This window comes from Marmota monax, unplaced genomic scaffold (genome assembly GCF_021218885.2).
Source record: "Marmota monax isolate L192 unplaced genomic scaffold, Marmota_monax_Labrador192_F-V1.1 WCK01_AAM20220418_F8-fsc00116, whole genome shotgun sequence".
NCBI lineage: Eukaryota > Metazoa > Chordata > Mammalia > Rodentia > Sciuridae > Marmota > Marmota monax.
This window is the reverse complement of record NW_026695220.1, coordinates 3776154-3920332: the sequence shown is the minus strand read 5'-3', so window position 1 is coordinate 3920332 and position 144179 is coordinate 3776154. Positions and strand designations below refer to the sequence as shown.

General features: G+C 36.5%; 1 protein-coding gene across 1 annotated transcript; it reads left to right on the top strand.

Moving 5' to 3' along the window:
* The first annotated feature begins 61414 nt into the window (after window positions 1-61414).
* Lgsn (lengsin, lens protein with glutamine synthetase domain) lies at window positions 61415-138528 on the top strand. The gene is made up of 6 exons (XM_046432605.2): window positions 61415-61488; window positions 121533-121632; window positions 123033-123165; window positions 123997-124185; window positions 130831-130997; window positions 136896-138528. Exons 1-6 carry the CDS (start codon window positions 61415-61417, stop codon window positions 138093-138095), a joined length of 1863 nt encoding a protein of 620 aa, XP_046288561.1. The 3' UTR covers window positions 138096-138528.
* Window positions 138529-144179: the final 5651 nt, after the last annotated feature.

The window sequence follows — 144179 nt, the reverse complement described above, 5'->3', positions numbered from 1 at the left end:
TCATACATGTATTTTGTATAATGATGAGGTCTCCTTCTATCTTCCGTGCAATTCACCTTCTCTCTCCCATTCCCTCTCACCTCTCTTCCCTATTTAGTGGTAATCTTCTTCTCATGCTCTTCCTCCCTACCCCATTTTGAATCACCCCCCCCTTATATCAGATAAGACATTCGGCATTTGTTTTTTAGGGATTGGCTAACTTCAATTAGCATAATCTGCCTTAATGCCATGCATTTCTCTGCAAATGCCATGATCTTGTTATTTTTTAGTGCTGCGTAATATTCCATCGTGTATTCTTAATATGTGTCAGGCATTGCTCTAGATTCTTAATGTGTAACAATTCACTTAATCCTCCCAACTCCACAAGGTAGGCACCATTATTATCTCTTTCTGGAAGACAGGGAAACTGGCACGGAGAGATTAAAAATTTGCCCACATTATGCATCTATTAGCATGGATTTATGATTCAAACTCTGGTGACTGGCTTCAGAGTCTGTGCTTCATGTTGTCTCTCCCATTAAAAGTAAAAGGAATTATTATTATAGTGTTTTCCGTACGCTTAGCTATTCAATGGCTCCTTTTATAATTCTTGTTTGTGAAAAAACATCCATGAAATCAATGGCTCGGTTAGCTGGTCATATTTTCTCCTAAGATACACCAGAAAATAAATCTATCCTTACTGAAGCAAGAAATACAGCTATCTGCATTCCATTCCAGATGATCCCGCCCACCATGATCTTGAACACACTAAGTTATGGTATAGACTGTAGCAAAATGGAAATAAAGAGTTAATATACCAAAATTTGTACTTATATCATGTACATTACAGATTTAGGCTTATGGACATTTTTTGTGAAGAGACAACAGAACTAAACTGCTTAGGTAACAAGGCTTTGAAAACAAAAATTAAAATCAAGGATTAGTAAGGTGAGTATCAGTCATGATGAGATTAGTAAATGAGTATTAGACATGTGTTAGGCAGATAGGGTTAAGCCCCCTGACCCCAAGCTCACGACCAGGGACTCCATTGGTGGCTGAAGGTATTCTAGAACCCTGAGTCTGTCCCTGAGGCGAGCTTCACATGATCAACATCCCGATTGGACAGGGGTGTGCGAACACCTGGTGCCCCAGTGTGACTGAACTCAAAGATCTACTTCTTTAAAATCTCTAGCCTAAGGTCTTCAAGGCCACCTAACTCCCCTCTACCATTATCTTATAAATTCCTAGGCAACAAACACCCGTTGGCAGCCCTCTTTGGGAACACTCTTGATCAGGGAGCTTAGCTTTCTTTCTGTTACTTTAATAAATCCCGCTACATTGATCTCACCTTTTGTGCCTCTGGATCTCATTCTTCAAACTCATGAGACAAAGAACCACACAGATCCTCGTGCCTCGATGGGTTTTTCCAAGAGTTCTTATTTTCTGACACTGAGTTTTCTTTTCTTCTCTTTCTTTTACTCTTTCCCCATACTGAGGATTGAACCCAGGGTGTTCTTACCACTGAGCTACACCATAGTCCTTTTTATTTTGAGGAAGGTTCTTGCTAAATGGCTGAGGCTGACCTCAAACTCGTGATCCCCCTACCTCAGCCCCCTGAGTTGCTGGGATTACAGGATGCACCACCTCAGCTACACAGCTCTTGTTTTCAAGTACCTTGCAGCCCACTGGGCAAGAAAGATCTGCAGATACTCTAAAGCAATGTATTGTTACAGAGAAGGCTTATTTATGATCTTTTGAAAGGATATTGGGATTAGGGGGAGAAGAAGGAGGCCTCCGAAGGTTACAGAGGAAAGAGAAGGAAAAGCCTAATATTATTAGCCAATTGTATGGAGGGAGGAAAAATGAAACTCAGAGATTGGCACTAGTATGTACAGAAACCATATACATACTTACACATAGTTTTTTTTTTTTTTTAAATACTGTATGCATAGATTTTTCTGCCTCTGTAGCTCAACCTCCCTTGACTATATTCTAAGAATTTTACACAAAAGAACTGGAGTTGAAGCTACAACTGTGTTTACTCTAAAATTTGAACAAGTCTGGAAATGCCTGTGGAGAAGCAGAATGCAACCAAGATTCTAGTTTCCTGACAATAAGGTAGCATGATACAATGTTAAGGATGTAGCATATTTGAAGACAAATTACAAGGAAGCAGAGAGTCATATTTCAGAATTTTGGTGCCTGGAAAATAAGTTAAAAATATTTTTAGTTGTTCATGCTTATATATTTTTCAAGAATCCTTTTGGAGGCAATTTTAAAAGGCACATATTTAATACAATAATTAAATATCATCATTGTTCTACTTTCTTCTTCTGTGAAATTAATATTTAACTTTCACATAGGATAAGAACAAATGGTACTTGCCCTTCTGTGTCTAGCTTATTTAACTTAACATAATGTCTTTCAGTTCCATCCACGTTGCCAGAAATGACAGAATTTCATTTTTTTTTTCTGAATAACAATCCACTGTGTGTGTGTGTGTGTGTGTGTGTGTGTGTGAGTGTGTGTGTATATGCCACATTTTTTTTATGCATTCATCTATTGATGGACGTCTATTTTGATTCTGTATTTTGGTTTGGCTATTTTTTTTTTTTTTAAGTACAGGGAATTGAACTCAGAGGTGTTCTATCACTGAGCTATATCCCAACACTTTTTTTTAATTTTTAATTTGAGTTAAATTGTCTTGTTAAATTGCCCAGAGTTGACTCTAACTTGTGATCCTCCTGCTTTGGCCTCTCAAATTGCTGGGATTTTAGGTGTGGGCCACAGTGCCCAACTTGGCTATTGTAAATAATGTGGAGACAGACCAGATTCTGGGTCTCTCTCACTTGTCAACGGTGTGACATAGGGTAATTAATCCAACACCTCTGTATTTTCATCTGTAAAATGGCAGCACCCCCTATTCTGAGAGTGGTTAAAAGATTAAAAGGAGAACAAGTAAAACCAAACGAGTCAAGATATCTAGGGTCTAAGAGGACAGGACAGTGGTGCCAGCAGCTCTAAAAGAAAAAAGCCCTCTGGGACACACTGGGCCTTCTCCCGCCAGACTTCAGTGTAGACTTGGATGGCCTGCAGCAGTGTATGCATATGTTTTGATGTGGGGCAGGAGAGACTTCCTTAATAGTTGCTGTCCTGTTGGCTATCACTTTGGTTGTCAAGGGCAACAGAAGTCATCACCTGAGTGATCTAAAACAGAACTGTCCACAATATTCAGAGGAACACATTCCTGATTTTGGGTAGGCTTAGTTTTCCATGAGACATGATGGGACAGAACAGGAAAAAATTCTGAGGTCTGAATTCTATGTGATTGTTTTTCCCCCTTGGGCTAGTGGGTTCTGGGAAATGGTTTCCATTTAAGTAATAGTAGAAGGGAGGAACCAAAGAAATTTCTCCTAATAATAGAAGTGAACAGCATGTGACAAATAATATAGTGTGGACAATTGTATTTGTCAGTCTCCAGTAACAAATGGTAGGAAGTACAATTTCAAGGTAAAAGATTCTGAGATATGAATTTGAATTCAGTGATAAAGATTTCCATCTAATTTCTCAATGTGTTGTTTTAATACAAGGCAATCAAAAAATTGAATATTGGCTGGGGATGTGACTCAAGCGGTAGCGCGCTCGCCTGGCATGCGTGCTGCCCGGGTTTGATCCTCAGCACCACATACAAACAAAGATGTTGTGTCTGCTGAAAACTAAAAAAAAAAAAATAAATATTAAAATTCTCTCTCTCTCTCTCTCTCTCTCTCTCTCTCTCTCTCTCTTTAAGAAAAAATGAATAATAGAAAACAAGCATAGTTTCCTTTTTTTTAAAAAATTTTTTGGTACTGGGAATTAAACCTAGGATGCCTTACCACTGAGCTACCTTACCCCAGCCTTTTTAAATTTTATTTTGAAACAGGGTCTTGCTTAGTTGCCCAGACTGGTCTTGAACTTGCCATCTTCCTGATTCAGCCTCCATATTGCTGGAATTGTAGGTGTGTGCCACTACATATGGCCATAGTTTCATAATGTGTTTTGGGGCAACACACTCAAGGAAGACAATACAGCTAACTAATAAATGAAGTAGAGGGGTAAAGTTAAAAAAAAATTAGGCCTACTTCAAGGTTGGTAGTAGAGGGGTATAGTAAAACTGGAAAACTTCCATCTAAAGGTGGATTTGAAAGAAGAGGATCTGATGTGGAAAAGGCCCAGAAGAAGAAAAGATAAAAGTCTGTTGCACAAGGAAAGGTGTGAATGGGGGGGAATGTGTACTTGGACATCAATTTCCTAAATTCTAGCATTGTTAGGTATCACTAAAGCTTCTAAATGGTTACTTTAGAATAAGTAAAGGGAAGGTCAGCTTTTAAAAGATCAATGATATACACATGGAATTCATCCTGAAAGCATGGAAATTTAAATAGAAAATTAGTACATTTAAACAAAATTTAAAATTCAGTAGTGTGATTATCAATTTATAATGCTCTTCAGTAACAATTTAGGCAGCTGGGATATTTTCCAAAACTTTCCATACTAACACTCGCAGCAGCACTATTAACAGGTTTGTTCCATTTCTCAGGTGGAATTGAAGTAGTCAATTGAATGGTATTTTTTCCATCCAATGAAGAGAACTGAAATGGTTTGACATTTTACAGTTTTATCAGTCAGTGGCTGGGTTGAGAACATGAGCCCTGATTTCTGACTTCCATTTTAGGCCAACTTCAAGGAACAGTGCTATAATTAATAGAAACATTGTTGACATTTTGAGTTATAATTGTTAACAATACTAATGACAATAGACATGGGCTTTTAGGTAAAATCGTCTTATGTAAAGGAAAGCAGCCTATTCTTAGATAAATCATAAGCATCTCAGTTTGAGAGCAACTTGCTAAATAATTCTCGATGTGGCATTTTAGTCTATGAATAAACAGAGGATTTCACATATCATTAATGCTCTAGTATGAGCTTTACATAATAACAACAAAAAACTGAGCATAATTAGTCTCTTCCAGTAAAAGTATTTGAGAAATTTTCCATTGCCCAATACCTTCCCATAATGGAAAATTCTCTGCATGGGAGTATGTGTAAATATTTGATTCGTGTTTTACTGATTTCAGTGTCACAACCTATCAATCATTAACACTCCACAAAAAACATATACCTGGTTAGTTGTTGCCAAAGTACATTCTCTTTCTGAAGGCTTTTCAGACTGTTAGAGAGGTTCCCAGTGAGCACCTAGCCTAATCTTTTATTGTCACAGGTGACAGAAACTGAAACTGAGATGCTTTGGTGGTTTTCACAAGGTCTTGCAACCTTAGCTGGCTTCTAAGACCAGCACCCGGGCTCAGTGCCCAACTCAGTGCTCCTCTTAAGATACTGTGGAATTGCCAGGTGTGGTGGTACCTGCCTCTAATCCCAGAGATTCAGAGGTTGAGGTATGAGGATCACAGGTTTGAGGCTAGCCTCCATAACTGAGTGAGGCCCTAAATAACTTAATAAGACTCTGTTTCAAAATAAAAAAAAATAAAAAGAGCTGGGGATATGCTCAGTGACAAAGCAACCTTGGGTTCAATCCCCAGTACTGGGAGTGAGTGGGAAGATACTATGGAGAATTACTATCCACATTTTTTTGTTCTGAAGGAAGGTATATAAAAATAAAATAACACTTTTATAGTTGTAGAAACTGAAGAGAGAAAAAAATAGCAAATTCTAGGCGTAGGCATTTGTTTCCAATGCTAATTTATGTAATCACTTCATAAAATGAAACAACAGTTTTTCAGAGAAAGGATTCTGAGAACATTATCTTGAAATTATGCTACTATGATATTAATTAAAGTTTCCCAAGTAATCCCTGGTATATGGCCAGTATGTGAAAGTGTTAGTAAAATCTGATCAGGATTTAAATGAAAGTCAGAACTCTAGATAGAAAAATGCCTGGTATATTGAATTGCCAGCCTATATTTTTAGAAAAGTATAAATACATCTATAAGATGACAAATTAATTTAGCCTGGAAGAAAATTAGTCAACCCAGTATCTGACGAAGTGTGGGCTAACCCACCACCTTCCAGGCATTTACAGTATCAGCCAGTCTCTGACTGGAGCAGGTGGTTATGAGGGGAGGGCCAACATGTGTGGGTAGCCCTCCTTCCTCAGTAGTCAGGCATTTTGACTCTGAATAAACACTTACATTGAAGGTTATTTCCTCCATATTTAGGTGGAGACGGATGATTATCTGTGTAGAGTTTCAGAAATTTTAAACTCTTTGGATGGAAACTCTTGCTCAAAGTCAAGCCCACAGAACTCTTTAACCCTTTAGAGATGCCAGCAGAAATGTGCTGGGGATCTTATCTAGTGGGAAAGAAACTATTTCTTCCCTTCTCTGCATATAACCAAGGGGCTTCTGTAAAACAGCTCCCTACCACTTTGGCCAGTGTTTAGGGCTGATGGCTTGTCACATTTCCAGTGTCTTAGAAGCAGACACAATGTGGGTGACAGAACACTGCCCATGATCCAAGGAGCTGCTACAGGATGAGGAGGTTCTACTGAGCCTGGGGAGCAGTGTGCATATTCCAGAAAGTGTGACTCACAGCCTCACTCTCTGCTATGATATAAACCAATAGCTGAGATCCAGCTGGTGCTATTGGTCAGGATGCTGGGCTTAATACCTTAAAGAAAATTAAGACTTAACTATTTTAAAGAAAAGACAAAAACTTCTAGTGCAGAGCTTGGTCTTAAGCCTGCTAAAAATAATTAAATACTTAAGCAGAAATTAGTTGACAGGCAACAAAAAAGAAACTGGGGTTTAAGATAGATGTCTATAGACAAAAATGGTAAGGAAACCTTTTTCTTTCTTTTGCTCCAGAACTGATCAGTGAAATTAAAAATGTTTCAATCAATATTTATATTTTCCTTCTGTAAAATGTTTAAACTTTCCTAGGTTCCATTGTGGTGATAGGGAAAAATACACATATTTTTGGTACTTTATTTACATTGGATGGTAAATAATAAAATTGGCACTGAAAACATTAAAATATGGAAATAGTAGGAAGTAGCAACAGAAAACTTAGAGCTTTAGAAACAGGCTGGGTGGAGAAGCTGTTCAGGCAGGGATGAATGTTCTCAGTTTTTTCACATGTAAATTGGATGATAATAATACCTACTTCATGGAGTTGTTTGGGGGTTAAGTATAATGACATATGGCCATTAAATCTAAAAGAACAGAAAAAAGTTGGGCATGGTGGTGCACACCTATAACTCCAACACATAGGAGTCTGAGGCAGGAGGATTGCAAGTTCAAGGATAGACGCTGCAATTTAGCAGGACCATGTCTCAAAATAAAAAATAAAAAAGGCGTGGTGGTATAACTCTGGTAGAGTGCCCATGGGTTGGATCCCCAGTATCCCTGTCTTCCTTGGCCTCCTCCCCCCAAAAACAGAAAAAAATGTGTTCTGCAAACACTTAAAAAAATCTGGGATGGTTATATTAATTTCAGAAAGAGTAGACATTATAAGGGGATAAAGAGGGATGTTACATAACAATATGGGACCAATTCGTGAAGATGACTTAACAACCCTATATGTATATGCACCTAAGAACAGATCTTCTAAATACCTGAAGCGAAACACTGAAAGAACTGAACAGAGATATGCATAAATCAACAACCCTGCTCACTTAGCAATTAATAGAAACCTACAGAAAATAAGTTAGGACATAAAAGATTTAAACAATATAAAACACTAACCTGATCACTAGCTGTGACTGTGGCTCAGTGATAGAAGGCTTACCTAGCATGGGCAAGGCCCTGGCTTTTATCCCCTTGTAGGGTAGGGTGTGGGGGGTGGGAAGAGCAAGAATCAATCTGATCTATTTGATATTTATAGAAAGCTCCATACAATGCCTATAGAATATGTACTCTTTTCAGATAGATCACATCTGAGGCTACTACCCAAATCTCCATAAACTTAACTGGATTGAAATAAAATAGAATAAACTCTATTTTCTGGTCAAAATGAAATTAAGATAGAAATCAATAACAAAAAGATACATGGAAAATCTCTAAATATTTGAAGGTTAAATAACACACTCTGAATAAAACATGGATCAAAGAAGATATCATAATTAAAACTGTGAAATACTTTGGACTGAATGAAATAGAAATATATCAAGATTTGTGCGCATGGCCCAAACATGGAGCATTAAGTATTCATATTAGAAAAGAAGAAAGATCTTAATAATTCAAGATTCAATCTTAAGAGACTAAAACAAAAAAGCAAATTAAGCCCAAAGTAAGCACAGGAAGGAAACAAAACAAAACAATAAATAAAATAAATAATAAAATGGAAAGTAGGAAAAAAAGAAATAAAATAAAAATCAAGGGAATGCAAACAACTTCTTTGCAAGTATCAATAAAACTGATAAACTTGTAACCAGAATGATGGGATAAGGAAGAGAAGAGATAACATAAGAACATTAGATATGAAATAAGGGATATAATTATAATCCTGAAAGATACTTGTTAAAAAAAGGTTAATAAAGGAATATTATGAAGAATTTTGTTGCAATAAATGAAAAAATTAGTTGAACTATGCAAATTCTGTTGCAGTCATAGACTACTAAGGTTTATTCAAGAAGAGACATAGAAGCCTACTAAAACCCACAGAAGTCCCAGTGAAAGATCTTTCCACAAAGATAACTCAGGCCCATACAGTTTCCCTGGTGACTTCTACCAGACATTTGCTTTAAGGAAGAAATACCAATTCCATACAAACTTCTCCAGAAAATAAGAGGAGAGAACGAATCCCTGCTCATTTTAGGAGATGAGAATTACTCTGATGAAGATATTAGAAGACAGAGAAAAAGATAGGAAATGAAACTTCAATATTTCTCACGAACATAGATATAAAAATCCTTAACAAAGTATTAGAAAACTGAATTTATTGATATAAACAAATAAGATGTCATCACCAATTGAGTTTATCCCAGGAATTCAAGTTTAGTTCAAAAATTTTAAATCCCTGGATGAAATTGACCAAATTACATTATGTGCATGTATGAACATGTCACAATAAATCTCACTATTTTGTATAATAATAATGCACCAATTAAATAATTTAAATTCATCAAAATAATACATTGTATCAGTCAGTAGAGACTGTCAATTTGCATATTGCTTAATTTACTTAGCTTTTTTCTTAAAACATTTTAAAATTTATTTTAATCATGACTATATCTCAAATAATATTACTTATATAAAAAGGCAATGCCCTACCCACCCCCTTTTTTTTTTTTTCCTTGCTTTTGATTTTTCCTGTCCTGAAGCAACTGCTATCAATTCTTTTCTCTCTTTCTTTCTTTTTCCTTCTTTTTTTGATACTGGGGATTGAACTCAGGGGCACTCAATCCTGAGCCACATTCTTAGCCCTATTTTGTATTTGATTTAGAGACAGGGTTGTACTGAGTTGCTTAGCGCCTCACTTTTGCTGAGGTTGGCTTTGAACTTTCGATCCTTCTGCCTCAGCTTCCTGAGGTGCTGGAATTACAGGCTTATGCCACGACACTAGGTCTGTTTCTTCTGTTATTTATTTTCATGTTTGTAGATAACATGTTTACTCTGATTTCTTTAAATGTTGTTTTTTGATTTTAATTATCAATTACTTTTCTACTAAGGAAGTTGATGATTTGATTCTCTTCCTCTCTTTCACACACATTTGGATAAGATGCTTCACATCTCATGTCCCTAAGAAGCGTAATATTACTGTTTTTAGTTCAGTCAATAATCTGTGTTTGTATGATTATTAGACGGCTGATAATTTATAGCTTATACTTTGCTTATATATTTTTTTTATTTCCTGGATTAGTATCCTTTAGTGTTGCTGTTTGTTTCTGTTGTTTTATTTTATTTAATCATTAATTCATACTTAAATTCTTCCTAGAAACTGAAAAACCTCTGCCTAATAGGCTAACACATCCAATATTCATCTTCCTCCTCCCCCCATAACCTTTTTTTCGACCTCTTGATCCAGTTTGGACAAGCTACTCTCTAGGAATTTTAAACAACTGTCATTTTGGATTTCTGTTCACTATTATCTTAGGTATTTCTTTCCATTCCATTCTCTTTTCTACTTTTTTTTCTTTTATGTTTTTCTCCTTTTCTCTTGGGTTGATTCCCTGTTCTCTGTTGTCTTTGTGGGTTTATCCATTTAAAATTTCATAACTCTCATAAGTATTTTGGGGGTAGGTAGAAGTCAAGATAAAAATGTGAATTCAAAATGCCATGTAACTAGATCAAGTTTGATAAGTTTTCATGTATTTGGTTTGAAATATGCCAAGAAAGTTTCCTCTTTGGTTCATGTTTAGAATACTTCATCCTCCACAGAACATTTAGCATTCAGTAAGTGAAGATGAAATCATGGGAAATTTAAGTATAAGTTAAATGTTAGCTTTTCAAACAAATCCGAATTGCTCATTTTTTGGCATAGAAGTTAAGCTATTCAGTTGTCCTCTCTGTATATGGTGAGTTTTTTTTAAGTTTTATTTTTTCTTAGCACAGCAAAAAATTATTTTTGACATTGTGCAATAACAGTGAGATAGTAATGTTCTATATTAGCACAGTGTCTTTTATGCCAGTTTGCCAAGTACTTTATAACCAGAAGAAGAGACTGTTTTGTTCTTAATTTTAAAGCACCACTTTCAGAAATGAAATATTATTTTATGAGGCACAGCTATACAAAATAATATTTTAAGGAAAGATGTATTCCTTTGGGGAACTATGAAAATCAGATGACTATTGCAGACAAAAATTTTTAATAACAACAGCTCAGTTTCCTGTAGAATGGCATCCTATTCTATTGGACAACTTTGTTGTTTTTTGTACCTTCAATATGGATATTTTCCTCATTTAATTGTCAGCAACATAACATATATTATATCATTCTCACTCTTGAGTCAGCATCTACAATTTAACTCAGGGGGTTCCACGCAGGCTGACCAAAGGTTGAAGGTATAAATAAATAAAAGTATTTGACATGAAAATTACTGAAATATTTATAGTTTTCAGGGTAACAGAAACCTAAGATTGTGCCAAAAATATTTTGAAAATTAAAAAAATGGATGTTATTTTGACTTCTTAAGGCCACTAATACAAATTACCAGGGAAATAGATTTACCTGGAGAGTAAATTTTACTAGATCTAACTTCTTATTTCAACTAAGACATTTAAAATAATTATTTCATGTACATATTCCTAACGTTTTAAGATTCCAGATGAACCCCAGAAACATACAGCCAAGTAAGGTAGCAAAACCAGATCTATTTTGTAGACTGCCATTTAAATTCTATATATAGTGAACACTGCTTATTTGGCAGCCAGGGCTCTGGCAACCCAGCCCAAGCCTGCAGCAGAGAACCTGAACATAAACAGAAAAGCCTTGGAGTGGTCACAATAGATGTCAAAAAAGCCAGCACTTTATTTGTGGTAGAGACATGCCAGCCCTCACATTTGGCAGATATTCCAATCCACAACTGTTTATAATAACAGAAAGGTTGCTGTCGGTAGGCATACTGACAGCAGTCTCCACTTACTTTACAAAGATTTCTTGAAATTAACAAACCTGTTTTGCAGTTAACTGCTATTAAATAGAAAAGTCATACTTGTTGAATTTCACTTTCTTCAATTACATTGGATTTTTCTTGGTTCAAATAAAACTGTCAACTCACATCAATTTAAAATCCAGCTTCCACTGAGAAGCTCAAGGTCATATTAGAAATATATCAGAATTCAGCGGTGTGGGCAAAAGGGTGGTTAATGTCTTATGTTAGTGTGGCAAATTCAGTCATTCAATAACATTTCACTAGGTGCATACACTGAGGTAAGTCCCGCTGTAGTGAAGAGATATACTATCGAATAAAATCCTTTACCTTGTAAAACTTACACTGTGTTATCACAGAAAGAGGCAGAAAATAAACATAATAAGTGATGGAGTGTCAGAAGCCTGAAAGGCTTATGGGGAAAAAGAGCTGAGTAAGGGTGCTAGATAAGACTCTGGGGGGAGGAGTGTACTTGTGTGTCTGCGGAGCAATGAGAAGGACTCCTCTTTGAGTAGAGAGGGGAGGCTAGAGCCAGGGATGTGAGAGGGGAGTGCTGATGGTGTACTCTTGCAGGCCATCCTCAGGACTCTTGCTGTTACTGGAGTGTGAGGAGGAGGCCAAGACACATTTTGAGATGACTTGATATACGTACCTCAAAAGGATCATATGGTAACTGTGTGGAAATAAAAGATAATAATAAATAATAATGGAAGGTAAAGAGTACACATTTTTAATTCTTATACGAATCATAACAATGGGAGTGTCTGCCCTGTACGTGAAACTTTTTCAGGGAGCTGGGCATGGTGGTGCTAGCCTGTAACACCAGTAACTCTGTGGTTGAGGAGGGAGGATTGCAAGTTCAAGGCCAGCACCAGCAACATAGTGAGACCCTGTCACAAAATGAAAATAAAAAAGGCTGGGGATGCAGCTCAAGGATAAAGTGCTCTTGGATTCATTCCCTAGTATCAAAACAAAAAGAAAAACAACACAGCAACAACAATTTTTTTTTTTTCAGTAACACTTTTTTCAGGGACAAATTTTCAGGTGTCCAGACCTTGTATCAACTCAGCTGACTTGGATGAAAGGATCTTGTCCTCCCCCTCCCTCCAGCCTGCCTGTGGTAGAGTGAAGAGGAACTGGGCTCAAGGGCAGCCAACCATAGCACCCTCATCCTCCAGGAGGGACTGGGATAAAAGGCTCCTTTCAAATAAGTTGGGGCTTATTCAACCAGAATTGTGTCATAAATTTAACCAAGAAGAATATAATTTATAACAGAAAGAGCATGCACAGTGGCAGATAGGTTAATAGAGGAACACTAAAGAAGATTCCCAAGGTCTTCAGGTTCAGAAAGCTGAGCAATGCGAATGGCCTAGTTTGACTCTGAGAGGCCAGTTCTAAATGACTCCTGCTTTTCCTAAGTTGCCATGAATGTGTGAATTTATCATTTTCTTCATGGTACACTACTTTAGGTAAATTGAACAAATATGTATTTCTTACAAATGAAAGAACCTAACAAATGTTAATTACCAGGGTAACAGGTCTTTGTATATTCCATTATACATTGAAAAAGATCTGCCCAGTCTACATTGTTAATGTGTAGTGTATAAGAACACAGACTTTAGAACCAGCCTGACTGAGATATTTTGCTGCTCATCAGCTAAGTGATCTTGGACAGTTAATTTTGCTGACCTTCTGCTTCCCCATCCATTAAAAAAAATAATAAGAAGAAGCTGGGAGTGGTGGTGCACTCCCATAATACCAGAGACTCTGGAGGCTGAGGCATCAGGATCACAAGTTTGAGTTCACACTCAGCAACTTCCTGAGGCCATGTTGAAATAAAAAATAGAGAAAGTTTAGAGTGTAACTCAGTGATAAAGTGTAACTTGGTGGTAAAGCACTGGTTTTAATTCCCAGTACAAAAAAAAAAAGATAGAATGAAAACAGAGAAATAATATTTAAGTGTTTTGGAGAAGATTTGATGGTGAATACAGGATACAGGAAACTCTCAGAAAGCTCACAGTAAAGACCCTTCAGGCATCTCTGAAAATAAAACAAACAAAAATTTCTAGGTGGCAAAAATTCTTTAAGTGAGTGTTATCATAGTTAACTGTTGTTAGATAGGATAGTGATATCTACTAATTAATTAGATTCCCTCGGAATAGTGCAGGAAGGACACTGGTGCCTGAAAGTGTGACATTGATATTCAAGGAACACAGAACTTACTAGTATAATCCAAGATCCACGAGGACTTAGAGGAGAATTTTTTTGGGAAAAGGGCTATGTTTGACTCCATGCCCCACAAACTGGTATGTTCTAGCACCTGGAATATAGTTGGAAGTTAATAAGTGTTTTTGAATGCACGTCTTAATGTTGAATAAATGAAAAGCAAGCAGTCAAAATTTCAAAGTGAGAAGAGAGGCATGAATAAAAGGTCTGTGGAAACACAGAGGGACGGGGTAATAAATTCTGACCAGGGTGTTGGGCCATGGGTATGGAGAGGGATGCTTCACCAGGTGAACTGGACCTTGAAGAGGAGCTGAGTTTTGACCAATGGTGCAGTGTAATGGATCTTAAAGGGGAGCATTTCTTGCAGAAGGAACTCCAAAGCTTCAGAGAAGTGAAAGTGCTCTTCAGGCTGGAGAACAGATAGTAATTGGATGATAGGAATTTAAAGGGATGTTGTGGGGAACAACAGTGGACCAAAGGAAGTGACATGAGACACATCTGGAAAGCTCTTTTGGAACAAAAATGTAAAGTGATCTCCTGTCCTGTAGTTTGTATAGTATTCAACAGACATGAAGTTAAAACAAAAATAGTTTCTATTTTATGCCCACTGGTCTGAAAATTTCATCTCTGTTTTATGTTTTTTTTCTGCATTGCCATAGAATTCTAGTAATTTTTGCTTAGTGTATCTTGATGCTAACCTGTTTGTCATGTACATTTTCATGACAGTGATATTTTGTTAGATAAATCAACATATCAATATAATACATTATTATTCTATCCCACTTTATGCCTTAGGCCCTAAATTCTGTTTGGTCTGTTATTAATACAGCCACTGCACTTTTTATTTATATTTGTTCTTATCATTTTAAGTTGTGCTTGTTATTTTTTTAAAAAAATTATTTTATTTATTCTAATTATATATGACAGCAGAATGCAATTCGATTCCTATTACACAAATAGAGCAAAATTTTTCATGTCTCTGGTTGAGCACAAAGTCGAGTCACACCATTCGTGTTTGTGCTTGTTATTAATAACAGTTGATTTTTTTTTTGGGAGAGAGAGAGAGAGAGAGAGAGTTTTTTAATATTTATTTTCAGTTTTCAGTGGACACAACATCTTTATTTTTATGTGGTGTTGAGGATTGAACCCAGCGCCCCGCACATGCCAGGCGAGCGCGTTACTGCTTGAGCCGCATCCCCAGCCCAACAGTTGATTTTTTGACCCACTTACTTATTGTGATGTTTGGTTTTATTTCTGTTGGCTTTTTTTTAAAATGGTACTGGGATTGAACCTTAAACCTAGGGGTGCTTTACCACTAAGCTATATTCCTAGCTCTTTTTATTTTATTTATTTTTTTATTTTTGAGATAGGGTCTCATTAATTGTTTATGATCTTGCTAAGTTGCTGAGGCTGGCCTCGAACTTGTGATCCTCTCATTTAACCTCCTTAGTTGCTGGGATTACAGGCATGTGCCACCATACCTGGCTTTGTTGGCTTTTTTTGAGCTTCATTTTTTCTTCTTCTATAAGAGTTGAGGTTTATTTTGGTTCTATCCTTTAATTATTTGGAAATGCATATGTTCTTTTTTTATTCTATTAACTGACTTTTAAAATCAGCTGTTTTCTTTATTTTCTCAAAAGCAAGAATAAAATCATATAGTCTGATTTCCCTTGATGTAGCACAATTTTTCCCTCTTTTTTAAAAAAATTAAAACTAATTCTAATTGACACAAAACTGCATATATATGGGGTACAATGTGATGATCTGGTACATTAGAACTTATTTTTCCTGTCTGATTGAATTCTGATACCCTTTATCCAACCTCCATCCTTCCTAACCTCTGGGGAATCACTATTCTTTCTCATCTATAAAATCAACCTTATCAGCTTCCATATATTTTGAAAGAGAACACATGACATTTATTTTTCTGTGCCTGGCTTATTTTATTTCACATAATGCCCTCTAGTTCCATTCATGTTGCCATAAATGACAGGATATTGTTTTTTATGGCTGAATAATATTCTGTCTTCTATATTTTCTTTATCCACATTTTCTTTATCCATTCGTTTATTGATGGACCCTTGGTTCATTTTGAATCTTGGCTATTATGAATAATGTTGCACTAAACATGGAAGTATGAAGATTTTTCTTCAAATACTTATTTTTATTTTTTTTAGTTACATACTCAGCAGTGAGATTGCTGGGTCATTTGGTAGTTATGTTTTTAGATTTTTGAGGAAACTACATACTATTTCCCATAAAGACTATACTTATTACCATTCTATCAACAGTATAATAGTTCCCCTTTCTCTGAATCCTCTCCAGCATTTTTCTTTTTGTCTTTTTGGTTATAGCCATTCTAATTAGGGTGAGATGATATCTTACATGGTTGTGATTTTCATTTATCTTATGATTAGTGACATTGAACACTTTTTGATAACAATAATTTTAATGAAATAACTATATATGTCACTATCAAATAGCCCATAGAATCTATTTTGAACATTTTTTCATATACTTGTAGGCCATTTGTATGTCTTCTTTTGGCTCTTTGGGGTCTTTTGCAGTTATGTATAAATTTTAGAATTTTTTTTTTACTTCTGTAAAGAATGTAATTTTTGTTATTTTTGATGGGGATTGCACTGAACGTGTAGACAGTCTTGGGTATTATGAGCATTTTAATAACATTAATTCCTTATAGTCCATGGACATGAAATGTATTTCCTTTGTGTGTGTGTGTGTGTGTGTGTGTGTGTGTGTGTCTTTTCTCTCTTTGTTTTCATTCCTTCCTTCCTTGAATTAGGGATTAAACCCATGGAAACTTTACCATTGAACTAGATCCCCAGCCACCCTTATTTTTATTTTAAAACAGGGTCTTGCTAAATTGCATAGAGCCTTGCTTGGTTGCTGAGACTGGTTTTGAACTTGCCATCCTTCTACGTTAACCTCTGGGGTTGCTGGGATTACAGGTGTGTTCCACTGCTCAGCTTCTTCAATTTTTTCATCACTGTTTATTGAATATTTTTTCTGCATTTGTTAAGATGATCATATGGTTTTTGTCCTTCATTTTATTGATGTGATATATTATGTTTATTTAATCATACATTGATAGATAAATCTCACTTGATCATAGTGCATAATATTTTTGATGTGCTTTTTTATTTGGTTTGGTATATTTCATTGTGAATTTTCACATCTGTATTCACCAGGTGTATTGGTCTATAGTTTCCATTTTTGTTGTATTTTTTTTTTTATGGTTTTGCTCTTAGGGTAATACTGGCCTCACAGAATGATAATTATTATTATTATTATTATTATTTTTACATCATAGATCCTCTCCTCTAAGAATTATTTTAGAACTAACACTGTTTAACAACAGCATTAACAACACTTACTTGAACTTAATGTATATTTTGTCTAGAGCTTGCTATATCTCTGACTTCATCTCCGTGAACTGTTCTCTCTGCTCACTGTCTAGCCATCCTGGCCTTTTTTCTTATCTTAAATACTAAACACTTGCTCCTACTTCAGAGGCTTTATTTTTCTTGTTGCCAGGAGATTTTTTCCTTAGAACTTTGCATGGTTGGCTCCTTTCAACTGACTTGTCACAGAGGTCTTGCATGACCCCTTTGGCTTCCACCAACTTCTCAGATCCTTTCATCAACTTCTCAGGTACTCATTTAATCTCTGCCACTTTACCATACCTGTCACTCCATATGGGTTTACTACCCTCTGGCCCAATTCTTTTATAATTGGCTTACTTGTATATTTGCTTATTTACTGTCCTTATATTCCCACTAGACTACATCGTCTCTCTTCTTCATCATTTTATTGCAGTGTTTAGGGCTGTGACTGGCATCTTTTAGGCCACTAATATTTGGTGCATAAATATTAGTTAAATAAATAAATCCTTGATTTTTTCTAAGCATGTGTTCATCTTCTTCAAAACTCCATGGAACTAGGCTTGGTGGAGCATGCTTGTAATCCCAGTGAGCTGGGAAGTTGAGGCAGGAGGATCACAAGTTTGAGGCCAGACTCAGCAACTTAGCAAGACCCTCAGTGACTAAGTGGTACCACCTGAAAATAAAAAATAAAAAGGGCTGTGTGTGTTCTCAGGGGTAAAGTGCCCTCAGGTTTAATACCTAGTACCACAAAACAAACAAACAAATACTCTATGCCTTCAAGTCTAATGAATGTGCTCTGGGTCCAAGCTAATCCTCCCTCTGACTTTCTGTGTTAATCCTGTGTCGCATCACTGTCTAAGGAATGGCAGTCATTGCTTTCTTTCTTTTAATGTCAAAGAAGGTCAGGAAAGTTCTCTCTAGGAATGTGACATTTGAACCTGAAGAAAGTAAGGTGTAAATTTTTTTTTGGATTTGTAGGCAAAAGACTTCTTGTGGGTTTCTGGGGAAAATGCCCTGAGTTAAGGGCACAAGGACACAAGGACACAAGGAGAGCAGTGTGGCTGGAGCTGAGTGAACCAGAGGACAGAGGTCAGTGATGAAGTCAGGAAGTAGGGTGGAGGGACACAGGAAAGGCTTTTTATTTTTTATTTTTATTTTTTAAAGATTGACAATGACTCAAAGCAATAAGTGCTTTTTATATTCTAACCACACTTAGATTTCTAAAACTGAAAAAAACTTTCATGAAACATGCTTTTTAATTTGCTCTCTACTCCAATATTTTCTGTTTTATTAAATTCAATGTGAAATATTCAATTCATTTTGACTTGATTTTTAAGAAGATACTGTGATCCACTACACTGATATCATAAGCCAGGAGTGTCATAATGCAAGGTTTGGAAAAATCTTATAGGGCTTTGTTGTCTTTGTGAGCTTTGGAGTTTATTGTAATTGAAATAGGGAATTATTAGAAAATTGTAAGCAGAGAAATAACATCATTCTAACTTATATTTCAAAAGAATCACTTTGGCTGTTTTATGGATAATATACTTTGTGGGTAGATAGGTGAGGGATGAAAGGTGAAGCTTAAGTAGTATCCATTCAGTCCTTATTGTAACTTTATTTTTCGCCATTCCTGTAGCTTTCCAAGGTTAAAAAAATGCTTGGAATAACATTGGATTTGTGAGTAAAAAATGCAGAAATTAATGTCTGAGAATTGTAAAACCTCAGGATCTTAGATAGCTGAGATTCTTCCTTTATCACATATGCTAAAGATAGTTTAGAAACAACCATGTTTAAAATAGAAGTTTAAAAAAACCCCAAAATAGAGAAGAGTTATGCTCATTTTCAAGTACAAATAAATAAAAGAATGAATGAATGAATAAATAAATAAATAAAGCAGAAGTTTCATAGTCAGTATCTCCAAATGGAATAATGCATGTAAAATTTGACAGAATTTGTGTTCAGTGAACTTCAGTTTTCTCTATCCTTAAGCCATGTAATCTTTTCCTGGCTAGACGAGGTTTATCTGGAACCAAGTCCAGTTCTCTATAACTCATTTAGTTGTCCCCCCTTGGTTGGCCTCAGGCCGCATTCCTTTGATGCCACAGTTATCTTACAGGATCCCTACAAGCACATCCAGCTTTCTCTGACTGGGATGGCATCTCTGTTGCAGTCAGGGCTTTCTGTCCTTGACAAATGTCTAGAGGCACATGATAACTCTGTCATTGCTTCTGATAGCAGAGAAGCCCTTAATTGTGTACATCTTGCCCTGAACTCATTCAGCTAATGAATGAGAAAATAGCAGCTTATTTAAGGTAAAAAGTTCCTTTGGAACCAGTGGCTTGGGATGCTAAGGCAGAAAGATTGCAAATTCAAAGCCAGCTTCAGCAACTTAGTGAGGCCCTAAGTAACTTAGTGAGACCCTGTCTCAAAATAAAAAATATAGAAAGGGCTGGGGATGTGGCTCAGTGGTTAAGGGCCTCTGGGTTCAATCCCTGGTTCCTCCCTCCCCCACAAAAAAAGTTCCTTTGGCAAAGAGCAGACATCAGAGAAACTCTCCCATGGATGCTCTTTTAACTCAGAGTGTGATTGATTGTTTCCATTTCTTCTCCTGACTACCTCCCCTGCTTTGTTTACCTGGGAAGCTGACTTTTATGGATTACCTCCTTTTCAGGTTGGGTTTGCCCAACAGGAGGCATCTGTGGAGTGGTGATAATGAGGTAGAAAGGGGTTTGTATATTTATTCCTCAGGACTAATTTTTCCTGGTTTGCCATTGTTTTTGTCTCTTTGCTAAGGGTCGAAGCTCCTGAGAGGCAGCCCTCAGTTGCAACTCACAGCTTTTCTCTCTGGGATTTAGTAACAGTCTCTGGCCTTTCAGACCAAGGGGTGGTAAGAGCTCCTAGTTGTTCTTGGTCCTGGGAGATGCACCAGCCTTTGCTGGTTTCTCTTAACACTGCTTATTGCTTTGTAGATAAATGCTTTATTAGACTCTCTTCAACTGTCCGGTCCATTACCTTCTAGTTTCCTAGATTCACAGGTTTTTCTGCAGGAAGAGCTGAATGAGGATGTAGAAAACTTCTTGTATTGAATATATTTAAAGCTGTTTAGATATCAGAGACAATTTTATATTAAAGCAGAAAGAGGAAACTCTCAGGCCCATTAATTTAACCCCTGGCCATTAACACATGAGTGTTCATGGCCCACATGGACCTAGTCTGAGCAGAACTGGCAGAATTACTTTGAGGAATGAGGACTTTATGTGAAGCATTAAATGGATATGTGTGTATTTATTCAAGCCTCACAATGATGAGGCAGAAGGACATTTTCCTTATAAAATTCTTTGTTAAGGAAAATCTCTGTGGCAAAAGTAGTAGGATATAATGAGTAAGAAACTTCTAGTTGTGAGACGCAGTGAATCCTGTTTTAGTGTGAATCCCAAAATTTAGTGAGAAAGATTACTGTTTAGAGGCAGCACACAATGGTATTTAGGGAACATCTTTTGGAGCTAGACTTCCTGAGTTCAAATCCTGCCTCTGTTACTTACTAGTTGGGAAGCTTTGGGCAAATTTCTCTATGCCTCAATATCCCCAACTTAAAATGAGAAAAATAGGAATCCCAAACTCATGTATGTGAAAACACTTTGTTTATTCCTTATCATAAGAAATGAACTAATTAATTCACATAAGGCACTAAAGAGTGTGTAGTGATAACTGCGTCATAATTCTCTTTATTTGTATTATCCTGAAAGTAGACAGGAAATTTCTGGGACAGGGACTGAGTATTTTTGCTGATAGCAATAACCTTGTTCTCTTTTCCCCCACTCCATGCACTTCCCTTCTGAGATGGTGAAATGAGAGTCTGGTGGATGGGCCTGTGTATGTTTATGTGGAGGGGAATGGGAAGATTGTACTGTATGAGAGGAATTCCAAAGATATGGATCTGGAGCTTTATAGGAAAGAGATATATCTTCATCTCTTGAGAAAGGGAGAGATATCTTTGTTTTCTAGTGTAAACAAATTTTCCTTGGGAAAAGATGGGAAAGTATCTGAACTTTTACCTTTTAGAGAAATTATCTCCAGGGAAAGATAAGACAAGTATTGCAAGGTTTTCAATTCCTGGGCTGGACTGTCCCTAAGGCTTGGGACTCATCTTCTAGAAGTGTAAACACATACTTCTGGGGAGGTAAATCTTTTACTCCCTAATTCAATAATCTTTCAGATTTCAAGGCTGTCCTTCAATCTAAATCCCAGCAATATTTTCCAGAAAGCCCTAATTACTATGCAGAAGCATTAAATTAAAATCTTGTGAAAAACCAGAAGCCATGGAAATTGCATGGTACCTTTAAAGGTTTATTCCTCTCTGGGAGTTGATTGATGAAATTACTTGTTTTCTTTGTATTATGTTATCCTGTTTCTTTTCTTTTCCTCCCTCCCTCCCTCCCTCCCTCCTCTTCCCTTCCCCCTTTCTCTCTTTCACTACTGAGGATTGAACCTCATGTATGCTAGGCAATCGCTGTACCACTGAGCTACATCCTAAGTCCTTTTAATTTTTGAGAAAGAGTGTCACTTAGTATCCCTAAATTACTCAGTCTGGTCTTGAACTTGTGATCCTCCAGCCTCAGTATCCCAAGCAGTAGGGATTATGAGTGTGTGCCACCCTCCTTGGCATATCCTGTTTCTTAATGAAATCCAACATTCTGAAAACTTGTTACAGAATTTAAAATAATTTACAATCATAAAAATCATAAATGTAGGATGCCATATTTATGAATTTGATCACTTTACATAAATGATCTAATTTAAACCTCATGGAAATATCATAAGAATAGTACTTAATACCTGCATTTTCAGAACAGGAAAATAAAGCTTCTGGGGATAAAATAACTTACCGAAGTTCGTACAGTTAGTAAGTAGTAAAGTTAGGATTCCAGCTCGTGTTTGTGGGTCCTTAAAACGCATACTCTTACCTGATTCAGTTAGAAACAGATGCTGTTTCTCCAAAGGGAAGCTCACAGGAGTTCTCCATTCTGTCTGCTGATGCATGTTAGAAATGGAAAGAAAATGCTCTTTCTCTTCTGCATGGCTGCAGCTAACCCTTGTTTTAGTTTTGTGCCCTTAATCCAGTCAATTACGTTAGCCCACGGTTGGCTCTGGTGGCCTGAACTTGAAGTGAGAAAACCTGACTTTGTTGTCTAGCTCTACTACTTAATCATTTCGTGACCTAAGGCAAGGAGGTTATTCTCTCTGAACTTCTGATTATTCACCTGTAAAGCAGGAATTAAATTGCCTGTGTTGCTTCACTCACAGGGCTATTTGCAAGGATCAAACGGGGTAATGTATGTGAAGACACTTTGTAGACTGCAGAACTTTCTAGAAGAGCAAGGTATTATTATTTACTCACTAGCAGACATGTAATTCACTAGACACTGAGTTAGTTAAGGAAAATAAAATGAGTAAGACACAATCACTCCAGTTGCTTTTAATATGGCCCTAATCTCACACAATAGACAATGTCAGGCACCTATCCAATAGCCATATCCCGTTTTTCTTTCACCTGATTTTTCATTTGTTCCTCAGGCAACACATCATAATTTGTCCAAGTCGACATGGCTCTCCTGTTCCCTGCGTTTCCAGACTTTTTTTTGCAGTTAAAGGCCATAGGTATTGTTGGAGTCTTAGCAGGGGACAGAATTTCACTCAGACGATCCCCTGAAAAGATTTCAATGATGCAGTCATTTAAAAGTGGGCAAGGTTAAAGGTATGGGTGAAGTACTCAGGGAGCAGCCACAGTGGGGGTTGTTCCCATTCACTAAGAAGGCAAGAGGTGGAGTTGTTACCAGAGCCCAGAGACATGTGGCAGCATGGAGGAGGGTACTCAGCAGGAGATGCAGTTCTGGGGGATATAGCCACTGCCAGGTTGCAGTGCCAAAGTGGGACAATAGGGAGGAACAGAGAGGAAATTCCCTGAGCTCTCTGTGCTCCTTCTCCAGTCCTTTCTCACGTCTCCTGTTTGCTCAACCTGTCTAGGAGCCAGAAGGCAAAGGAGCTTACCACATGACTTCATTCCAACTGATAACATGTAGGAAGAAATCTATCATAGGCATTTCTGGGAAAAATCTGGCTTTTTTGATAAAAGTGAGCAAGTATGGATAGCAATTACCATTATTCTCTTTTCATTCTTTCCATAAATAAGAACATGATGGCCAGATGGCAGCAACCATATCTCAATCATGAGGCAACAGGCATGAAGGGGAAGGACAGTATGTTTAAGAGTGTTGGAGCAGAATGATAGAAGGAGCTTCATTCTTTAGTGTCCTCCTTGTGCAGCTGAATCAGCTTCTATAACCACTGTCTTCAGTTTACATGTGTGTCTGTGTGTTTAACACTATAATTTGATCAATTTAATTCACCAGTACCTCCTCTTTTCCTCCCCTGCTCCCCCCTTATCCCCTTCTTCTACTCTACTGGTCTCTCTTCTATTTTTTAAAAATTTCCTCTAATTAGTTATACATACATGTGGTTTTTGTCTCTATATTTTTAACTGGTCCAATTTCTAGGTGATACACCATACTTCTCTCATAGATATTGTTCACAATTGGTCTGAAGAGACAATAAGACTTGTCTTTCTCATGAGCAAGGAAGAGAACATTTGCATCTGGATTGATATAACTCCAAAACTAAAACAAAGGAAACTTGCATCCCAATGCCACATCTTTACTATATGGCTGCACTTTACCACTTTCATTTCCTGCTTCATACTGTCTTCAATTACACTCAGGCTCTGAGTAGTTAGGACCACACCTTTCTTTCTGACTGCTGGATTCCTGAGGCCTCCTGTGGTGCCTATGGAGGAGTAAGTTCCTCATAACCATTTGTTGACTTAATATAAAAATCTCCAGAACCACTAAAATGAAACATTTTGACCTTTGCTGAAGTCAGGAGAATTTGCTATAATTCTCTTAATGAAAAATTTTCTCAGCCATAGCTTTTCAGACAAAATTTCATCTTTTAAGGGTTGAAACACCAGAGATTGATTGATCTATAAGCTATGAATATTTGAAGACATACATTTGAACGTGAGTGAATGAAAAAGCAGCAATTTGCAGATGTTCTGGGTCACAAGACTGTATATCTAGAAGTTGTTGTGCAGACTGCACTTGAAGTTCTGCTTATTTAGAAAAATTTTGCCTCTATTCGTTCATTGTCTAGTCCTGTAGACAGATACCTCCTATCCAAGCCACAAAATGAAAAGCAGATTTACTTAGTTAAGAAGGATAATATAAACTGAAACACAAGAAGCATTTTTCTGGGGAAGGAGGTGGGTGGGGGGACCTGCTTGATTGTGCAAACATTTTATTTTTATATATGATGTATTATTAATAGGAGTGTTTGGTTAAAATACAAACAAACACCTAGGGAACTGGAATGTTGCTCTCAGCATGAGGGGAACTGCAAAAATAGCTGTTTTATTTTTTAATGACTCAATTTACTTTTGTTATGAAACTACATAGTCTAAATGCTATAATTTATGTCTGTTATAAGTCTTCAATTATATATTGAATTAAAAATAATGATGCTCGGATTTATTATGCTATCCCGTGGAATACTAGGATATACAGATCATTAAGAACCTCATAACAGCTTTTTTTAAAAAAATCAATAATTTGCAGAAAATAGGTCTCCAAGGTCAACTATTTTATTTGAACTGATGGGATTAAATTTCATATTCACATGGTATGTTAGATGGATTTTAGATGTGAGCAGAGTTTTTATGGAGCCAGAGTATTTTTAACATTTTGGTTATTTGATTACGATAACAGTTCCCTGTAAACTGGTCACAAGAAGACAGTGTCCCCTTTCATAATCTTATTTTAACCAAGCTACCCACAAGAAGAAAAACACATTTATAATAATTTAGTGACTAAAAACTCTCTGAATTGCTAGGAAAAGGATTAGAGAATATAAAACTGAAGGAACCTGATTGGCTGACCAGCTGCTAGAACTGCTTTCATGTGCTGAGTGTTTGTCTCCCAAACATTTCAAATTAGCCTATTAAAATAAGTCAAGAATCTACATTGAGACAGTTTAAACTATGGAGACAGAGCAAGAATAGCTTATATCTCTCCTATAATTTGCCTTTGTTTTTATTTTCATTTTCCTAGCACCTGGGAGGAAAAATACAAGTTTGCAACAGAATAATGGCCATGATACTTATTGTCTTTAAAAATATGGAGAACTGTGGATAAAAGGTCTATAAATTCCCAGGTGTCAGCAATTCGATAGCTATTTCTTTGATTACCTGTGATTCCCATCTGAATACAAAAGGATATTAGTTTGGTATCCAAAATCATCAAGGATGGAAAGATAGGCCATGCTGATTTCACGAGCTGTTTTACACTGTAGCATTCAGAATGTCAAGATAATGCTTGTTCCTGGCTTATGCTTGATGAAGGAGAATTTAAAATCAATACCTTTATGCTGACTACAGTTACCTGGGATACACTCCTGGCATATTTCATAAAAGGCAAGCGCTTTGTTTGTGTGTGTGTGAAGGCGGTGGAGGGTGGGAGGAGGTTGTGGGTTGAACAGTTCTAATATCAATTTTACAGCATCTTTATGACTATAATTGCTTTTATGGGATTTAGCAACTCCCAGTTGGAGCAGCTTAAGTTTAATTTACATCAGAATTACACAACTCAGGAGAACCAAATCCCTAGAGAACATAAAAATTGGATGCTAGGGAGTTAATGTTTTATGAAATAATGTGAAAAAACCACTCTTGATATTTTGGGGAAATGTGTGTATCAGTCACTCAAATGTGGAGTTGTCTCACTGCTGGAGGAGCCCAAACAAAAGGCTGCTGCGGTTTTACCAACCCAGGGGTTTCCAGGGTAGGGAGGAGAAAGACTAGTAGTGGAGTAGTACTGAGGACTTCAGGTTTCCTCCAAGGAAACCTCATAATACAGGTGCCTAGGCTAGAAATACCCGTGTGCAGAAGAGCCAGTGTGGCCAGGGCCTGAATCCTTGAATCTGCTTTAAGTCGGCTGTGCCCTGGCTGTGAACGAAGTCTGATGTGGGGAGAGCAGTCCCCACCCCCCCATGCCTTCCCCAAGGAAGACTTCATTATTGCTAAAGGTTGGTTCAGAAAACTACACACAGAATCCTGGCTGCAACCAGACTCCTCAGTGCTTTATCACTACTCATCACCTGGCTTAAAGTAACACCACAGTGAAGATGGCCCCACTACCTCTGAGCCACCTCGGAAGTCCTGACTCTCCACTGGGCTGGCCCTGGCACTACTTGGGCCCAGAAGAAATGGAAGGGTGAAGATCAGTCGCTGGCGCGTCTGAGTCTGTGGTGGTTGGTTGGTGGTGTTTGCTTCATGCAGAGCAGCTGTCTTGCCGGATTGCTGCTTTCCTGGTTCTTTGGAAGGAGCCTGGTCTGTGGGGGCTTCTTCGCTTATGCTCATTGGTGCTTCCCAACTGCAAGTCTAGGACGTGTGAGGAAAAAAGAAAGCCCAGGCATCTCACTGCTGTAATGTTCCTTCAATATCAAGGTCTCTAACCAGCGGCCTTTCCACTTTCCAGAGTTTTTTATGTTTACTTCATACAGAATGTTAAGGATTTTTAGTTGAAGTGTGAGGAATTAAAAAAAAAAAGTAGACTACTTCATTATTCCAGAAGTAAAAGCCTTTGCATTTTTAAAATTTAAATTGAAATGGTGAAATTAACAGAATATTAAAAACTAAATGGAATGACTTATGGGAAACACAATTGCTTTTTGCTCACTTTCGCACACTTCCAGAATTGTCCCTAAGAGACATTTTAATCATTTGTTTTCAATTATTTTGGAGTTTACCTCAATATAGTTAATAATGCTATATTACTTTTTTTGTTTGTTTGTTCTGGGGATTGATCCCAGGGGCATCTACTACTGAATCCCCCAAATCCCTAGCCATTTTTATTTTTATTTTGAGACAGGGTCTTGCTAACCAGCTGACGCTGGCCTTGAACTTGTGATCCTCCTGCCTCAGCCTCCAGAGTTGGGAAGATTACAGGTGTGTGCCACCACAGTTGGCTTACATTACTTCTTAATCATCTTTAAACATTATTTTATTATTACCTTATAAAATAATTTGATTAATTTTTACATTCTCCCTTCTCTCATTTCTCAGATTTCTTGCCATGTGTCATTAACCTCTAGTTCTTTCACAGATTACCTATGCAATTTCCCAATATAGATATACTATTTATGTACCTATCATGGACTGGATTCATGTGAAAAGTGTGGGGGAAGCAGTACTATCACTCCCTTCCTTTCTTTCACTATTTTCCTATTTCGTCTAACAACTTCTGGCTGCTATACTTTTACTTTAACCTCTTCCCTGCCACACTTTTACACAGTTTTATTTTTAAAACAATCTTGGTTCACCCAGTTTATAAAATCCCACTTTTTTGGGGGGAGGGGTGTACCAGGGATTGAACTCAGGGGCACTCGACCACTGAGCCACATCACTAGCCCTATTTTGTATTTTATTTGGAGAGAGGGTCTCACTGAGTTGCTTAGTGTGTTGCTTTTGCTGAGGCTGGCTCTGAACTCACGAGCTTCCTGCTTCAGCCTTCAGAGCTGCTGGGATTACAGGTGTGTCCCACCAGCTATAATCCCACTTCTTATATATTAAGCTGTATATTAGTCAGGGTTTAGAAAAAAGACAGACATCCCACCTACTGTTTCAATAAGGAGAATCTTAAGAATTAATAACTAAGCATAGAGTTGTTAACCAGGTAATAGAAAGGATAAAAAGTGACTGCTAGTTCGTCAAGGAGGTAGCAACTATAGGAAACAGCTACTATCCTAGGACTGACAGAATAAAGAAGAAAGATTGGAATTACTAAAATTAAGAAATTTAAAGGTGGGATCTGTGAAGCTGAAACTCACGCTTCACAGGGCCACTGCTTGGTGTCAGTGGGTGTTTTGTGGTGGAGGGGAACAGGTGTAGGGAGACAGGTTCTGTGAGGATTGAAGACATTGCAAAACAGAGTTAGCTGTAGCTGTGGGGAGGAACTGCTGCTGCTGAGGTGAAGAAACATTAATGGGGTGATGCTCACAGGATAGGGAAGCTGAAAGGAAGAAACTTTTCCAGCCTACAGTCTCCCTTTGGTGCCTTTAAGGGTTGGCTGGCAAAGCAGAACTGTAGTCTGAAGACTCCCAGCTGCAGCATCACAAAGCATTTTATAGAAAAGAGACAGGATCTAATAATTGTACTAGCGGTCACTTGGCAATTGTTTTTATGTTGTTTTATATAGGTTTTTCATAAGGACTATACAACTTATTTATTTTCTATGAATTAAACTTTACACACACTTATTAAAGTATCTGAAGTAGAAAATGTAAAGCAGGACTGACAGAATTGAGAAAGGATAGAATGTAGGAAATCAAAGATACATATTCATCTCTTCTCAGTTTGGCCACCAGCATCATCTTATAGGATTCCTTGGCCATCGACTGCTCATCTCAGTTGTAGGGAATGTTAAATTTTAAAATACAAACATGTTCTAGTGCTGGGAGAAGATTGTTTGTCTTGGGAACATTTGAGACAGTAGCAATGAATCATACTGCCTTTCAGTAATTTTTTTCCCCCCAGAGATGAGGCATGAAGCCAACTCTCAGCTAAATACTCTGCTTTTTATTTTATTTTATTTTTTTCAAATTACATTTTCCTTGTAACTGGCAGGGGAAGATGAAATTTAAGACAGAGATGAAAGAATCTAGGCTTATGAGCTTTTTTCTCTCCTCAGTGGTCAGGAAAATAGGGAATGAGGACAATTTGTTCCATTTTGGATGTTTTATTTTATCTATTTGATCAAACAAATGATCTCATCCCCACGCATGTGTTCTCCATTTATTTGCTGCGTTTAGACGAAAGAATAATAAATGCTCAGGTGAACCTAAAGAGAGAAGTTCACACAACATGATTTATCCAACATCTATGGGTGTATGGAATAAAAATGTGCATCGTGAAATCCATCGATAATTTGGAACTCCATGAAGTAGCAGGCACAATGTGGTAGGAAACCTTTTTTTTGGCTTCTAGGTATTTGGAGTCACTCAAGCTATTCCAAGAAATGATGGAATATTTTATTTTAGTTTTTATTTAAATTTTTCCATTTATTTTTTTAAAAAAGCTTATTAAGATACAATAAACACACAAAACTGCACATATTTAATGTGCATAATTTTGTGGATTTGGATATATAAAAATACTTTTGATAATATCACACCATCGAGGTAATAAAAATGTCAAGTTCTCATAAAGTTTCCCTGTGTCTTTTGCTTATCTATTTTGCCTATTAAATAACACCTAATATGAGTCACTCTTCTAACAATTTTTAAGTGAAAATATTATAGGTACTATGCTGTATGTCAGATCTCGAAAACTTACTCATATAACATAACTGAAACTTAATTCCGGTTGAACAAAAAGTCCTAAGGGAAATGCGGATGTTTTAAATATATACATGGCAGCCAAAAGATCAACCATCTTATAGGAGTTCTTGAAAGAATATTAAACCTGACTTTTTCAGCACCTCATGCGCTTCAGTCCCTGTGCTACACGGTTTATGCCCAGCATATTAGTCCCTCTTCTATTACTATAAGTAATTACTAACCTTACTTTTTTTTTTTTTTTTTTTTTTTAAGAGGTTTTAAAATAAAGAGTTCACAGTTTTGGAGATTCAGGGCATGACACTGGCAGAGCTCTGCTCTGGTGAGGACCTCACAGTGGATGGTTTCACAGTGGTGGAATGCACAGGAGAGGAAGAGATTACATGGCCATAAAAAAAAAAAAAAAAACCAGAGAGAGGCCTAGGGGTCAGGCTCAGGCTTTTATAATGACTCACTGTCATGAGAACTAACTCAGGGTGCCAGGAGAGCTACCTTGAAGCCTTTCTTGACACAATCTCCAACTAGGCCCCACCTCTTAAAGATCCAGTTCTGTATCATATCACCACACCCTGCACCAAACCTCCAATACACATACCCTTGGGGGACAAACCACGTTCATGCCATAGCATTCACTAATTCATTTAACTCTTCTGAAACAAAATAAAATTGAGACAGTATGATTATCCTGATTATCCTCACGTCTTGTAGCTGAGATATACTGTGATTTTACCAGTCATAGAGCAGTGCATTGCAGAAGCAGAGCAGTGTCTCTGATTCCAACACCCACTCTTCTCAACTGCCCCTTATATTAACTTCAAGACTTTAATAACAGCCATTAAGACGAGTGAATCCTATTGCTTCTAATACTCAAGATAATGGTCATTTAAATATAATTTAAATCATGGTCATTTTAATACAAATAAATTATACATATATATATGTATATATACACATATATATGTTAGCATTAGTCAGGGGTCTCTAGAGGAACAGAACCAACTATATATGTATATGTATATGTATATCTATATATGTTGTTATAAAAAAGAGATTTATTAGAGAGGTGTGATCATAAAAGGGTATTTATTAAATTGGCTTACAGAACCAGAAGGTGGATAGTCCCACAATGGCCGTCTATAGGCTGGAGAGGGGGAAGAACCAGTAACTGCTCAGTTCAAGAAACTGGACCTCCAGAGTTAGAAGGATCAATGATGCAGCCCCAGTCCAGGACTGGAGACCTGAGACTCTCTAGAGAGTCACTGATTGACTCTTTTGCTTTGGAAGAGTGAAATAGCTGGAGTCTGATATCCCTAGACAATCATAGCAGCAATTGAAGCATCCACTCAAGAAGAATCTGGCTTGCATCTGCTGCTGCTGCTTCTTTGTTCTTCCCAGTTTTATTACACCCAGGCTTCCAATTTCTTGAACTGTTCTGCCTACACTTAGGGTGAGTTTCTTCAGTTTGCTGTTCCACGATCATTCTTTGAAACACTCTCACTGACACACCCAGAAACCTCATAATCTTAGTCTTCTCTTAATCCAATCAAGTCCACAATTCAGACTATACACACAAACACACATTTATATATATATATATATATATATATATATATATATATATATATTCTTGTTATTATATGTGTGTGCATATAATAACAAGAATTATTAACTCTGAAGAATAATCAAATCCCTATTCTCCTGTTTGAGTCAACTATCTTACCCTATTTAAGCTAAATCATTGTGGGCTATTAAATGTGACATTAACGTAGAAATAATTTTATAGCATTTTGCTTTTATGTGGAGTAGCTTATAGCATTTGTATAAAGGAGGATAATCATATCATAACCCTTATGCAGTACACCCAGTAGATGAAAAATGACATTTTAGCTTGAATTAGGATAATTTGAGATTCCTGCTGAGAAGGTTGCACAGGGTCATAGAACTATTCAGAGTTAGAACTACAGCACAGGAATCTCTATTTCTAGCCCAATGATCCACTTAGTTAAAATAGGGCTCAAGCTATTCATAAAGCAATGTCATCAACCACAAATCTAGCTAAGTAAGATAGGAGTAAAAACTAGATGTTAGGAGAAACAATCATTTATGTAATAAATGTTAATTTATCTTTCTTTTCAGACTAATTTCATAATGTCTTTACATTTCTCAGAAGGTTTTATAGACTTATGAAAAGAGTATAACTATTCTTCATTATCAGTTGCCATGGCTAAGATATAGAAACTGCATTCTGAGTTCATTTTATAAAGGTTCAAGGATATCTTATAGCATTAGGTGCCAAGGGATAAGATCATTATTAATTGTGTAGATCTCTATGGTAATGAATAACATCTGTGAGAATGGTATTGCTTTATTAATCTGAGTGTTCTCTAGTACTTTACTTCAAAAATGGTTTTTACTTTTGAAGAATATTTTATAATGGTTTATAGAGATTATAAAACTCTCTAAATTTGTTTTGCTCCATTGACTTATATCGGTAAGTGCTAACTTGCTTTCATTTCGTATTTTTAAAAAAAATCCTGAACATCACTATTTTTAGTTTTTAGCTTTGCCTTTGTTAGGTCATAATAAAAATTCATCTTATTCCTAATTGTTTTGTTTGTTTATCTTACCTGGGTTCTTACATAAAATATTTTTAGAATTCTTCAATTTCCAAATGTTCATTGAATACTTGCACATTTTATAATGCCTTAGCACAATTCCGAGCAACTCATAAAGTTCAATAAATATCCACTTTGTGATTATTAAAATGGTTGTGGTGTGAGCCATGAAATAGAACTATAGATCAGAATCTGGTCTCAAGAACAAATCTTGAAATTCACTGTTGAGGGACAGAGATGATGGCATTCAGAAAGGAGATGACACATGAGTCAAGGCCATGTCTAGTGTCTCTTATCTCTAATGCTTCTGCCTGCTTTCTCCTCACTTGCTCTGCCTTTTACTTGATGTCTAACTTGAAACTGAAAATAATTGGGAGAGTGCCTGCATAAATGTTAGTTCACACTATAATTCCTGGTGCCTGGGAAAATTCCAAATCACGAACATTGACTTTGACCAAGAAAACTCTGGAGGTCTTTGGGAGAGTCAATATTATTCTTTAGTGAGCTGGCAAAATTCCCCATCAATATTAGGAAGAGGTCTCTGGAATCATTTTGGAGTACTGAGTCTATTTCAGAGATAGATGATATTTGTGTGGATATTTGTGAAAGAATTGGCATAACTCTAGGCACAATTCAAGTTTAATACTAATTCAGTAGATGACCTAGCCTGTGCTTTTAAACATCTCTAACACATATGCTGGATTGAGATTTTTGGCCTAAATTTATCCAAACCTTATTGTTTAGGGCTTAGAAAACAACTTGTTTTGCCCTGAGGAAGAAATGTGTTGGGAACATGAGGCATCAGCCATTTAATAGCATGTAGGGCCACTCGGAGATTTACTTGGATTTTTTTATGCCACCCAATTCCACCAATATTTTATTCAACATCCAAATTGCCCAGTACTATGCTAGATATTTGGTTGGTATAGATGTCATAAGGCTCTTGCTCTTGAGTGGCTTAATAATTCCAGAGGACAGTGTTTTAAATTGTGTTTCTTGCACTTTATTTGTTCAAGGAAGACTCCCAGAATCACCATAGGAACTGGTGCGGTTTCAGATTCATACCTGGCATATAATAAATTCCCCAAATGTGTTAGCCTTGTAGGTTTATTGTTCAATGAATGAACTTCCCTTTTGTTTGCTTTATATATGTGGTATATATTTATGTATTGATCTTCTGAGAATCACCAGCCCATTTCTTTTTATTTGAAAAAAGTGTTTGTTGCTAAACAAAGTTTGAAAAACGAATGATCTCAGGCATCTCTTATTTTAGAGTCTTCCTAAATATTCATATAAAGACATCATGCTTCATTCAGTTTTATAATAACATAAAAGACATACTTTTGATTAAATTACTATCCTTAAAAAAATCAAAACATTTTGACAAATAGGTATTCTTGATTGGGTTTGGAATGGCCCAATTACAGATGATTGGAAAAAAGAATTAAAGCCACCAACATATAACATTTATTGAGTGCTAGGTACCATTCCACATTATTCTAGATATTTTATGTCATTTTATCTTTATAGCCATATCATGAGGTAGGTATTATTTTACAGATGAGGTAATACAAAAGACCAGAAATATTGTTTAACATACTCAATATCATTTGGCAAGAGAGTGGCAGAAGCAATGCAAAAACATAAAAAGTGCATCTGACTCCAGAGCCATTAAGTAGTGTTATCCCAACTTTATGAATGAGGCAATTGAGGTATAAAATATTAGATTTTTTTCAGATTATGCAGCTATTAACCACTAAAGATGGAATTTAAAATAAGTTCATTTGACTTTGAAATCTGGTGGTTTAGAACTATTATAGTTGTTAGAAATAGTTAAAAATTAGCAAAAGATAGAACAGCTGTTTCTGACAGCTATGTAAATGAATACCTGATCAAGAAGTTAGAACACATCTGAAAGAGGCTGAGGACTGATAGTATTTGAAGGCAACTAATGTATCTAAAGAATGCATTAATGCACTGGGCGTGGTGGCACATGCCTATAATTCCAGGGGCCTGTGAGGCTGAGGTAGAAGGATTGCAAGTTCAAAGCCAGCCTCAGCAAAAGCAACACACTAAGCAACTCAGTGAGACCCTCTCTCTAAATAAAATACAAAATAGGACTGGAGATATGGTTCAGTGGTCGCATGCCCCTGAGTTCAATCTCTGAGACCACCCCCAAAATACATTAATCTATTCTAAATGTATCTAAAGATTATATGAGCCTAAAGAGATACTGGACATCTGTGTCAGATATATCCCTAAATATGTAACATTTTAATTATAATACAAAAGACACTTAGAAAATTCAATTCCTCATTCTTCATTGGTAGAAAATAGAAATATACTTTTTTTTTTATATTAATGGTTGCAATGGACTGAATGTTAATAAACCTCCCAACCCTCCATTGATACATTGAAGTCTTAACCACCAATGTAATGGTATCAGGAGGTGTGTTCTTTGGGAGGTGACTATGTCATGAAGGCAAAGCCCTAATGAATAGTATTAGAACCTCTTAAAGAAGACACTAAAGTCCTGTTTGGCCCCTTTTCTGTGTCCTTTTACAGTGAGCAGAGAACCCACTATAAGGGAGTGGCCCTTACCAGACACTGAATCTGAGGGTGCCTTGATCTTGGAATTCCTGGCTTCCAGAACTGGGAGTAATACATTTATTTTTTTGTCAGTTTTATTTATTTTATTTTACTTTTATTTTTGGTGCTGGGATTGAACCCACAGGTGCTTAACCACTGAGTCAGACTCCCAACCCAGTATTTTTTTTTTTTTTTTTAATTTTGAAACAGGTCTCACTAAGTTTCTTAGGGCCTTGATAAATTGTTGAGGCTGGCTTTGAACTTGCCATCCTCTTGCCTCAACCTCCAGAGTCATTAGGATTATAGGTATGTACAAATGTGCCCAGCTAATTTCTGTTGTTTTTAAGTCACCCAATCTCATGTTTCTTTCTTTTTTTTTTTAACAACAGCCCCAACAGACTATGACAATCACATATCTTAAAATCTAAGCTTACATTTAGTTCCAAATCTTTCTTTGTAGATTCCATTATCATCTGTTTTTAGATGAATCTATCCTTTTTATTTATCAAATTTATGTTCATAAGGTTATTTATAATTGTATTATTTATATACTAATGCTTAATAAATTACCACACACTTGGTGGCTTGAAACATACATCCATTAGCTCAGTTTTTGAAGATCAGGAGTCTGGGTTGGCTTGGCTGGGTCTTCTGCTTAGGGTATCATAAAGCCACAGTCAGGGTGTCAGCCAGGCCTGAATTTTCACTGTGCACCTGACCAGGGAAACTTTTCTTTCAAATTATAGGGCTGAAAAATTCATTTCCTTGAGGTCTGGCACCCATGGCAGCTTGCAGTGAAAAGAGCAAGAGAGACTCTAGCCAGACAGCCATTTTCTTAGGTAATCTCTTATAGGTAAACCTGTACATCCAAGAGCAACATGGGATAAACCCAGATATTTTGTCCAAGCCTGTTCCTGGCCATCCTAATACCATGTTAAAAAATAATAATAATAAATAAATAAAAAAGAAGGCAGAGTAAGCAAAGCTGAACGTGGTGGTGTGTCTATAATCCCAGCAACACAGGAGGCTGAATCAACAGAATTGCAAGTCTGAGGCCAGTCTTTGTAACTTAGTTAGGACCTGTTTCCAAAAAACAAACAAACAAACAAACAAAAAAGGACTAGGAATGTTGCTCAGTGCTTGCCTAGCATGTGCAAGACTTCAGGTTCAATCCCTTGTACACAAGCAAACAAACAAAAAAGAATCCTGAACAGACTAGTATCATTATGAAACATGTGCAACAACCTCAACAGATTCTCAGTTGCCTGGCAATCATGTATTTTAGTTACCTAAATTTCCCCTTAAAGCCAACAGTTTAAAAAAATACCTAGGGGTTGACTGGGGATGTGATTCAGTGGTAGAGAGCTTTCCTGGCACACTTGAAGCCCTGGATTTGACCTCCAACATTTGGAAAAAAGAAAAAGAGAAATTAATTTTCATCAAACTTTCACATACATCATAATCTTGTCACTTTAACTTTTTATTCTTTTAAAAAAGTGGAGCCTATGATAGGAGCCCATCTTTAGGGGCTCCCTCTATGGATACTGGCCAGGGTTCTGTTGATGCTCACTCCTTCACGCTCAGCATTAGTAAAGGTCTCACATACTTGCTAGTCACTGGGAATTTTACTGTTTTTGGTCACCTTATTCCAATTTCACTTGTCTGTAAATACTACCTTCTTTTAATTCTTTTCAAGTAAACCTTTGAGTCTGCCATCTGTTTACTATGGAATCTTGACCAACATAAAGGCATAAGTCCACGTTCTGCCTTAAGTATTAGCATCACTGTTGACTTCAGTTGCACACATTGTAAAAGAGATCTCTCTAGAACTAAACAGATCTTGGGCCAAAAATGAAAGATAAATTTGGCATAATTTTCACCTCCATTGCTTTTGGCTGGTACTTTGGACCATGGTATTTATTCCTACTGATATTTTCCACTTAGATCTAGTTGACTCATGGATGGATTGTTTGAATTTTGCCTATTGCAAGTTGCTTTCTTCTCAAATAGCCCTGCCTTTACATGACGTGGTCAAAATGTTCTGTCTTTGTTACCTTTACTTTGAGGTATGGATATTTTGTGATGGTTGTGACCTTATTATTCTTGTATTCATGACTTATCATGGCTAATTCACTTTTTGGTTGATTTAAGAGCTTTTGGTTTTATAATATACTTCTTGAAATAGCTTCTACTTCAGTTTTGTAACTAAGTCTTAATAGCAGAACATAAACAAGTCTATTTAGCCCTATGCATAACAAAATGTTGAATTTTGTTATGAAAGGTTGATATAAATGTCCAATTATGTTTACTTGTTTACACATTCTATGTGAATTTCAATAATGGTTTGTCAAGTATTTATTAATACTGAATTTGTTTTATTTTACATAAATTCCAATAATTTTCTACATGAATCTTCATATGAAATACCCCAAGACACACTGCTATTCCTTGAAACTTTATTGGAAACACGTATATATTCATGTCATGACCTTTACAGAAATTCCATTTATAAAAATGAGTCATGAATATGTTTATATGAACAATTAACTGCATTTTATTTATTTATTTTTTGGTATTGCAGATTGAACCTAGGGCCCCTTTACCACTGTTATATTCCCAGCCCTTTTTAAAAAAATTAAAAAAAATTTGAGACAGGGCCTCATTAAGGTTCTGAGGCTGGCCTCAAACTAGGGATCATTCTGCCTCAGCCTCCAAAGTTATTGGTATTACAGGTGTGTGCCACACACATTGCAACATCACTAATTTCTTAAAAGAACCAATACTCTAGAAAGAAGACTATGTTTTCCCATATGTCCAACAAGCCCCTGGTCCTTCCGTGTCTGTAGCTCTGTGATATAAAACTTTTCTAAGAAAAGCAGCTGAAGTGTTTCTCTATTCACAGGGCTACAAACCTTATATCACATGCTATCTAATTTCATGGATCAGTTGACTTAGTTCAAGAGATTAACTCAGGAACCAAAAATAGTAAACACCTTGACTGTCAGCCAATGGAATGCCTTGTTACTAAAACTGTGCCCAAGAAGGGTAGTCAATATTGGGTGGTGACTTACCCACATGGCAGTTCTCTCTTGGGAGTCTCTGGAGGGAACTTAAAAGAAAGAGACATTGAACTTTCAGCTGTCCTAAAACAGTAAGATCCAAGAGAACTTGAGGTGGAGAAAAAACAAGTGGAGAGACTAGTACTGGGAGATGTATAGACTGAGATCAAGTTGGAAGTCTTTGTCACAGGAAACAACAGAATTTAACTACCCCCCCCCCCCTTTTTTTAATGGTCATCAAATATATTTAAAAAATGTTCAACATTACTAATCATCAGAGAAATGCAAATAAAAATCACCATAAAATATCATTTCATGCTAGTTATAATGTGTTTTATTATTAAAAAGAAACAAAACAAGGGCTGGGGATGTGGCTCAAGCGGTAGCACGCTCGCCTGGCATGCATGCGGCCCGGGTTCAATCCTCAGCACCACATACAAACAAAAAGATGTTGTGTCTGCCAATAACTAAAAAAATACATATTAAAAAAATTCTCTCTCTCTCCTCTCTCTCTCTCCTTTTTTTTTTTAAAAGAAAGAAACAAAACAAAAAATAATAAGTGTTGACAAGGATGTGGCAAAAAGGGAGGCCCTGCACACTGTTGAAAGGAACATAAATCAGCATAGCCATTATGGAAACCAGTGTGGAATTTCCTTAAAAAAATAAAAATAGACCTACTATATATTCCAGTAATACCACTACTGGGTATATATCCAAAGGAAATAAAAATCAGTATGCTGAAGAGACATCTGCACTTGTATGTTTATTGCAGTACTATTCACATTAGCCAAGAAATCAAATCAATCTACCGGCTCAACTGATGGATCAATAAAGACAATGTGGTATATATACACAGTGGAGTACTATTTCAGCAATATAAAAGGTAGAAATCTTGTCATTTAAAACAATGTGAAAAGGACTAGGGGTCATTATGTAAAGTCAAATATACTAGCCACTGGAAAAAAAAATCTCATGATCACACTCAAATATGGAATATCAAAAAGTTGATCTCATAGGAGTTGAGAGTAGAGTTGGGCATGGTGGTGCATGCCTGTGATTTTGGTGACTCTGGAGGCTGAGGCAGGAGAATCACAAGTTTATGGCCAACCTTGGAAACTTAGTGAAACCCTGTCTCAAAATAAAAATTAGAAAGTGCTGGGGATGTAGCTCAGTTGTTAAGCACCCCTGGGTTCAATACTCCATACTGGAGAAAAACCAAAACTGATAATAGAGTGGTAGATAACTGAGGCTGAGGAGTATAGAGGAGAGGGAGGCAATGGAAAGGTTGGTCAATGCAAACTAAGGTATGGTTAGATAACATAAATAGGTTCTGGTATTTTATTGCATGGGTAGGATGATTATATTACATACTGTACTGTGTATTTCAAAAAAGTCAGAAGAAATAATATTGAATGTTTTTACCACAAAATGATATGTTTAAGTAGATTTGCTTACCCAGACTTAAATATTACACAATGTATATATGTATTGAAATATCACATGGTACCCCAGAAATACATACAATTTTTACTTGTCGATTAAGAAAACAGTATGAGTAAGGAGATTCTTTGAGATGATGTACATAGCTTGTTCTTCATCAAACTTTCACCTTAAGGTTTTGACATCAATTGAATATATCCTTTCTATGATGACTAAAAAATGATTATTAATATGTTTATTTTCTTTGTCCCCAGGTTTGCTGAACTCTGAAGCAAGGCTGGATCAATAGGGCTCTGTGGGGCCTTTTGTACCTGTCTCTGTCTCCTGAAGTCCTGTTTATCATCATCCTCCCTCCATTTTTTTTTTTCCATGAAGAAAACATGGTGTGTATGTCCTTTCTTCACCCTATGTTGTAATCTGCTCCTCTACCAGCAGAGGGTACCCATTTCTGCCCCACCCATATGCCCTTGGGAATTTTTCCTAAGATCTTGGGGGTTGGAGAACATCACTGAAACAGATGCATGGGAGGGAAATGGTATCCCAAGGCAGTTTTGCCACAGGCAATCTACAGTTTTAAAATGTGAATTTGTTCTCCAGGCACTGCATATGAGCAGGGCATGGGTGTTGTCTTCTACAGACAAGCACTGTTTGGCACTGCAGCCTGGTCCACCACCTTAGCTCATCCCAGGCTTGGGGCTTCTGATGTGTTTCTCAGTAATGAGCTGCAGCAGGGACTCAGCCTCCACCTACATCTGTATGCAGAGTACACCTGCAACCAGTTCAGAAGTGTTGGCTCCTTCTTCTCTTGTTTTCTTCCTCCTGCCACTGTTCGATTTCTCACAATCAGCTCACATAATTCTTTTTTGCCAACAAGCTCCTCGAGTTTCCAGGGCTGCACACTCAATTTCTTATGCAACATGCATAGCCTTGCTCACTGGAGATCAGGGCATTTGACTCTTCTGCCTCTATTGCAGATACAGTGTTTCATTTCAGGTTGGAGTACATGGAGGCCAGAGTCTGTTCTAGGGCAGGACTGCACACATTTGGTGCTCAATGTTAGCAGAATGCACAGCTAGGAAAAGAAGCCTGCCTTCTGTGGCCAGAAATGGCGACAGGGTCTCTCAGCATGCCTGGGGTTTACTCTAACACTCTAACAAAACCTGATCACCTGTTTCCCAAGCACAGAGAATGACATATGGTTGTGTCTCCTGACTGCTGGCTGTGGCTTGTCTCTAACAATTAAGCACTTTTCCATTAAATTAACATGGCTTCTTTATCTAATGCCCACCATGTGCTAGGGACTGCCTTGTTTATTATGTTTGTCATCTCCAGAAGGCTTAGCTTGAAGTTTCAACAGAAGGGTAAATTTCCAGGAAGACTGTGAGAGACTTAAGGGCCAGGTTGATGATATCAAATACACTGAATTTGTTTGTGTGTCTACCATGTTCTAGCTCCGGAGTTGCTGGTGAAGTTAGTGCCATTGGACTTTTTTGTTGACAAGACAAAATGATCCAGATCTCTATAGTAATTTGATGCCTCTCTAGGTACCTATAACGATGATTACTGACCTTCTAGCGGTGGGCCGCTGCTACAGGTGGCAGGACATCTTAGCCAAATTGAATTCAGAGTTTAGTTTTGCCTCTGGACACTCTGATTTTTCTTTTCCACATAGATTTTTTCCCATTGCAAGCTTCCTGAATTGCTCTTGATGAGTCAGCCTTGCTTCTGACTTCTCTTAAACAATATTTTGTTGTTGTTTTTGTTTTTGTTTTTTTTAACTCCGAAGTGACAGTTCACAGGGATTGAGAGATGGTACAGGATGAAACTTATTTGGCAATGTGTGTATCATGTAGAACCAGATCTAATTTTTCTTTATTTCCAGTGATGTAGAAAGTGTTCTTTGTGTAGGAAGTTGGTTATCATCAACAATGTTACCATTATAGTTTGGATCTGAAATATCTCCTAAAGACTCATGTGTTGAAGCTGGGTCCCCAGTGCAGCAATATTCAGAGGTGGGGCTTTCAGGAAGTGACTGGATCATGAGAACTCAAGTTGTGCAATTTTACCTTCCATCTATATCTTGAACTCTTAGAGATGTTGTCTCTAATCTTGTTCAAAGGATTCATCAGGTTCTCTCTCTCTTTTTTTTTCTGGGTGGGCCTTTTTCAGATGTTGCTGTTGGGTCTAAGAGCTCTATCAGTCCTCTAAGACTGTGTCCTGAATGTTTTCCTTCCACCTGGCTATTTGCTGACACAGCCTCTTAGTTCTTATTTCCTCTGTGTACTTTTAAATTTATACCAACTAAGATAACTCGAGAATGTCATGATTTTCTCAAACCCAAATAAAATTATTTGCAATTATTTCCTTTGTGGCATTTATACATTGCAAATAAATTATTAAACAGCAAAGTTGTCTCTATTACCGTGTTTTTTTTTAAAAGTGAGATTTAAAAGTGACCCTAAATGAGTCTTATCTGTTAGCATTATTTGAGATCTAATATTATCTAATAATTCTATTTGTCTGTTTAGCAAAAACTACAGATTTATTTCAGATTATCACTAATCCAAAGAGAAAGTAAAAGTAACACATAAACTCCAGTTAAATTATTGTAAGTCAAATAACTGAGAGCAAATAGAGTGAAATAAGAAAGTTACGGATATTATCTGAATTAATTAGATTTCAATTTTCAATAAAACAAATTCCAGATTATTTTTTAAAATACCTTTATTTATTTATTTATTTTTAAATTTTTTATTGTTGGTTGTTCAAAACATTACATAGTTCTTGATATATCATATTTCACTCTTTGATTCAAGTGGGTTATGAACTCCCATTTTTACCCCATATACAGATTACAGAATCACATCAGTTACTTACACATCCATTGATTTACATATTGCCATACTAGTGTCTGTTGTGTTCTGCTGCCTTTCCTATCCTCTACTATCCCCCCTCCCCTCCTCTCCCCTCCCCTCTTCTCTCTCTACCCCCTCTACTGTCATTCATTTCTCCCCCTTGTATTATTTTTCCCTTTCCCCTCACTTCCTCTTGTATGTACTTTTGTATAACCCTGAGGGTCTCCTTCCATTTCCATGCAATTTCCCTTCTCTCTCCCTTTCCCTCCCACCTCTCATCCCTGTTTAATGTTAATCTTCTACTCCTGCTCTTCGTCCCTACTCTGTTCTTAGTTACTCTCCTTATATCAAAGAAGACATTTGGCATTTGTTTTTTTAGGGATTGGCTAGCTTCACTTAGCATAATCTGCTCTAATGCCATCCAATTCCCTGCAAATTCTATGATTTTGTCATTTTTTAATGCAGAGTAATACTCCATTGTGTATAAATGCCACATTTTTTTATCCATTCGTCTATTGAAGGGCATCTAGGTTGGTTCCACAGTTTTGCTATTGTGAATTGTGCTGCTATGAACATCGATGTAGCAGTGTCCCTGTAGCATGCTCTTTTTAGGTCTTTAGGGAATAGACTGAGAAGGGGAATAGCTGGGTCAAATGGTGGCTCCATTCCCAGCTTTCCAAGAAATCTCCATACTGCTTTCCAAATTGGCTGCACCAATTTGCAGTCCCACCAGCAATGTACAAGTGTACCCTTTTCCCCACATCCTCGCCAGCACTTGTTGTTGTTTGACTTCATAATGGCTGCCAATCTTACTGGGGTGAGATGGTATCTTAGGGTGGTTTTGATTTGCATTTCTCTGACTGCTAGAGATGGTGAGCATTTTTTCATGTACTTGTTGATTGACTGTATGTCCTCCTCTGAGAAGTGTCTGTTCAGGTCCTTGGCCCATTTGTTGATTGGGTTGTTTGTTATCTTATTGTCTAATTTTTTGAGTTCTTTGTATACTCTGGATATTAGGGCTCTATCTGAAGTGTGAGGAGTAAAGATTTGTTCCCAGGATGTAGGCTCCCTATTTACCTCTCTTATTGTTTCTTTTGCTGAGAAAAAACTTTTTAGCTTGAGTAAGTCCCATTTGTTGATTCTAGTTATTAACTTTTGTGCTATGGGTGTCCTATTGAGGAATTTGGAGCCCGACCCCACCGTATGTAGATCGTAGCCAACTTTTTCTTCTATCAGACGCCATGTCTCTGATTTGATATCAAGCTCCTTGATCCATTTTGAATTCACTTTTGTGCATGGCGAGAGAAAGGGATTCAGTTTTATTTTGTTGCACATGGATTTCCAGTTTTCCCAGCACCATTTGTTGAAGATGCTATCCTTCCTCCATTGCATGCTTTTAGCCCCTTTATCAAATACAAGATAGTTGTAGTTTTGTGGATTGGTTTCTGTGTCCTCTCTTCTGTGCCATTGGTCCACCCGCCTGTTTTGGTACCAGTACCATGCTTTTTTTGTTACTATTGCTGTGTAGTATAGTTTGAAGTCTGGTATCGCTATACCGCCTAATTACACTTCCTGCTTAGCATTGTTTTTGCTATTCTGGGTCTTTTATTTTTCCATATGAATTTCATGATTGCTTTCTCTATTTCTACAAGAAATGCCGTTGGGATTTTGATTGGCATTGCATTAAACCTATAGAGAACTTTGGGTAATATCGCCATTTTGATGATGTTAGTTCTGCCTATCCATGAACAGGGTATATTTTTCCATCTTCTAAGATCTTCTTCTATTTCTCTCTTTAGGGTTTTGTAGTTTTCATTGTATAAGTCTTTCACCTCTTTTGTTAGGTTGATTCCCAAGTATTTTATTTTTTTTGAAGATATTGTGAATGGAGTGGTTGTCCTCATTTCCATTTCAGAGGATTTGTCGCTGATATACAGGAATGCCTTTGATTTATGCATGTTGATTTTATAGCCTGCCACTTTGCTGAATTCATTTATTAGCTCTAATAGTTTCTTTGTAGACCCTTTTGGGTCTGCTAGGTATAGAATCATGTCAACTGCAAATAGTGATAATTTAAGTTCTTCTTTTCCTATTTTTATGCCTTTAATTTCTTTCGTCTGTCTAATTGCTCTGGCCAGTGTTTCGAGAACTATGTTGAACAGAAGTGGAGAGAGAGGGCATCCCTGTCTTGTTCCAGATTTTAGAGGGAATGCCTTCAATTTTTCTCCATTCAGAATGATGCTAGCCTGAGGCTTAGCATAGATTGCTTTTACAATATTGAGGTATGTTCCTGTTATCCCTAGTTTTTCTAGAGTTTTGAACATAAAGGGATGTTGTACTTTGTCGAATGCTTTTTCCGCATCTATCAAGATGATCATATGGTTCTTATTTTTAAGTCTATTGATGTGGTGAATAACATTTATTGATTTCCGTATATTGAACCAGCCTTGCATCCCAGGGATGAATCCTACTTGATCATGGTGCACAATTTTTTTGATATGTGTTTGTATCCGATTCACCAGAATTTTATTGAGGATTTTTGCCTCTAGGTTCATTAGAGGTATTGGTCTGTAGTTTTCTTTCTTTGAAGTGTCTTTGTCTGGTTTAGGTATCAGGGTGATGTTGGCCTCGTAGAATGAATTTGGAAGTTCTCCCTCTTTTTCTATTTCCTGAAGTAGCTTGAAAAGTATTGGTATTAGTTCCTCTTTAACGGTTTTGTAAAACTCTGCTGTATACCCATCCGGTCCTGGGCTTTTCTTAGTTGGTAGTCTTTTGATGGTTTCTTCTATTTCCTCAATTGATATTGGTCTGTTTAGGTTGTCTATATCCTCCTGACTCAATCTGGGCAGATCATACGACTTCAGAAATTTATCGATGCATTCATTATTTTCTAATTTATTGGAGTATAAGGATTCAAAATAATTTCTGATTATCTTCTGTATTTATGAAGTGTCTGTTGTGATATTGCCTTTTTCATCCCATATGCTAGTAATTTGAGTTCTCTCTCTTCTTCTCTTCGCTAGCATGGCTAAGGGTCTGTCAATTTTGTTTATTTTTTCAAAGAACCAACTTTTAGTTTTGTCAATTTTTTCAATTGTTTCTTTTGTTTCGATTTCATTAATTTCAGCTCTGATTTTAATTATTTCTTGCCTTCTACTTCTTTTGCTGTTGTTTTGCTCTTCTTTTTCTAGGATTTTGAGATGAAGTATGAGATCATTTATTGGTTGGTTTTTTCTTTTTTTAAGGAATGAACTCCAAGCAATGAATTTTCCTCTTAGAACTGCTTTCAATGTGTCCCATAGATTCCGATATGTTGTGTCTGTGTTTTCATTTATCTCTAAGAATTTTTTAATTTCCTCCTTGATGTCTTCTATAACCCATTGATCATTCAGTAACCTATTGTTCATTCTCCAAGTGATGTATGCTTTTTCCTTCCTTCTTTTATCGTTGATTTTCAGTTTCATTCCATTATGATCAGATAAGATGCATGGTATTATCTCTACTCCTTTATATTGTCTAAGAGTTGCCCTGTGACATAATATATGATCCATTTTTGAGAAGGATCCATGTGCTGCTGAGAAGAAAGTGTAACTGCTTGATGTTGGGTGGTATATTCTATATATGTCAATTAAGTCTAGGTTATTAATTGTGTTATTGAGTTCCATAGTTTCCTTATTCAACTTTTGTTTGCAAGATCTGTCCAGTGGTGAGAGAGGTGTGTTGAAGTCTCCCATGATTATTGTATGGTGGTCTATTAGACTCTTGAACTTGAGAAGAGTTTGTTTGATGAACATAGCTGCACCATTGTTTGGGGCATATATATTTATGATTGTTATGTCTTGTTGGTGTATGGTTCCCTTGAGCAGTATGTAGTGTCCCTCTTTATCCCTTTTGATTAACTTTGGCTTGAAATCTATTTTATTTGATATGAGTATGGACACTCCTGCTTGTTTACAAAGTCCATATGAGTGATATGATTTTTCCCAACCTTTCACCTTCAGCCTATGTATGTCTTTTCCTATCAAATGCATCTCCTGCAGGCAGCATATTGTTGGGTCTTGTTTTGTGATCCATTCTACTAGCCTGTGTCTCTTAATTGGTGAGTTTAAGCCATTAACATTTAGGGTTATTATTGAGATATGGGTTGTTCTTCCAGCCATATTTGTTTATTTCTGTTACTAAACATGGTTTGTTTTCCTCTTTGATTATTTTCCCCCCCTTTACTGTCCTATCTCCCACTGAGGTTTTCATTGTTATTTTCCATTTCCTCTTCCTGTAATGTTTTGCCAAGGATGTTTTGAAGAGATTGTTTTCTAGCTGCAAATTCTTTTAACTTTTGTTTATCGTGGAAGGTTTTAATTTCATCTTCCATCCTGAAGCTTAATTTCGCTGGATACACAATTCTTGGTTGGAACCCATTTTCTTTCAGTGTTTGAAATATGTTATTCCAGGATCTTCTAGCTTTCAGAGTCTGTGTTGAAAGATCAGCTGTTATCCTGATTGGCTTACCCCTAAATGTAATCTGCTTCCTTTCTCTTGTAGCTTTTAAAATTCTCTCCTTATTCTGTATGTTGGGCATCTTCATTATAATGTGTCTAGGTGTGGATCTCTTATGATTTTGCACATTTGGCGTCCTGTAGGCTTCTAGGATTTGGGATTCTGTCTCATTCTTCAAGTCTGGGAAGTTTTCTCTTATTATTTCATTGAATAGATTGCTCATTCCTTTGGTTTGGAGTTCTATACCTTCCTGTATCCCAATGACTCTTAAGTTTGGTCTCTTAATGTTATCCCATATTTCTTGGATGTTCTGCTCATGGTTTCTTAACAGTCTTGCTGAGCTGTCTATGTTCTTTTCAAGTTGAAATACTTTGTCTTCATTGTCTGATGTTCTATCTTCTAAGTGTTCTACTCTGCTGGTAGTATTCTCAATTGAGTTTTTAAGTTGGTTTATTGCTTCCTGCATTTCTAGGATTTCTGTTTGTTTGTTTTTTATAACCTCTATCTCCCTGTATAGTTGATCCTTTGCTTCCTGGATTTGTTTGTGTAATTCATTGTCGAAGTGATCTTTCATTGTCTGATTTTGCTGTCGAATGTCTTCCTTGATACTCCAGATCATCTGAAGCATGTATATCCTGAATTCTTTATCTGACATTCCATCTGCTGCAGCTGTTACCTCTTCTAAAGTTGAGTTGACCTGCATTGCTTGTGGTCCTTTCTTTCCTTGTGTTTTCATACTGCTTGCGTTTCTTTCTGCTTGGTGAAACTGTTGTGTTTTTGAAATGTTTTTCCCCCTATATATTTATATTGCTCTTGTATAGTTGAAAAGTCTCCCTTGCAGGGTCGGGCGGCGGTCTGCCTACCTTGCAGGCGCGGGCGTCGCTCTGCTCTGCCCCTCCTCCAATTGGTGTGAGGTGTCTACCACGCCTGCGGACCCCTGGGCCTGTTTTGCCGGTCGGTCGCAGGTCTGCCTACCTTGCAGGCACGGGCGGCGGCTCTGCTCTGCCCCCCCCTCCAATTGGTGTGACTTGTCTACCACACCCGCGGACTTCTGGGCCTGATCTGGGCACGGGCGAAGGCTCTGCTCTTCTCCTACTCCAATTGGGGTGACGTGCCTACCACCCCGGCCGGCCGCTGGGCCTGTTCCACCGGTCGGTCGCAGGTCTGCCTACCTTGCGGGCATGGGCGGCGGCTCTGCTCTGCCCCTACTCCAAATGGGGTGATGTGTCTGTCGCACCGGCAGGCCACTGGGCCTGTCCCGCTGGTCGGTCGCAGGTCTGCCCCCCTTTCGGGCACGGGTGGCGGCTCTCCTGTGCCCCTACTCCAATTGGGGTGTCGTGACTACCACGCCGGCAGGTCGCTGGGCCTGTTCCTGGCGCGGGCGGCAACTCTGCTCTGCCCCTACTCCAATTGGGGTGACGTGTGTACCACGCCGGCAGGCCGCTGGGCCTGATCCGCCAGTCTGTTGCAGGTCTGCCTACCTTGCAGGCGCGGGCGGCGGCTCTGCCCTGCCCCTCCTACCACGCCTGTGGACCACTGGGCCTGATCTGCACGTTGGTCGCAGGTCTGCCCACCCTGCGGGCACGGGTGGCGGTTCCGCTCCGCCCCCACTCCAATTGGGGTCACATGACCACCACACTGGCAGGGCCTGATCCGGGCGCGGGCGAAGGCTCTGCTCTGCCCCTACTCCAGTTGGGATGACGTGTGTACCACGCTGGCAGGCCGCTGGGCCTGACCCGCCAGTCTGTCGCAGGTCTGCTTACCTTGCAGGCATGGGCGGCGGCTCTGCCCTGCCCCTCCTACCATGCCCGCTTACCACTGGGTCGCAGGTCTGCCCACCTTGCCGGTGCGGGTGGCGGCTCCGCTCTGCCCCCTCTCCAATTGGGGTCACGCGACCACCACGCCAGCGAGCCGCTGGGCCTGTTCCGGGCGCTGGCGGCGGCCCGGCTCCTCCCCTCTGGCTCTATGACAAAGCGAGAGAGTCTCGGGTGTCTGTGACTCACCCTCCCTACCAGGAGACCAACTGTTTCTGTCGCCGCTGGTATTGATGAAGTTCTCTCCTCCGCCGCTTTCTGATGACATCAGATCTCTGCCATGTTGGTATCCTATGCGAATGGCAGCATTTCATTCCCTTTGCCGGGTGACCAAAGCAACGGGTGAGTCCTGACTGGCCCTCACAGGCCCCGTCTCAGTCCTGTTGCCACTGCCCACGAAGGCTCGGTTGGTATTTACCTCCACAGTACTCAGCAGGACCCGGTCCGAGAAGCAGTTTCCGCCGGCTCCTTAGCCCTGGGCCAGAGCAGTTCCAGGAGCCGGAACTCGGCCGCTCCGTGCTCGGTGTATGCTCTGATAAGAGCAGGCTCCAAGAAGCAGTTTCCGCCTGTTATTTAGCACTGAGCCTGAGTAATCTGTCTGCAAGCCGCAGGCGAATGGCAGCCTGAAATTACCTGTTCTATGGCTGAATGAGCTGCGGTCAGTCGAAAACAGGGATGGTGATGTCAGCTCTCCAAGATGGTGGCCGCTGGCCTCCTCTGTGGTCTGACCGGTGTGGAGAACCGAATTGGACCTCTTCCTTCCCCCATCTCGAACCCAGAATTCAGCACTGAGTACGGTGTTTGCATGGCTGGCAGAAACTGCAGCGCTGTATCCCTGCGTCGCTATCTCCTCGTTTCCCAGCGCGTGCTGCAGACTCTAGCCGCGGGCCTATTTGCTGAATAAGCAGTGTTACCCTCCGTGCGACAAATCTCTCGTGTTTGAGTCCCCGTAGCCGATCCTCGTGCGATGGAAATCCTTCCTCCAGGTTCTGGAGCACCCCACTATTGCTGGAAATTCCTAACAAGATAAGCTTTATCCATCCTGACTCGTCATTCTCCCACACAGTGACGCGGCACACGGGGGCAATGCACTCCCCTCGCCGCCATCTTCCAAAATACCTTTATTTTATTTATTTATTTTTATGTGGTGCTGAGGATCAAACCCAGGGCCTCGCATGTGCCAGGTGAGCATTCTACCAATGAGCCACAACCTCAGCTCCCAAATTATTTTAAAATATAATTTAAAAATGATTTAAAAATGACTGTATTTTATGGTCATTGACAATTTATTGCACCACTGTTCTGAGTATTCTTGTGCTTGAATTAAAGTACTGAATGATATCTTCTATCAGTAAATTTAGACTCACAAAATTTTGTTGTTTATTTTACTCATTGGTTTTCATATTTACTATTGAAATGCAAGCATGTGGTAGTTTCACTGGATGTAGTGGCGACTGTGAGTTTTGTAAACAAATAAGATTTGAGAGACCCATAAAGGATTGGTATTCACAACATAGATGTGCTTTTATTAAGATTCAACCACACAGTTCATTCAAATTGTCTTATTCCTTTCTCTCCCTCTTCTATCATACTGTGCTAGATTTCACAACTGGGTCAAGGTGGTTATCTTCCCACCATGGCTCCATATAATCTTTTCTCTGTGCATCTGTGTCCAAATTCCTTCTTATAAAGACACCAGTCCTATTGGATTGAGGTCCATCCCAGAAGACTTCATTTTTACTTAATTACCTCATTAAAGCTCTATCTCCAAATACAGCTACATTCTAAGTACTGAGGGCTAGGATTTCAAGACATGAATTTGAGGGAGGCCAGTTCAGCCCATAATAGGGCCTTACCTTGCTCACCAAGAAGTTCAGATCTCAATTTTATGCCCAACTTCTTACTTGTGCAATTTCCTCAACTTTTCCCTTACCTTCATAATTCACTACGCTGAAGTCATTTTCAAATTATAAAAGTATATTCTGCAGACTTCTATTTCTAAATTTTTTTTATTTATCACATTTTATTTTATTTCTTGGTACGATTTTTTTTAAAAAAAATCTGTATGTATTATAATTTAGAGTAGGAACTTTATCTTTTTGACAAATTATTTTTAATTCACACTAAATCAAAATGAATAAATTCTTTAAAAATCATAGGATGTCTTTGGGCAAAGGAGTATAAAATGAGGGAAGGAAGAGAAGGAAAGGAAGAAGAATCCTACAACTTGTCTTGAAAACAGGTAAACATAACTTTTGAGATGCAATTTTATTTCATAGTCCTCCTTAGTGAGAGATAGCCAAGGGCACCTGAGTCCTGGAAAACATGTGCAAAACAATAAATGTCACAGAGAGTAGTAAGGTGGACATTGCACATCAGGAAGATTCTAAAGAAAATAGCACAGTGTCTAAATTTCAGTCACACATGGTATTATTGAAAGTTGTACAGAGTGTAAAATAAGTGATATACCAGTCTTTTGTTGTTGTTGTTGCTCATTTTCTAGAGAGAAACTGTTTTTGTCTACTTACAAAAGAAAACATATTTACTATAGAATTAAAAAAATAATTAAGTGTAATGAGGCATATCAATCATAAGTCATCTTGTTACCTGCATATAATCATATCCATTAGGAGTGTTTGTTTTAAGGTGATAAAAATATGATATGAATAAGCATAAGCATAGAAAAATAAATTTAATTAAAGATAATATAGGTTTTGCAGAAACAAAATCACAAGCTGCTGGATCTTAGAAAGAGATAGAGCCAAACTTTCAAATTCAATGGGAGCTCTCTTATCTCTCCTCATTTCCACAGGTGGCTTCAGCCTACATCTCATCCTGTAAGGGAACCACATCTTCTGAGATTCACATGAATGGGAACAACTTATTGTTTTTAGTTCTAACCATCAGAAAAAGAATGTCGTCATCAATTCCAGTGGTGCTACGGAATGTGGTTAGATGATCATAGATTTCAAATGCATACCCTAGGAAACACGGCATCCAATTATTGACCAAAACTAATCCCCATGCTGAGTCCTGTGGCGTCTCCCCTGTTGAGTTAGGGGAAGGAACTTGGCTTTTTTTTTCTTCCCCTAAGCTTCTTGGTTGAGTTTATTTCTAAAGTACCATATAGTACCAAGACCATTAAAATGAATTAGTAGATCCAGAGCATTTCAAGATTACATTTAGGTTAACTGATTATGGCTAGGAATGAAGAAATCAATATTTGATTTAAGAAATACAAAAAGCAGGAAAAGAGGTTGAAAATATGTAAAGGAGGTTTCCAAAACAGGGTCAGTAAATTCGACGAGAAGACTCAGCCAATAATAATTAAAAAATATCAAAATAAAAAACAAAAAAGCAAATAAAACAGAAACCAATTAACAACCACCACCACCAATAAAACCCTGGAAGTCATCAATATTCATTATCAGTGTTGAGATTAAGGTAACGTGTACAGATAAACTTCAAAAAAGTAAAAAATAGTTTACTGATGTGATTCTCACCTAAGAGAGACTAAGAGTCAATAGGGGGCAACTGAAAGTCAAATGCTTGGGATACTCTTTATGCGAAGCAAGTTAAATGGTCAGAGATGGGTGAGAGGAAAAGCTTAGAGGAAAAGTTTAAGATCCAAGAGTTTGGAGTTAGGTAGAAATGGAATAGAACTAAGAACTGGGCAGGAATAAAAGAGTAAAGTGTGAAATAACTGCTCAAACAGCCTGGGTTACTCAATAGTTAAACTTTATAAATAATTATACGATTAGGATGATTTTGACTATAATTAAAGCCACAGCTTGAAGAAATAGCCAGTAGCTGGTGTGGTGGAACACACCTGTAATCCCTGCAATTTGGGAGGCTGAGGCAGGAGGATCACAAGTTCCAGGCCAGCCTAAACAATTTAGCAAGGCCCCATGTCAAAATAGAAATCTAAAAAAGGGCTGGATGTAGTGGTAAAGTGTGTCCCTGGGTTCAACTCCCAGAACTTCAAAAAGCAAAAACAAAACAAAACAACAACAACAAAACAGCTAGAATATGAAATCAACCCAGATGCCCTTTAGCGGATGAATGGATAAAGAAAATGTGGTAGAGTGCTGTGATGCATGCCTGCTATCCCAGTGACTGGGGAGGTTGAGAGAGGAGGATTGCAAGCTTGAGGCCAGCCTTAGGAAGTTAGTGAGAGCCCGTCTCAAAAAAAAAAAAAAAAAAAAAAAAAGAAAAGACTGGTGATGTAGCTCAGTGGTAAAGCACCTGTGGGTTCAATCCTCAGTAGACGAAGAAGAAGTAGGAGGAGGAGGAGAAGGAGAAGAAGGAGGAGCAGGAGGAGGAGGAGAAAAAGGAGGAGGTTTAAATAATATATCATATATTTCAAAATAACTAGAAGAGTATGAAAATTTCAAAACAGAAATGATTAAGAGTTGAAGACATGGAAATGTTATTACCTTGATTTGATTATTATACATGGTATACATATGATGAGTTACCAAAATACACTCCATAAAGATGTGTAATTATTATGTCTTAATCAAAAGCCAAAAGAAAGCATGAAAACATTTCTCTCGTAATAGGAATCTTGGAAACAGGGTTATCTGAGTGGTTAATTCAATGACTTAGCAGAAGCACAAGGAACAAATTTTGATCATCTGTTTTTTGGTGCATCTGTTATACTTCACATAGAAACCTGTTTTTAGATGGATTCTTTGCACAGTTTTAAGATGTTTAAAGCAGTTCTCATCTTCATATCCAGGTATGAAAATGCACAGTGACAGAAAGGATGCTTTCTCCCTTTTGTCATTATTTATTTATTGATTCAAATGCCATATTTAAATAGTTGCACTAGCTTGCTAGGGCTACCATAAGTGGGTGGCCTAAACAACAGACCTTTGTTGGCTCATAGTATTGAAAGGCAGAATTCCAAAATCAAGTGTCTCAAGTTTGGTTTCTTCTGAAACCATCCTACCTGCTTGAATATGACCACCTTCTCCGTGTCTCTACTTGGTCTTTCCTCTATGTTTAATTCTTGGTGTCTCTTTGTGTGTCTGTATTTCCTCTTAAAAGAATGTTAGTCAGAATGCATGAGGAACCTCCCCTACAACTTATTCAATCTTAACTATTTTTTAAAAAGCTTTATCTTCAAGGACAGCTATATTATGAGGTATTGGTACTTACAGCTTTAGCACAGGAATTTGAGGGGGCGTAATTTGGCTCATAACAATGGTGGAAAATTTTCCCATAAGTTCTTCCCATATTCAATATTCCCTCATGTCTCATTGAGCAGAATTATGTTATATGACCATGCTCAAGCCAATTCCTAGGAATAGAAATGGGGCCATGATTATTGGCACAGACTTATTCGAATTTACTATTGGAACTGAGAATGGGATAACCTTTGCTCATGTGGCAATAAGAGATAGGCACTGAATAAAATCAGGGCCCTTCAAGCAAGGAAGTAAGTGGCAAAGACTGTAAGGAAAGTACTCAATTTGTGACCACAGTAATCATGGGCTTGTAGTTTATGGGTGATTTGGGCTAGTTCAAGGACTTAGAAGCAGAGAAGACTATAAATACACTAAACTTTGGTGAAGTCTGAGGAAATGAAACCAGACATTTGGGAGCCTTTCATAATATCAAGTTAGAGAGGGCAGTTAAGAGTGAAGCTGGCACATGGGGATAACAGTAATAGATAGCCACAGATAAAATGAACAAAAGGGTTTGAAAGGGTGGCTCCAGAAATAGTTCCACAAATCTTGACTTTATAGTACAGGTAGAATATTGTACTTCAATTACTTTTTTGTCTTTTGAGAACTTTATTTCTTTATTTGTGAAATGGGTATGTAAAGCCAATTATTTCACTAAAGACTAAATAGGATAATCAGGTGAAAAAGTTATTAAAGTATAAATACCATATGGATATTAAAAGTTATTAAAACATAAAATTAACCTAATATTTAACTTAGGACATTTGACTGGTCTGTGTCCAGCACAACTGGGGAGAGGAACTCAGTTGAGTAAAGACTTAGCAGAATTAATACAATTTGTTATCAAATTTTTATTCATGAAAGTGTAATTTGCAGTATAACCATCAAATAATATGGAATATAAAAATGCCCTATTCAAAATATTTATCTTTAAGTTTTTTCTATTCTGTTCTGTTGTATAAATATCCCTATGTGAATCTGTAATTGTCCTCCTGGTTGCATGCATGCGTGTGTGTGTGTGTGTGTGTGTGTATGCATGTGCGCAAATGCATGTGATGTGTACATGTTATGGTTAAGGAAGGATTATGTCTTCCTTTCTCTGTGTATGGACTTAGGAGTTGGTTGATTCTCCTCGTCACTGGAGACAGCTTAAAATATCACCTCTTTTAAAGGACTTAAAAATTTTGATTCTTGCGCAAAACAAGAAAATTTAAGCACTTTCTATTTTGAAATATATGTATGTAACATATGACTGTCATGTGTAAATGCATATATACATAACTAGCAATTTTCATTAATTTTTAGGGTAAAAAATCTTTCAGGAACTCATGAATATCATTTATCCAGATAGTCACTTGCTAGTTGTGATGTTAATGACGTTGATTCTTGCCCACTCTTGAACTGTTGTAACCTAATTGTATGTGATCTCTATAATTCTTATTACAGATCACCTAATGTTATACAACTGTATCTTAGCTTGGGTTCCACAGGAAGCAGAACTTGAGGCAAAAGCTTGTTTTCAAGCACTTTATGGAGGCCTAAGAGGGAAGAGAGCAAAGATGAGTGATTGACGGAGCAAAAACAGGAAAGAGAGAGATGGAAAATGAGGATTTATTATTAAGTGTACATGCATACATACAACTAGCTACTCAATCCTATAAAATAATAAAATAAAATCATATAAAATGTGTTTTAGTTCTGTCCAAAGATAGGGAGAAAGGAGTTAGGGGTATAAAGCATCTTTTCATGTTATCCCACATAGTACAATCAACAAAGAACACCTAGGCATAAGGTAAGAGGCTTCTGGGATTGTTATGAAGCAAGGCATTGTCAAAGTGCACCTACTGAAGTGGCTAGAGGTGTGCAGATTGGTTGCTTTACCTATGGCTGGAATGAAAGAGGTCAGTTGAAGAGAGTCTAAAAGGATACATAGAGACATACCTAATACACTGTGTGTGTGTTTGTATACATACACATATATGTATATATATTTAAATGATTTTGATTAGCTAGGTTTTACTGTTAAAATAGATATTATTACTTATAATTATTTACTGCAGAGATCTTTTATTCACCTTTATATAGGAATATGTAATTCTCACATGTATGAACACATAACAACAAATGCCACAATTGTGTACAACTATAGTATACCAATAAAAAATATGGAAAAAAGTTCTCCTTAATGTGGATGGCATGATACTTATTTTGAAATATTTATCCACCAAATTTAATATATATTGCATGAATGCAAAATTCCAGGTTCTCATTTTATGCATTCCCTTTCCTTTTGAAAATTAAGAAAAACATTAATAATTAAAGAAGAATGGTATTTGGTTGCCTTTATTTTTAAGTTACCAGACAACATAATATGTGTGCTGGAAGGCCTAAGATTTGTGTGAAAACATGATATAATATTTAGCTAAGAAGTATCACATAGGCAAAATGGAACATCCCTGAAATTTAAGAAGCGATATTATCTTTTAGTTGCTTTGGGAGTGGCATTTGCTTCGTTAGGAGACACTACTCTTGTATACTGAAATACTCTTAGAGTAATGTCTGAGCTCCATCTCTTGCTCTGTCTGGGTGTGGACAGGATGAACTGGCAGTATCTACCAGTCCTGTACATTTCACAGTGATTTATTACTGTAATTTTTGTCATCATGGCTGCATGTGTTGCTACAGATTAAAGCTATTCCAGATGAATGGGTTATTTTGTAAAACTGTGTGATGTGGAAGGCTGTAATATCCATGGTTACCTTTGTCTTTTAGGAATAAAAACTTCCAATGGCACTGACAAGTTGTATTGAAAATATTTTCTATAGGATGATTTTTAAAAAATATTTATTTTTTAGTTTTAGGTGGACACAATATCTTTATTTTATTTTTATGTAGGGCTGAGAATCGAACCCAGTGCCTCATGCATGCTAGGTGAGCGCGCTATCACTTGAGCTACATCCCCAGCCCCTATAGGGTGATTTTTATGAAAGAAATGCTGGTCTGCAGCAAAAGAAGTAGAAGGCAAGAAATAATTAAAATCAGAGCTGAAATTAATGAAATCGAAACAAAAGAAACAATTGAAAAAATTGACAAAACTAAAAGTTGGTTCTTTGAAAAAATAAACAAAATTGACAGACCCTTAGCCATGCTAGCAAAGAGAAGAAGAGAGAGAACTCAAATTACTAGCATATGGGATGAAAAAGGCAATATCACAACAGACACTTCAGATATACAGAAGATAATCAGAAATTATTTTGAATCCTTATACTCCAATAAATTAGAAGATAGTGAAGGCATCGATAAATTTCTTAAGTCATATGATCTGCCCAGATTGAGTCAGGAGGATATAGACAACTTAAACAGACCAATATCAATCGAGGAAATAGAAGAAACCATCAAAAGACTACCAACTAAGAAAAGCCCAGGACCGGATGGGTATACAGCAGAGTTTTACAAAACCTTTAAAGAGGAACTAATACCAATACTTTTCAAGCTACTTCAGGAAATAGAAAAAGAGGGAGAACTTCCAAATTCATTCTATGAGGCCAACATCACCCTGATACCTAAACCAGACAAAGACACTTCAAAGAAAGAAAACTACAGACCAATATCTCTAATGAACCTAGATGCAAAAATCCTCAATAAAATTCTGGCGAATCGGATACAAAAACATATCAAAAAAATTGTACACCATGATCAAGTAGGATTCATCCCTGGGATGCAAGGCTGGTTCAATATATGGAAATCAATAAATGTTATTCACCACATCAATAGATGTAAAAATAAGAACCATATGATCACCTCGATAGATGCGGAAAAAGCATTCGACAAAGTACAGCATCCCTTTATGTTCAAAACTCTAGAAAAACTAGGGATAACAGGAACATACCTCAATATTGTAAAAGCAATCTATGCTAAGCCTCAGGCTAGCATCATTCTGAATGGAGAAAAATTGAAGGCATTCCCTCTAAAATCTGGAACAAGACAGGGATGCCCTCTCTCTCCACTTCTGTTCAACATAGTTCTCGAAACACTGGCCAGAGCAATTAGACAGACGAAAGAAATTAAAGGCATAAAAATAGGAAAAGAAGAACTTAAATTATCACTATTTGCAGTTGACATGATTCTATACCTAGCAGACCCAAAAGGGTCTACAAAGAAACTATTAGAGCTAATAAATGAATTCAGCAAAGTGGCAGGCTATAAAATCAACATGCATAAATCAAAGGCATTCCTGTATATCAGCGACAAATCCTCTGAAATGGAAATGAGGACAACCACTCCATTCACAATATCTTCAAAAAAAATAAAATACTTGGGAATCAACCTAACAAAAGAGGTGAAAGACTTATACAATGAAAACTACAGAACCCTAAAGAGAGAAATAGAAGAAGATCTTAGAAGATGGAAAAATATACCCTGTTCATGGATAGGCAGAACTAACATCATCAAAATGGTGATATTACCCAAAGTTCTCTATAGGTTTAATGCAATGCCAATCAAAATCCCAACGGCATTTCTTGTAGAAATAGAGAAAGCAATCATGAAATTCATATGGAAAAATAAAAGACCCAGAATAGCAAAAACAACTCTAAGCAGGAAGTGTGAATCAGGTGGTATAGCGATACCAGACTTCAAACTATACTACACAGCAATAGTAACAAAAACAGCATGGTACTGGTACCAAAACAGGCGGGTGGACCAATGGTACAGAATAGAGGACACAGAAACCAATCCACAAAACTACAACTATCTTATATTTGATAAAGGGGCTAAAAGCATGCAATGGAGGAAGGATAGCATCTTCAACAAATGGTGCTGGGAAAACTGGAAATCCATATGCAACAAAATGAAACTGAATCCCTTTCTCTCGCCATGCACAAAAGTGAATTCAAAATGGATCAAGGAGCTTGATATCAAATCAGAGACACGCCGTCTGATAGAAGAAAAAGTTGGCTACGATCTACATACTGTGGGGTCAGGCTCCAAATTCCTCAATAGGACACCCATAGCACAAAAGTTAATAACTAGAATCAACAAATGGGACTTACTCAAACTAAAAAGTTTTTTCTCAGCAAAAGAAACAATAAGAGAGGTAAATAGAGAGCCTACATCCTGGGAACTAATCTTTACTTCTCACACTTCAGATAGAGCCCTAATATCCAGAGTATACAAAGAACTCCAAAAATTAGACAATAAGATAACAAACAACCCAATCAACAAATGGGCCAAGGACCTGAACAGACACTTCTCAGAGGAGGACATACAGTCAATCAACAAGTACATGAAAAAATGCTCACCATCTCTAGCAGTCAGAGAAATGCAAATCAAAACCACCCTAAGATACCATCTCACTCCAGTTAGATTGGCAGCCATTATGAAGTCAAACAACAACGAGTGCTGGCGAGGATGTGGGGAAAAGGGTACACTTGTACATTGCTGGTGGGACTGCAAATTGGTGCAGCCAATTTGGAAAGCAGTATGGAGATTTCTTGGAAAGCTGGGAATGGAGCCACCATTTGACCCAGCTATTCCCCTTCTCGGTCTATTCCCTAAAGACCTAAAAAGAACATGCTACAGGGACACTGCTACATCGATGTTCATAGCAGCACAATTCACAATAGCAAGACTGTGGAACCAACCTAGATGCCCTTCAATAGATGAATGGATAAAAAAAATGTGGCATTTTTACACAATGGAGTATTACTCTGTATTAAAAAATGACAAAATCATAGAATTTACAGGGAAATGGATGGCATTAGAGCAGATTATGCTAAGTGAAGCTAGCCAATCCCTAAAAAACAAATGCCAAATGTCTTCTTTGATATAAGGAGAGTAACTAAGAACAGAGTAGGGTCGAAGAGCATGAGAAGAAGATTAACATTAAACAGGGATGAGAGGTGGGAGGGAAAGGGAGAGAGAAGGGAAATTGCATGGAAATGGAAGGAGACCCTCAGAGTTATACAAAAGTACATACAAGAGGAAGTGAGGGGAAAGGGAAAAATAATACAAGGGGGACAAATGAATGTCAGTAGAGGGGGCAGAGAGAGAAGAGGGGAGGGGAGGGGAGGGGGGATAGTAGAGGATAGGAAAGGCAGCAGAACACAACAGACACTAGTATGGCAATATGTAAATCAATGGATGTGTAACTGATGTGATTCTGCAATCTGTATATGGGGTAAAAATGGGAGCTCATAACCCACTTGAATCAAAGTGTGAAATATGATATATCAAGAACTATGTAATGTTTTGAACAGCCAACAATAAAAAATTAAAAAAAAAAAAAGAAAAAAAGAAATGCTGGTCTGTTTCAAAATATTTTTCAGAAGTAATCTTTAAAAAAAGGGGAGGGCCTAGAGAATATCCTTTGTACTACCATCTTTTTCCAAAGTCAAATATCTGATAATCAAATTTAAGTGTGGTGTTAAAATTTTGAGTAGAAGGAAGAATGTTATCAGGCTATCTGGGACTGCCTACTTACTACAGGTGCACTGGTCTAAAATGTTTCTCTGTGACACTGGCACTCAGTTTACAGATGAGTTAAACTAATTGATATTCATCTATATTATTTTCCATTAAAAACCATTCTATTAAGTTACAAATAATCTTAAATTTTTTTTACTCTGTCATACAACAACAGGGAATATTTCAATCTAATTCACTACTAAAGGACATATATTTGAAGAAAGCTAAATTTCTTACTTTATTGTATGCATTTTAATTCTAGGAGTAATTTAGAGATACTAAATTTAGAGATAAACACTTAAATATAATCCTTAAACCTGTAATACCAACAAAATCAGTTATTCTTTAAATACTTTTTTCATTATTTTCCTTATAAGGTGTTTGTATTTCAATAATTGCGATTATATGTTATGTAAAAATGTTTAGCCTTACTTTTGTAGCTAAGAAAAATTTGTACCTGCTTTGCTAGTGTAAGACAAATGTGCTAATTTCCAGTGGAAATATTCATCAGTGTATTATAGTGAAATATGGGCAAAACCATGGTGATCCAAAAATCAGATATGGATTAAATAAATTATGGTGTAGTTACACAATGGAGTAATATTTAGCAATTAAAATTATGTTGAAGTAATGTTTATATTTGCTTAAAAAATCTTCATAGCTAAGGGAAGAATCAAGATAGAAACAGCATCTTTGACAGTTTGGGAGGCTATAATAAAATATCATATTCTGGGTGGCTTAAGCATTTATTTCTCATTTCGGGACACTGTGAAATCCAAGGTTGATTGCTAACAGATTGGTGTCTGGTAAGGATCCACTTCTGGGTTTGTAGGTGGCCCTCTTGTATTCCCCCAGGGTTCGAAAAAAAGCATCTCTCATGTTTTTTCTTACAAGGACATTAATTCCATCCATTTACCCTCATGATCTAATTACTTCTAAAGCCCTCCTTCCTCCTAATACTATCACGTTGAGGGTTAAGATTCCAGTGTAAGAATACTGGGGGACACAAACATTAAGTCCCTAATAAACAAAATATTATTCATGATTTCATTTAAAACCTATATGTGCACACACACATTCACATAAAGAAACAAAAGTTAACAGTAATTGCCTCTGGTTCATGAGATTATCATTAAAACAAGTTATAGGTAACAAGTTATACTAGAATAAGAATTTCATAGGAGAATTATTTGCTTACGAAATCATCAGAAGGGCTAGAGAATTGGGCTTTTGATTGAGATTCCAGAAATGCCTTTCAGACCTGCCAAGTGGGCTGGTTCCTCTGCCATGCTCCAGAAGCTGATTGTTGACTCCAAGACCAGGTAAGCCCAGATGAGATCTACACTGTCAAAGTAGTGACTTCACTAAGCAAGCCAAGAAACAGAACTATTATCTCTATAACCATAGCTACAGGAAAACCATCACCAACAAGACTGTGATTGACAGCAAAAACTAGAAGTACAGACAAGTCTTCTTTCATTTTCCAAATCTGTATAGGTACATGTTTTGGTGGGACCTGGGATATACATGGAAACTGGGTTCAGGAAGCCTTCTAATTTTTAGATTCCTACTCTCCAAAATGTAAGAGGGAATGGGAATGGTATTGTCAACCAATAAGCCACGTTGGGCCCCAAAATTGATTTTAGTATCACCCTAACACTTTTGATGCTTTTTGAATTTTTCATCATTGAGCATATATTTGTGATTAAGAAAAAAAATTCTTTCAAGCTTTCAATAATATTACACAGGTTTTATAACTATCATCTTTAATGTTATTTGCTTGACTCTTTAATTAAAAAGACTTTTCCATATTTTCTTTCTGCAAAATGGGACCAAATAGGGTTCCTCCGTTTTCACAAAGTTTGAAACTTTATAGATTTAAACATGTATAAAATGCAAGGAAAGAAATGCACATGTAAAAGGCAGATTCAACTCATGACATACAAAATGAGGATAAAGGGTCCAAATAAAGAGAACACAGCTGCTTTTCATTCTGATGCCACAATGTCACAGTTTACTCTATTGACCAACTGGCAACATGTCAAATAAAAATTCTCCCTCCATTACTTCTCTTTGAGGGCTGAGAAAACTGTTTAGAAAGTGAATCTTATGGAGTCAGTCACATAAGATCATACCTGTCAAACAGCATATTTAATGTACTGATGCTTATGACACTGTCTACCAAAGGAGAGCAACTCAAATGTAAAAATAGGTCTATGCCTTTGGGGAATGCTGTTTTCTTCCCTGTGATATGTCTGCAGACTTATTTCCATCCAAAATGTCAATGGGGTTTGATTTTATTGCTTCCTATTCTGTATTTTTGAGATGTCTGCTGAGTGCCTGGCAATGTGTGATGTAGAACAGAAATTCAACGGGGTCTCTGGTTGTTTGCAAACTTAAGATTTTTGTTGTTTAGAAAGATAAATTGAGACAGACATATTTTAATAAAAATTTTAAAACTGGAAATAACTAAAAGCCATAGTAGATGTTTACCTAGAAAATAATTTTATGGCTGATTGCTCCTACATTAACAAGAATAAAAATTTCCAAGTCTGGAAAATTATTGAAAAACAAATACAAATCTCCATGGGTTCTACTCCAGAGAGTTTGATTTAGCAGATTAGATACATGAGCTATGACTCTGTATTTTCAAAAAAATCTCCTAAGATCTATCTGATAATCATTGAGTTGTTGGCAACTGAGAGCTAGAGAAATTAAAGAGAACCTATTATGAATAAAGATCATACAAATAAAGATCATCTTTTAATATCAACCACTGAGAAAAACTGAAAAACAATTTTATTGGCAATACGGAGAAAGAAATTACACCAACCACATATACAATTTTCTTCCTAGTTTTCCTCCTGGGTATATGTTACCCTCATAGGGGTTGTGACTGACTGTGGATGCAATACTGAGGGACTTCTTTAACTGTGATCTGATGGCACTGGATGTCTACTGAGGCTCATGTCTGCAGGAAATGAAAGATTGTGCCAATAACAAGTTTCTCTTCATGGCCAGAGCTCAGGACTCCTGCCCATCCCCTCTTAGCTATGTCTACTGAACCAGGTATGCACTTGTCTATGCCTGATTGATCCATCCTCCCAAGCTTGCTACATATTACTAGGAGATTGATTTTTATTTGTGCATTTACTTTCTGAGGCACTCACATAAGTACATAGTTTTGTTTTGTACTGGAGATTGAACTTAGGAGCACTTTACCACTGAGCAGCTACATTCCTAGCTATTTTTGTTATTTTAGCCCGAGGCAAGGTTTTGTTAAGTTGCTGAGAAGCTCACTAAATAGATGAGGCTGGCCTAGAACTTCTGATCTTCCTGCATCAGTCTCCTGAGGTGCTGGTATTACAGGCTTGTGCCATCATGCCCAGCCACGCACATACTTTTAACTGAGGGATGGGGGTGGTAATCATTCTGTTGATGTTAACCATTTCCCATTCTCTAACAGCATTACTTTCATACTTAGTATTCTGAAAGTCTTCTATCCAATAGAGGTGAGAGGAGACAAGAGGGTTCGAAGGGGAGAAAATCCTGCAGGACTACAAAAATATAAAATCATTTATTATCTTGTTTAAAATTCTTCATTGGCTCCTTATTACCCTTAAGGTAAAGCACAAATTTCTTAAACATGTGTTAGAAGGATATCAATATGGCGCCTACACCAGCAACAGGCGTCTACATCATTCTATCTGTTCCCCATCTTTTTCTCTTGGGATTAGTTGTTGAGATGGGAAGGTGAAGTTTATGACTAATGCTAGTTAGTACTTGTGGGTATAAATGATGTGTGTCACTTCTAGGCAGAAGCTTATAAAAAGTATCCTGTTGTCTCTTCACTGCTAAGGTGACCAGGAAAGCCAGATGTCCCTGGTGTTGTTGCTGTGAAATGGTGAGTCTCCCTCGTCCTCATGCCTCAGTGTTTGTGTTCATCAGAGACCCCACCACAGCCAACTTGTCTTCAATTTACATTGGATATGCAGCTTGAGTGACAGATGAACCATCACTCTGCCAAATCACAGTTACCCTGGTGTTTGCTTGTGACTAGAAGATAACCTAGACAGTCCTGGCTGATAGGCAGAACTTGCCTGTCATTCTCACTTCATCCTTCTGCTGCTTTCCTCCTACAGGTGATGCTGTAGTCAGATGGAACCTCAGATTCCTTGAACACGCCCACTTCTGATCCTTTCCACATGCTATTCTCTTTTCTAGGTTGCTTTCCCACCTCTTATTCATTGGTCTAATTGCATATTTGTTATCTTCCTTTTCTCAGTCTGGACATCATTTTCTCCAAGAAACTTATTTTGATCTTCTGAATTCTCATTAGTGCCCTTTCTATAAAACTTGAGCATATCCTGTACTTAGGACACCACACAGAACCCTACTCATTAACCCTTGCATTCCCCTGGACTGTGAACAAGCATGGACAGACATCATATCTGTGTTGGTCAACATTAATTCCTAACAGGAAAACTAGCATAAGGTAAATTCTCAAAAGAGATTTCTCAAAAGGAGGATTGAATGAACAGATTCCCCAACACTCTCTGGAGAGCTGGGTCAAAAGGCAGAGTGAGCCAGGAACGGTGATGCATGTCTGTATTCCCAGCAGCTCAGGAGGCTGAGGCAGGAGAATCTTGAGTTCAAAGCCAGCCTTAGCAACTGGCGAGGTGCTAAGCGATTCAGTGAGACCCCATCTCTAAGTAAAATACAAAGTAGGGCTGGGGATGTGGCTCAGTAGTTGAGTGCCTCTGAGTTAAATCCCTTGTACCAAAAAAAAAAAAAAAAAAAAGGAGAGTGAATGAGGGAAGCAGCTTAGTGGCAATGAGAAGATGTTGAAAATTTGCATTCATGACATGCAGATGATGGTTATCAGTTGCCACTCTACTGTCCAGTTCATTGTTGGGCCTCTTACCCCTCCCATGTTGCTCTTTCTCCCTGTTGGCTTACCACAATTTGCAAAAGATTTATTAGAGACTATTGCCAAAGACTGAGAAATCCAACTGGTTTCTGAATATTAAGTGGCAAATGTTTACTATACGTGAGATGAAGACAGGCTGTTCCTCTAGCAATATTTTACTTCTGAGTTTGAGGAAAATTAATTTAAAACTAATTTTAGATATAAATTATGTCAAAGAGAACCAGTGCATTTCTGTCAGCTTCTTTTTGAAATATCATTTGCACCAAAAGTAATTTTTTAAATATGAGAGCAGTGTGTTATAGATTTGAAAGACAGAAAGAGGGCACTCTGCATAGTATATTTTTCTTTTGTTCTGGGTTTGACAATTCAGGAATAACATTTCCCTCAACTGATATTTGGATAAAAATAGTGGCCATTTGAGAATATATACCATTGAGAAAATGCCCTCTGTATGTCTGAAGGAAAGTTATTCAGCTCAAAATCTTATTCCAGCTAGCAGTGGGATTCAAATGCTAAAAGCAGTTGGTTTTTAAAAAGCCAAATAAAATACATTTCCCAGCTTTCTCCTATGTGTTAAGCCTACTCTCTAATGGTTCCTTTCTTACATTTAAAATTCTACTGGGTTCAAGTAACCAGATAATTAGAAAAATAATTAAAGAGAAATGCAATAGATGAACATCTTCCAGAAGCTCAGAAAAGGCTGAGTATATCCATTGGCATTTGCTTGAGTCTATTAGAGAGCTGTAGTGCAGAATATTGAATTCAAGTATTGCGATTTTTCTAGATGTCAGTATTAGTAGCCAGAGGGCTTGCTCTTCATCATGATAATCTTCATCCTTTATAAGCTTGACCCGAATAAATAGAAAGTATTGATTAAGAAAAGTGACAGTGTGGAATGATTTTGATTTTTCTTAGGTTTCAGATATACTCCTGAGTGTTTATCTGTATTGCTTTCTGCTGAGAGACCCAGGGAGTCTCTTGAGAAATGCTCTCTGGCCTTCCCTTAATAATAAGCCCTTTGGTGTGGTGGGGGGTGGGGGTGGAAAAGAAAAAAATGGTGTTATCTCTGCCTTTGGAGAGTATATGAGTATATGTGTGCCTAGAGAGACAAATCCCACAAAATTCAAGCACAATTAGAAAGCAGCAAGAGAGCATGGGCAGAATAATCTGGTAGGATCTATGGAGAAAAAGAATTATAATGCAGTGTTTTAGAACATGGGATTTGGACAATTTGGGTTTGAATATTGTCATTGCTATTTCTATTTAATGTATAACTTTAGCAAAGTTACTTAAGCTTAGGCAAAATGGGGGTAATATGATGTTCACTTCATTTGATTAAGGTAATGCATAGAAAATGATATTATAATAGGTAGAACATAGACATGCTGAAAGATGTTACTGGTTATTAATGCCAGAGGTGATACTTTTAATCAAGGAACTACCTCACTTAGAAGAGGTAATTTCCAACCCACTTTCTAACATGTTAGCTTGCTTTCTTGTTTTCTTAATTCATCCCCAAATTTAGCATTTTCTAGAGCTTTAAAAATGTTTTTCCAAGTTGATTAATAGTAAAAACAGCAATACTTTTTATTAAAATAATATACTAAACAAAAGTCCCCTGCCTTAAATGCATAATCTTGCCAACAATTTATGAAGTAGGTACTACATACAGACTACAGTTATACAAATGAGTGTTTAGAGATGAGTGTTTGCATATTTTGTTTCATGTATCAGCCTTGGGAATCTGGATAAAAATATTTGCATTATGATACATGTTTTCTTATAATTTCAGTGCAAACTAGTAGTAATACTTGCCCAAAATTCTAATAATGCAATATAATAATATCATAGCTAATGCATGTATAGCTGTTGCCAAGCACTCTTCTAATATGTGTGTTCATTTAATATAATTATGGTAAGTCTTTATTAGAGGACCACCAAAATGCATCCTTTTGGTCATTCCACAGTTCTTAAACTCTGGCCTCATTCAACTCAACTGAAAAAATTTCCAAAACCCCTTAAATTCTGGTATTTTTATCCCTTCGTCACTATTAAGGTTTAAAAAAAGGAAAAATAATTATTGTTTTTTGATAACATGTTTTCCTATTGCCCCCAGAAAATCCTCACTGGCACCAATAGAGCCTTTTAACCTAGGCAGAGCTCCCACGATAATGAAGAAATATTTGTGCCAAAATGTTATGTTGTCTTTCTTGAGAGATCAGGTTTTCCTAACATTTATATTATCAGCAACTTTTCTTTCCATCATTTCCAGTCATAGTTTCCTTTTATTATATGTTTGCACAGCAATATTTCTTTAAATAAGAGATTGTTAAGTCAAGAAGAAAGACATATAATACAGCAGCCATGTAAAGACTTTGTCTTCAGAGATACTGTGGTACACAGAATAATGGAAAGGGGCCCCAAGCCAAGGATTGCAGGCAACCTAGCTATCAAGGACAAGGAGGAGGATTTTCCTCTAGAGCTTCTCTGTGAATCCACTTTGAACTTATGATTTCCAGAATTGTAAGATAATGAAGTTTTGTTGTTTTAAATTACTAAGCTTATGTTAATTTGTGATTGTAACAATAAAAAAAAATTCATATAGATACTAAATGGGAGAATCATAATTTGTTTGAATATAATCTTTACATTTGGATATTCTCACTAACATGTGTCCATGATTCTAAAATGCATACTTTCTCCATTTTAACATCTTGGAATTTGGGATGCAAATTGTTATTAATGCCAGAGGTGATACTTTTGATACAAAAAAAAAATCATCTTTTTATTCTCATGAGTTACATGCATTTTATTCCTAAGAGGACTTCCTATAATTATTGCTGGTCGGGGGCAAAAGAGCTGTGTGGTATCACCTGCTCCTTAGGACACTGAAAACTTGTAGAATGAGTGTCAACTATTTGAGAGAAAATGCCATAAAAAATAGTGGCACTCTATTAAAACAATTTGTTGCTGAGGATGGAAACTCAGTGGTAGAGTATTAGACCAGTAAACACAAGGCTCTGGGTCCTGGGTTCTATACCGAGCACTGAAAAAAAAAAAAAAAAGAAAGATTCTGAAATAATTGCATACTTTCTGTTTTAAAAAAAAATAAAAAGGATTCCCATATAAGCTTTGTTTGGATTCTTCAAAGATTTAGATTTTGCTGCTATACACACACACACACACAATACTTCAATATGTATATATATCATAAACACAAGGTAATTCTCATTTTTAATTACAGAATAAATGTCAACATAAGTAAATTAGCATTGACCACATATTCTAATTTAAAACATTCCAATTTTGTCAATTGTCTCATTGATGCCCTTGATAGTAAAAAATCAAATTGTGTTAAGTGCAGGTACAAATATCTTAAAATGAATTCCATCATTATGTATAATGATAATGCACCAATAAAAATTAATTAAAAATAAGTGATAATTCTGGTACAAATCCAAACCAGGATCATAGGCTGTAGTCATTTTATTATCTCAAATCTTCTTTAATCTGAACAACTCTTAATTTTAATTATTACAGGCCAAGTATTTGGCAAAATATACCTTAATTTGAGTTAGTTTTGATATTTGTTCATAAGTAGATTCAGATTATACTTTTTAGAGGGATGTAGAGGGCAGGAGAATCCCATATGCCTCTTCAGTGTAGCATATTGAAAGTTGCCTTATGTGTTTGTTTCCTTACTGATATTAACTTTGATCACTGGGTTAAGGTGATGTTCCAGGTTTCCTCCTCTGTTATTACTCTTCTCATGGTAATTAAGACACATCATGTAGGGAGAAACTTGGTGTTCATTTTCTCATCATGGTTTCTCAATAGAGCCCTTTTAAACTAGGAACAAAATGGTTGTGGAGAGGAGGTATGGGAAGTGGTGCATCACCTAAGCCAAGTTGCAAACATGACACTTTTGAAATGGGAGCTAAAGGTAATCCAGCCAGCTTTACCCAGTCCAAATCAGTACAGAGCCCTGTGCTAAGGGCATTTGGTTCTTTGGTGGATTCTTTCATAAAATGCTGTGCAATCAGTGCAGTTGATGGAAAAGGATGACATGGTATCAGGGTGAGGATGTTGCTGATCAGTCCTAATCATTTCATACTTTACAGTCTTTAAATTATATTCTTATAATTTGCTTAGGGAGTAAATACCAAATTTACTTTCTAAATTGTATTCTTATATTTCCTAAAAGAAACTCAGATAAAAATAATTTGTGCTATCAGCATGATTAAATCTTAGTAAGAATTTGTGAAGTAGGAGCAATTGTTTACCATTTTCACCTTCAATTTAGAAAATCCCTTTGGCATCATTTAGTCATTGTCATTGCCTTTCTTCCAATCCCTCACCTCCCCACACTTAGGATACAGCTGCTCTTAGGAGGGGAAAAAGACCTGATCAGCTTATTTAAACTGAATGAATAAAGACAGTGCAATCTTTTAGTATTCTCTCAGCAGATTTGGATTTTTGTGTGTTGAGAGTTCTGGGTCAGCTTGACCAAAGACATGAAGCCGAACAACACTTTCATACATTTTGGTTCTCAGTGAGTATTATTTTTTAAAAAGCTGAGAAGACTTTTCTGATTTTAGCATGTAGTCAACTGTCTGCTCTGCTGAGACTAAGAACTGTCTACTTGGGTCTCCCGTTCAGAGCAGTACTAGAGGAATTTGTTTTATTCATGTTTCTCTTTTGCATGATAAATGTAACAAATTATGTGGTCACAAAATCATCTTTTTACCCTCATGAGTTACATGCACTTTATTCCTAAAGTCAACAACTCAAGAAGATACAGACCGGAGAATACTCTGTGGACTTCAGTAATAATAAACATAGATTAGAGTAAAAGTCTTTATCATAAAAAAAAAAAAGATTTAAGAATACTGTTTTCACTTTGCAAAAGAAGAATTAAAGAAGAAAATGTTGGGTGCTTTAAAAATACAAACCAGGAATAAGCAGTTCCTTAAAGCGATGACTCTGGGCCACTATATTTCTCTTGTTAATCACCCTGGAACCAAGAAATTCCATTGTCCGATTCCAAGAATTTAAAAAGCTCAGAAGTCAAACGGATTGGACTATAGCAATATAAATCATTCTTTATTTGATGAATATAACTTTACACTAATAAAACATATATTGCTTTGGTGGTTGGTTCTTATTTACAGATAAATGAAGAAAAATGTCGGGCATGGTAACTGAGGACTGTAATCTCAAGGACCCAGAGGCCGAGACAGGAGGATCTTAAGTTTGAGACCAGCCTCAGCATTTTGGTGAGACCCTCAGCAACGTAGTGAGACCCTGTCTCAAAATAAAAAATTAAAAGGACTGGGACGTTCAGTGGTAAAGCACTCCTGGATTCAGTCCACAGAATTACTTTCTTACTTTCTTCCTTTTTGGTTTTTAAGTTCTCAGGAGGTACAGCAGAAAAATCAACTCCAGATGGCCATATGGCTCTAAAGGAGATTGCATTTATTTTAAAATTTGTGCCCTATTTCTTAAAAAAAAATAAGGTGTCTCAAAGTCTAAAGTCATTTCCAGAGTAGAGACTTCTATTTGTTCTGAATATATTTATTCTCCCTTTGGGGAAGTGCCATTCCCATTGGTTTACAAGGCAAATCTCTAGGTTCAGTGGTTTATTTGGTCCTAGCATGATTGGATTCTGACTTTAATCGGTTGACAGAAACCCATCTCAGTCCTGTCTCACAGTTTCTAGATAATAAAAATTATTGATAGACTATCCAGGATATGTTCTAGATTTTCCTTTAATTTCTTAAGTAAGTCTGGAGAGAGATGGTCTTGCTTTCAGTATGTGCTCATTAATATTTATCAACTTACATTGTTGAAAGGGAACAACACTATTGGGAGAGATGAGAATGAACCATCACTTTTGAGAAACTAGTATATACTAGGTTTTCTGCTCTGACAGAATCCATTTATTTGTCTTATGTTTTATTTTTCACATATGTGTAAAAACTGTGTATGATTAAACTCTATGTCTTGGGCTGGGGATAGAGCTTAGTTGGTAGAAGAAGCTTGCTTTGCATGCACAAAGCCCTGGGTTAAATTCCCAGCAACACACACACACACACACACACACACACATTCTATGTCTCACAGGAAGGGCCAGCTACCTAATTTGCAGAGACCCCATAATTTCCAGGGAGCAGTATAAGACAAAAACACAGGATCCTTGTTCCAACAGCAGAAAAAAAATGCTTTCTGTTGCGACCCCTTGCCCGCAAGGAAGACGCAACTCAGGAATCTTCTTTCAGCAGTTTATTCAGGCCCTTGATATTTCTTCTTCTCTCCCTCGGATGCCCCTCCCAGCCTTAATAAAGCATCTCAAGCCCCAATGCGAAGCTGCCACGTGGAGCTTTCTCATAGGGTGGTGAAAAACCACGCGCCAACTCTCCCAAATAAGGAGTTGTTTGTCACAGACCACAGCGGAGCCAGCGCCATCTTGTAATGGCGACCATAGTCTGCAGAAACGGCAGAAGCGGCTCACCACAGCTTTCCCCTTTTTTCCAAGTTTTTTTTTGCTTTATATGTCATAGTGTCTTTTGCTATTTAATATCATGGTGCCCCTGGCATGAGGTTACTTGTAGGGCAAGCGCAGCCCCTTACTAGAACCATGGCCCTATCCTGAGAGTTGGTAAACAGGATGCTTATAACTGATCCCTTCTTCTTGGTACCATTCCCAGACCCCTGTTGGGGGTGAAGAGCAGCAGCAGTTGCTGGAGGGTGGGAAGAGCATCCTCATGTTGAGGAGGTAGGTAGTAAGACCATGTGAGCCAAGGCTCTAGACCTCCAATGTCTACTTCATTGTACCATAAGACTTCCCAAACAAAACTCAGATTTGGAGATAAAATGCTTAATAATTCTAAGACAATGGGCTACAAAACACTACACTCCAACCAGAAAACCCATCTGAGTGTGGGACGCTATCTGACTGCACTGTTGCAAGGATGTGCTCACAAGAACTCCTGAAGTAGGTTTTGTTATCCTTGCTTTATAAATAGAGAAGTAAAACTGAACGTCATACCTAATAAATGACAGAACTGGAAATTAAACCTGGGTTGATTTGACCTCTATCCTAGCACTTTGGTACAATGCCCAGCACATTTGTTGGTTACTTTCTTCAGGGCATGGGCCCCAGTAAGCTCTGACTTTGCAATGTGATTTCTTACTTGAGGTAAATGTCATCTAGGTTTAACAGCACAAATGTCTTTATAATAAGCTGAAATAATTGCATTTCTATTACCCAAAAGATAATATCTTTAAATCTCCATGTTGTAAATGTACCTGGAAATACAATGGGACTTTGGCTTCTTTTTCTTGAATGATTTTGAACACTGTTCTGTTAAGACAGTATGCTTCTGGATATGTCGTCTAACAGTTTTCTTGGACATTTCCTAGAGAACTTTCAGTTCTTTATTGCATTGGCTCTTCACCTACCTGCACATTGAAATCAGCTGGGAAACTTAAGATAATGCACTTTGCGCATTAACAAGAATTTCTTGGGGTGAGCACTGGGCATTGGTGCTTAGAAGCCTTTCTAAGTGATTCTAATTCGTGAACAGGGCTGAGAATCACAGCTTTGCCAGTGATTTTGAGAAGACTGACATGGACCATATTATCTTACTAAAAGTACTGTTCAGTATTACAATAAATTTCAATCTACTTAATATCATTGGCAACTAATACTTAATATTTATAATTATACTTGATACAGATACACAAATCTATAAATATTTTTCCATATATATTAGTCAAAATGAACGTCTACTTATATTAAAAAATAGAATATACATGTGCAGTCACAGCACTTATTCCATCTGTAGGTCATGCTTCATATTTGGTAGAATACTTATAGGAACTCTCTGGGTCAGGCTGTCCAAGATGTGATAAAGATAGTTATCATAAAATAGCATATGTGAACTGAGCCTCCCTTCCTTGTTATGATTTAAAGACACACCACCTTCACTCTTTATAAAGACAAATATGAGTAACACCAATTAAAAGAATATCTCTGAATTTCCCATAAGTATAACTGAGGACTGTGCTCATAGTGTTACTATTCAGATGTGGCCTACTTGGGACAAATTGATGGCTTTCAGTTAATTCTCCTTTGGCACAAAGGAAGAGAGGGAATGCTGACTGATTGCAAGTTTAAATAATTGCTCTTTAAAGAAATATTTATTTTGCAATCACAATATTTCAGGCTTGCTTTTCTACTTCAAAAGACATAGCAGTAAGCAGAACAGAAGAGGTCTTTGCCTTCATGGGTTTAATTTTTAGTAAGAGGAAAGAGACAACAAGCAAAATGAGTTAAAAATATTAGAGAGTGGTAGGTGTTTTGGAGAAAAAAAATGCAGAGATGGAGAATAAAGACAGTTGAGGTGGTAAGAGGTTCATCTTAAGTGGAGTTACCAGGAAAGGATTCCTGAAGTGACATTTAATGAACCCTTGAAGGAATGAGGCAACCAGCTGAGAAAGTGTCTGGGGAAGAGCAAATGCACAGGATGGTGCTTTCTACAAATAGAAGTAGGATTGCAGATAGTAGAATGAAACAGACATGATTACTTTATGTATGTATGTGACTATAGGACCAATGTGATCCTACAATATGTATACTCAGAAAAATGAGAAATTGTATCCCATCTATGTATATCACAGTATATAAGTGCATTCTACTGTCATGTATAACTAATTGAAACAAATAAAAAAATTTTAAAAAAAGAAGTATGATTGCAGTTTTGTAATGGAGAGAACAAGGGGAAGAGAATTTCCTGTAGATTGGTGAGAGCTTTGGTTTGAGTGTGTTCCCCAAGGGTTCATGTGTTGAAACTGAATCTGTATAGTGAGGTCATCAGAGGGTGGAACCTTAACCTGGCTATGAGGTAGTAAGAAGGTGGAAACAACCTGACTGTGGGGTGTTTGCAGGAGGGGCTTTGGGGAGGTGATTAGGATCAGAAAAGGCACCAGGGTAGAGCCTGTGAATCCTGGTGGTTTATAATAAAGGCGGAAACTAGAGGACATTCATGCAGGTTCCCTGTCCTGGGACTCTGCTGGCAAGAAGGCCACTGCCATTGTAGCCCCTATCCCTTCTGCCTCCAAAACCACAAGTTTAAACAAACCTCTTTTGTTTAAGTCTGTGGTTATTGTGTCATTGGCATCAGAAACAGACTAAGATAGTGAAGTTAGAGGGATTATTAACTTTTGTTGCCAAAAGTCAGGTTGATGCACAAGTTAATGTCGTTTTAAGGACAGTGTTATTTATATAATGTTCACAATCGGATGAATACCTGGATCAGGTTATATTCATGGGTCCTTTCTAGATGCTATGATTCTTTTGTGTTACAGATGCAGTTTACTCTCACTCAGTAGGTATCTTTGATTTCCAAACCAGTGGGGGAAGAAATGGTGGAAAGCCAGATTCAGAACTGGCTCATATTAAAAAACAAATTGCACAACGGCAAATAATTTCACATTTTTTTTTTTGCTGTATCCCCAGGAGTTAGAAGTGTGCCCAGCACACAGTGACTACAAGGTGAATATTTATTTGAGGAATGATCAGTTAATTGTACAATTAATTGGCATTCCTTCTCTTCTTGCTAAAGAGGAGTTAACTGAAAGTAATCAACCTGTTCAGATTAAAAAGAATGATTTGTGGTTGTGATATTAATAGACCTTACTCTTATAACCATGAAGCTATTTTAAAGAGTGAAAAAAAGCCAGGCATGTTGGTGTGCTCCTATAATCCCAGCCGCTTGGAGGATGAGGCAGGAGGATCCCAAGGTCAAAGCCAGTCTGGGCAATTTGTTTAAGTCCTAATGCACTGTACCTCAGGGTGTGAATTTGTAAATAGAGTGTTAGCAGGCATAGCCTAGATGTGGTTATTAGGGTGGACCCTGGTCCCATATGATTGCTGTCTTTATAGAAAGGGGAAATGTGGACTCTGACGTTGTTATGCAAAGAGGGAAGAATCATGCAGAGCTCTAGAAAGAGCACACTATGTAAACACAGAGGGTTGAAGTGATACATCTCTTCAAGTAATGCCAAAGCTGCCAGCCAACCACCTGAGCTAGGAAAAGGCAGGGAGGCTTCTTCAGAGGGAGCCTGGCCTTGGCCGATTCGAGTTTAGACTTCTAGCCTTCAGCACCATGAAACAACACATTTCTATTCTTTCAAGTTACCAGTTTGTGGTACTTCATTTTGGCAGCCCTAGGATATAACACTGGGTATGTGTTATACAAGTTTTTGGGTTGAATTTCTGTCTGTCCTTAAAGTCTATAAGTTCTATGTGAAAAAAGCACTTTTTCTTGTTCACTTTTTGTACTGCAAGTGCTCAGATCAGGACTTGACACTTAATATAGTTTTGCAGAAAGAATATAGGAATGAATATTTCATTTTTTCCCCATTTTTCCTACCATTTGCTTCTTTCTACAAGATAAATCCAAGTCAAGTTACATAGTGAGCTAGGAACAAAATTTCATTAACATAAGAGTACAGTGGAAATTTTTACTTTGCAATCTATTCCAGTTCTCTAATAAATACTCTAGACTAGAAACTGTTTTCTTTGGTGGGGAGAGTCTTAAAACAACCCTGAGCACATTTAGGAAGATAGTGTTGCTAGGGATAGAAACATTGCCAGCACTAGAGAAACTGCTGGGTGCTAAGGATCAGGTCATCCTGACTTTGTCAGGGTGTTGTCTGTGCCTCTTGCCTGTTGACTCTGTAACTCAAAAGAGAGGGACAGCAAGTTCTGGCCAGATTGCTCAATTTCCTTCCCCTTTGGTATTACTGACCTCTGCTGTCATAAAGCAGCACCTCTGCTAGCTTCTGTAGCTAGTCTGACTTATAACTGTAAAAACATTTAATAATCAGGCTCATATTCTAGAAAATAAAAATACCCTAGACCTCAAAGGACACAGAGACTTTGCCATTTATCTTCTAAAATGGCCTCTTAGGCTGTGAAATTCACCTGTGAAAACCACATTCAGGGTCACAGGGCTGTCTCCAGCTTTCAGTTTTACTGAGAGAAGCAGGTGGGGGAAAGGAACCATGATGTGGCTTCCACCTCCCTTTGACCACAGGATGTGTCTTGTGCACCTTGCAGCAAATTCTGGTAACTGAAGTCATACTATGGTCTCTCTCTCTCTCTCTCTCTCTCTCTCTCTCTCTCTCTCTCTCTCTCTCTCTCTCTCTCTCTCTCTCTCCCTCCCTCCCTCTCTCCCTCTCCTTCTTTCTAAAAAGAACATGTCTTTACCCTTATCTAATTCAACCACTCATCTGGTCAATCTATACGAGGAAGAAAATTCTGTCCTTTCATTTAGGAGGCAGATGAACAAGGTAACATGACTCATAAACGAAACATTTTTAAGATTAATGATCTTAGTGGAGTCCTTCTGATAAGGCATAGGGTGTTATTCTAAAATAGAAAGAATAAAAACAAGAATGTGCTCATGCCTAACTATCTCGTCTAATATGTGAGTTTTGGAAAGTCCCATATTTCATGAATCATTAGCTTATGTTTTGTTTTGATGTTATACAATCATTTCAAAAACAAGACTGTGTAGATGTTGCCACCTACTGTTTGCCTGGGAACATGGTAGTGCAATTCACTGGGATACAATACTCCTCCCTCTAATTGAATTTCTTTTTCCACAGAAATCATTCTTGTCTCAATCTCCTTTTTCTTTAGAAATTACTGATGCATTTATTAACTTACCCATAATTACAAGAAACTCTCCCCTTATACATTGAAAAATCCTGAGGTAGTGACCTAATTTTCCTTAAATCTACTTAAATATTTTGAAATAAAAAATAGGTTTTAGGATTGAAAAGTCTGTCCACCAAGATGGAAGCACTGGCAGGTTTGGTGTCTGGTGAATGTCTGAGTTTCCCCCAGTGGCCTTCTTCTGTAACCTCACTAGTGGAAAGGACATGAGGTCTCTCTGGGATCTGTTTTATAACAACACTAATCTAATTCTCAAGTGCTCCACCCTCATGACATGGTCACTTCCCAGAGGCCCTGTTTCCTAATACCAGCTTGGGGGTTTAGGATTTTAATATATGTGTCTGGGCTGTGGGGTACACAAATATTCAGACCATTACACTATAAATATATTTGGATTTCAGTGATTGAATGGCAAATTCTTTTTTATTAGGTTAAACCCTAATTTCTTTCTTACCAGTTAACTTTCTAAACTGTACTTCATGGTTGTATGATATGTGTTAAGGACTATTTTCAGTGTGTTGGTGACTAAAACTAGACATAAAGTAAAATTTTAAAAAAATCTTCACAGTCATATTTCAGGTTAGTGTAAGTGCACTGAGATAATCCATGGTTCGTAGACAGTAACAAATGTAAGTGAAATCTATGAAATGCTTTATAGTTTGTAAAGTGCTTTGCATATTTTAGTAAATTTTGTCTTAGTAAAAAGCCTGTGAAGTAATTAATACACTATCTTCATATTACAGATAAGAAAGTTAGAAAGAAATTGAGTTGCTTGTGTTTGTATATAGATGTTCTCTAGACAGTCCAAGCAACATAGAAACTCAGTTTTCTTAACTAAGGTTTATTATTTCTACTATTCCTTGTGAGTTTAATTAATTTATGTGATAGTTGCTTGACTTTTTTCAATTTTTGCTTAATGAATAATTTTAAAGTGCTTTCAAATTGTTAAGCCATTCTCCGCTAAACCTTTGGGCAGGTCTCTAATAAATGAAATAGACTTAAGTATATTTTTATTCTCTGAAGTGGACCTGGACAACTATGTCACAAAATCACAAAATAACACCTGAATGAATTTGGAAGTGGATTGTTTCCCAGTCTCCATTTAAGAACTCAGCCTGCCTAACTCAGCCTTGTGATACCCAGAGGGAAGAAATCACTTCTTGCCAGGGTGTCTGACTTACAGAAGCTGTGCTGTCATAAAACTGTGTTATTTTAAGTCCTTTTCATTGTTTGTTAACATCCCTGCTTCCTTGCTGGCATTGGCCAGGGGCCGATGTTTCCAGAGGAGACTTGTGTTCTTCACACATGGGCTCTTCCATCTTCCAACCAAATTTTCCAAAAGAAAATTTTTTCACTGTTGGATCCCTCTCATGTTTTGAATCTAACTTCCCTGTTTCTGACCTCTAGACACAGAATAAAGGACTTATGTTTAGGTCAGAACTTCCTGAATAATTTCTCTACTTTCACTGATTTGGGACCCTTATTGTCTCATAGAATCCCTTCAGAGCAACACCTTGATTAATGTTTGATTGAATAACTGGTAGAGCTGGGCATGGTGACCTAGACCTGTAATCTCAGTGACTTGGGAGACTGAGGCAGGAGGATACCAAGTTTGAAGTGAGCCTGAGCAATTTAGTGAGGTCCTGTCTCAAAATTAAAAAATAAAAAGGGCTAAGGATATAGCTCAGTGGTAGAGCACCCCTGGGTTCAATCCCCAATACTGGAAAAAAAAATCTGTAGAAGATGTGTTTATATCCAGGCCTGGGAACAGTGGCCTTTTTAGAATTTTGCTGACCATGCTTCTTATTTGCATAACTATAAGCTTACAGTCTCCAGTCTCCAGTTTCTGCCTAAACTCTCCCATTTCAGAATCCAAAGGGCCCCCCAAATGAATCACTGTGAAGCACAATTTTGATTAATTTAATATCTTGCTTAAATCGACAACAAAAATAACTGTTTGAAGGTCTTCATGTCATTTAAATAAGATGAACCACCTGTTTCTCTTTGCATCATTTAAATTGAGTCTCCATCCTGTTTGCCCTATGCACAGGGAGCTCATTGCTTTGGCTTCTTTCTCTTTTCCTTACCATCATCTTAACAAATACAAATTCCAATTGTTTCAAAGTTGCATTCCAGTGGTAACTCCTCCAAAAAGCTTTGTATTATCTGAGTACCCTTTGAAAGACTTTATTTTATTAAAAAGTCTGTATTTCTAGTGTAGTTAGCATTCCACCTTGGATTAAGATAATTGATGAATGCCTCATTGCTCCTATTGAGTAGCAGATTCCTCTAGGCCAGAACTGTGTTTGGTTTGTCTCTTTACAATACCTTTTAGTGCCTTGTAGAGATCATATATTCTACATTTTTGAGCCATTAACTAAAAATCAAAATAAAAACCTGAACATTATATAAACCAAGAGTTTATAGACATTCAGCAAGAATGCTTAATTATATTTCCTCACCTTTATATCAGGCTAATAGTCTGGGTTCTTTCTTTTGTGACTATTTTTCAAGGTCATTGTCTCCTGAGCTGTCATCTTTAAGTTGCATTACATTCTTCAGCTCTTGGCTAATATTGACTAACTCATCTATGCCATCTTTCATTAGAAATAAGTGCTTTTGTTTGATTTTTGGTAACTGAAGAAGAAGTTTATACTTCAATTTTAAGAAAATTGTCTGAAGGCTGTTTCTCCCTCTGGAGATGGCCCACATTCTCCCTTGAAGGTGCTTCTGCTTCTCTAAATAAACCTCTACATTTTGAAAAAGAAAAGAAAAGAAAATTGTTAAGAGGCAGCTTAGTCTTGTATCTTGTTTTCTCATTCACATAATTAACCTTTCTCTAACACTGGGAATATTTATAAGTCATTCCTGACTAACAAATGGTTGTATGAGTCACATATGACTCAGCAAGTATTTCAGACTTTTGATGAGTTACCATTTATTGAAGCAGCCTCAGAAACATGATTAGTCATTCAGATTGCACGTTTTCAGTTAGTGACTAATTGAAAACAAGGACAGAATAGATATTAGTAACTTTCCAAAATTTCAAAGGACTTTTGCACCACTTATCTCATTCTATTTCATGACAAATGTGTCACTTGGCTGTGAAAAGCTGTGCCTTATTTTGGAGACACCTCTAGATTTTTTTCCCTATTTTTTTCACTCAGTCTTTACTTATAGCAAAATACATATTTTCTGTAACTACTAACAATAAAGGTAAGGTGGTAAAAAGAAAAGGGGGAAGAGTAAGCATCTTACAGGGAAAGAAAGCCTGAGTTTGTTGAGCTGTTCATCCTTGTTCTTGAGGCAGGACATGGTATATACTCACTGCCTGAGAGTACCCAGTCACTATACCCTGGAGGGACATCCAGGAACAGAAGCTTGAGGGGCCTATGAGCACCAGGGGCTCTTCAACTACACCTTTCCCAGTCTGTGCCTTTCCTTGTTTTGTCTGATGCCAAGAACGTTTGTCCACTCTATTCTGAGAAAAGTGTATGTCCTGCACCCGAAAATCAACCCTATCCTTGCCCAGCCAGCCTTGTCTTGGGAAAACAGCTCCCTGAAATGAGGCTGTTCCTCTCCACCGTCTGTCTTGAGTGCTAGCACAGGCCAAGGTGGCTAACCCAAGGAACTGTATAAGGGCAGCAGGAGAAGTGACACACAGGCTCAGGAGACCCCTCTAGATTTTAAAGCCTATTAGAAAGATCCATTTTGGAGAAACAAATGAAGGAAAGAAAAAAAGGAAGGAAGAAAGAAAATGTGGTATCATTATAATAATACTCTGAATTTAAAAAAATATCAATTTTCCCCAACTATTCTACAAAGTGATATAAATTGAAAATACCAAAGAGGTTTTTTTTGTTGTTGTTGTTCATTTTAAAAGAGATTGGTTTTGAAATTCATTCTTAAGGGAAAGTATACAAAACTATTCAAGAAACTATTTCAGTACTTTGAAAAGGAATCATGAAGGAAGATTTACTTCATAAAACTGTTTTTTCTTCTATTCTCACACCACTTGTCTTAGTCAACTTTGGGTCACTGTGACCAATATACACGATAAGAGCAATTTAGAGGAAAAGTTTATTTTGGCTCATGGTTTCAGAGGAGATTCAGTCCATGGTCAGCTGACTTCATTGCTCTGGGCCCAAGATGAAGCAGAACATCATGGCGGACAAATGAGGCATAGAAAAGCTTCTCAAGACATGACATCCTACTCTACTGCGACAAAAATATAAACCCCAGAGTCCCACCCCCAGTGACCTACTTCCTCCAGCCATACCCTGCCTACCTATGGTTACCATTCATTTAATTCATATCAGTGAATTAATGGACTGGTTAGATTACAACCCTCATAACCTATCATTTCACTTTTTAACATTCTTGCATTTTCTCCCAAATGAGCTTCTGAGACACCTCTTATCTAAATCATAACATCACTCATGCTCAATACCTCACCTTTGATATCCTCCTATTTCCATTCTCCAGCAGACACCAACTGGGTGTTCTATATTCAATTCTGATGCTGCCTTGGGTTCAATCATGTTCTAGAGTGCTCACAGGCATCAGGAAAACATTTTACTTATGTTTACCTGTTTACCATAAAGGATATTACAGAGAATATAGATGAACAGCCAGATGCAGAGACAAGATATGGGAGAGGGTACTGAGCTTCCATGTCCCTTCTAGTATTCAGCACCCTTCAGCACCTCCACGTACTCAGTACTCCAGAGGCTCTCCAAACCCACAGTCAAGGGATTTTTAATGGAGGCTCATCACATAGACATGAGTGATTATTAACTCAATTTCAGCTTCTCTCCACCTCTGGAAGAGAAGGGGCTAAAAGTTCCAAGCTTCTCCATGAAAAATCACCTCATTAAAAAAAAAAAGACACTCTCATGACCTGGGAAATTCCAAAGGATTAGGAGCTCTGTGTTAAGAACTGGGAATGAAGAAAAATATTAGGACAAAAAAAATTTACCTAACATTCCTAATACTCAGAAAAGTACGAGGGATTTAGGAGCTCTGTTCCAGGGACTGGTGGCAAAGAACAAGATTTCTTATTAAATCATAATATTACAAAAGTCAACTTTAAATTTGTGGTAAATAGCACAGAATTAGTGTAAGAATCAACAACTGGATTTACAGAATGGAATATGGAAACCAGCAATGCATAATTTAGTTTTGGAAATTTATTTTGTGAAAAGGTTGGTCTTTCACTAAGTGGGGGAAATTGTTACATTGAAGATATTATGCCCGAGCCGAGCATGGTGGCGCATACCTGTAATCCCAGCCATTTGGGAGGCTGAGACAGGAGGATTGCAAGTTCAAGGCCAGCCCCAGCAACTGAGCAAGACCCTTGAGCAACTTAGCAAGAGCCTGTCTCAAAATAAGCCTGTCTCAAAATAAAGGACTGTGGATGTAGTTCAGTGGTTCAACCCCTAGTACTCTGCCAGCGGGTGTGGAGGGGTGGGATGATGTGTGTGGGGATATTGTGTTTTAGGTTGCTAGTTAGACTTGTTCTTTGTTGCTTTCTTAGTTGTAGAACCTATGATTTCTAGCTGGGCATATGGTTGTTCATAGTAGAGACAATACTTCCCAGTGTCCCTTTACAGATAGGTGACTATGTGACTAATTCCAGACAAGCGGTATGCAAATGCAAAGTTGAGTGCTGTGATCTTAGAGTGACCATGGTCATCTTTGCCCTTCATCCTTCCTGCTGGCTGAAATGAGAGGTTGATATCTGCAACCCTAAGCTATCTCAGCCCACATGTAAAAAGCCAGTGATGTGGTTGGTGGAGCAATAAGATGTAAGGAATAGCGCCGTATTCCTACATTGTAAACCCTTACTTGCCTATTTTTGAATTTATTTTTGGAGGAAAATAAAATTCTGCTCTATTTAAAATGGGAAACAAAATTTTATTTAGCTATTGTGATTTTGGATTTTCAGTTAGCTCTAGATGAACTCAATCCTAGCTGACAGAGATGTAAGACTATTGGTGACACAGATGTAATGCATTAAAAACATTAAATTTCAAACTTATTAAAAATACGCAAAAGAGCAGCAATAAAAAGACTACCTTATTAAAAACCTGTTAAAGAGGAGAGGAAGAATTCCATACTCAAGCATATATTTCTAATTCTAGATTTCATCTATTGCTAATATAATTATCTTTTAAAGGAATTACTACTTTTGGGGGAAGGGGGAATAGGATAATGGTGTCAGTTCCAAAAATTCATTTGTGGATTTTTTTGCTTTGGATACAGAATGTATTTTCCCATAGATACAACATTAGGGATTTTGCTTGGGTTCCCTATAAGATAACAATACAGAGGAAAATGCTAGGTTCTGGTAGGCACATAGGACTTTAAACTAGAATACTGATGCCTCTGTTCTTCTAACATAATCATTTTATATGTGTTCAGCATTGTGTGTGTTTACAGTAGTATGACTATAAATGCTATTTATTATCCAGCCAGATATTATGATTATTTTTCCTTTACTTTCTTTTAAGTTTTTGTTTTCCTTGGGATCAATGGTTTATTTTCTTCATTTGCTTGTCTTTTTATGCTCTGGTCATCAATTTGACCCTATGTTATTAGTTGATTGTTAAATCTCCTCTTAATACATTCAGACTCACCAGGTGTTCTTACCAGGCCATCATTTTGAAGAGTCTCCCCCAGGCCTGGTCTTTGGACCCACTTCTGTGTGCAATGGTTTCCCTGTGGACATTTTATACAGCCATCATCTTGGGGGCTCTTTCCCTTCTTTCATGAGGAGGACCCCTGTTTCTTGAACTCAATGATTTCTTCTGTTTGGATTTATTCTCCCTGTAGTGGAGCACATGTTCCAGTAGTCTCATACAAAAGGCTTCAGAATGAAGGATGTTGTTTTTGGAATATCTTGTATGTCTTCATACTTGCTGATAGTTTGATGGGGTAAATGGTTTTAAACATGACTTTGCTTTCCTTCAGGATTTCAAAAGCACTGTTCCATTTTCTTCTAGGTGACAGATTGACTGTCAAAAAGTTCAAACCATTCTGACATTCACATTCTTTTGCAACTGTGTTTGCTTCCTACTGTGGAAACATACCACTGATTACCAAATTACCACTGATTTAGAGACTTAAAACTATACCTATTTATTATCTCAGTGCTGTAACTTAGACGTCACAGTAGGTTTGACTGGGTTTGTTTCTTTTAGGGCCAGTATTAAAGTTTTGATTTGTGGCTGTGCTTTCATCTGGAGGTTTTGGACAAAAATGTACTTCCTAGCTCTTTCAGATTTTTGGCCAAGTTTGGCTTTCTTTTACAGGATTCTGGGGTCCCCATTTCCTTGCTTGTGGTTACCTGAGAGTGCCATGAGTTTCCAGACTCTGCTCTCATGGCTCATCACATGACCTCCTCTCTCTTCAAGAGAGCAACGGAGCACTGAATTCTTCCCATGGCTTCTAGTCTGTTTCCTTTCTGCCAGAGAAAATGGCTTTTAAAAGGCTCATGGCATTAGATTAAGTCCACATGGAGAATCTTGACATTTTAGAACCAGTGATTTAGTATATTAATTGTATTAGCAAATTCTCTTTACAACTAGAATAATGTTTGATTGAATAACCAGAGGCTGAAGAACCTTAGAAAAACCTATCTTCAGGATTCTGTCTACCACAGTAACCGTTTCTGCTTTGCAAAAGAGTTCTTCTCTTTGGCAGTTCTGATATTCCCCTTTGGGAAATGTGATCCTCACCTGACTCAGGGATATCTGTCAGAGTCAAGATTTCCATTATAGATTCTCATGGGACATGACAGAGAAGTAACTAAGAATGGGGCAGGACTGCTAAATTTTTATTTATTTATTTTTTAATGTGGTGCTGAGGATCGAACCCAGTGCCACACATGTGCTAGGCAGTGCTCTACCACTAATCCACAACCCCAGTCTAGGACCACTTAATTTTTAGATCAAGGAATTGTGTGCTTGGGAATTCCTTTTTTGACATACAGACTTATTAAGTTACACAGTTTTGATGGTTCTGTTTTATAAACATAGAATTCAAAGTGATGTGAATTCTTGAATGCTAGGTCATATCTCAGACTGATGAAATAACTGGAAATGAATAAACATGTAAATGAATAGCTAATTTTTATGGTGATTTGGGTTAAAAACGTGAATAGGACTTAATTTAAAAATTATGCCAGCCTAAATAATGAGTTACTTTACTGACTTATTTTTTCCTCAACTATTTTATTGGTATGAAATCATAATTACATTATTCAAATTATTATATTTCTATGATATGAGTAGGCAAGTGATTATTATAATTAAAACATAAGAAATTCAAAGCTTTTTATATTATACAAATCTTATTACATTATGAAAATTAAGATGTGAATCTGAAATGATCTCAAATAAGTTTGAGAGGGAGTAATGTTTTGATCAAACTAGGAAAAATGTTCAACTCAAAAGCTTGCTGAATAAACCCCAAAGTATAAGAGAGAGGGGATTAACTATGATATGGTAAAGGTCAAAGTGACATCACTATGAGAAACAAGCTTGATTCATGCTAATCGGCATAATCAAGCTGATAGAGAGGCCTGAGTTAGACATTGGGAATCTATTGTGGAATTCGTGTCTAAATATGGGATTCTGAACTATGTAAAACAGGGGCAGTATTAAATCCCATTATTTCTCAAGTAACATTTAAGAAAGCTGATTATTAAACTTCCTTACATAGGATAACACTTCAATGCTTTTAATGAGATCGAAGGAACCATAGTATTATGAAATAATTGAGCAATTTTCTACTTATTTTTAATTTTCTGTCTGGACTATTGACACTCAAGTTCAATTTGCTGACTGAATAAAAGCATATATATGGACATAATATATAATTTTGAGACATTAAGTATACCTATTTTCTTTATGCTACTTGCCACATACATTATATTTATTGAATCATAAAATATGTCATGACTGTTTTAAACTTTTAAAGTATTTTAAATCATCTGTTATATGACAAGAGAGAAATAATAAAGTCTCAAAAATTTTAAAAATACCATTACTTGAATTATTTGGACTGAATTAATTCTATATTTGGATAAATGGTATGTATAAGTTGGGGTTCTAGTGATAGAAATCATGTCTGATTGATTTAGGCAGAAAATGAACTTGTTGTAAAGACAACTTCCTGGGACAGAACTGGCCCTATAAAAATATCTTCACCACTGAGCACTGAGTGATGTAGCTTGACACTGGTATAACTCATAGGACCCAAGATCCTACTGTTTATATCACTGCCATTTCTCCCTTTGGAAACTGATCTTTCAGTCCACTGCTTCTACCTCCAACCTGAAATATTTCTCACTCCTGCCTATTCATATCAGAAGCTCTTGACTTAGAATCCTGGTACCTCTGGGTAGTTGGCTGGTAGAGGACCCATGCCTATGCCTAGAGAAGGTGCATGCAGGTTGGCTGCAGGGGTTAGACATTTGTTTAGTCTTACATTTACTGCTTCTGTTGTGAGAGCAAGTCCATGGCTTGTGCCAAGATTCATAAGAGAGTTTCCTTCCTGAGCATATTGATGAGTTAAGCTCAAACTCATACTCAGTTTTTCCTACTGTACTCTCAAGGCAGACCACTTCTGACATCAAATGTGTGGGATTTTCTCCTAACACACTAAGCCAACCATCAGTTCTACAGTGGACACCAGTGGAATATCTTCTATTACAAATTTGACACTATAGCATCACATCCCACAGGTTGAGGGCTCAAGTCCCAAGATCACCCCTCTCTCCCACTCAAGATGCTGATCAAAAGCCCCAGATGGGTTTACCTAAGCTTCTCACTGACAGACCATAAATCAGGGCTCCCACAATACTCTCCTTGGGTTTGATAAATTTGCTCAAGCAGGTCACAGAACTCACAGAAACACTTAAGTTTCCTGGTTTGTTATAAAGGCCGTGGCAAAGGATATAAAGGAACAAATGTATAGGATTAGTATGGGGAAAGGGACAAGAAGATTCCATATTCATTTTGGGTGAGCCGGTCTCATGTGCGTCTACCTGTTCAATTATCTGGAAACTTCCCAAATACTCATCCTATATTGACCTTTTGGGTTTTTATGGAGACTTCACTTGAAAAACGTGGACTAGGTACAGAGATGTGGTTGTACAAAAGGGTGTGACCTGTGCTAATGGATGGGGAGAAAGCCCAGCAAGGCCCATCTGTTCATATTCTTCTTGGTGTCTCTGTGCAGTCTTCCTTCCTCCCAGGTATGGGGCAGCACCCTTTCATAAATGAGGGAATCTTGTGATCTACTATTTAAAACATTTTAATAAATATTTCTTGATATCTATTTGATTTAAATATAAGGAAGGCATATTGCTCAGTTAAATTAAGAAAACAGTATGATGTGGATTAAAAATTAATAGAAACTAGTCAACTAGATATAGATGTTAATATATTAAAGTAAAAAATTGGATATTATTATTTAAAAAAATTTTTATTTTTGTTGTAGATGGACACATACCTTTATTTTATTTATTTATTTTTATATGTTGCTGAGGATCAAACCCAGCACCTCACTCATGCCGGGCAAGCGCTCTACCACTAAGCTACAACCCCACCTCCAAAATTGGGTATTATTAAAGGAAAACATTACTTTTTTTTTTTTAAGCCAGGTGTGGTGGAGTAATCCCAGCAGCTGGGGAGGCTGAGGCAGGAGGATTGCAAGTTCAAAGCCAGCCTCAGCAACTTAGCGAGGCCTTAAACAATTTAACAAGATTCTTTCTTTAAATAAAAAATAAAAAGGGCTGGGTATGTGTGGCTCAGTGGTTTAGTGTTCCTGGGTTCAATCCTTGGTACCTCCCCCACCCCAAAAAAGGTGATCTATTATGCAAATGGTTCAGATAGTTCCTTTATGGCCAGCTCTGAGGCTGAAAGATGAGGGAAGATAAGATTTTTTATCTGTTTTAGGGAAGATAAATTCTAGTTCCTACAAATTGCTTTGGAGAGAAAAGAATCAGGTGAAAGGAGGGCAGGAGAAGGTCAGAGACTCTACTTTTATGAAGCTTGCTTCTGAAGACAAAAACACCCCAACTGCACTCTAGTTACTTAGGAAATAACAAGGACTATGTAAGAGGAATTAACCAGGAATTATGGACAAAGACCAAAACATATGTATCCATAGCATCATCCTCCAAACATAGATGGGGTTTTAAATGCTAGTCATTAAATAATATGGAAAGCAAAGCAAAGCAAAGTAAAATAATATAACAATTGACTCGGATTCCATAATAAGGGGCTATGAGTAAATTGGGCTCATAAATATATCCTTTATGCATCACACTTTATTTAATTATCACACAGAATTTGAATCTAATTCAATTGATAAAGCAACTAGCAAGCTGAATATTTGTCATTTTACCCTTTTACAATTTTTTACTGAGACAGGGTCACACTAAGTTACTTTGAATTTGTAATCCTCCTGCCTTAGTCTCCCCAGCTTCTGAGATTTCAGGCATGCTCCACTGTGTCTGGTTTAAGTTAATATTTTACATAACCATATAGCATTTATCAAAATAAGAAATTAATCTTGGCAGAATCCTAATAATCAGAGAGTGTATTTGAATTTCACCATTTTCCCCATCAATGTCTATTTTAATAATCCAGGATCCCAATTGCATTTAGGAAAGCCATAATTTGTATTATTCTAGCTATTCTATCTGGGCCAGTCATTCTAGGTACTTAGTTGGAATTAACTTTTAAGACCAATACATATAAATTATGAAATTAACTTTATTGGATGGAAGTGAAAGGGCATATAAAACTTGGAATACCACAGGAAGCCTAAATAACTATAGGAGACAGGGGATACATTTTTCTTTCTTTAATAGTGTACAGAATCACAGAATGTTAGAGTTAGGAGGAAGCTGAGAGATTATTTGCTCCAAAGTCTCAGTTTGCACATAGGGGAACTATGTGAATTAAGTGATTTGCTTCTAAGGCATGGGGTAGAACTCTGGTCTTAGATCACCTGACTATTGCATTACTGTAGCAGTTCTCAATGTGTGGTTTGGGGTTCCCTGAGGATTCTAAGATCCTTTGAGGAGACTGAGAGGTCACAATTATTTTTATAATACTATTAATACTATTATAATACTATAATAATATCTACATGTTTCACTTTTATATTTTCGTATGTCTTTAAGGGGTTCCATGACATGGGTTATTATTACAGTAGAATGAATGCAAAAATGGATATGACATTCCAGTGATTTAAAAAAAATTTTTTTTAGTTGTAGATGGACACAATACCTTTATTTTTATTTGTTTATTTTTATGTGGTGCTGAGGATCAAACTCAGTGCCTCACGTGCTCTACCACTGAGCTACAACCCCAGCCCTCCAGTGTTTTTTTAAATTTTTTATTCTAATTTGTTATATATGACAGAGAATGCATTACAATTCATATTGCACATATAGAGCACAATTTTTCATATCTCTGGTTGTACACAAATTAGAGTCATATCATTCATGTCTTCATACATGTACTTAGGGTAATAAAAACTGTCTTTCCTACTTCCATGCCTTCTCCCTTTCCCTCCCTCCCCCTTTGCTCTATCAAGACTTCATCTAATCCTTCCATGCTCTACCCACAACCCCATTATGAACCAGCATCCTTATATCAGAGAAAATATTCAGCATTTGGTTTTCTGGGATTGGCTAACTTCACTTAGCATTACATTCTCTTATTGCATCCATTTACCTGCAAATGCCATGATTTTATTCTCTTTTAATGCTGAATAGTATTCCATTGTGTGTATATATCACATTTTTTTTTATCCATTCTTCAACTGATGGCATCTAGATTGGTTCCACAGTGTAGCTAATGTGAATTGTGCTGCTATAAACATTGATGTGGCTGTGTCTCTGTAGTATGCTATTTTTAAGTCCTTTTGGTATAGACTGAGGAGTGGGATAGCTGGGTCAAATGGTGGTTCCATTCCCAGTTTTCCATGGAATCTCCATACTGCTTTCCATATTGTTGCACCAATTTGCAGCCCTACCAGCAATGCACGACTGTGCCTTTTCCCCCATATCCTCACCAACACTTATTATTGTTTGCATTCTTAACAGCTGCCATTCTGACTGGAGTGAGATGAAATCTTATAGTTGTTTTGATTTGCATTTCTCTACTTGCTAGAAATGTTGAACATTTTTTCATATATTTATTGATTGATTGCATATCATCTTCTGAGAAATATCTGTTCAGTTCCTTGGCCCAAATATTGATAGGGTTTTTTTTTTTGGTGTTAAGATTTTTGAGTTCTTTATATATCCTAGAGATTAGTGCTCTATCTGATGTGCGTGAGGTAAAAATTTGCTCCCAAAATGTAGGCTCTCTATTCACCTCATTGATTGTTTCTTTTGCTGGGAATAAGCTTTTTAGTTTGAATCCATCCCATTTATTGATTCTTGATTTTAATTCTTGCACTATAGAAGTCTTATTAAGGAAATTGGGGTGTAATTTGACATGATGGATATTTGAGCCTACTTTTTCTTCTAATAGATGCAGTGTCTCTGGTTTAATTCCCAGGTCCTTGATCCACTTTGAGTTGAGTTTTGTGAATGGTGAGAGACAAGGGTTTAATTTCATTTTTTGCATATGGATTTCCAGTTTCCCCATACCATTTGTTGAATACCTATCTTTTCTCCAATGTATGTTTTTGGCACCTTTGTCTATTATAAGATAATTGTAGTTATGTGGGTTTGTCTCTGTGTCCTCTATTCTGTACCATTGGTCTAGCAGTCTATTTTGGCACCAATACCATGTTGTTTTTGTTAATATTGCTCTGTAGTATAATTTAAGGTCTGGTATAGTGATGCCACCTACTTCACTATTCTTGCTAAGGATTGCTTTAGCTATTCTGGGTCTCTTATTTTTCTAGATGAATTTTTTGATTGCTTTTTCTACATCTATGAGAAATTTCATTGGGATTTTTGATTGGAATTGCATTAAATCTGTATAGTACTTTTGGTAGTATGGTCATTTTGACAATATTAATTCTGCCTTTCCAAGAACAAGGTAGATCTTTCCATCTTCTAAGGTCTTCCTTAATTTCTTTCTTTAGCATTCTGTTCTTTTTATTGTAGAAGTCTTTAACATCTTTCATTAAGTTGATTCCCAAGTATTTTATTTTATTTTTTGAGTCTATTGTAAATGGGGTAGTTTTCCTACTTCTCTTCAGTGGATCTGCACTTATGAACAGAAATGCCTTTGATTTATGGGTGTTGATTTTATATCCTAATTTTATGTGCATTTGCTTGTTGAAGGGTGAAATAATATTCTATGTATGTCAGTTAACTCTAAGTTATTGATTGCATTATTGAGTTCTATAGTTTCTTTGTTCAGTTTTTGTTTGGAAGATCTATCCAGTGGTGAAAGAGTGTGATAAAGTCACCCACAATTATTGTTTTGTGGTCAATTTGACTCTTGAACTTCATAAGAGTTTTTTTGATGAATGTAGATGCTTCATTGTATGGGACATATATATTTATAATTGTTATGTCTTGTTGATGTATGGTTCCTTTGAGCAGTATGTTGTGTCCTTCTTTATTCCTTTTGATTAACTTTAGCTTGAAGTCTACTTTATTTGATTGAGGATGGAAACCCTTACTTGCTTTCCAAGTTCATGTGAATGGTATGATTTTTCCCAATCTTTCACCTTAAGTCTGTGGATGTCTTTTCCTATGAGTTGGGTCTTTTGGAGGCAACATATTGCTGGGTCTTTTTATTTTTATTTTTTTATTCAATCTGCTAGTCTATGTCTTTTGATTGGTGAGTTTAGGCCATTAATATTCAGGGTTATTATTGAGATATGATTTGTATTCCCATTTTTATTTATTTTTGGTATTTAACTTGACTTAGTCTCTCCTTTGATTAGTTTTTCCTTTAGTGCAATACCTCCCTTTGCTAATTTTCATCATTGTTTTTTATTTGCTCTTTATGGACTATTTTGTCGAGGATGTTCTGTAGTGCAGGCTTTCTAGTTTAAAATTATTTTAACTTTTGTTTATCATGAAAGGTTTTTATTTCATTATCAAATCTAAAGCTTAATTTTGCTGGATAGAAGATTCTTGGTTGACATCCATTTTCTTTCAGAGCTTGGAATATATTGTTCCAGGATCTCCTTGCTTTGAGGGTCTGGGTTGAAAAATCTGCTGAGGTACAAATTGGTCTCCCACTATATGTGATCTAATTCCTCTGTCTTCTGGCCTTTAAGACTCTATCCTTATTCTATATGCTAGGCATTTTCATTATAATGTGCCTTACTGTAGATCTGTTGTAATTTTGTACATTTGGTGTCCTGTAAGCCTCTTGCATTTGGTTTTCCAATTCATTCTTTATGTTTGGTAAGTTTTCTGGTATTATCTGATTGAAGAGATTGTGCATAAATCAGTCAAACCAAAACACTTTGGTTTGAAATTCTGTGCCTTCCTCTATCCCAATGACTCTTAGATTTGTTCTTTTGATGCTGTCGCATAATTCTTGGCTGTTCTGTTCATGGTTTCTTACTCTTACTATCTTCACTGTGTGGTCAACTTTATTTTCCAGATTGTATACTTTGTCTTCATTATCTGATGTTCTGTCTTCCAAGTGATCTAGTCTGTTGATGATGCTTCCTTTGAGTTTTTTATTTGGTTTATTATTTCCTTCATTTCAAGGATTTTTGATTGTTTTTTGTTTTTCAGAGTCTCTATCTCTTTCTTGAAGTAATGTTTTGATACCTGTATTTGCTTCCTTATTTCTCTATTGGTGTGATCAATGGACGTTTGTATTTGCTCTCTTACCTCTTTGTTGGAGTGATCAATTTTTGCCTGTATTTGCTCATTTAGGTCATTCTTTAATTCACAGATGATTTTAATTATGAGCATTCTAAACTACTTCTCTGACATTTCATCAGCTTCACTGCCCATGGATTCTGTTATTGTAATATCCTGGTTTGTTTGGGGCACTTTCCTCCCTTGTTTTCTCAGGTTGTCTACATGTCTTCCTTTCTTGCAGTGTGGATCTGAGATATTACAATTTCTACCCTATAATCTTGTGGTATCCATGCAGGTCATCTGTACCTCACCTTGATGTTGCCTTCTAGACCTTGCCAGTGTCCCACAATGGATGCTACTTCACCTAAAGTGGTGGCAGCAATAGTGCAGATAGCTCAAGATAGCAGCGAAGGTGTCCCAAGATGGATGCAACATTTTTCAGAGATGGGGCAGAAAGGGTGGGCCTTACACTGTCTTTGGGATGCCTGATCTGAGATGCAGCTGCTTCTAGGCCCTGTCTGTTGTGGCAAGTTAGAGGCTACTGTGTGGGGAAGGCTATGGCAATGTCTGCAGTGTCCCAAGATGGACATGGGTTAGACCTGGGCTGCCAGTTGGTGGTGGTGGGGTGAATCTGGGCCTACCCTGGGCCTGGGTCCCCATGCACGCCAACAGAAGTGGTCTTGGGCTGGATCTGAGCTCTGGAAGGTGTCTGTCCAGTGATTTTTATTAACCTAAATTTTAAAATGATTTGTAAATATATAAAATAATATCAATCTTCTATTAGGTTTTTTATGTTGTGGAAAATACAGTTATTCCAAAAAATGTATTATTTATGCTAACATGTACTATATTTGTTATTAAACTTCTAGATATGGTAAATATTGATAGATACCACCCATGCAAATGAAAGGTTTTTGGAGTTCTCAAATTTTAAGCACTAAGAAACAGAATGATGATGCCATTAGTAAAAGAAGTAAACATTAACAACACCATCTGTCAAATCTGTTAAATTAATAGTGTTATAAAAATGTATTCTGTGTCACTCCCTAAAATAGCTGGGGGTGTTTTGGAATAATTTTTAACTCATTATATATAATTATAAATACCTTTATGACTTAGAGTTCCAAATTTCATGCTTCTACATTCACAACTGAACATACAAATGCTTAAGGATATGTAGAGATCATTGACAATGCTAAATTAAAATGATTATAACTAGTTTTTTATTGTATCAACTTCACATAATAATCATTTTTTTTCCAGGAAGTTTACATTGCTTTTTATACACTGCCTAATTCGATTTATAGAAGGGGCAGGTGGCAGAAATTCTCTTTCTAGAGCAAGTGAAAAGTACGAAAAATAAAATAATTATTGATGCCAATTGTGTATTCCCACACACCTTAAAATGCCTGACCCTCTACTCATCCTACCTCAAATTTTATTATTATTATTTTTACTATTACTATTATTTTTGTAGTACTGGGGATTAAATCAGGTTTGTTCTGCCACTGAGCCCTTTATATTTGTTATTTTGGAACGAGGTCTTGCTAAGTTGCTAAACTTGAATCCTCTTGCCTCAGCCCCCTGAGCAGCTGGGATTATAGTGCTACTGCACCCAGCTCCATTTTTTTTTTTTAATGATAGATTTTAAATCCCAATCCTGTAAACAGAATACTTTTTTTTTTCTTAGAAAATAGCTGTTTCTGGGTAGAATTAGAAGTGGATGGGTGTGTGGAGGGACTTCTGGGGGCTTCTCTGTTCAGGAGTTCCAGAACTATAAGGAGAGCTCCAACATTACTCCTCATAGATTTCCCACTACGCTGTCTTCAGTAAGTGGTGTTGATGTCAGTCTTGCAGTTGTCCAGGGAGCAACTGGATACATAGGAAGGAGGGGTAAATCAACACAGTTCTAGAAAAAACACAGATCTGGGGAAAGAAACCTAGAGGTACCCTTCAGTCACTTTGGCCTCACAATGATGCTAAAACACATCACTGTGATTGATGAGAAAAACTATTTATTTCTCTGGATTCACCAATTAATCTCACAAATCAGTTATTCCCTTAGTGCCATTAGGCATATTTTTGTCTTGGATCTTTAGCAGTTTAGCACTGGGAAGGCAAGAACTTTGTATTTCATGTTATACTGTAACGAATACATAAATATGAAACAAAGCCTGAATCATTATGATTCATTTTCTCCTACTGTTGCTCCTACAATGAAAGGATAGATTTAAACCTCAACCTGATTTGCATCCTTTGCTCCTTCAGTCCTATTCAATAATTCATCAGAAGGCAGCAACTAATGGTGAACAACACACAATTTCCCCTTGTTGGTACTTAGTAAACTTTAGCTTCTGGAATCTGTTTTCATAAAATGAATTCCACAATTTCTTTCATCATTTTAGTCACTCTTCTCTAGATTCGTTCAATTAGACTACAGCTTCTTGGCATGAGAAGTACTTAAATTGAACAGTTTTCCTGTGTGTTGTCCCATAAGAGAGGAAGGGGATAGGCCTGAATCTTTTATGTTCATGGCTTGATGGCAGCAATCACTGTGACAGATACTACTCTCTGAATAGAGTAGGTACCGAACAAATGCTTGTGAATGAAAACTGTTGAATGTGGATTCATTGGTAATATATTATTTTTCAATATATCTCATAAGTTGTTTACTAACATTTTGTTTCTTCTTTGGTAAATTGATTCTAAACAATGGTAATACTTTAAAACTTTTAATTCATGTTATGGAAATATCAGGGATTTATTACATACCACACGTTCAACCAAGCACAACAAATAATTATAGTAGCTGCCTACAAATGTAGCCTAAGATATGGCTCTTAGCCATGCATATACTGGACTGACAATACAAATGAAGGAATGAATTAATGCTAGCAATGAACTATTGAAGCATCAAGAACTTTCCAACAGGATGTGAAGTATGTATGAATAAATATTTATAAATAAAATAATTGACTATTATTCATAAAAATTGTTTTTATTTCAATATTTTTAGTTTGAGTGAAGGTTAATGTTTTATAATTTTTTTTTCTGTTTTCTTTATTTTAAATTTTGTAAGAGGCTCTCACTTAGTTGCCCAGGTTTGCCTTGAATTTGTGATCCTCCTGCTTTACCCTCTCAGGTAGCTGGGATCACAGGTGTGTACTAACATGCTAGGCTTTAATTCTTCATATAATAAAACTTCACAGTTAAAGTTACAATGTTCTAGATGATTAATTGGATTCCTTGGATCTTAAGTATCATATTTTCAATCAATATTTTAAAAAACAGATCATAGCTAGGTGCAGTGGCATGTGCCTGTCATCCTAGCAGAGGCTGAGGCAAGAGGATCTCAATTTGGAGGTCAGCCTGGGCAATTAAGCAAGACTCTGTCTCAAATGAAACAATAAAAAGGGTTAGGAATGTAGTTCAGTGTGGGAGTGCTTGACTAGCATGCACATGGCCCCGGGTTCAATCCCAGCACAGCAGAAAACATGTGCAAGTGCACAGCATGTGCCCCATCCCCCCACAAACAAACCAAAAGAAGACAAGACAAAAAACCAAAACTAATCTCTTGAGGAAGATCACAGAATGTAAATGTATATACTGTGGACCAAATTTTCTTTGTCAGGACTAGCAAACTGGTCACTGGCTAGACTTCAATGCTTTCATAAATAAAATTTCAATAAAACATTGTCATTTGCTTTATATGGTCTATAGTTGCTCTCATTCTACCATGGCAGAGGTAAGCACATGAAATAGAGATTGTGTGCTCTGCAAAGCTTAAACTATGTGCTATTGGGTTTTACAGATAAAGTTCATTCTTACTTAAAAATTCAAGTTTATTCTTTTAATAGTTTCTTTTAAGAATATTTTTACCTTCAAGAATTGTCCTCCCTCATTGAAAAATTAAGAAAAACATCAAATTACCATTGTTTGAAAAGGGTGTGGCAAAGATATGTGAAATACATGTTGGTCTAATTTTATATAAGTGCCATTCTGAAGTTTTTCCTCTTCTTCAAACCTTCAACTATTGCTCATTTTCTATGGACTAAAGAACCATATAATCTCCCTTGCAGACTGACACAAACTGATGTTTTGGTATTTAGGATGCTCAATATATGATATCAAACATAAACCCTAAAAACTCAAAATCACCTGTGCTCTCTTAATAGGGACTGACATATTTGAATTTGTTACAAGTACTTAAATAGGTTCCCCACTCAGATCAGACAAGTGTAGTCCAAAAAGTATACCAACAGCTTTCTTTAATCTGTGTGCCACCTGATAGATTTTTGTTAATGTAAAAGCATAAGAATTAATGGAGTTCTCTCACTTTATATTTATGCATATGTGTTTGCTTTCTAGGTACTGCATTTTCAAAAAACTGAGTTCATAGTTGTTTAGAGTATGGATGCTGGGGTCATGCTATTAGTTAATGTATAGATACCCACTGATTTGAAGCCCATGTTGTCTTCCTTGTATAAGTAATTCTTTAGTACATGATAAAAGCATAATAAAAGATTTCCCTTTCTGTGAAGCAATATCTTAAAAATATTGTAATAAAACTTGAAAGAAAATTATAAACTTCAATAAATTTTCTTCAATTTTTTTTTATAGTTTTATATCCCAAACTATATTAAAAACAGGTTTTAGATATGTACTATTTTCAAGTCTAAGATGTTCAGCTCAGTTTCAAAGAAATATTATAGATCTTTCTTCATATTGGCTTACATAATATTTAATTAAATGGCACATTTTCAATAACCAGTGAATCTAGGATAAACAATTTTGATTATAAATTTGCTGTTGAAAATTATACAACAACACTAGTGAAAGAAGTGGAAGTTGGGTGTTGATTAAGATAGCTAATCTTGAGGTTTAAAGTGAGAACAGAGTCTGACTATGATGAGGAAGGAACTGAATAAAAACTCACCAGGTTAAATGTTAGGGTGGAGATCCAGTGAGTATAAAGGAATTGGAAAGATGATCAGTGAGGAAGTTATCATTGGAAATGAGAATCTATGTATTAAAATTTCTAACTTGTAACATGTTTCTTATGGCATTATTGTGAGGCTAAGACTGCTTTGTATGTGATGTGAAAACTCTTATAAACAAAGAATAACTAAGTTCTAACAATTTACTAAGATCTAATTGTTTATCTGATTTCCTTGACATAAATATAAAATATTTAAACATGAAATCTCCATGTTTATTATCTTGAATATTAGAATTAGGTCTAATTATTTTATGGAAGGCTAAATAAAGTGAGTGTGACTATGAATGCAAATAGCATCATTTAAATTATCATGTGTTTTATAAATAACAATGATTATCTGGAAACATCAGGTATGACTTTTTTCATCTTGATTCTATAACATTAATAGACAAGTCATTGTCATTAAAAATTATGAAGAGAATCAGTACTTGAATTTGAATGAAATTTGAAAAATACAACTATGTCAAAGGTAAATCAGTATAATTTAGTACTTTAAGTTTTAAGAAAAAAATGGAAAACTTTTCAAATATCTAGTTTTGAAACTAAGAATAGAGAATAAAATTCATTAGTAATATAGCAACTCTTCTAACAATATATTTGAATTCTCTATTGTGGTTTGATTAGAAAGAGACACAGCATCACAAAAAGGAAAAAAAGAAAGAAAGAAAAGAAAGAGACATACAGGGCAAACTGAGAAGACATTGAAATTCATTAAGTCAAAAGAGAAACAAAGATAAATGACTAGAAAGACAAAGACTGGAAGGAAAAAAATAAAATAATGACGGTGCAAATGTAGAAGAAAATATTTTCAAGGAACAAACCCCTATGTTGAGTTCCCTTAAAAGGCTACATGTAAATTTGTTTGAAGTGGTATTATGGTTTGGATATGAAATGTCCCCTTAAACTTCACAGATTAATGCAAGACTGTTTGGAAATGAAATTATTAGATTGTGATAGATGTAACTTAATCAGTCCATCCTAGTGTGAATGGGCTGGGTGATAACTATAGGTAGGTGGGACATGGATGGAGGAGGTGAGTCACTGGGGGCAGGCTGTTGAAGGGTTCATCTTCCCTTCAACCCCTTCCCCCCTTCTCTTTTCTTCCTGGCTGCCATGAACCAACTACTGCTCTTCTACCATGCCCTTTTGCCATAATGTGCTGCTTCACTTTGGGGCAGGGCAATGGAGTTGGCTGACAATTAACTTAATCTCTAAAATTGTAAACCAAAATAAACCTTCCTCCTGTAAGTTGTTCTTGTCAGGTATTTTGGTCACAGTGATGCAAATCTAACACAAGCAGGATACATTTTGTTTTAAACAAAAATACAACCCTAAGTTGTATCAATACATTGATTCAAGACCATGGCCCCAAGAAATAGGAGAAGCTCATGGATACACATTGATAAGATGAGATTATCAAAATAAGGCAAGGAAGAACAATGAAACAAGCTAAAAATAAAATTCCCAGAGGAAAAAAATCTGAGGTGATGCTATAAAGAAAGGATATTGATCTTTTTATTGGGGCGGGGGGGGGTATCAGGGATTGAACTCAAGAGCACTGGACCACTGAGCCACATCCCCAGCCCTATTTTGTATTTTATTTATAAATAGGGTTTCACTGAGTTTCTTAACACCTTGTTTTTGCTGAGACTAGCTTTGAACTCAAAAACCTCCTGCCTTAGGTCTCCAGAGCCCCTGGGATAACAGGCATGTGCCACTGCACCTGGCTGGATTTTGTTCTTAACATGTCCTTATGTAACTTACCCTGAGCAGTTGCTCTGACATAGAGAAGCATTTCAGAATTCTTTACAAAATGATTCCTTTTTCCATATAACAGTTGTGCCTATTTTGCATGTGGAAATAGTTTTAAGAGTGGAGGCACACAATTCTCGGAAGAGGACTGACAAAAACCCAGGTGAGGCTCGGGTACAGGGCATTGTGAAAATTAGACACCCTGAGAGCTGCAGAAAAGCAGTAAGAGTGCGTCAAACACTGTGATGTTTGATATGGTCCTTTTCTTGGGGAGGTCTGAGAGTCCGCAACAGCTATGTTAAGAATGCAGTTCCAAATGTGCATCAGCATCAGAACTAGGCCTAAACCCAAGATAGACCACAGAGCCAACATGAAGGAAATGAGAACATCTTTCTCTGCCCTTAGGAAATGGGGCTTTTGCAATGGGCCAAGAGAGTTAGTATTGACTGGTTGGAGTGTGGGCCTGGACCTCTTGAGGCCCAGAAGACCTGGATAGAAGTGTCAGCCGTGGAGATTGGACACTCATTCATGGAAAATGCTTAGAGGGCATTGGGTTTGATTCAGAAGAAAGTTCTTGTCTTTGCTCCCTTCCCCCAATTGTACTTGTAGTCACAGTTGAGGGAGCAGAAGTACCATTTCAAACTCCCTTTACTAGTGAAGAGGAAGCATTCCCTATTTCCTCTGAGTTAGAATTGTGTTCAGAATTCTATAGGACAGCTTGTAGATGAGCCCATGTTCATTCTGAACCTGCTGGGGTAGGCTGGGATTTGTGTAGATGAGCCCATGTTCATTCTGAACCTGCTGGGGTAGGCTAGGATTTGTCAGAGACTGACATTGGAGAACAAGCAAAAGAAAGATGGCTACATTTATACCCTGAAATACCAGAATTAATTTTGAGGCTAGAGGGACCCACAAATGAAAATTGGAAATTACAAATGAGTAGATGTTTGCCATTGGTAAAGTATCTGGGTCACTTATAGTGTATTTTTCCACTTGTATTTTTGTCTGTGGGCTTTGATAGAATGGTTGCCTAACAAATGTTTCATCATCTGAGTACAATAATAGATTTCATTCCAGAATACAATTGTTGCATAACAAAATTCAGTATGTTGGAGGTAAAAAGTCAGTCAACACAAATTTAAGCTTTGTATGTCCTTTGTTTGCAGGGAGTCAGGCATAAATGAGCATTTATCATTTGACTCTTCTAGAGCATTTCTAGTGTACTGTGCCTAGGGCATGACACATCACAGTCTGATGTTTTATCTTTTATTACCTGCTAGATCCCTCTGGAAAGAGCCTCTGTGGAATTCATCATCTGCAGGCTTTGTTAGAGGTATACATATAAATACATGTTGAAAACATTTGTTGCAGATATTGTGGTTTCCAAAGCTGGCTTAAATAAAAAAGTGTTGAGATGAATGATGAAGGGGACCTTCTGCAGGAGGTATGAAGCTAATAATTAAAATGTTATTTATCAAAATGCTGACAGCAAACCTTTTTATTATTCTGTGTCAACTATTTGAGGACCAGTAGGAATAAGGATAGCATGATTATATTTGTTATATGTCTGCTTTGGAGAGGTTTGTGAAGAAACACTTCTTTATTATATATTGAGTTTATAAATGTAATAAAAACTAAATAGTTCAGAATTTTCATATAGGAAAGCTTACTTAGTTTGAATAATCATTTAAAATAACTTTGTTAGACACTGAGTTTTAGAAGCACCAGTATACAATAACATTTTTATTTCTATGTTGTTATTGAAAGAAAAATATTTGCTTTTCTCAAAGATTTTGTCTCAGTCTAATAAAAGTACTTCAAGATTAAATGAGTAAAGGTGAAAACCTGTTCAAATTATATTTGGAATATATGGAATATTAGATAATAATAACCACTTATTGGGTCTGGACTATATTCAGATGATGATTTGTCAACATATAGCACTTCTTATCAATTCTAACTTTGTATGTAAATAACTTCTACTCTTGTATTATCCAAAGACAATTATGAAGGTCTAAAAGTTGGACTCAGATGCAAAGTGTGGTTACATTTGGGAAAATGAAGATTTTTTTCTTTAGATGAAGCAAGGAAAATATAATGCAAAAAGCATTCCCACTATGTATAAAATGACATCGTCAATCAGGGCACCATGTACAGAAGTAACATGTAGAGAACGGCTCTCGCTACTTCTGTATTAAGTGGAGATGATAGCTGACATCTAATATATACGGAGTCATTGAATACACATAATACGTGTAAGCCATTTACTTGGGATGGAGTTGGGAATGAATACACTTTCCACCTGAACACTGAGTGAGGCTATGCGAAGAAGGGACTCACTAAGGAGAAGCTGTGGCTTGTCTTGTAGTGTCATGTCGTTGTCACATGTTGTGGACATATTCATGAATGAAGGTCAATTTATAACTGCAAATAATAGTTTAGAGAAAGAAAGTGAATGTGATTAGTATGAACACCTTTAGCTTTTTGAGATTTTTATTTCTATTATTTAACTTCTTGGATTAAGTTTTATGTACTAGTCCTGAGCCTATGGAAGAGCTGTGTTTTCTTCCCCGACTTGCTCTGTGTTAGCCTAGGATTTCAGGTTGTCCATCTTCTTTGAAAGTCCTTAAAAGCCACACCCTCCCCAAGACCAGTCTAGACCAAAAGTTGATTGTTCAATATTATAAGCATATAAAATTCAACAATATGATTTTAATGTACACAATTTTCACAGCAAGATACATACTCTACCTTTTGGAAAAAGTTCTGGATAACTGGAACAGAACATTGTATTTAATAGATGTAATGTTAAAGTCAAGCTCAGGCAGGCCCTTTGAATCAATTCTCCACGGAATAGCCCCCTTCATACTCTCTTGTATAGGGCTATAATTTCAGGAGGAGAAAGAAAATGGGAAGTGGAGGAGAGAGGATGTATGATATTTTCTTTCCAGTTGAACAGTGTTTAGAAAAGGACAGTGCCTGAGTGCCACACCAGATGCTCTGGCACTGTGAGAAACAGCAGCATGAAGTTAACTGCAAAAACATGGCAGCTGAACAAATGCTCCCTGGATGAAGAAGGGCAGATGGTAATGTCAAAAAAGTCCCTCAGGATGGTTGCCTCCCTAACCCAAAGAAACTCTGGGTCAGAAGCTTCAGTATAATGAACAGGTAGTAATCTTAGACTTGGTGCATCTCTAAAGAATATTTTAGTGAGATTCCCTCTTCCTAACTATGTCATAAAGTCAGGCATTCAACCAAATTCTTAGAAGTGGTAAACAGAAAAAAAATACATTGAAAACACATTTTTATTTCTCTAAGCATGACCTCAAGGGTGTTTAAGTTGTGAAATTGAGGGAAATGGTAGCAAACCATACTAATTAAAATCTATGTATCAAGAGCTTTGTGTGCGATATTGCACTAGGTGAGTTGAATGAGATTGGTTGGTTCTCTGCCTTGCAGGTATTTGTAACTAAACACAGAAAACACCAGGATAAGTAGAAACAAAGGACTCATGTTTCTACATGGCAGAAGAAATGGCACCATCTGGAGTGAGATCAGAGGTGCATCCTGCTTGCTGCCTGCGTCTCATGGGGCACTGAGTGCAGCCCTGTGGAAAGCTCTGGTCGACCTGCTAGAGGCCAGACTTCAGGCTAGAGAGTTACTTACCTCAACCTGCCCCTTTCCCTGCTTTATGCTGTTGTCTGTGTGTCTCTATAGAGACTTTCTGATTCTATTTTTACATTCTCAATGAGTTTTGTCACTTAGGATTTAGAATTTTTGCTTTTCTGATTTCAAGGTTTATAGTTAATTTTATACTTATTTTTATTTAACTCTGTTACCTACTTGCAGTTTAGGAGGATTCTGTTTAAGAACTCTTAATGCTAAAAATTATATTTGTGTTTCATATGTGGTAGTTAAGCACACATTCCTTGAACTCAAAAAGGTTTGTTTTAATCTTGGTTCTACTAATTACTAGCTGTGTGACTTGGGGCAAATTTTTATACTTCTCTGTGTTTCATTGGAATATTAATAGTATTGGAAGAGATTTAATTAATACAGTCAAGGGCTTAGAACAATGCTTGGAATATTGAACACCAATTGAAAAGGAGCTATTCCTCATAAATGCTTTATTCTGTTATACTGACCAGTAATATCCCCACTAAGTATTCAATTTTGCAGAATTAGGTTTACACTTTTTTCTTTACATGATAGAATTTTATTTGCCTCGGCTAATAATTATGTGTGATAAATGATTATATAAATAAACAAATCTATCTACAATTTCTAGCCCAGTAAGGCTTTCCTTAGGTACAATGTTTAGAACTATATTTAGTACTTGAGTTATATGCACATTATATTTTTTAATAGGAGAGAACACCTTCTCCTCTCCTATTAAAAACATTGCTTTTGATGAGGCCTAGTATTTTTATATGCAGCATCTCATTAGTTAATACCTTCACTGATGGTTCTATAATGTTTTAAATCTTTTCCATACTGTATTACAGAACCCATTATCATAAATGCATATTACATACTATATGTATACTTAATTTTCTCCTACATATCTTTTCTTGCCTTTGAAGTACTTTTTCTCCCATCTACAAAGCCTTCACAAATTACATTGTTTTCACATACTCAAATACATATATTTTTAGCTATAAAATTTTAATTTCTTTGGAAAAATTTCAGTTCACTTATGAAAACATTGAGTAAAACCAGCACAAGCACCAGACCCAAAGAAATGATCAAACTTTTTTGATTCCTTTATTATTTCTCCTTCCTTTAACTTTAGCTTCCTATTATGAAAATTACCTGGTATTAGATTTTTATAAAATTGTTTTTGCTTTCTCTGAAACTGTTGGTTAGATATACTTTCCTTGAATGAAATTTCCTCATGAGGGTTTTGCCTGGCCTTGTTCCCAGGGGTGCTGTTCCTGCCCATTTGACAGCTTGTTGGGAATGAAAGTGAGATCCACAGCTCTTCACGTGGGAGCAACTACAGCATTCACATCAGGGCATTTCTTTCACACAGAGTCTCTTATTAATGATAATTGTTCTATATTTTTTGAATAGATGTGAAAATCTGTCAGGTTGGATATTTTATTGCAAAAGTGATGAAGATTGAAAAGTTGGCAAATTGGAGGTAGAACTAGAAATTATCCAGGTTTCCCATGACATTTGACTGCCTAATCCCTCTACAGCTGTGCTTGGGATGAGAACGTGGACACTTGTACAGATAGTGCAGCCAATTTTGAGTCCCTTATATTAAGTAGAATTCTGATTTCTGTAAAATCCAAGATGCTTGCTTGGATTTTCCTTTTGTGCTTTGCTTCTCCTCAAAGGACAGAGATGCTACTGAACTCTCTCTTGAAATGTGAAGTTTAAAAAGTGATGAATTTTCTGCTGCCTTTTTAATAAGAGTGTTCAGCATTTAGTATTAATCAAAAGGCAACATCTTTCATTTTCAGCATTTTTTCCCTATTAAGTTTGCAAGTAGCATGAAGAAGTAAATGAAAGGACAGTTTAAACCCCACAGATTTGAAATCTGCTGTTTCCTAACTATGAAGTGGGGTGAGTTGCTGCATCTGTCAGAGCCTCAGTTGCCTCATTGGAAAAATGTCGACTTAAAAATGTCCGATTTCCTATGAATTGGGAAATGGTGTTCTTCTGGGTTCTCATCTATAATGGTCACAGACACTATCTAATTTAGTTTAGACTGAAGTGACTTTGCAGAAATAGCTTGTTTGAAGGAGTGAATCATTTACTGAAACAGAAAAAAAAAGTGTTCCAACTTTTCAAATAAGCTCCAAATGAAGCTCACTTAAGAAGTGCTGGTAAACCAGACAACCCCAAAGAAGAATAGTTTGGGCAGGGATCTCAATCATATGTGAAATAGATTTGGGACAAGAAGCATAGTTAATCATCCATGGTTTAGATTTAAGGAGTTACCCAAAAGCTCATATAGACAGTACGAATTTGGTAAGTCTGGTGGTTTTTAATGTCTCTGAATTTCCTTTATTTTCTGTTGTTTCTTTTCTTTTTGTTTTATTTGTTCCTTTTAGGTATTCATGATAGTAGAGTATATTTTGACATACATACATGGAGTATAACTTATTCTAAGTAGGATCTCATTCTTTTTTTATTATTATTATTGGTTGTTCAAAACATTAATAAGCTCTTGACATATCATATTTCATACATTTGATTCAAGTGGGTTATGAACTCCCATTTTTACCCCATATACAGATTGCAGAATCACATTGGTTACACATCCACGTTTTTACATAGTGCCATACTAGTGACTGTGAATTACAGTAGATGGGGTAGAGAGAGAAGATGGGAGGGGAGGGGGGGAGGGGGGATAGTAGAGGATAGGAAAGGCAGCAGAATACAACAGTCACTAGGATCTCATTCTTGTGGTTGTACATGATGTGGAGTGTCACTGGTCATGTATTCATATGGGAACATAGGAAAGTCATGTCTGATTCATTCTACGTCTTTCCTATTTCCATCCCCCTTCCTTCCCTTCATTTCCCTTTGTCTAACCAATGAACTTCTATTATTTCCTCCCCCATCATTGTTTCTTAATGTTTAGGACATCCATTTGAAATGTTTAGCTATGTTACTGAGAACCATGAGATTTAATATTTGTTCCATGTCTTAAAGAGAGTAACCATAACCTTGGAGAAAGCATGACATTGAGGATAAACAGAATAAAAACGAACAAAACAAACAACAGCAGCAGCAGCAACAACAACAAAACTACCCTAAAAAAAGGTGGAATTTATAGGTTAAGGGGCAGAGTCTTTGCAGATCATCTTTTCACAAGTTCGAGACTCTTTCTCAAAGCTTTTCCAGAGAACACTTTGAAAGAGTTCATGTAATATTTTATCCAAAATAAAGTTGTTTTGATTACATTAATCTCTTAAGTTGCCATCAGGTCCTGCCAGACATTCAATACAATATTATTTAGAATGTTTAATGAAGGATAGATCTGAGTCAAATGTGCTTTCTAGCTTCATATTTCAAAATTGTGAGCCTGGTTGTCATTCAGTCATATATTCATCCATTGATTAGAAAACATTTACTTGATTCATATTTCATGTAGTCAATGTTATGCACAAGGATACATCTAAAATACCACTTTCTACTGTTACATTTTTGTTTCCTGAGTAGGTCCTTTATCATTGTCTGCTGTACCTACGTCTCCTTAGATCTTTAGTCTTGGATATCTTTATTCTCCTTGAGCACCTTTGTATTGGTTTACATATGAGTTGTCACCCACAAGCTCATGCATGAAACAATCCAAGATCAGAGGTGAAATGATTAGATTATGAAACATATAACTTAACCAGTGGATTAATTCACTGATAGCTATTAACCGAGTGGCAGATAGGATGCACCTGGAGGAAACAGGTCACTGGGGTTGTGCCTTTGGGTTTATATTTTGTCTTTGGCAAGCAGAGCTCTCTCTGCTTCCTTGTTACCTTGTCCTAAACCATGTTCCCTCTGCCACTCTTTAAACCATAATGTCCTGCCTCATCTCAGGCCCAGAGCTATGGAGACAGATGACTACGTACCAAAAACTGATACCTTGAGCCCCCAGATAAACTTTTCCTGTCATTTGTTCTTGACAGATCTTTTGGTTACAGCAATGAAAGAGCCGACTAGAACAACCCCCCTCCTTCGAGAGAAAATAAGAAGCTTTACAACTCTCACCTTATTGGAGAAGAAAGATCAAGGGTTTAAAACTAGGTTTAAATTCAGATTATGCCACTTAAAGAGTGAACTTTAATTTTTACAGAAAAACAAATACTACTTCTTACTACATCTGGAAAGTAAAAAATTTAAACTCATAGAAACAGAGAGCAAAATGGGGGTTATCAGAAGCTGGGAAGTAGAAGGACTTGGAAGATGTTAGTCAAACAACACAAAATTTCAGTTAGATAAGAGGAGTAAGTTCAAGAGATCTATTGTACATCATGGTGTCTACAGTTAATAAAAAACAATTTGTATTTGGAAATTGCTAAGAAAGGAGATTTTAAGTATACTCACCACAGAATAAATATGTGAGGCAACTGGCCATATATTAAATAGCTTTATTTAACCATTTCTCAATGTATACATATGTTAAAAAATTACTTGTACTCAATAAACATGATTTTTACTTGTCAATTAAAATAAATAAAAATTGAATAAAGAAAAAAGATTTATTTATCACTCTCCTCCTCCCAAATAAAACATTAATCATCTTTGAGTGGGATGGCTATAGCAAATTACCCACAGGGTTAATTTTTTAGTTGTGTCTGGAAAAGTAGATAATGGTCTCCCTGTGATAAGCCAGAAAATCAATAGGAGCCTACACAAGAAGGAAATGTGGATCTGAGGAATGATAAAACTAGTTGGAATAGATGGAGACAGTGTTTTTGCATGGAAATGGTCTGATATAGAAACTAAAGAAATTGATAGAGCTGGATTATTCAAGGGCTCAGAGAATATTAATTTAAAATTTTCCTAAAGGTCGAGGGAAATTGTGGGAGAATGCTCAGTGAGAAATATCAAGAACAAAATTGTGATTTAGAGAAACACCATGGCAATGGTATAAGGGCAGGCAGGAGAAGGGCAACTCTGGATGCCAGAGAGCAGTAGGGTAAAGATAGTAGTAATCCAGGTGACAAGAAAGGAAATGGAAGCACTCATTTGTAAATAGTGAACCCACTGAAAACAATTACCACAAAGCATTTAACTTTTCCTATTAAGCTCCAGGCTGCCTTCAGATATTCACTATTATAATAAAGGTGGCAGTACACATTCACAATTTTATACATTTGGGATTATTAGACTACATTGCCAGTGGTAGGAAGATTGGGTTAATAGGTATGAATATTTTTAGGTTATTTGATGCAGGTTTTTATGTGCTAGTTTGAATATTTATCCTGTAAATATTTTAACTCATTTTTCTCCTTTCTTTTTTTAAAGAATACACTTTAAGGTTATTGAAGGCATAGTCTTCTCTCTTTGACATATTCTTACAAATTTGATAAACATTGATCTTTTTCCTTTCTTTTTTTCATAGCTTTATTGAGGTAAAATTGAAATACAATAAAATGCACATATTTGAAGTATGCAATTTGATCAGTTTTGACATGTTTTGACACATATGCAACCAATACAATCAATATAAAAAGGATTTCCATTACTTTTTTTAAAATTTGAAATCATGCAGGCTATATTTCCTGCATGACTATAACATTTGAAATCAATTACCTTACGATACATAGAACCTCACTCCCACATGTCAGCTAATTCAAAATTAAGTGGCTCACAGGTAGAGGAAGAAAGCTCAAGAAAACTAAATAAAAAGTGCTTTGAACAAAGTGATAATAAAAGCTTAAAATATCAGAATCTCTGGGATGAAACAGTACTCAGATGAACATTTATAATTTAGAGTACTATATCAGAAAGAAGCTAGATTAACAATCACAATTATTTTCAAATTAGGTAGTAGGAAGGAAAAATAAGAGTAGCAGCAGAAATAAATGAAATAGAGAAGAAATAATACAGCTAAAAGTTCAAGTAACTCTAATCAAGAAAAAAGCAAGAACACAAGGATCCATTGCTGCTGTGACGAATATGTATTCAGTCATTGATGGATGAAATATTTTATATATGTCTGAAAAGTATAAATTATCATGTATTTTTTAGTTCTATAGTTTCTTTATTTAGTTTTGTTTGGAGGATCTCTCCAGTGGTAACAGAGGCATGTTAAAGCTACCCAGTATTATTGTGTTGTGATCTATTTGATTCTTGAAACTGAGAAGGGTTTGTTTGATATACATAGAGGCTCCATTGTTCAGGGCATAAATATTTATGATCATTATGTCTCGTTGATGTGTAGTTCCCTTAAGCAGTATGAAGTATTCTTCTTTCTCTTCTGATTAACTTTGGCTTGAAGTCAACTTTATCTGATATAAGGATAGAAACTCCTGTTTGTTTATGAGATCCATGTGAATGATGTTTTTTGCTCATCCTTTTACCTTCAGTCTGTGGGTGTCTTTGCCTGTGAGATCAGTCTCATGAAGACAGCATATTGTTGGGTCTTGTTTTTTAATCCAATCTGCCAGTCTGTGTTTTGATTGATGGGTTTAGTCCATTTACATTCAATGTTATTATTGAGAAATTATTTTTATTCCCTTCCATTTTGATTTACTTCTGGGTTTTACTTTGAATTAGTTTCTCCTTTGATTGGCTATTCTTTTAGTGTCATTCCTCTCATGGCTGGTTTTCACTTCTGTTTTTCATTTCTTCTTCAAGAAATATTTTATTGAGAATGTTTTATAGTGCATGCTTTATAGTTGTGAATTCTTTTAACTTTTGTTTATCATGGAAGGTTTTTCTTTCATCATCAATTCTAAAGCTTAATTTTGATGTGTATAGCATTCTAGCCTGGCATCCATTTTCTTTCAGAGCTTGGAATGTATTATTCTAAGACCTAGCTCTGAGGGACTGGATTGAGAAATCAGCTGAGATCTGGGGTGGTTTTTCTGTAACTGTTACTTGCCTTTTTTCTTCTGGCAGCTTTTAAACTTCTATTCTTATTCTCAATGTTAGGCATTTTCATAATAATGTGACTTGGTGTAGGTTTGTCCTAATTTTGTATTGTTGGGGTCCTGTAAGCCTCTTGTATTTGATTTTTTGTTTCATCTTTTAGGTTTTGGAAATTTTCTGATATTATTTCATTGAAAAGATTGTGTATTCTTTTGGTTTGTATCTCCAAACCTTCATCTATCCTGATAAATCTTAAATTTCGTCTTTTCAGGCTATTCCATATTTCTTGAAAGTTCTGTTCATGGTCTTTTAACATCTTTTCTCCATGGTCAATTTTGTTTTCAAGATTGTATATTTTGCCTTCATTGCCCGAGGTTCTGTCTTGCAAGTGATGTAGGTGATGCTGTCTACTGAATTCTTAATTTGGTTTATTGATTTCTTCATTTCAAGGATTTCTGCTTGATTTTTTTTCAGAGTCTCTATCTCTTTATTTTCTTTCTGATTTTACTCCTTATATCATCCTTTACTTTGCAGATTAGTTTGACTATGTCCATTATAAATTCCTTCTCTGACATTTCTTTCACCATGGTGTCATTGGATTCTGTTATTGAAGGATCTTGGTTTGTCTGGGGTGATTTGTTCCCTTGCTTTTTCATGTTGTTTGTGTGTCCACACATGTATCAGTGTGGATCTGAGGTAGTAGAGTTTCTATGCTGTGGACTTGTTGTGTCCCTGAAGGTTTCCAGTACTTCACCATTTAGAGAGAGACAAATAATAACAAACAATGCAAACAATGTACCGCATTAAACCTAATAGTTCCTGCTATGATGTCTACAATGTTAATTATCACAATAAACAGAAATAATATGATTGTATTGTATTGCATGCAATAAAAATAGCAAGTTTGCAAAAGGTTTTACAATTTCAAATGGTGGATAGGGAGATAATAGAAGTGATATAGGATGTAATGATTATGAGGGAGGAGGATAAAAGATAGAAGTAAAAAATTTAAAAAAGATTGAAAGAGAACAATAGATATTGACTGTTGATGGAAGAAAAGAGAAAGAGAATCAAGGGAAACAGGTAAGGAAAAAAAATATATATATATTAAAAAATAATCTTAAAAATAAAAATAAAAAATACAAAAGAAAACTAAAATATACTAATCAAACATTCTAGCCCTCAAAAAAAGCTGATCCATGAGAAATAACTGACTTCAAAAATGCTAGAAATGAGAAGAAAACAAATATGAGTGTGTATAAATGTTCACACACCATTAAGACCACAATTAAACAGAGAAAAGAAAAAAAGGAAAAAGTAAAAATAAATAAATAAATAAAAGAAAAGCTAAAAATTTTTTTCTGTTGGAGTTCAAAAGATTGTCAGCTTCTCTTCTCAACAGTTTTAGGTGGGCTCATATGGAGCATGGTGCTCCACCCTCTGGATTGCTGGAGTGAGAGTGGTAATCCCATGGATGGAATTCCTGGAGGCAGGGTTTAGGCTTAGATGGGCTCTATGCTCTTTGCTGAATGCCAATTGGTCTGGAGATTTTGAATAAGTGCACCTCCTGTGCCCAGAACTTGTGAACCTCTCTCCACATTTGACTTTCTCCTGGTCACTTAAGCACTCTATGGAGTGCAATGTGTGTTTACTGGGCCTGTATTGCGGGCCAAACTTGGGTTTGCAGGAATTGGCTCCCTCAGTTGCTGGCTCCAATGTCATGGCTGGAAATTGTTCCTTCTTTTGTCCTCTGCATGCTGCCTGAAGAGATGTCAGCTTCTTTTCCTCACAAGGATATTGTGCAGCATGCTTTTCAGTTTAGTCGGGCAATGTCCTTAATCTCTAAATGCTCTGTATGCAGACACTCCTCAGGTCTCCTGAAAATGTGGATTCTTTAATTCCCTTATCCCTCCAGTTTGCTCATGGTGCTCTGTTTGCTCTAGTTTGCTCTGTCGGGTGCTTCCAGCTCAGCTGCTGCCGTGGCTACATCACTGGGGATTTCTTCCTTTTAATATATTCAACCTCCTGAGTCCGTGATCTACTTTAAATGTCCAGTTTTAAATTCTAGTAAATTCCCTTTCTCCTTATTTGTTTGGTTCACCCACTTTGCTGAGAAGCTGCCTGTCTGCTTTCTTGGTTTCTTACCACAGAGCAGCCAGGAAAGCAATCTCTTCTATTCCACTATCCTGAAAAACCACTCTGATCCTTTTTATCACTAACAAAGATTAAAACTTGATGGCAGTTTATTATTAATTCTTTCATTTATTTTGATTACTTACTTTTTGTTAAAATACAAGTATTTGGTAAATAAATGCATTGATGATTATACCTCAAACTATCCCCATTATACAGGAGTCAAAACAAAGGTTTCTAAAGTATTGACATTTAAAGGTAACTGTAAGGGAAAATTAGAAGTAAGTGAATGAAATCAGTGATATTTAGAATGTAAATAACACTGGTTATTATATTGGAAGGAAATTTATTAGGTCAAATTAGGGTCTAAATTTAATGCTTGACAGAACTCCTTTAGGTTTAGCCTCTGTTGGTTAATTTGATCAAGCCATTGAGTTGAAATGCAAAGTGACTAAGTTATATTAAGCCACATAAACAACCTTCAGAAGGAGCACTATGATGATAAAAGTACAAGTTATGAAAATATCTTTTATTCAAAATACTCTTTATGGCCATTCAAGTGTATGAGGCAAAACAGCCATATGATGGAATGATGGGATGGGAAAAGCTGCTCTGGTGGAAATATTGAGATCAAATCAAACTGTTGTAGTAGAGGTTTGGGATTGTTTAACTTAGGTTGAATTAGATTTGCATATTTATATTATGTGTCAACATAAAATTACATACCTGTGCTTATTATGCTCATGGTTCTCCCAACCTGGTTAGTCTCACATCTTCTCTGTCTTCAGCTCGAATGTCACCTCTTCTATTTAAGTTTAGCCTAGTTCCCCCAGGTATACAAAGACTTAACCTATAAAATATCACACCTATTTAATACTAGCATAAATGTTGAGTACTGCATACAAGAGTATGTTGGTCATATTGCAACCCCTTAGACTCTTCAGAACTTCTTTACCTGTTCTCATCTCTATGAGACGGGCTGTAGCTTATTGTATTCAGAATCTACAGATGCATATGTAGGAGATTAGAGCCTGGCTAGTAGGAACTCTCTAAGCTGGTAAATGCTCCTCACCAACCTCTAGGACCTTGCCCCAGCTTTTCAGCATCCCTGCACCACAGCATGGTGAGGGAGCATTCTCAATGTAGTGTTCATTAAGGATAAGTTCAGTGCTTGGTATACTGGAACCAACTGGCTGGGTTCAAATCCTAGTTCCACTTCTTATAAGATGCAATATTTTGGTCTTCTGTTGACTCAGGTGTACTCATCTCTAAAACAGGGATGGTAATGTATTTTTTTCTCCCTAGAGTTTGGTTTGAGATCAAATGATTTCATAATAACGTAGTACATTTAGAAGACAACTGACACATAGTAGGCATAAGAAGAATTTTTTATTTTTATGAGCTGTACTAATAGCAAATTATTTTGACCATCATTCACTTTTCAGTGTCACCCTATATACCACTGAGGGGAAAATATGGATGGTCACTGTTGACACACATTCTACCTGTGGAAAACAGCGTAACCTGATGTGCCCTGGGATCCTCTAAAGTGGCTGCACATTCTGAACTGCATTCCAGTTGTGTGATACCTGGTTGTGGATAGCCAAGAAAATTTTCTTGTCTTTTTCACTCCCCATCTTTAATTTTGAATTATTTGGAAATATTTAAACATCATGAAATTTTAAGTGAAAATCCAAGCTTCTGGAATTACTTGGAAATTTTTAGAACTAGCAGCTCTGGGGCCATGTTTTGACATGAAAGTGACTGGATAGAGCTAAGTGCTGATTCCTTCCTGGAAGCAAGTATTGACTCTTCTGTTCATCAGCTGGCTCACTGCATCTTTGTTATCTGCTTCTTATTGAGTTTGCTATCCTTGAATTAGGGTAACCTAAACATCTCTCTTTCTTTATATCATGAATGCTTTTACTTCCATAAAAATACTTTATTGCTCATACTAGATTATATGATTCTTTGTGAATCATGTTTTATTTATTTTTATGTCTTTGACTTTGGCTTATGCATAGTAGGTTACATCCTCATTCTTTGGACTGAGGAAGTCAAGATTCTTGAGACATGAGTTAAGATGATTGTTGCCCTTATACAGGAAAGAATTATGAAAAAAATAATTGAAAGAGAATGTGTAATTGAAGAAGTCAAGCAAGTCTTATGAGTTATGTAGACAACCTTATATATTAGAGATGGAATTCTATTTATGTCAACTGTCAGGTTATAATGACGCATGAAGAACTGCAAATAAATGCCTTAGATTTGAATTCTTATTCTTCTTTGCTAGTCATTTGATCTTGAACAAATTACCTAATCATTATGGGTTTTGTGTTTTGTTTTGGCAAAAATGTAGGTAAGAATAAATATTCCCCCAGTGATATGGTAAGTATTAAATGAAATATAAAATGTTGCTTGGCTATGAAAATGCTTTTAAAATGTTAATATATTTGAGGTTCATAGTTATATTTTAGTATTTACAGAAGAGAAAACAGGACTCCAGAAAAACTTGCTACTTAGTAGAAAAGAGAATTAGAGTTCAAACCTTATGTATCTTGGTTAGTAGGTTAGTTCTTTTCCCCACTAAAACATCATTTATATTGTATTTAAGGGCAACTGAAAGTCTAGAAATTTAAAATAGTCTGCTGGAGGTAGGATACACCAGAAATCCAGTAAATTTGTTTCAGGTATTATAGCAATATCCATGCTCTGATTGATGCCAGAGACCGGAACTTCTGACCCTGTGTCAATAGAAATAAAGGTGTATGAGCACATGGGCCAAGCTTTATTGGGAGGGTTTTATCTCAAGGAAAGAGAGACAGTACTGACAGAGAATCAGGCTGCTCCCCAAATGAAGAAATGAGCCAGCTTTTTATTGAGTTGTTGGGGTGGGACAGGGTCTGGTAATTTCCTTTTGGTTGTGAGTGTGGTATTTCTTTTCAAGAAATATCTTTCTTGTGGAAGGTACAGATCATAGTTATTCACTATTGGAGACATTGTGGCACCAATATTCTGGTTTTTATGGTGCATCTAACCTGCAATAAGATTGCTAAAAAATGTGGCTGAGAAGGAGAAAAGAAAAGAAAGAAAGAAATGCACACCAGTTTTAAGGAATGGCAAGCCAGGAGCTAAGCCTTGGGTGGGTTTTTCCATCTTCTGTTCCCATTATGGTCCTTGTTTCATGATCATCCTGGCATATGAAAAGAAAATCAAAAGATTAAATGATGTACATTCTTCATTTGGAAAAAAAACCTTTTAAAAAGCATTTGTATAGAATAAGAGGCATAGACTGCAACTTCATTTGGGGGCGGGGGGGGGGGGTTATTGGTGAAAATTTCAGGTTAATACCCGGATAAATTGCCTTTGTTTCTGTCTTAAGAAATTTTTCTTTTTTTGTCTCTTTTATATGAGAACAGACAAATGTTTCTAAGTGAATGTTCTCTGGGTTTGGTCCTCTGGCTTTTAGGAAGCAGAATGACATTTTGAAAATCAGAAGACCATTATGGAAACTGCATCTTCCATTCACTATTGGGGCCTTGGGCAAGTTACTCTTGACCTCACTTTTCTTATTTGTAAGATATTCTTACCTCTAGGGTTATGCTGAGGAAATGTGCCTGGCAATGTGCTTCATTTTAGCATATTGTTATTCTGTTGTTTATTCATGGAGGGATCTTAGTATGTCTTATCTGATTCCTTGAACTTAAAAGGGGACTCCCTAACAGGGAAATCAAGACAATTGTTATTTGGCCCAGATTCCTTTGATATTTATGTATCTGGCTAAAACTTTCATTTTCTAAACAAGAATGACAAGCCAGGAGCTAAGTTTTTTTTTTTTTTTTTTTTTTTTTTTAATCAGAGACATGTATTTGCAAAATAGGAATAAAATTAATGTGGATTTCTAGCAATGCAATTTTAGAAATAAGGAACATGTTTAATAAGATTATTTATCACTGTCAGAGCCCATCAAAAATGTATTGGGACAAAATTTGCAAATGTATGCACAAAATCTTCAAATACTATAAAAATTACTTTATTACATGATTAGTACCATATAATTCAAATATAAAATTATCTGGAGATCATCTACAATTTTGTAATAAGTAAAGTTATAAAATTACAAAAGTTTTTTGTTCTATGAAATATGTCTTTGTTAGTATAATAAAAATAATAACAGTGATTAGAATTACATATAACCACAGAAAAAGTGTCCTTTTCCCCCCTCATTTATCCTTTAGAGGCTGAATTGGTTTTATTTATAAAATTGGTACAGTTCTTCCCCAGCATCTATGCTGGTCATATATTTGTAAAACTTATCCGCAGATATAGAAATTCTCAGAACCTGATCTTTAAAAAGACAATAGCTCAAAACACCTGGAGTACATTTTTAATCCTGACCCTATCACATTCCTCTCCCCTTGAATAACAATGAGAGGTTTGCAACTTTAAAAACATCAATATCAGCTTTACAAAACAATTTTTTAAAATTTTTATTGTTGGTTGTTCAAAACATTACATAGTTCTTCACATATCATATTTCACACTTTGATTCAAGTGGGTTATGAACTCCCATTTTTATCCAGTATACAGATTGCAGAATCACATCGGTTACACATCCACTGATTTACATATTGCCATACTAGTGTCTGTTGTATTCTGCTACCTTTCCTATCCTCTACTATCCCCCCTTCCCTCCCCTCCCCTCCCCTCTTCTCTCTCTACCCCATCTACTGTAATTCATTTCTCCCCCTTGTTTTTTTTCCCCCTTTCCCCTCACTTCCTCTTGTATGTAATTTTGTATAACCCTGAGGGTCTCCTTCCATTTCCATGCAATTTCCGTTCTCTCTCCCTTTCCCTCCCACCTCTCATCCCTGTTTAATGTTAATCTTCTTCTCATGCTCTTCGTCCCTACTCTGTTCTTACTTACACTCCTTATATCAAAGAAGACATTTGGCATTTATTTTTAGGGATTGGCTAGCTTCACTTAGAATAATCTGCTCTAATGCCATCCATTTCCCTGCAAATTCTATGATTTTGTCATTTTTTAATGCAGAGTAATACTCCATTGTGTATAAATGCAACATTTTTTTTTTATCCATTCGTCTATTGAAGGACATCTAGGTTGGTTCCACAGTCTTGCTATTGTGAATTGTGCTGCTATGAACATTGATGCAGAGATTTGTTCCCAGGATGTAGGCTCCCTATTTACCTCTCTTATTGTTTCTTTTGCTGAGAAAAAACTTTTTAGTTTGAGTAAGTCCCATTTGTTGCTTCTAGTTATTAACGCTTGTGCTATGGGTGTCCTATTGAGGAATTTGGAGCCCGCCCCCACAGTATATAGATCGTAGCCAACTTTTTCTTCTATCAGACGGCGTGTCTCTGATTTGATATCAAGCTCCTTGATCCATTTTGAATTCACTTTTGTGCATGGCGAGAGAAAGGGATTCAGTTTCATTTTGTTGCATATGGATTTCCAGTTTTCCCAGCACCATTTGTTGAAGATGCTATCCTTCCTCCATTGCATACTTTTAGGCCCTTTATCAAACATAAGATAATTGTAATTTTGTGTATTGGTTTCTGTGTCCTCTATTCTGTACCATTGGTCCACCCGCCTGTTTTGGTACCAGTACCATGCTGTTTTTGTTACTATTGCTCTGTAGTACAGGTTGAAGCCTGGTATCGCTATACCACCTGATTCACACTTCCTGCTTAGCATTATTTTTGCAATTCTGGGTCTTTTATTTTTCCATATGAATTTCATGATTGCTTTCTCTATTTCTACAAGAAATGCCGTTGGGATTTTGATTGGCATTGCATTAAACCTATAGAGAACTTTTAGTAATATCGCCATTTTGATGATGTTGGTTCTGCCTATCCATGAACAGGGTATATTTTTCCATCTTCTAAGATCTTCTATTTCTCTCTTTAGGGTTCTGTAGTTTTCATTGTATAAGTCTTTCACCTCTTTTGTTAGGTTGATTCCCAAGTATTTTATTTTTTTTGAGGATATTGTGAATGGAGTGGTTGTCCTCATTTCCATTTCAGAGGATTTGTCGCTGATATACAGGAATGCCTTTGATTTATGCGTGTTGATTTTATATCCTGCCACTTTGCTGAATTCATTTATTAGCTCTCATAGTTTCTTTGTAGAGCCTTTTGGGTCTGCTAGGTATAGAATCATATCATCTGCAAATAGTGATAATTTAAGTTCTTCTTTTCCTATTTTTATGCCTTTAATTTCTTTCGTCTGTCTAATTGCTCTGGCCAGTGTTTCGAGAACTATGTTGAACAGAAGTGGAGAGAGAGGGCATCCCTGTCTTGTTCCAGATTTTAGAGGGAATGCCTTCAATTTTTCTCCATTCAGAATGATGCTAGCCTGAGGCTTAGCATAGATAGCTTTTACAATATTGAGGTATGTTCCTGTTATCCCTAGTTTTTCTAGAGTTTTGAACATGAAGGGATGCTGTACTTTGTCGAATGCTTTTTCTGCATCTATCTATGTTATCATATGGTTCTTATCTTTAAGACTATTGATGTGGTGAATAACATTTATTGATTTCCGTATATTGAACCAGCCTTGCATCCCAGGGATGAATCCTACTTGATCATGGTGCACAATTTTTTTGATATGTTTTTGTATCTGATTCGCCAGAATTTTATTGAGGATTTTTGCATCTAGGTTCATTAGAGATATTGGTCTGTAGTTTTTTTCTTTGAAGTGTCTTTGTCTGGTTTAGGAATCAGGGTGATGTTGGCCTCGTAGAATGAATTTGGAAGTTCTCCCTCTTTCTCTATTTCCTGGAATAGCTTGAAAAGTATTGGTATTAGTTCTTCTTTAAAGGTTTTGTAAAACTCTGCTGTATACCCATCCGGTCCTGGGCTTTTCTTAGTTGGTAGTCTTTTGATGGCTTCTTCTATTTCGTCGATTGTTATTGGTCTGTTTAGGTTGTCTATATCTTCCTGACTCAATCTGGGTAGATCATATGACTTAAGAAATTTATCGATGCCTTCACTATCTTCTATTTTATTGGAGTATAAAGATTCAAAATAATTTCTAATTATATTCTGTATTTCTGAAGTGTCTCTTGTGATATTGCCTTTTTCATCCCATATGCTAGTAATTTGAGTTCTCTCTCTTCTTCTCTTCATTAGCATGGCTAAGGGTCTGTCGATCTTATTTATTTTTTCAAAGAACCAACTTTTAGTTTTGTCAATTTTTTCAATTGTTTCTTTTGTTTCGATTTCATTAATTTCAGCTCTGATTTTAATTATTTCTTGCCTTCTACTTCTTTTGCTGTTGATTTGCTCTTCTTTTTCTAGGATTTTGAGATGAAGTGTGAGATCATTTATTTGTTGATTTTTTTTCTTTTTTTAAGGAATGAACTTCAGGCAATGAATTTTCCTCTTAGAACTGCTTTCATTGTGTCCCATAGATTCCAATATGTTGTGTCTGTGTTTTCATTTATCTCTAAGAATTTTTTAATTTCCTCCTTGATGTCTTCTATAACCCATTGATCATTCAGTAACCTATTGTTCATTCTCCAAGTGATGCATGATTTTTCCTTCCTTCTTTTATCGTTGATTTCCAGTTTCATTCTGTTATGATCAGATAAGATGCATAGTATTATCTCTACTCCTCTATAATGTCTAAGAGTTGCCCTGTGACATAATATATGATCTATTTTTGAGAAGGATCAATGTGCTGCTGAGAAAAAAGTGTAACTGCTTGATGTTGGGTGGTATATTCTATATATGTCAATTAAGTCTAGGTTATTAATTGTATTATTGAGTTCTATAGCTTCTTTATTCAACTTTTGTTTGGAAGATCTGTCCAGTGGTGAGAGAGGTGTGTTAAAGACTCCCATAATTATTCTATGGTGGTCTATTAGACTCTTGAGCTTGAGAAGAGTTTGTTTGATGAACATAGCTGCACCATTGTTTGGAGCATATATATTTATGATTGTTATGTTTTGTTGGTGTATGGTTCCCTTGAGCAGTATGTAGTGTCCCTCTTTATCCCTTTTGATTAACTTTGGCTTGAAATCTATTTTATTTGATATGAGTATGGACACTCCTGCTTGTTTCCAAATTCCATATGAGTGATATGATTTTTCCCAACCTTTCACCTTCAGTCTATGTATGTCTTTTCCTATCAAATGCATCTCCTGTAGGCAGCATATTGTTGGATCTTTTTTTTTGATCCATTCTACTAGCCTGTGTCTCTTAATTGGTGAGTTTAAGCCATTAACATTTAGGGTTATTATTGAGATATGGATTGTTCTTCCAGCCATATCTGTTTATTTATGTTACTTAACATGGTTTGTTTTTCCTCTTTGATTATTTTTCCCTTTACAGTACTACCTTCCACTGTTGGTTTTCATTGTTATTTTCCATTTCCTCTTCCTGTAATGTTTTGCCAAGGATGTTTTGAAGAGATGGTTTTCTAGCTGCAAATTCTTTTAACTTTTCTTTATCGTGAAAGGTTTTAATTTCCTCTTCCATCCTGAAGCTTAATTTCACTGGATACACAATTCTTGGTTGGAACCCTTTTTCTTTCAGCGTTTGAAATATGTTGTTCCAGGATCTTCTAGCTTTCAGAGTCTGTGTTGAAAGATCAGCTGTTATCCTGATTGGTTTACCCCTAAATGTAATCTGCTTCCTTTCTCTTGAAGCTTTTAGAATTCTCTCCTTATTCTGTATGTTGGGCATCTTCATTATAATGTGTCTAGGTGTGGATCTCTTATGATTTTGCACATTCGGCATCCTGTAGGCTTCTAGGATTTGGGATTCTGTCTCATTCTTCAAGTCTGGGAAGTTTTCTCGTATTATTTCGTTGAACAGATTGCTCATTCCTTTGGTTTGGGCCTCTATACTTTCCTGTATCCCAATGACTCTTAAGTTTGGTCTCTTTATGTCATCCCATATTTCTTGGATGTTCTGCTCATGGTTTCTTAACAATCTCGCTGAGCTGTCTATGTTCTTTTCAAGTTGAAATACTTTGTCTTCATTGTTTGATGTTCTATCTTCTAAGTGTTCTACTCTGCTGGTAGTATTCTCATTTGAGTTTTTAAGTTGGTTTATTGCTTCCTGCATTTCTAGGATTTCTGTTTGTTTGTTTTTTATAACCTCTATCTCCCTATATAGTTGATCTTTTGCTTCTTGGATTTGTTTATGTAACTCATTTTCAAAGTGATCTTTCATTGTCTGATTTTGCTGTCTAATGTCTTCCTTGAGACTCCAGATCATCTGAAGCATGTAAATCCTGAATTCTTTATCTGACATTCCATCTGCTGCAGCTATTACCTCTTCTAAAGTTGCGTTGACCTGCATTGCTTGTGGTCCTTTCTTTCCTTGTCTTTTCATACTGCTCGTGTTTCTTTCTGCTTGGTGAAACTGTTGTGTTATTGAATTTTCCCCCTATATATTTATATTGCTCTTGTATAGTTGCAAAGTCTCCCTTTCAGGGGCGGGCGGCGACTGTGCTCCTCCTCCAATTGGGGTTATCTGTCTATCTCGCCGGCGGGTCGCTGGGCCCCTTCTCCAGGTCGCGTGGTCTGCCTCCCTTGGGGGCAATGGCTGGGCCCCTCCTCCAATTGGGATGATCTGTCTACGATGCTGGCAGGCCACTGGGCCTGTTCTCCAGGTTGCAGGTCTGCCTACCTTGCAGGTGCAGGCGGCGGCTGTGCCCCTCCTCCAATTGGGGTGACCTTTCAAGTAGGCCGGCGTGCCGCCGGGCCCCTTCTCCGGGCCGCGAGGTCTGCCTACCTTATGGGCAGCAGCTGGGACCTTCCTCCAATTGGGGCCATGTGTCTACCATGCCGGCAGGCTGCTGGGCCTGCTCCGCTGGTCGGTCGCAGGTCTGCCTACCTTGCAGGCACAGGCGGCGGCTCTGCTCCGCCCCTTCTCCAATTGGGGCAATGTGTCTACCACGCCGGCAGGCTGCTGGGCCTGCTCCGCTGGTCGGTCGCAGGTCTGCCTACCTTGCAGGCGTGGGCGGCGGCTCTGCTCCGCACCTTCTCCAATTGGGGCGATGTGCGGGCCGCTGGGCCTGCTCCGCCGGTCTGTCGCAGGTCCCACCTTGCAGGCGTAGGAGTCGGCTCTGCTCCACCACTCCTCCAATTGGGGCGATGTGGCTACCACGCCGGCGGGCTGCTGGGCCTGCTCCTTACAAAACAATTTTTATTTTCAGTGTCAGCTATTGTGTTCCAGAACCATAGGGATGATTTTTTTTCTCCCCACTATTGCTACTGAAACACCTGAGCTCCTCAGAACCAGCCTCTGCCTCACTGACCTGCTGGAAACATCTCGTTAATGATTATGATTTGATTGTTAAAGTTAGGGTATTTTATTTTAAAAAAACTTCTTATTTTTTCTCAAATTATAAAATAGTTTGAGTCAGACATTTGCTTTACACAGTCACAAAACAGCACTTTATAAATGAAAGTACTTTTCGGAGCAAAGTAAATACTGATGCAAGATGGATGAGGGAGGATAAGTAAAAGAGAGAAGAGAATCCAATTCTGCTTATACCTTCACTCCAACAGATTGCAGATTCTAAAAAACACAGAAATTATAAAAGAAAACTATTTAAATGACAGGGGTTTATGAAATTATTTATTAACACATAATATAAACTATCTCAAAGTAAAAAAAAAAACAAAACAAACAAACAAAAAAACACAAACAACAACCACCAAAACCAAGCAGCCTGGTTAGACAAGATTTTAATTTATTTAATGAAATTTTCTACCTCATAAATAAAAGAAAATCCAACCTGTTTGAGTTATTCCAACGGATGAGGAAGGGACAATTTTTTCCCCTTTCTTATAAAAAATCTCCTACACACATTTTAAAACTCAGCTCTCTAATCGTCATGTTTTTGATATCTTAATTTAATAATTTGCATGATATATTATTTGGATTTTTGTTTTCTAATAATTACAGGACACAGCAAAGGATGAAGGTAATGAGACTGAAGCCAGCAGGATGAGTAAATTGAGAAGAACAAGGAAGAAAGCCACCAAATCACATCTCTGTTCAATGGAAGTGGGAGAAATGAATGCAGCCAGTTCCAATGGTACCTAACTACTATGAACTGTCAAGGATGCTGTGGTCCATGATAATCTCTATTTGGTGTTCTTTTTCATAAAACATTTCCTTTTTTTCCCCTTTGGGAAAAGTAAACAAACCATAAAGTGAAATTTATTGCTGCATAAGTCACATAAAAGATGGCAGATATAAGCTTACAATGTAAATTTATAAAAAAGAATCAAAATAGTCACAATTTAAAGAGGGTTAGAACTAGGATGATTGTTGTGGAATAAAAGAGAAAGAAACAGAAGAACAAAACAAAGTAGGAAGAGTTATACATTTCTGCACCAAAAGCAAATGTAAAGAACTTTACTGAAGATTTGAGAGACCACAAGAAAGGTGTAGAACAAGTTTTCATACCACATGTTGGAATTCTGACTAGATTCCAATAGATCTGAAACAGTGTTGAAACGAAGAATTAATTTGGACAACAAACCAGGAGCAGTGGTGTTCCAAGGTGCACAAGAAATTGCCAGCACATGGTAATAGCCAGATGTTTGAAGATTTTAGTATTGCTTTAAAATTCTCTACATATCACACACTTCCATGAGGCCTGCAACTAGGAGGGACTACTCCTGTTCTTTCCTTTGGTCACTGTCTAGGAATACACTATGTTTTTAAGGATATATATATATATATATCCATATATATATATATTTCTTTTCTTTCTTTGTGGTGCTGGGGATCAAACCCAGGGTCTTATGCATATACGTAACTGCTGTACCACTGAGGCGTACCCTCTATCCCCTCTTCACATTGTATCAAAAGACAATTGGAACAATGGTGACATGTTTAATATTTTCCCTTATTACTACAGAGAGGATCAGAAACCAAATGACATGCCACAAAATGGGGGTTTCAAACAAACCAGTTGTGAGACTTGGCTATGCTGAGTCTCATCTGTCCCACAACGACAAGGACTCTCAGGATCAAACAACAACGATAAAACAGTCATCCTTCAAGATGTCTTCTAATGCTCCTGGTGGTGAATCTAACTCAAACTCTGGTAAGGATTTACTGATAAAGATTCTGGAACAAATGAGCATATGGTTCTAACTACTAATTCTAGGTCTGTATTTGAATTGGAGGTAATGTGATGTTAGTTGAGGGATGCTAGCCTTAGAATCACAACACAAGAAAATTTGTACCTCTATCACTTGTATAGTAATTTGCAGTTTTCTTAAGCCTGTTTGTTCCTTATCTGGAAATTGTAGGGCTTATAACTGAAAAATCCTTCAAGTCTTTTCTAAAAATGAAATTCTGTTATTTTTATGTTTCTGAATTACTGATAAACAGCTATTTTGGTACATCAGTGTATTGGATACAAGTGGTAGAAACTAGTTAAAAAGAGGTACTTATTCTGTGAAGGCATCTAAAGAAATACTTGAACAATCAGGGTTTGGAAAAGTGGAAATATAGTGGGTTGTGAAGTGAGAGGAATAGTGGCCATGCTGTTACTCTCACTTCTGAAACCAATTACAAGTTTTGGAGTTCCACAAGGCTAAGCTTAGTTTTGAAAACTTGGTAGGACTTGGAGAAGCCATCATACTAAGATCACAGTTTACTAAAACAAAAGGTTGCAGATTAAAATCAGCCATGGGACAAAGTCCAGGAAAGTACTAAGCACAGAGTGTACACTTGTTGTCTCCCAATGGATAAATGCAGTAGAATTTTGCCAACTTGGGAAACTCAGTTGAATTTGGTATCCAGGATCTTTATTTGGAGTCAGTGATTAACTGGCCATATAACTGGGCTCAATCTCCAGTCCTTTTGTGGGTCAAGATGGTAACTGTGTGATTCAACATCTCCTCCATAAATGACATTGTTAGACTTTCTGGCATTGCCCAGAGCTCCTAGGTGCACAAAGATATTCTTGTCAGACAGATCATTCCAAGGACTTAGAAATGATCACTTGGGATCAAGGGCAAACCTCTTCTTTGGAAAGATTACATTCTTTCCTACATACAGTGCCTGACCAGGAACTGGAGAGTGGAAAATGAACACTAACAGATTCCACATGTATTAGTCTTCTATGGCTACCATAACAAATGATCACAAAGTTAGCATTGTAAAAAACACAAAATAAAGAAGTCTGGGTTGACTTAGTAGGTTTCTCTCCTTTAGATTTTGTGAGACTGAAATCAAGCTATTGTCATCTAAGACTTCGAAATAACATACTTCCAAGTTCATTCAATATGTGGGGAGAATCCAGTTCCTTCTTGTTGTAGGACTGAGATTCCTGTTTCCTTGCCAGCTGTCAATTGGAGGTGGCACTTTACTCTAAAAACCCTTCCTTTGTTCTGCATCAGAAAGGCAGCACTGCCCAAATGCTTCTTGTATTTGGAATCTCTTTGAATTCCTCTTTTTCTCTTATTTTCTGCTTCCAGCTGGAGAAAGTTCTCTGCTTTTAAGGGCTCACCTGGATAATGTAAGATAAACTCCTAATTTTAAGGTCTATAACCCCAATTTTACCTGAAATATCTCTTTTGCCATGCCATTTATAGATTCCAGGGATTAGGGCATGGTAAAATCTTGAGCAGGTGTTCGGCTTACCATATGACCTCTCATCTCTGATATTCTCTGTGCTTTCGCCATGATGTGAAGAACATGAGCATTGACAGCTTCTAAATATCAGGAGCTGTCAATACAAATGTCCACAGGTATCACAGAGGTAATAAAAATGAGAGGGATGGGCTGACGTAGGGAAATGAGTGGAGCTGGTCATGAGAAATTACAGCAGAGTTCAAAATAACTGTGGTCCAAGGGCAAAATTGAACTGGTTGATCAGTTTTTGTTTAAAAAAGCAAAACACACACACACACATTTGTGTGGGTGTATGGTTGCTCTCATGCAAAATGGTAGAGTCAAGTAGCTGTAAAAGATACCATGTGGCCTGCAAAGTTGCAAATATTTACTATGTGATCCTTTACAGAAAATGTTTGCTACCTTATGAGCTAGCAGATGTATACCTCAACCAGGCTACCTCAGAACTCCAGCCAATTACTACTATGAAGAAATATGCAGCAAGTGTTACCAGATTCAGTTTCAAAAATCTTACAAGAAAAAATTTTACATGAATATTTTAAATAATCAGCTGTTGTTAACTAATTCAAAAAGGTTTCTAAACACCTGGAAGATTCATCAGAAAACATCTGCTGGATGTATTGACTCATCCATATGCAGTGTGTGATTTTTGTTTTATATATTCTAGTTTCAGTTACAAAAGAATGTTGGGATTTACCATATATTAGTTGTAACTAAAAAGTGTGGGGAAAAAATTTGTGCCATCATCTCTCTTTGCTTCATCGAACACAAATAGGGGGATGGGTACACCACTTACTCAATTAGTTTGGAAGCTCCTGCTTTGGATCAGGCTGAATTAAGTTCTCTACAGTTTCTAAATACCAGTTTACAATTCCCAAACAAACCGCTAATATAACATTTGAAAATAAATATAAATACCAAGCTCCAACATGAGTATAAGAAATTTTGACGAGGTATATTCTTCTTTGTGATAACTAGTTTGGGTTTTTCCAAAAATTGTGTACTTTTTCAAAGATAAGCCCTTATTCCTCTCATTTTTTGTTTTTTGTTTTGTTTTGGTTTTTTTTTTCATGGTTTGGGCCTGGTCATAATGCCAACTGGACTTTCTGACACTGTCTAAGCTGATGTGATGTGGCGAGAGGGTGGGGTTACCTTTGAACTAACAGGGTGGTCTCCCTGTAGCAGTGTGTGTAAAGGGTGATGGGCCCTTGGAAAGAACTGTGGCATCCCAGGCGTTCAATAAGCTGAATGGATTACAGAGTGTGTTCTCAAATGCACTTTTACCCTTTTTTGAATTGGTATTTCTGAAAGCCCAACTGCCTACTCAATCTGCCTTTTATAAGTGACCACGGCTTGTTCTCTGTAACTGAAATACGGCCTCATTGTCACTGAACACAGACAACATTTCTCCAGTGCCTTCTAGAGTTTTGTGGTTTTTTTTTTTTTAAATTTTCTTATTTTTTTCCCTAAACATTCACAGCAGTAAAACTTCCTGTACAAAAACACATTGATTTAATTTATTAGTCCTTTGAGGGGATAGGATAGGAGAGCACCTCCCAGGAATCACACTGTAAGAAAAACAAATGAGCCCCTGAACTGGCAATTATCTGCCTGCTATTCATCATGTGCAGCTGGGAAAGGCTGACCAAAACACTTAATTGTAAGTAACAAGTATGATTTATTTGAAGAAAAGAAATTCAGACAATGATGCAGCAAGATTAGTTGATGCCTTGAAAATGAAATTAGATTGGATAGGGTTTTCATATTTAGTGAAAGAGTTGAATTGGTAAATGAAAAATTTAGTACTAAGGATACATACTAAAATATGTGATGTCAATTTTTTAAATTTTTAAACAATTTTTACTAGAGCATTATAGTTATACATAATAACTGGGTTTGTTTTGACAAATTCATACATGTGTGAAATTTAATTTCAGTCCCCATCCCCCACTTTCCCCTCTACTCCTCCCTGCCCCCATCTTCTTTTCTCTACTCTTTCTTTTGCTCATTTATTTATTTTTGATTGGTTCTTTCTACTTATTCATAAAGATGAAATTCCTTGTGGTATATTTGTATATGCACATAATGTGATTTTGTTGAATTTATTCTGCATTTCTCATCTCTCCTCCCTCCCTCTCAATCTTTTTCTACGTTGGTGATGATTTCTAAATCTTTATGACGTCTGATCCTCTCCTCCTGCTTTCCCTTATTATACTCTAGCTTCCACAGAAAATATTTGTCCCTTAACTTTCTGAGTCTGGCTTATTTCACTTTGCATGATGTTCTCCATTTCTATTCCTTTGCCAGCAAATTCCATAATTTCATTCTCTATGACTGAGTAAAACTCATTTTCTTAATCCACTCATCTATTGACAGGCATGTGATACAATTTTTACTTATTAATTTGACAAGGTCAAATCAAGTAAACATTCATTCATTCATTCATTCACTCATCCAACTACTTACTTGTTAGAGGAGTGGTCATTGAGTGCCTACCATATACCAGCACTGCTGCAGGTACTGAGGATGCACCAGCAAGTAAAATTGGGCCCCTGCTCTCATGGGGCTCAAGTGCAAAGGAGGAATGACTGATGGTAGGAGGCAGTGAGTTCTCTGAAGAAAATGGAAAGGGATAAAATACTACCATCAGCTGAATTGTGTCTTTTAAAAATTCTTGTGTTAAAGCTGTTCCTCAGTACCTAAGAATGTGACAGAATTTGGAGACAGTATCTTTAAATAGGTAACTAAGGTTAAAGGAAATAAGTCAGATGGGCTCTATTCCAGTATTGGCTGGTGTCTTCATAAGTGGAGAAAAGGAAACAGACTTGTACAGAGGGAATGTCATGTGAAGATATTGGAAGACGATGATCATCCATAAGCCGAAGAGAAAGGCCTCAGAAGATGCAGCTCCACTAATAACTTTGATCTTCAACTTCTACCCTCCAGAATTATGAAAAATCAAACTTCTGTCATATGATCAGAAATATTTGCTGTGCAGCTCTAGCAAACTAATACATATACTCACTGACCAGCCTCAGGGCAAGTTGGAGCATTAAAGTGAATTGGAAGTTGCTACCTACATTTTGATCAAGGCTCACAGAATTAATAACTGTTCATTTTTTTTAGCTCTTCCAGATTACAAAATCTTCTCACTTACACATGCTGGCATGTTTATTGCCTATTGTGCCAATGTTAGGTAATTTAACATTTTATGAGGGTAGGACTTTTTCTGGACGCTTCCTAGATATATATATATATATCCGGTATAAACTCCAGTATGAAAACTATGTGGTGATTTAAAAACAAATCCATCCTAGTGTCTGTATATTTTTCTTATTTTAAAATATTCTTAGTTGTTGTAGAAAATTTAGAAGATATATGTAAGGCAAATAACTAATAAGATTACCTATCATCCTATTACTGGAGAACCTGTAAAATTACTTTTTTCCTTTAAAGATGCCTTCTTTATAGCTTATATATAATTGTTTATTATGTTTAGAACACTGAGAATTTGGAAATTTCTGCATTTTAAAATGCTTATAAATTTTATTTAAGAAGCATTATTCAAGTTGGGCTATTCACCCAAAATTTCAGAATAAGCTGGGAACACAGCAATTGTTAATTTAGCATGAAACATTGTAATTGCTACAACTTAATTGTTTGTGTTAAATGGAAGGTAGTTATAAAGCCTCAGGAGTCTCAGAGTAGCCAAACATATCAGTGACAGGACATTATCTCTGATATATTTGCATAGGTGGAACCAGTAATTTGTTTTCCTCATGCTTCATGTATTTAAAATCTACTTAATCTGTTTTTAAACTGTCAATTTTATGCTTATTTTTAAAGCCTAATTATACCTTGAAAAGGATACTCAGGTATCACTGTAAAATTATTGCTGTTCAATGTCAGCCATGTGACAGATTGACGGGTGTTCAAATGCAGGCATGATCACAGTGTCATTTACTAGGGTTGGAGTAATTGTGCTCACTTTATGTGTTTAAGTAGCACTTACATGGTGCTTACGGTCTGCCAGTAACTGTTAAGTAACTTGTTTAATCCTCATAACAAGCTTATGAAGTAGGTAATATTTTATCTATGAGAAAGCAGAGGCACAGAGAGGATAAGAAAGTTGCCAGGCAAAGGCAGGATTTGAAAGGAGGCAGATGGGCTGAACCAATATACTCTGTGGTGCCTCCCACAAGTTCTGTCAGTAACTAACATTTATAATGTGTATTATGTGCTGTAGACATATTCATTCATTTTGTGGTAATGAGCCCCCCGTGAGGAGTCAAGAAGCCCAGATTCTAGTTTTCATCTTGGCAATGAACTGAAAATGTGACTTGGGGATCTCATTGTGCCCCTCTGGGACTCAAGATGATGAATCGGTCAGGTTAGAGGATTTATCTGCAGCCTTCTGTAGCTCTGAAGTTTTAGAATTTGCAGACTATCTTAATAGCTTTGAAAAGAATATTTTATTATGTTTCTAATTTTAAAACTAAGTATGCAATTTAGATTTTTCGTCTATACTCTCATTCTTAAAAAGCTTTTGTTGCTTATTTAAACAAATTTTAGATTTGACAGAGATATGGATTCAGGTGAAAAAAAACAACACACCAATACAGACAAAACAAAAAACTGACCAAACAAACAAAACCATAGGAAATAAATTTAAACAAACAATAATTTTATCTTAGATCATACAAGAACTTTTAATTTAAGTAATATCAGGTAATTCTGGAAGACCCCAAATTATTCAATGATATACAGACTTTTATGGTGCCAATACTATCCAGTTATGCAAATATGTTCTAATTTCCATAAGCAAAGAAATTTTCAGTAAGTACCTACATATGATAATGCTATATCCTTATGCAGACTTTATGTTCATTTAACCTAGTCCTAACTGGTAAATCATTTTTTAAATGCTGTTTAGACACAAGGTTCTTGGGAATATGGCAAAAAGCAGGGTAAGAAAGGTTAAGACACGACTCACATGATGGTTACATTTTGCTAACCCTCATAATGACTAGTTCCTTGTTCTCTTGTCTCTAGCTAGCTTCTCAGTTTATCATGATGGAGTGACTTAGAGCCTTCTTTATTTTTACAGATCGCAACAGGGACAACACTCAAATTTTGACTACACCTCAGCTTTCTTCTAGAATCAAACACATTAAACAAGAGATGGCCAAAAATCACCTCCAGTTTGTGAGATTTGAAGCTACAGACCTGCATGGTGTGTCCAGATCTAAGAGTATCCCTGCACACTTTTTCCAAGTGAGTTTTACACAAAACTAGGATTGAATGTAATTTCATGACCATTAACAAGCAAATGGTCCTTATTACTTGTCCTTATTTTCTTGTAACCCACACAGCAATTGAAGCTGAAAACCAATAATTTATTTTGCTTTTCCTTGTCTCTATCCAAACACGTTATTGTCCCCCAAGGAGCTGAACATATACTCTCAGCTTTCGAACAACAATTCCTTTTATCCAATAGAAGCACAAAACTAATTAAGACTGGTAATTTTAGTCCTTCTGCCTGGAATAATTTCCCTCCACAGAATTATCTTTTCTCTTCTTACTGCAATTATAAAGATTATATTTTATTTGACATGAGAAAATTGCAACAGAAGACCCAAGAGCAAATATGAAAGGGAAAAAATGATTAAATAGAAAGAATTTGCTAGATAAAAAGAATATCCCTTTTAGCTCTAACTCTGATAAGAAAATGCCCCATTGTTATTGGATGACTTAATGTATATTAAGTTCTTGAAAATAGTGATATCAAGAAACATTGCATTTGGGAATATATTTCAAAACTTTCTAAGTTTTTTTAATGGTTAGTTTATACCACATGCTTGTTGGTTTATTTATTTTTCTATTCTGGGGATTGAACCTAGGGATGCTTTCACACTGAACTTCATCCCCAGATTTTTTTAAAAAATTGTTTTTTTCTGTACTGGGGAGTGAACCCAGGGGTACTCTACTGCTGAGCCACAGTCTCAGCCATTTTTATTTTTATTTTTTTTGAGACAGAGTCTAACTAAGATGCTCAGACAGGCTTCAAGTTTGCTATCTTCCTGTTGCTGATCACAGAGAGTTTCCACTGTGCCTGGCTCATATGTCTATTTTAATGATTGATTTGTTGTAATATTTCACTATGTTTCTTAGGAAGGGGTATCATTCAATAGTATTTAAGAAAGTATAGAGGTAAGTATCCTCCAAGTTTAAGTATTTTTAAGTATGTCATATTTTTATTATTTTAATATTAAATTATAATTTTTCTTATTTTGCTTATGTTAAGAAAATTGGTATATCTTAAAAATCCAGTTTGAAAGATTCCAACAGGCTCAAAGTTGTTTCTTAAGAACCCATCAGAGCAAGCCTACAATACCACCAACTCTGAAAGCTGAGGCAGGAGGATTACAAGTTTAAAGCCAGTTTCAGCAAGTTAGCAAGACCCTGTCTCAAAAAATAAAAAGGGTTGGGGAGGTAACTGAGTGGTAGAGAACCCCTGTGTTCTATCCATATATTGCAAACAAACAAACAAAACATTTGTTTCTCAAGAAATTCTTTGTACTTATTTGACTGCAAAATATTTTTTCTTCTTTATTCAGTTAAGGGCACCTGCTAGTTAATTTTGATAACAAAATGTGAAATTTGCCATAGGCAGGTCCAGAAGATGATGCATATGTATCTCTTTCAGTCAATAAGAGACTGAAACTGGCACTTCAGCCACTTGCCAGACCTCAGTATAAAACTGTTTGCTACTCAGCTTTTTTGGGGGGGAGGTCAAATTCTAATCATTTATTCCATTAGTGGCAAGCTACATATTTAGAATATTACTGTAGTTTTTCAATGGAACACACTTATAAAATATAACTCAACGTGCTGCTTACATTTGCTGAAGACTGATGTGCTGGACATAAAAATAAATTGACCTCTTGTTTTTCAAACTACTATGGAAAATATTTCCAATTTTTTGTTCTATGCCCACATATCGCAACCACTTTTTTAATGGAGTTCAGCTAGGAAAAAGTCTGTGTGTCATGGGAATTTTGGTATAACTCATAATACAGCCTCTCAATTGATAGATTTATTCTTCATTTCCTAATAATTCACTTTCTTATTTCATTATCTAGTTTTTATTATTTTATTCTCACTTAACAATCAGAGTATACACACATTTTTTAGAAAACATCTGACATTCATTTTGGAACTTTCTAAGATATAAATCATAATGAATATTTATATCATGAATATTTGTAATTTAAGATAAATAATTTGTTTTGCAAAATTTATTAAGGAATAGACATTAGAAACAGATTAATTTTTGCAAGCTGGTCTAAACAATATTTTCCACACAATTATGCATGGGAAACTCATTAGATCAAGTGTGGTGTCAATAATTTGAGTCTGCTCAGGGCTTAGTAAAAAGTAATTTAGCTCTTTAGAAAAGGAATTTTAAAACATCTTTCTTATTTGTGGACAAAAAAATATCAATTTGAAAATTATTAGACTAGGAAAGTGTAGAAAGATAATATAATCCATTTTTTATTTATAGACGAAGAAAATGAGGCCCAGAAAAGTTAAGAAAATCTTTCTAAAAATTATGCAGACAGGCAGCAACAGAGTGAGGATGTTAGTATGTAAGTCTGCACTTCCAGCTCAATTCTTTTTTCCCCACTGCACCTACTGCCTCCAGCTCAGCTTTAAAATGTCCTTTTATTCTTCATTTGAGCTCAGTATTTTTTTATTAAATAAAAATATTGATTTTTTTTGAGAAAAACAAATCATCTCGTAAGAATTAAGGAAAAAACCAAAACTGTTAAATAGTTTTTAAAAGGCCAAAAGGGGAACCGAGGATAAAATGGTGTCTATATTTTTTGGAGAATTTGCCATGTGCTTGGTACTGGGATAACTGTTTTACAAGCATAAGCACATTTTAACCTTACAACCAGTTCATACTATCTTTGTTCTATCAAATAGTTTTTTTTTAAATTAAATTATGTGGGTTCGTTCTATCTTTGATCTAATCAAAATAGAACATACTGCCCTAGAACTAATTCTTGGTTTATTTCAATGGGTGACCTTCATTGGGGTCCAAATTTTGATTGCCACAGGGTTTTGAATTATTCTACAAGAATTTTTATTGAGTTCAGAGTGATCTATATTGAACTGTGAAGTTGTCCTCATGCTTTATAGAATATCTTTTTTATATCTCTAAACAAAACTTAAGATAATTTATTATCATGAACAAGATACATTCATGTGTATTTACATATTTCCCAAAAAAGATGGGAAAGAGTTTAAATTCAGCATATTCAAAAAAGAATAAAAAAATGAGAGTGCTAGAAGAGTGTTCAGGAAAATACAGATTAAATAGCCTGAAGAATATGTGACTTTTTACTGTTCCACATGTTTGTAAAGGACTGTTGGAATGAAGTGGTAATCAACTTTTCTCCACTGTTCACAGTGAAGTGAGTACAAACACAAATTTAAATTGCAACAAGTCTTAGAAGTTTCATGAATAAAATTCATTATCCCTCATTTTAGATACACACAGAACTAATATAAGATGTTCAAACTAAAAAGTAGACAAGCAGGGAAATAACATTATTTTTTGCAGTGCAAATTTAAATTGAGGAGTCCATATGGGAGCGTTCTAAGATTCCATAATGTTTATGTGCATATGTGTGTGTGGGGGGGGGGTTGCACGCATGTGCACAAAATATTAATGTGCATATGTTCTTGAGTAATTTGCAAAGTTAAATAGGCACCAAAGATGCTTAGTTCACTCAACTTTATTGCTGGTAAAAGCACATTTGGATCAGCCAAGTCAGTTGGCATTTGAAAGTATGTGCAGAGACAGTGGAGAGTGAAGGAGGCAGTGGCTCAGGGTCACAGTATGTGAGTCTGCAGTTCCAGCTCAGTTCTTTTTTCCCCATGCACCTACTGCCTCCAGCTCAGCTTTAAAATATCCTTTTATTCTTCATTTGAACTCAGTATTTTTTATTAAATAAAAATATTGATTTTTTTGAGTAAAACAAATCATCTCTTAAAAATAAAGAAAAAAAAACCTGTTAAATAGTTTTTAAAAAGCCAAAAGGGGAACCTAGGATAAAATGGTGCCATATTTTTTGGAGAATTTGCCATGTGCTTGGTACTGGGATAAAAGTGGACCAGTAGATTACTGCTGCTAGCACCAGCCCTCCTTGGTAGCCATGCTTTTTGAGATTTGGGAATAACATAAGGAAATGGTCTCCTTTGCAGAATATTACATTTTTAATAACCTTGTGATGCTCATTACTTCATGAAAATCATATTTTATAGCCAGGGACTATTCTCTACCCATTGATGTAATTATTAGCATATGAAGAATTGTTGGAATTTCTACACAATTTCCAGAAATTGTTTTATATGTCTGTTCAACTTTATAACCTCATCACTTCCATGTTGACTGGCACAGAGCAAAAGTTAAATGGTGAAAACCACTGAATCCCAGAGATATATGGCTAGAAGTGCCTTAGCAATCATCCAGTTGAACACTTATGTTTTATAGACAGGGAAGCTGAAGCACATAGTCCACTAAGTTACCTAGTTTCACTTCAGTAATTAATAAAAAAGCTATGGCCAGAGGCCAGATCTGCTGACACCCAGTTCATACTGATTAGAAGGCTACAACATTTTGGCAACTACAACTTTGGAGATATAGGTCCATAGTAACTGATAGGGTTTCTGGGATTCTGTGAGACAGTGAGGTAGTTAATTCTTAAGTGGGTTGTAAAAATGAATAAAGAGAGGAGTGAAACTGTCAGATGACTTGGCTCCTCTGTATTAGACAACTGTCCTGTGTGCTGTAGGTCTGACTGTGTTCAGTTCTATGACAAAGGTTGAGGATCTTTACTGTAGAATTTTGAGAATTGTTAACTCAGGGGATTATAATAGAATAAGCCATAAACATGGCAATGCAGGTATCTCTTCGATGTGAAAATATTTTCTTTGGATATATATGCTGAAGTGAGATAACTGGATTATGTGGTTGACCTATTTATTGCTGCATAATTCATAATAGCTAAGATATGGAATTAACCTAGATTCCACAAAATTGATGAATGGATAAATAAAAGTAATATAGATACCAATGGAGTACTATTCAGCTATAAATCGAATTCTATCCTGTCATTTGCTGCAAAATGGATGGATCTGGAGGACATTATATTAAGTGAAGTAAGTCAAACAAACAAACAAACAAAAAAGACAAATACCACATGTTCTCTCTGTATGTGGATACTGAAAAAATGTTGTTCTATGTCTGCGCTCTCTAGAATAATGTTTACTACAGACTGGGAAAAGTGGAGGGAGTGTGGATAGAGGTTGAATAATGGGTAACAAAACAGACAGGAATCAAAAGTTCTATAGTTGTACAGCATAGTAAGGTGATTATAGTTCATAATAACCTTTTATGTTTTGTGAATAATTGGAAGAGACATGCTTGAAGGCTCCAAACATAAAGTAATGCTAAGGAGATAGAAACATTAATTACCCTAGTTTGATTAGGACACATTTACACATATGTGGAGTTATCACACTGTATACCCTAAGTATATACAATAAAAACATTAATTAATTATATATGAATTAAATTATAATATATTATATATTATATAATTATATTAAATTTTATCTAAATTAAATCATATATAATTTAATATATAGAATAAGTAAATCAAAATAAAGCCTTTTCTGAGGTTTTAGCAACTATACTATAAAATAAAAAGTTCTTTACAGAGTACTTTTGATTATGATAATTTAAAATATTTCCATAGTCTTTTATCTTTGTCTTTTCCTATAAAGAGATTTTCTTTATCATAACACCATTTATTTATAAATGTTTATAGCATTTATAACCAATGAGCAAGCATATAAAACTTTCAAGTCTTAAAATATTAAGAATTACTTATAAAAGTGCCTTTGGGGGATGTATTCTGAAATATTTAAAATGTATCTGATGATACTGAGTTAGTGTAAGCAGATGTTAAACATATGTGTGTGTATACTATATATAAATATGGTAAATATATGTGTATATTTGTCATTAGCATGGCTCTTTCTCAGACTTTTTGTGTTCAAGTTTCAAAACCGAGTTAATTTATCCTCTTCCTTTTTTAGGAAAAAGTGACCCATGGTGTTTTCATGCCTCGAGGTTATCTTGAATTGATGCCTAATCTGAAGGACAATGAAGTGAATCACATAAGAGCCACCTGTTTTAATAGTGACATAGTCCTGATGCCGGAGTTATCAACCTTTCGAGTTTTGCCATGGGCAGAAAGAACTGCGCGAGTGATATGTGACACCTTCACTGTGACTGGGGAACCTTTGCTGACCTCTCCAAGGTATATCGCAAAGAGGCAGCTGCAGCAGCTGCAGGACTCCGGTTTTTCCCTGCTCTCTGCCTTCATCTATGATTTTTGCATTTTTGGTGTGCCCGAAGTTATCAATTCAAAGACCATATCTTTCCCTGCTTCAACATTACTAAATAATCATGACCAGCCCTTCATGCAGGAACTTGTGGATGGCTTATATCATACTGGGGCCAATGTCGAGAGCTTTTCCTCTTCTACTAGACCTGGTCACATGGAAATCTGTTTTCTGCCAGAATTTGGCATTAGTTCAGCTGATAATGCATTTACCCTCAGAACAGGTGTCAAAGAAGTGGCAAGGAAGTATAATTACATCGCCAGCTTTTTCATTGAGACTGGATTCTGCAATTCGGGAATCTTGTCTCATAGTCTCTGGGACATGGATGGGAAGAGAAACATGTTCTGCAACAGTTCTGGAACTGAACAGCTCACAGTCACTGGGAAAAAATGGTTGACAGGTCTTCTGAAGCATTCTGCTGCTCTCAGCTGCCTGATGGCGCCTGCTGTTAGCTGCCGAAAGCGTTATTCCAAGGAAAGTAAAGACCTGAAGGAGAGTGTGCCTACAACGTGGGGCTACAACGATAACAGCTGTGCCTTTAATATCAAGTGCCATGGCGAGAAAGGCACCCGGATAGAAAATAAACTAGGCTCAGCAACAGCAAACCCTTACCTGGTGCTGGCTGCGACTATAGCTGCAGGCTTGGACGGACTGCAGAACAGTGATGGCGCTTTGGTTGGTCCAGATGAGGGCACAGACCTTTCTCAGTTAAAACCTTCGGAGATCCCTTTGAAACTGGAAGATGCCCTTGTGGCACTGGAGGAAGATCAATGTCTGAGAGAAGCTCTAGGGGAAACTTTCATTCGCTATTTTGTTGCCATGAAGAAATATGAGTTGGAAAATGAAGAAACAGATGCTGAGAGAAATAAATTCTTAGAGTATTTTATTTAGAATAGAACTATTGCTTTAGAGATAATATCATGACTTAAGTAGTTGATCTATCTAGAAGAAAAGATTGAGCTTTTGTAATTAACAAGACTACAAATTCATTCACTCTTTTTTGTCCCCATGAAATATTTGATAGTTGATACTGCTGAGAGGATTCTGATAACATAGAAGCAATAAAGTTGCAGTGAAACTCCAAGATGCAAATTGAACCAGCTCTTGTCAGTTAGTCATCATTTCCTCTGTGTTATGCTGACCTACAAAGGCATATTCAGTTTGGGGACAATAAATACATTTACACATTGAAAAAAAAAGATGTAAACAAAAGGAAACAATTTAAATGACTAAAAAAATAAGGGAATAATTTCAAGTCTACACTTGGGTTGTGACGGCCTGGGAGAAAAATATGTTAATTTAATCTTACTAATCAAGACATATTAAGGATATAGTTGCAAGCATCATTATATGTTTTCTAAGTACATTAAATAAACATGGCAAAATATGTCATGATGACAAGTCAGTAGAAGTTTTTACATGTCTCTTTTCTTTTCAACTTGATCCACTAGGTCTTGAAAGGTTTAGAGATCTGAAGGTTATGATGATCCCAGGAATCAAATCCAGAAGAAATAGAATTAGGGCTGGCAATCATGAAGTCAGATTTTAAAAATGACCAAAGCCTTTCTTTAAACAATGTCTCATAAAGAAGCCCAATTCATAAAAGATTGTGTGTGTGTGTGTGTGTGTGTGTGTGTGTTTTTACGATCTGCTTGCTTTGCTTCTTCTTCTTCTTTTTTCTTTAGTGCTCAGATTGAACCCAGGGCCTCATACACGCTGGACAAGCTCAGCTGCTGAGCTACATCTCTAGCCCTGCTTCATTTTTGGAAACTCTATAATTCTCTGAAACTTCCTGTGCTCTATGGAGTGTGAGAACAACTGCCTAGCTAACCAGGGCTATGTTTGCAGCTTAAGTTTATATTTAAATTACCAATTCTGTTTTCCATAGTGACTGATATTTCTCCAGAGAATATTAAATGTTCCAGGCCTTTGTTTGAATGTGATGGTTTTGCAACTAGCACTAAAGTTTAGCATCTTTTGGGAAAAAGTCCAAAAATTATTTATTACCAAATGAAAACACTCTTGCACTGCTTTGGATTAAACAGGAGATTTTTATGTTCAATTAAAGCTGACTGTGGTCTCAATTTAGATGGGAAACACACAAGCAGAGCACTAGAATTTGGCTCAGTTCCTCCTATTAAAATTCTTAGTAGCTTAAATAGTGAAAGTTGGGCCTGCCCTTCACTAATTGCTCACCTCTCTTCTCCTTTGAGGCACAAGAATATTTGGAAATACAAGAATAAAGTTCATGGGTGGAAGAAGTAGTGAGAAAGGTAATGTAGTTTGTGTACAGAAGAAAAGGCATCGGTCCTGAAATCTCTGAGCATGAAATTGCACACAATTCTTCTTGGGAGGTTTAAGGAGGTACCTCATGGCAGCTTTCTTGTTGTCAGTCAATTTTCATTTTCCTTCTGTTCTGAGTAAAACTTCAGTATGTTCAGTTGGGAAGACATTATGAAAATAAAATGATATTTTTGAACTTTTATTGAGGCTGAATGTGGTCATATTATCAGGTTTAAGCCAGAAATGTAGGTGGAAGTATTGTTTGGAAGCTCCAGGAAATGTCCTTGAAGGACAGATGTGGTGTACCTTGCCTTTCCTTCTTTGTCTTTACCCTTTTCGTTGATTTGCCTGCAGCTGGTGTGACTGAGTGATTCCCTCCAGAAGGTGGAGTAATGAGGTGGAAGCTCTGCTTGCTGGAGCTGAGTTTGACTTACCTGATTTTTACCTGAAAGAGGAACAAACTTCTATCTCCTTTAAGATGCAGTGATTCCTCCTCCTTCCCTTCCCGTTTCCCTTCCCTTTCTTCCTCCTCCTCCTCCTCCTCTTCTTCTTCTTCTTCTTCCTCTTTCTCTTTTGTTTCTTTTCCCTTCTTCCTCTTCTTCTTTTCCTTTCTTCTTTCTTCCTTCCTTCTTCTTTATCTTCTTCTTCTCCTCCTTCTTTCTCTTCCTCTTCTTCTTTTGACTGGAATTGTGGATTTATTGATTTATTTATCTTTTTCTTTGTTGGTTTTTGTTCCTTGAAAATAAACGCCCTTTTTTCTTGCTTGTGTGAATGAGTGTCTACATATGTATGCACAGCATATTTGAGGGATTTGGAGATGAAAGAATAAAGATATAAGAACCATGAAAGATTGTTTCTACAATCTTTCTACTCCTGGAGAGGAGAATTTGAGTTAATCAGAGGGATCCACTCATGCAAAAATATTTTATTATCTCTCACCATAATAGAGCTATATAGACTGCTTCATAGTTTATAGGCCTTCAAGAAAACTGTAGTGCTTTGGCTTGTTTTTGCCTCCATGAATAAAAGATGCTATAAAAAAACTCTGTTAATTACAGCATTTGTAGCCTTTATTTCCCTTTCCTTATACATTATTAGTATAACTCTGAAAACACAATTACTCAGGATGCCAGTGTGAGGAAATCACATAATTGGGAATACTACATCTCTATTGAGTGTTTGGTAGTGAGTAGAAAATGTTCAGTTATATATTACAAATCAGTTTATAGCAAAAGTGGGTGTGGCTGTCTTCATAGATTTCAGGTAGGTGTGTGTTGATATAAGTTCTTGTTCTCTAAAGCAAGCCAAAAGTAAGGATTGGCATAAGAGAGATTAGGGTCAAAGAAAAAGTGGGTTAGGAAGATGTAAAAGTTCAGTTAACTGGTTTTCTGGTTTTCTATGTCTCTTATCTGTTCACAAGCTGCCTGTCATTGAGGTCTAAAGAACATTCATTCAATAGCATTTATTGAGCACCTTTTGTATGCTAATACTTGGCTACAATCCTAGGGGAGACCAAGACAAAGACAATAAGCAGACAAGAAAAAGTTTTAGATCTGTGTTTCTTACACAGAACAGAATGTATATTTTTGTAGGCCTAATACTGAACAAACTATTTGGAACGCAGTTTTATGGCTTGAAAAGGATGCTTTTCGAATCTCTTTACAGAAATTACTTTCTTATTTTCATTTACCATAATTGTTCTAATCAAAGCTTAGGGGAAAATGTGATTACTGAATTTAAAGTTGTTTATTAAATGAGTATACATAAGAAATGTAAATTAAAAACGATAATGTTTTAAGACTAGAAACTAAAACATTAGTGTCATAGTAAGAAGTTGCTGTTTTCAAGGACATTTTATAATATAAAATTTCATTTTATAGTGTCTGAATAACAATAAAAGCTGAAATGATGATTTTGAAGGCAATGAGAGATCTAAAATCTTTAATATGAATAAAAATCAAAAGCATGTGGTAAAGCCTGCACTTATCAGCAACACAGAGCAGTCTATTGACATATCTCCATTCAGCTGTTAACAAAGCTGATTTACCAAAATGTTTATGATATAGGTATTATTGGACAATACCTTTAATCTTGTGTTTCCTATTATAGGTATTAGAACTTTTATCTCCAGATTTTACCTATGTGTATAATAACTTTCTGTTAGCGCTCTCCTCTTGTTACCTATCAAGTTTACATGACATTTCCTCATAAGGATGTGAGTTCAAAGAATAAAGGTCACAAGTCTTACTTATATTTGTGTTGATACCTCTTATTTTTTGCAGGTGTTTTAGAAATAGGGAAAAACCAATCAATCAATGCAAATGGTGTAAGCATAATTCAGTGCTGTGCTTCTAGAGTACAACACACACACACACACACACGTTCATATACCAGAGACCCTGAGAGAGAGATGAACACAGCATGATACAATGGTTTGTAGTTTTTATTGATCCTAAAGGTTCTCTGTTTCTACAAACTCTTGAGGAAACACAATTTGATAAACTTGGTCTGGGTCATGGAAAACAGAAAGAGGGAAAAGGAAGGGCAACAGGGGATGGGAAAGGATGGAGGGAAATGGAAAGTATTGGGGAAGGAAATTGACCAAATTATACTGTGTGCCTATATGAATATATTAAAAAGAATCCCACTTTAGTGAAGTAAAAAAAAATGGAAAAAAAGAAAACCTCAGAAATCAGGGTGGACTGATCATGATTTTAAGTATGTAATAGACTGCTGGGGCTCTGTAGTGATGGCATTTTGAACAGCACAGAGTCCGTAATACTGAAAGAGTGTCAACCTGTATTTGATTCCAATTCTTTCAACACTTTGCTTCTCCGAGTCTTAAATCTCTTTTAATAAAACACACATACCTTTCTCAGAAAATTATATAGAACATCAAATAATGCAGTAAATGAGAAAGCTCTCCTCACAAGATGTATGCTATATTCAAGGAGCTTAATAAACCTTTGTTTAATCTAAACCTAATATAAGCATTAAATTGTTCCTAGTAATTTGATTAGGGGCATTCTTTGCCTTTCTCCCTTCTCCTTTTGAAAGAGTTCTTTTTCTTTGCGTATCCTTTAATGTAGTATTTTTCAGTTAGCTTTTGCAAATTTTAGCTACTTTAAGCAGAAAGAAATTTATTAAAAATACATATCTCACAGAAACTGGTAAGGCTAGAAATTCCGTTTTTAAAACTATGCTTGACTTCTCCTGAGAGATCTTCAGCCATTGCTGATGGACAACAGCACTACTAGGACAGTCCCAACACACCTTGCCAGGAGGCCAACACTGTGACCTTGGAGTGTTATTGACCAGAGTGGAGTCCACATGGTTTAATGACTGCATCTAATTAGCAGAGGCTTTACACCTGGTGTAAGAGAAACTGGAAAGGTGAGGCTCTAATTTCTACTTTTGGGACAAGAGTCCAAAGTGGGAGGAATTCCATAAGTATAAGAAAATTGTTGAAAGGTTCTACATAATTAAAATTATAGTATTCTACCCTGTCTTCTGCTTTTTTTTTCCTTTTTGATTTGATAAATGTTATTGGTACATTACCATAATAAATAAGAGTGAGGTTCATTGTGACATATTCATACATGTGCATAACATAATTTGGTCAATTTCTTTCCCCAGTACCTTCCATTTCCCTGCCCTCCTGCCCCTCTCTGTCCCCCTGATTCCCTTTATTTTCCTCTTTTCTGTTTTCTATGATTCTCATCAAGCTTAACAAATTATGTTTCGTCAAGGGTTTCTAGAAGCAGAAAATTTAAAGAAGTTCATTTAAAAGCAGAAATTTGAGGGTCAATAAAAACCATAAATCATTGATTGTCACGAGTATTCATCTCTATCTCTCACTGTGACCAGGTATATGAATGTGTGTATTATATTGTAGAAGCATAGCACTGAATTATGCTCATACCATATGCATTGACTGACATTTTCTGAATTCTAGAACACCTGCAAAAAATAAGAATTATAAATGCAAACGTAAGTAAGACCTGTGACCTTTATTCTTGGAACTCAGATCCTTATTAGGAAATGTCATGTAAACCTGTAATTACAGGTAACACGAGAAGAGCTGAAACAGGATTTTTTTTTCTAAATTTATATTGTTCAGTTGACCATATTAATTTCACCTAGAAAGGGAAGAAATTAATAATTCTATCAATATAATTTTCATAGCACTGCTAACTTAAGATTCACATAAAAGTAATGGCCATCAATTTATCATGCATGTACAAAAGATTTTCTGAATAAATTTTCAGACTTTAGAGAACCTTTGAATTGTAAGCTAGAGGGCAGCAGTGCACCATTGAACAGTTATCACATGGTGGCTCAATGTTCATCACAAAGTCTACTATTAAACATGAAAATAACCAGATCGTAAATGAATGAAAATTGAGAAGATGTATTAGGGAGACTAACAGCATACAGACATTTTCAATCATATGACTTGTATGTGAGTATATTTAGGTTAACAGATATTAAATACAGGCTTAATATCAGAAAGGAGAGGAGACAGATCATAAGAAGGTTATAATATGACTGACATTGATGGGTGTGTTCAGGAGACATTAGGAATGTGAAACCGTGGAAACATCAGCTGCTTTATGTGCTGCCTGAAATGAGTCCAGGGTTCCTAAATTCTTTAGATTGGATTTGGAATAACAGGTCTGAAGAAATCTAAAA

What these genes read in the sequence shown, in the direction of transcription:
- Lgsn (XM_046432605.2), top strand. Translation starts at nt 61,415, where the DNA reads ATGCCTTTCAGACCTGCCAAGTGGGCTGGTTCCTCTGCCATGCTCCAG. An exon ending in GAATGCAGCCAGTTCCAATG is followed by an intron (nt 123,166 to 123,996) that starts GTACCTAACTAC and finishes TTATTACTACAG; the next exon opens with AGAGGATCAGAAACCAAATG. An exon ending in TCCCTGCACACTTTTTCCAA is followed by an intron (nt 130,998 to 136,895) that starts GTGAGTTTTACA and finishes TTCCTTTTTTAG; the next exon opens with GAAAAAGTGACCCATGGTGT.